Raw genomic sequence first — 144,179 nt, 5'->3', positions numbered from 1 at the left:
ACTTGTTAACAGTTCCCCTTGTGACACGTTTCAGCATAATCACCGATTTCTGGAAACCTTATTTAGCACTTACGGATATTTTGAAATCTCTAATGAATTTCTTTTTATAGCCATTTTTTACATTTTACTCTAATTTTTTAAAGGTGTTCGGGTAGTTTAATTTTATACACTCAGATGGTGCATGTACCCAGATATTTATATGTAAAGGACAAAATGTTAGAGTATGTAGAACCATACTCTATAAATAATAGTTTGCTCATAATACTCAGATTTTAATGGTTCCATTTCTGAAACCTAATTGTACCCAAATTCATTCAGGAAAACTTCACATTCGGATCTGAATATGCAGAGGCCATTCTGTTTTAATATATTACAAGTTCTTCTTATTTAAGAATTGGTTAAAAAATAGAACAAGTAAATTCTTTCAGAGTTATTTACTTCGAATAAAAGTGTTTTGGAGGCCAAAAAATCTTTTTCATTTCATCTGGAAATCATTTGATAAGCTTGGCAAAGATGTGACAAACAAATGAGCTAAGAACTTTCAAGTTATTTTAGTCTTGAGTTACCAGCACGGAACAAAAAAAAAAAACAACAAAACGAGTTTTCACCAATGAAAGAACAGCCTGATTATAGGCTATGCCAATGCTAATGTGAAAATGAGCAACAGCGCCTTCTCACTTGGGTTTGGTATTCTTGTGTGCTTCAAGCAGATAACATTAAAGCAAGATGACACTACACAATCAGCTACTCAATATTAGAAATTAGGTAACATTAAAAAAAGATCGTAGAAAGCATCCTGATGTTCAATATTGGAGATAGATATTAACAATAGTGTTAGCATGAAGATGATAACAACGAATCCAGATATTGACAGCAGGTTGGTTCAGGTAGCCGTAAGTGTTCTTCAAAAAGATCAGCAACCTTCAGGACCTGCTTATATCATTTTTGCTTTGTGTCATCTAGACATTCATAAATTAAAAAAAAATTTTTTTAACGTTTATTTATTTTTGACACAGAGACAGAACATGAACGGGGGAGGGTCAGAGACAGAGGGAGACACAGAATCCAAAGCAAGCTCCAGGCTCTGAGCTGTCAGCACAGAGACCGCGGCGGGGCTCGAACTCACGGACCCGGCTGCGACATCATGACCTGAGCCGAAGTCGGACGCTTAACTGACTGAGCCACCCAGGCGCCCCTAGACATTCATAAATTAACGATTCTGTACAGGATTAGAGGATCATAAAAGCCACATCATTTAACGTGTCTTTATTTTTTTCTAAAAAAAAATTTTTATTTACTTTTGAGAGAGAGAGAAGGAGCGTGCACACACACACACAAGCGGGGGAGGGGCAGAGAGAGGAGACACAGAATCCGAAGCAGGCTCCAGGCTCCGAGCTGTCAGCACGCTTAACCAAGTGAGCCACCCAGGGGCTCCCACGTCTTTATCTTTAGCTGGCTATTCCTTGCCACATGCAGTGTTTATGTCAGGACAAATATCAATATAAACGTTTAATTGTTCCTTTTTGTGTGTTAAAAAAAAAAAAAACCGGGGCGCCTGGGTGGCGCAGTCGGTTAAGCGTCCGACTTCAGCCAGGTCACGATCTCGCGGTTCGCGAGTTCGAGCCCCGCGTCGGGCTCTGGGCTGATGGCTCGGAGCCTGGAGCCTGTTTCCGATTCTGTGTCTCCCTCTCTCTCTGCCCCTCCCCCGTTCATGCTCCGTCTCTCTCTGTCCCAAAAAAAAAAAAAAAAAAAAGTTGAAAAAAAAAAACAAAAACCAAAACAACCCGAACCTGCTGTTGTTACCATTGCAAGTTTAATTAAGTACATATTGTTCAGTTCGATTTAATAACGGGAAGGTTCTTCCAAAGAAATGTGCTAGCTATCTAGGAATGAGTTTAAATTTAGAGTAATATACAATTTTAAAGTTTGTAAATGACGTTGATCATGGTGAAAAATCAGAAACGATCCCCATAAATAAAAATTAAGCCTTGATGAAATAAATTACATCTTTATGGTGGAGTGGCAGAGACAATTAGTAGCTTACCCATATCAGTTAATCTTTATTTTTTAGTAATAGCCTGATTTCATTCAGGGTGGTGGAGTCTCCAACAGAAAGACTCCATTTTCCAGCAGCCCTTAGAGTTAGCATAGCCTCAGGACTAGGCTTTGGCTAAAAAAAGACAAGCAGAGCTGGGCTTCTGAGAAGGTCCCTTAAGGGCATTGATTCAGCCTGGAGAGTTGGCTGTTTGCAGTTTTCCCTTTCTCTTTTCTGCCCATGTTGAACTCCAGCGGACTACTCAGGTCATGAGATGACCTTGAGGGTGGAAACCCTCCGCACACAGAGTCTTAAGGAGGAAAAAGGTTAAAGGAGTCCGTGTCCTTGCAGACTTGGCTGAACATGCCACCTTCATGGGCATGAAAGGAGCCCGGCTTAGAAGACCTCAAGCTTAGCTTAATGCTCTATTGTCCCTATCTTAAAATTCTTTTTTAAAATTTTTTTTTCAACGTTTATTTATTTTTGAGACAGAGAGAGACAGAGCATGAACGGGGGAGGGGCAGAGAGAGAGGGAGACACAGAATCGGAAACAGGCTCCAGGCTCTGAGCCATCAGCCCAGAGCCCGATGCGGGGCTCGAACTCACGGACCGCAAGATCGTGACCTGGCTGAAGTCGGACGCTTAACCGACTGCGCCACCCAGGCGCCCCCCTATCTTAAAATTCTTAATAATTCTGTTTTTGAAGTTGTGTTTTCTTTCTTTATCTTTTTAAAAAAAATTTTTTTTTAACGTTTATTTATTTTTGAGACAGAGAGAGCATGAATGGGGGAGGGTCAGAGAGAGAGAGGGAGACACAGAATCTGAAACAGGCTCCAGGCTCTGAGCTGTCAGCACAGAGCCCGACGCGGGGCTCGAACTCACGGACCGCGAGATTGTGACCTGAGCCGAAGTCGGACGCTTAACCGACTGAGCCACCCAGGCTCCCCTCTTTATCTCTTTTTAAATTTTTTAACATTTATTTATTTATTTAACACGCATTTATTTATTTATTTAAATGGAGTGATGGTCTACTGAGATTCTCTTTTTTATTTTTAAAGTTTATTTATATTGAGAGAGAGAGAGAGAGAGAGACAGCGCAGGTGGGGGAGGGGCAGAGAGAGAGGGAGAGAGAGAGAATCCGAAGCAGCCTCTGCGCTGCCAGCACCGAGCCTGATGCGAGGCTTGAACCCACAAAGCTGCAAGATCATGACCTGAGCTGAAACCAGGCTTAACCGACTGAGCCACCCAGGTGCCCCAAATATTTACTTTTGAGAGAGAGAGATATCGCATGTGCGCAAGTGGGGAAGGAGCAAGGAGAGGGACACCGAGAATCCGAAGCAGGCTGTGGGCACAGAGCTTGACTCGAGGTTCAGACTCATGAACCATGCAGTCATGACCTGAGCCGAAATCAAGAGTTGGGCGCTTAACTGACCGAGGCACCCAGGCGTCCCTGAAGCTGTGTTTTTTAACTGATGTCTGAGAGAGCAACAGAGCGTGTGCGTGGTGAGAAGATGGTGGGTGCCATATGCTTGTTTCCTGTTCCTTGTTGCACTGTTTGCATGCAGCCCCAAGAGCTCAGAATTCCTGGGGTCCCACAATGAGCCAGGAGTTCACCAAGACTCAGTGAGTTGAAGGAAAGATTGTTACATCTACAACTGATTAAGCCGGGTCTCAGACATCCCTGAGAGGCTACACTTTCATTTGAACCAGAACTTTCTATGCGGAAAGACGACAGTGGCATTCCTAGAGACGTGACAAGCAAGGAATGCTGCTATATCATTTCTGACTCTTATTACTTCCCTGCAGTGGTCAACAACTTCCCCTGGAAATGATGACAGAAAAGGAAAAGGAAGACAGATAGGCAACCCATAGTTCCTTTTCCTTTCAGTCCTTCTTACTCGTCAGTGAGTTGAAGGTAGAGAGTGTTGGTAGGAGGTGTGTGTTTCAAGAAGTGAAAGAAAACCAGTTGATTTGATTTTGTGCGATGTTGTCACTGTCCTGGTAAGAACAAAGTACAAATACTTGCACCGATTATAATATATGCATTATGTGATTTCGGTGATTCCACATACAACTTAAGTGTTCTTATGTTTGCATTTACAACTGGCATTGCTTGGGGCGCCTAGGTGGCTCAGTCGGTCGGGCGTCCAACTTCGGCTCAGGCCATGATCTCACAGTTCATGAGTTCGAGCCCCGCATCCGGCTGTGTGCTGACAGCTCGGAGCCTGGAACCTGCTTTGGATTCTGTCTCTCTCTCTCTCTGCTCCTCCCCCCACTCATGCTCTGTCTCTCTCTCTCAGAAATAAACATTAAAAAAAAAAAATTAAAACTGGCATTGCTCAATAGAAAGATGAAAGGTAGGGGCGCCTGGGTGGCGCAGTCAGTTAAGCGTCCGACTTCAGCCAGGTCACGATCTCGCGGTCCGTGAGTTCGAGCCCCGAGTCGGGCTCTGGGCTGATGGCTCAGAGCCTGGAGCCTGTTTCCGGTTCTGTGTCTCCCTCTCTCTCTGCCCCTCCCCCATTCATGCTCTGTCTCTCTCTGTCCCAAAAATAAATAAACGTTGGAAAAAAAAAAAAAAAAGAAAGATGAAAGGTAAAATTCATACAAGCAATTTAAATTTTTCTCTATTTTGTTACTCCGAATGCCATTATGTAGAAAATTAAAAAACACCATAACAAGTCAAGAGGGAGTTTTCAGAAGTAAATAAGAATCTTTTTAAAAAATTTTTTTAGTGTTTATTTTTGTGAGACAGAAACAGAGGATGAGTAGGCGAGGAGCAGAGAGAAAGGGAGACAGAGACTCTGAAGCAGGCTCCAGGCTCTGAGCTGTCAGCACAGGGCCCAACGTGGGGCTCGAACCCACAAACCATGAGATCATGACCTGAGCTGAAGTTGGACGCCCAGCCAACTAAGCCACCCAGGCACCCTAAGAGTCTTGTTTTTGAAAAAAGCTTTTTATTTTTATTTTTTTCTGAAATAATCTCTATGCCCAATGTGGGGCTTGAACTCACAACCCGAGATCAAGCGTTGCATGCTTCCTTGACTGAGCCAGTCAGGTGCCCTAAAAAAGAAAAAGAAGAATCTTTGTATTTTAGTCTTTTAAAAAAAAATTTTTTTTTCAATGTTTTTTATTTATTTTTGGGACAGAGAGAGACAGAGCATGAACAGGGGAGGGGCAGAGAGAGAGGGAGACACAGAATCGGAAACAGGCTCCAGGCTCTGAGCCATCAGCCCAGAGCCCAACGCGGGACTCGAACTCACAGACCGCGAGATCGTGACCTGGCTGAAGTCGGACGCTTAACCGACTGCGCCACCCAGGCGCCCCTGTATTTTAGTCTTTTTAATGCAACCTCTAGTTTTTAAACCAGAGGATCCACATCTTCATTTTGTACCAGCCCTTGCCATTATGTAGCCAGTTTTGACTTCTTGGAGCCAATCCGCCATCTGTGATCTGCCTACTTTTGTGTTTATTTATTTATTTTTAAAGATTTTATTTTTAAGTAATCCCCACCCAACATGGGGGTCTAATTGACATCCCCAACATCAAGGGTTGCATGCTTTACCAACTGAGACAGCCAGGTGCCCCCCCCCACTTTTGTGTTTAAGTCACTGTTATTTTGGGGGCGCCTGGGGGGGCGGCTCAGTCGGTTAAGAATCTGACTCTTGATTTCAGCTCAGGTCACGATCTCATGATTTGTGTGTTCCAGCCTTGCATTGGCCTCTGCACTGATGGTGTGGGAAGTGCTTGGGATCCTCTATGCTCGTGCTCTCTTGCTCGCTCTCTCTCAAATAAATAAGTAAACTTAAAAAAAAATTTAAAAACCTGGGTTATGACAAACAAACAGGAGAAAAGTGTACACATTTAAAAATCAATCAATCAGGGGCGCCTGGGTGGCTCAGTCGGTTGAGCGTCTGACTTCGGCTCAGGGCACGATCTCGCGGTCCGTGGGTTCGAGCCCCGTGTCGGGCTCTGGGCTGATGGCTCAGAGCCTGGAGCCTGCTTCCGATTCTGTGTCTCCCTCTCTCTCTGCCCCTCCCCGTTCATGCTCTGTCTCTCTCTGTCTCAAAAATAAATAAAAACGTTAAAAAAAAATTAAAAATCAATCAATCAGTCATTTTGTTATAGTTGAATCTAGTCCTAAGCGACACTTGTAATATATTGTGGCCACTAAATCACTGCTAAAGGATTTGATTATTGGGAAAACGTACTTTTGTTAGGTTTCTAAAAGGTGGGTTATGCACAGTGTGCAACTTTAAAAAAAATACACAAACACATAGACACACATAGAAAAAAAAGACCAACAATAATTATGTAAAAGTATTCATAATGTTTATGTTTAGGGTTTGGGATTATTGATGAGATTTATTCTCTGTGTGTGTGTGTGTGATTTTCTATATTTTTCAGACTTCCTAAAGTGAATATCGATTACTTTTGTAATTAGAAAATTTGCAGATGAATCCTGAACTAGGAACTATGTAAAACGGAGCCTGTGTAATTTTCTACAGTTTCCTTAGTTTGGAGGTTTCCAAATTATACAAATGATACAGGCTGGTGGTAACAACTGAAACAATACAACGTGTTATAAAGAAAAAAACTGATTTCACCTGCTGTTCCATCCCTGCTATCTGTCTAGGGTAAATATGTTAAAAGAGTGACAGGTATCTTTCTGCAAATTACATACTACAGTCAAACCTATGCAATTTGTTCATCACACACACACACACACACACACACACACACACACACACACATATGCAGAAAAGGAAAAGAGAAATTGATTGATTTTTAAGTTTACCTGCTTTCTGTGAAATTGAATCCTATTACACACATTACTCCATAAATTGTTTTTTACTTAACATACCGTGAACCTCTCTCGACACTAAAACATATACATTTAACTTTACCATTTTTCTTATTTCTCTACACTTACATAGAGGCACACCATTTTATATTTTGTATTCCATTTTACCCATCTCATTTTGGTGCTTGGTGGTGACTTTTCAGCAGAATTTGCTAAACATTCTATCATGTTGTGGAGGGCAGGAAGTGGTTTGTACCGAGGAGATGTTCCTTCTGAGCGAACTCACTCGGCCAATCTTGATCAGAAGTTCATCAAAGGAAATGCTTTGAATTTGTGTTCCAAACAAGATCTATTCCCCAGACATTCGTTTTCTTTTGCCTCTACTTTCTTATCCCACATTTCATCTTATATCGTACTAAAGTGGCTCGTCAGTTCTGTGGGTTTGCAATTTGCTTTTTGGTGCGTTATCCTCTCATTCTTTAAAAGGAAACTAGATTTGGTACCTTGAAGAAGTAAGTCAGAATATAATTTAATATTTATTAGTTTAACCTTAAAACTCTAGGGAAAACAGAAGGTTTCAATAGTACCTGCAGTACCAACAGCAGTGCCTATGGAGGAATTGGAATCTTTTTAGGGCCGCAGAGGAGTTACAAAATAGACCATGCCGATATTTAAAAATGAAGGTTATTCCTTCGTGATACTGAATGAAAACAGATTTGCAGGTCGTTGTCTCAAAACAGGCCAGTTTGAGGCTTTGTGTAGACAAAGTCTCAGCAAGTTCTCAGTGACCTCCGTGTTCTTATTCGTATGAGATTTTTAAAAGATTCTGTCTACTCTCAAGTGAATGTGCAGGCACTTAACTGCGCTTAAATCTTCATTTAATCTGAGCTGGCGAAGAGTTACTCGACAAACCAGTGGTTCTCTTATCATTTTAAAACATATCACATGAATAATTAAGTTGTTTCTTCTCCATAACAAGTTCACCATTGCATCATCTACTGATAATGAATCCACACCTTCTTAACGTTGCTTATTTATGGCTTTGTCATCATTGGCAATTATTCACTGTGCTCTTCAGTCTCTGCTGATGAGACTAGAAAATGTTCCTGTCACCACAGGAAACACGTAATTACCCTTTGGGGATTCTTTTCTTTTCTTTCTTTCTTTTTTTTTTAACGTTTATTTATTTTTTGAGAGAGAGAGACAGAGTGTGAACAGGGGAGGAGCAGAGAGATAGGGAGACACAGAATCTGAAGCAGGCTCCAGGCTCCAAGCTGTCAGCACAGAGCCCGACGTGGGGCTCGAACTCACGAGCCGTGAGATCATGACTTGAGCCGCAGTCGGATGCTTAACCAACTGAGCCACCCAGGTGCCCCTGGGGATTATTTTCTTGAAAACAAAAACAAAAACAAAAACAAAAACAAAAACAAACTTGATGGAGTTTTTATTCCCCAAATAAGTGGACAGGAAAATCTTTACAGGATGCAAATGCAAAATGTAGATGAAACAGCCATAACATTGAATGTATTGTGAAAACAGGAGAAAACCCCTCAAATCCTATAACGAGAGTATCTTTCTGAAAGCTGGATCTTTGTACTCAGAGATACAGTTGGGCCCATTTATTACTTTTTTAAGGGCTCTGCCCACAATGCAGCTAGAAAACAAAAATTAAACAAAGAAAAATAAAATTAAAGGAAACCTTCAGCTCCAAATGCATATTAAGAAATGACTATTTCTCCCCAAACCAAGGTTACACCAGGCTAAATGTGGTGACTAAAGAAGGACTTGTCCTCCAGGACTGGCCAGGCCAGAGGCAAGCTTGGGCAATAAGAAGCGTGTCCCTGGAACACTCACTCTGTCTCCAAACAGCTCCCTTTGCCCTTTGTAACCACCTCGCCTCCTCTCTCTCTCCTGCTCTCAGGGATCTCTCTGTCCTTGGCTAAATTTTGCTCTCACTTGGCAGCTAATTAATGGGTAAGAGGGTACATTTATAGAGAAAACTGTGCTGCTAAGGATTTACAATGTCTTTATATGTTTCAACGTCTTTCAGTTATTAGAAACAGAGAGGAAAATTCGAGTTCGTAGAAAAACCAGTTTGGCTCTGGGTCAGTAAACCCATCTGGCAATTTAATAGAATCAAACCTCAGTAATTAATTTTGCATCGTATTGTGTTAAACGACCCTAAGGATATCTAAGCCACAGAGATAGGAGAGGGAAGGTAAAGGTTAGCAGCGCTCTTGGAATTTTCTTTTCCATAGGGTCAAAAAAGGCATGGGATCTACCAGAGTCTGGAAAAATTGCTATTTTCTCTTTTGATATTTAGTGTGTGGGGAGGACCACCACCAGGAGAACTGTAATTGGAAAGTTTTGGTCTTGTGGGGGTTCAAATATAGGCTTCATAAGCTTAAACATCAGGAAAATAGAGTTTAAGCACTAGTCACTTCCCACCTAGCATAAACAAACAGGCTGAAAGACGGTGGACGGAAAGCTTTAGTATGTCCTCTGGCCAAATTCTATATTTAACAGGGTGAAACCCACATTTGATTAGACTCAAGAGTAAAAAAAATTAAGTCAACATAAGAAAAATGTTAGCTTAGTTAAGTATGAATTTTTACTAAGATGTTAATTCTTTTACATCCTTCTTTAAACAGGACATTTTTCATAGTTAATTATGGCTATAAGTTATATGGTTATATTTTCCTAATGAAGAGTTTAAATTGCTGAGGTAGTTTCCTGGTGCTTTAGACCACAGATCTTCAAAATTCTTTGCATATGTAAGCCTGAAAGAATTTTGAAAAATATAGGGTCCCTTCAACATTTTACGTTGATATCTAAACATATTTACCTTAAGTTTAAGGCACTGTGAAGAATGTACTTCCTCGTGTGTTGTAATTTGAATATACACTTTTACTTTTTATCATGTCGTTGGAACTGTCGGTTTCACTCGTTCAGTTTATGAAATGTCATTTTCTATATTTATTTGTGTATATATTTAATTTATATATTTATTATATATATTCATATATTTATTTACATATATATAATTTTTGAGGATAAGTCATAGATATATATCACTTTTTTTAAGTTTATTTCTTTTTGAGAGAGAGAGAGAGAGACAGTGTGAGCAGGGGAGGGACAGAGAGAGAGGGAGAGAGAATACCAAGCAGGCTCTGTGCTGGCAGCTTGAACTCACAAAACCGTGAGACCATGACCTGAGCAGAACCAAGAGCTGGACGCTCAACTAACTAAGCTACCCAGGGGCCACTATGTATTGCTTTTGAAGCCAGTCTTTGTGGTCAAACCAATCAGCTAAACCAGACTTACTGTCTATCATTATAATATTTAAATGATTGGGATAATATCATTTTGAATCTTAATTTCACCGTGACAGAGACAGAGGAGAGATAGAGAAGGCGTGGAGACTTGCCAAGAGTTTGTTGCCTAGATAAAGTAAGACTTTAGGGCTTTTTCCTGGGAGGTTGCCCCCTCAGAGGCAGTACAAGTTTTGTTATCCACTTGGAGGTTCCTCCCAGATTTTTTAGAGCCCAGAGCAATGCGCCAAGATAAGACTCAAGTTGGAAGAGAACTATGTCTTCTGTGAGGTGGGAAATGGGTGAATTGAACATGGAAAGATCTGGCAGGCCTCTGGAGGAGGGTCTGTGAGGAAAGAGACAAGTGGAAGGTGAGAATCTGGAAATCGCATTAAAACAATCTAAGCGCCATCTTTTTAAAGTTTATTTATTTTGAGAGAGAAAGGGAGAGAGCACGGGGGAGGGGCAAAAGGAGAGGGAGAGAGAAAATCTTAAGCAAGGCTCCACGCCCAGTGCCCAGCTCAGAGCTCCACGCAGGACTCTTGGTGGATCTCACAACCATGAGATCATGACCTGAGCCGAAATCAGGAGCCAGATGCTTAACTGTCTGAGCCACCCAGGTGCCCCACGCCTTGTGTGTATGTGTGTTTTTTTTTTTAAGTTTTTTTATTTTTGAAAGAAACAGAGACAGGGAAAGTGGAGGAAGGGTAGAGGGAGAGGGAGACTGAGGATCCCAAACAAGCTCTGTGCTGTCAGCAGAGAGCCCCACATGGGGTCCGAACCCATGAAATCGCGAGATCATGACCTGAGCCAAACCCAAGAGTCTGACTCTCGACAACTGAGCCACTCAGGCACCCGGCCATGTGTTTTTATTTATTTTTTTTTTTTTAAATTTTTTTTTTTCAACGTTTATTTATTTTTGGGACAGAGAGAGACAGAGTATGAACGGGGGAGGGGCAGAGAGAGAGGGAGACACAGAATCGGAAACAGGCTCCAGGCTCTGAGCCATCGCCCAGAGCCTGACGCGGGGCTCGAACTCACGGACCGCGAGATCGTGACCTGGCTGAAGTCGGACGCTTAACCGACTGCGCCACCCAGGCGCCCCGGGCCATGTGTTTTTAAAAGGAGACTCTTCATCTATGCCAGGAGTATGAGTACCCAGCGTGCAGTCTGTTTTGGAAAAGTGTCTGTGCTACAAAGATACAACCTACAAGGTAGCCTTCCAGTGGCGAGACCCTCAAACAGCCGTAAGTATTCCACAAACTCAGTAGGTCAAAGGGAACTATTTTAATGCTTCCCATTATCGGAATAGTTCGCATTCCAAGGCCTAAGTCTCATATTTGGACACAGAATTCTAGAGATGAAAAGCCTATAAGACACAACATTATAAGCTAGAATAGTGGCAGCGAGGGAAACGGCAAAGAGATTATTTAATTATTATTTTTTGCCTCTGCCTAAGCAGCACGAGTCATCTTCTGATTTGATGTTTCCACTGAAGGTTCTAAGTTATCCTATCACGTTAAGCAAAAACTTAAAGTACTGCCACAGGTCAGAGGGGTTGAAAGCATGCAAAAATTGTGCCCGACTTAGAGAATGCCAAGTGTACGAAAATTTAAGCTTCGTAAAAGAAAAGCTAATATGTCAAAGGAATGCTTCGAAGGACATCCTTCGGGATTCCTCTACGTTAAGTAAGTTTCCATTTTACAATTCTTTCCCACAGAGTGTAACTTTCCCTGTTATTCTCCAGGAATTGTAAAAACATCCAAAAAGAGAGAACTAGTCCGGAGGAAGGGCGGGTCTCTACTGGTAGTAGATGTTTGCTGCTTTTGTCTTCTCGGCACTGCTGTCTTTCCTCTTCGGGTACTATTTCCCCATTTCCTCTGAGGAATTTCCATTTCCCTCACTTCTCACAGTTTGGGCGGCCACTTACACTCCTCCATCATAGAAGATGGCATGTGGTATAGGTCTAGTTGGTTATACTATCCCATCCTCCTGACCATACACTGGTCCATGCTAGGCACATGCCCATGGCGGGCCAATTCATATAAATTGGGATCACTTCGATGACGTTGCCCAAATACAAAAGTCCTCAGTTTAGTTCAGTTTCGTCTGGAAGATGATGAAGAATGGAGTTTTTCCACTGGGGTCTAATATAGACCAGAACCTAGCAGGCTACGTGGATATACAGTGGACAGTGAAAGGTAGAAAGACACAAGTAAGGACATATAAATTATAAAAAGGGCACGAGCTTTCCCAGGCCCTGGACTGGTATTCAAATATTTACTTACATCACAGGTAAATCTGAGACAGGAGGCTCCCTGTGACATATAGATGACAGGGTCTAAAAACCAGTGGTCAACAAGTAGAAGTGGCTGGGATGGATGAAACAGGAAAGGCCTGTTATGTCACTTTTAGGCAGGCAGCATGCCAACAGGCTTGCTCTTGCTTGCATGGATGGAATTTCCTGTGCTGAAGGGAAGTATGTCTGCAAGGGGAGAGGGATGCTAGGTTTTTAGAGGAGATGTAGGCTGGTTCACTGTCAAGTTTTGCAAGGCTGGGAGCAAGCTGGGGGATGGGATGGGTGTATGGAGGGGTACTGAGGCAGCTGTGATACCTGTGTTTCAATAGTGCCACCATGTGGCTGTGACACCAGCAACAGCCTAGCCTGAGCCCAATATGCCACCTTGATCACCCAGCTGAATTTCTAGTTTTCTCTTCTGGAGGTCTCTAAGTAGGGCTAACCATCCAGTCCCCGAGGTATGGATTTCTTGTGGTAGGAGATGGAGAATGGTTAGAGAGCAGGCATTACAGAGAAGAAAGATATTTTCACAATATCCTAGAAGTATTATTTGGATAACAAACGTAGATGGGTCCTCATTTTGATCCCTAGGTCAGAGAAGTGGAGGTCATAGGGAGTGGTGTACTGGAGTTGACTTGTGCCAATTTGCAAGGGCTGATTGCTACATTTGCAATAATTCTGCAAGCCAGTTGTTAAGCAAAGCTGTAATGAACAATTGATGACATGGGTCAGATCTAATGACAATAGATTTATTAGGAAAAGAGCAGATTGAGATGCAACTCCATTTGCCAAATCATAGTCCAACCGTAACCATAGGTTGGCTGCAGATACAAAATTTAGCAAAACTCAACAAAGCATTCTCTAGTGAACCATTGGCTATGTGGAAGTTACAATAAAAGTTTTAGTTATTTATGATTTTATTGTTATTTATAAATTGTATGCCATGCATCCTTTATATTATACCACATTTATAATAAACATATTTATACGTACTTTTTTTTACCCCTGAAGAGTTGGCTGTTAAATATTTACTAGCACACCACTGCTCATAGGTTATATGTTTATAATGGATTGCTAATAATAACAAAACATAAATAATGCATCATTTCATTCCACTCGCCCACTTAGTTCCACACTAATATGACTCATCCCGAATCATACACTATCAATGCTACAACAAGGTCAGGCTGTTACTAATGCTTAAAAGGAATACTCATTCAGTTATTTCCTTGAATGTTTTGATAGTAAATAGGCAAGTAGATCCTATAACGTCTATGGTATACTTTATTTTTTTAAGTTTATTTATTTATTTTGAGAGAGAAAGACAGAGAGTGAAGAGCAGGGAAAGGGCAGAGAGAAAGGGAGACAGAGAGAATCCCAAGCAGGCTCTGCACTGTCAGTGCAGACCCCGACGGGGGGCTCAAACTCACAAACCACGAGATCGTGACCTGAGCCACAGTTGGACACTTAACCGACTGAACCACCCAGGTGCTCCTGTGGTAATACTTTAAACAATTGTGAAATGCTAAGTGCTTAATGTTTCCAAAAGATGACATTTTATTCCCACCCACATAGTTCAATTTTACATGACTACACAAGCGGTTAGATCTCACCACGGGCTACTTGCTCGTGGAAAAAAGTAGACAGGTGAATCCTGTCCATGATAAAACCAACGCAATTATTTGAGGCTCTAAAAAAATCAGAAGGATTAGGGAGCAGCTTTCCATTTCGAATGGCAAACTGCCACTGTTTGATCTGGATGCAATTCATATGATAGTAAGGAATAAAAATCAAAAAGGAAATAAAATGACAAGAAGGAAGAGTAGGATGAGACTCACCAACGGATGACAGTTTGTTTTGTTTGTTTTGTTAATTTATGGAAGTCAGAAAAGAGATGGAACAATGTGATGGATTAAACAGAGGGAAGGAAGCCACAACCCAGATACAATCAGTGGCAGGAGGAGTAAATCTGTCTAGTGGAATCTCAGAGACATTCTGGAGTTCGAAACTTGGAGTCAAACTGTCAAGTGAGCAATAAAACAAGATAAAGATATTCAAGGGCTCAGAGCTCCCTTTCATGAGAAGTTACTCATTGTACCTGAGAAAAAACAAAGAGGGAAATCAGAAAGAAAATGACCTGGAATACAGAAAACATGGAACTACCCAGTCTTTAGTCAACAGAAATCCCAAATGACTGCTAATGCTGCACGTCTAGAAATAAGTTTTTCCAACTTAGAGCAACTATTCAGTGGAAACTAAATATATATATATATTAAAAATGTAATTAAAAAGGAATAAATTCTATGCTACACATAGAATAAATAAGGTGTTGGAAGATATTTGGATGTGGTGAAGAAGGCATGTTCCATTTCACAAAGGAAAAAAAAATAGAAAGCAAGGCAATTAGAAACTCCAGGAAAACAAACAAAACTCAGATAAAGCCACAGTCTGTTAATCAATCTAAAATAGTATAATTTTGAGCAACTGGAGTGGTATAAGGAAAAAAAACTATTTGACTATGATATAAAAAATGCATGCATTTTTTATTTTAATGGAAGAGGATAAGGAAAAACAATCCACTTGACTATGATGTTTAAAAAGTGTACGCATCCTATCAACCATAGCCGAAGTATGGAAAGAGCCTGAATGTCCATCGGCTGATGAATGGGTAAAGAAGATGTGGTATACATATATACAATGGAATATTACACGGTGATCAAAAAGAACGAAATCTTGCCATTTGCAACAATGTGGATGGAACTAGAGTATATTATGCCAAGTGAAATAAGGCAGTCAGAGAAAGACAAATATCATATGACTTCACACATATGTGGAATTTGAGAAACAAAACAGATGAATATAGGGGAAGGGAAGCAAAAAATAATATAAAAACAGAGAGGGAGACAAACCCTCAGAGACTCTTAAATACAGAGAACAAACTGAAGGTTGCTGGTGGGGTGTTGGGTGGGGAGACGGGCTAAATGGGTGAGGGGCATTAAGGAGGGCACTGTTGGGAAGAGCTCTGGGTGTTACATGTAAGTGATGAATCACTAAATTCTATTCCTGAAATCATTATTACACGATATGTTAACTAACTCGAATTTATATACATACATGTATGTATCTGGCTCAGTGGAGTGGATCTGTGCTGTGTTGGGCACATGGTGCCCACTCTCATGTCCAGAGCTGAGTCCTAGGTGGGGACAACATATCAACTGCCAAGCAACCTGTTCACATCGGCTACAAGACCTTCTTTACCTCCACGATGCTCTTCGCTGTACATGGGGACTACTTCTGCCGTGCCCAAGCCTACCACTATCTCCAGGGGCACCGCTCCCAATGCCAGGCTGCAGAAGAACAGGAGACCTCAGGAGTCCTGTAGAACTGGGGGGCTACTTTCCTTGAGCAGAGGGGCCTGAGGCATGCTGTGGAATGATCTCACCTGCAATCATTTCCAAGTCAAGAGAACCAGGGCCTTAATACTGCTGAGAAAAAGTGCCCATGTTTTCTCTGGTACTGCCAGTTTGGGGAGGCTGTTGAATCACAACAAGAATGGGAGGATGAGGCACATCTACAGACATTAAATATTCTGCCATGTAAAAAACAAGTGTACGCATCTTTTATTTTAAGGGCTACTGCCAAAGCCCTTGTAAAGGGATTCTACCAATTTGACAATAACCATTAAATTCTAAAATGTATATACTTTCTGACCCACGTATTATATTTCTAGAAATTTATCCTCACATGTGTCCTCACATCTTTTTCAAATATGTCAATTTAAGGATGTTCATTTCACCATTATTCACAGTGGGAAAAAATTAGAATTAGTTAAATGAATTGTGGTGCATCCATACAATAGAATATCATGCAGCCTTTAAAAAGAATGAGATAGGAGCACCTGGGTGGCTCAGTCGGTTGGGCGTCCAACTTTGGCTCAGGTCGTGATCTCACAGTTTGAGGGTTGGAGCCCTACTTTGGGTTCTGTGCTGACGGCCCAGAGCCTGGAGCCTGCTTCAGATTCTGTGCGTGTGTCTCTCTCTGCCACTCCCCTGCTCACATTCTGTCTGTCTCTCTCTCAAAATAAATAAACATTTAAAAAATTTTTTAAAGAATGAGATAAATATGGGGCGCCTGGGTGGCGCAGTCGGTTAAGCGTCCGACTTCAGCCAGGTCACGATCTCGCGTTCCGTGAGTTCGAGCCCCGCGTCAGGCTCTGGGCTGATGGCTCAGAGCCTGGAGCCTGTTTCCAATTCTGTGTCTCCCTCTCTCTCTGCCCCTCGCCCGTTCATGCTCTGTCTCTCTCTGTCCCAAAAATAAATAAACGTTGAAAAAAAAAAAATTAAAAAAAAAAAAAAAAGAATGAGATAAATCTGTACATGTGATTTGAAATGATCTCCGTGAAATGTACCCAAAGTACAAAAAGATGTTAGAACAATGTGTATATTGAGCTTGTGTTTGAATAGAAACAAGAACATATACATATACATGTGTGAAATGAGTCCATGGTTGACTCTAGAGAGGTGGACGATACCTGAAATGAGATGGACATTCGCTTTCATTGTCCTTTCATGCTGCTTGAATTTTACCATATGCTTGTAAAAATTTTTGTAAAGCTTCAAAATACTTTAAGTGAGTGGTGCCATCTCTATTAAGAAGATGGCCTATTTTTTAAATTCTTTTTTTCTTTTTATTAATTTTTTTAACGTTTATTTGTTTTGAGAGAGAGAGAGAGAGAGAGAGAGAGAGTGAGCGGGGGGAGGGACAGAGGGGGGGTGGGGACACAGAATCTGAAAGGCTCCAGGCTCTTGAGCTGTCAGCACAGAGCCCGACGCAGGGCTCAAAGTCATGAACGCGAGATCGTGACCTGAGCCAAAGTCGACAGATGCTTAACCGACTGAGCCATCCAGGCGCCCCAAGAAGATGGCCTATTAAAAAAAAGAATAAGATGGCCGAAATCTGAAATATTCTAGCACTTGGTTCATGGATCCTTGGTCACGGTGTAGGGTAGGGGGAAATCGACTTGGACCTGGATTTAAAATGACTTACAAGTATGAGCTACAAGTATAAAGGGCTCTGTGCAAAGGAAACCATTTGGTTGTCTATGCTATTTTCACCATATTTTGCAGGTACATGGTTCAGGTGCATCTTGCAGGTGCATGGTGAGTGTATGAGTGCCAAGCATGAGCGGGAACAGGGTGACAGATAAATTATCTTATCAGCAGCCCCCATCATGCCTGAGATAGGCCCACAGAAAAAAAGATGGTTTATGATTGATTGTACGACACTATCCCTAGCAGGCTTAGGGACAGGAAAAGGAATAAGAGCTCCCTGGGAATCACTGACTTATCTTTTGGTCAGAGTATCCTTTATTTGCCTGACTAATGAAAGAAGTTATGTTGCATATGGGACTATTAGATTCCCTAATGAGTCAAATTAGTTTCTCTTGAAAGGTCCCAGTGGCCCTCTCAGTTTGCATCCTGGCACAGCAGAAGGCCTGGATCCAAGCTTTGTCTGCTGGGACATATAACTGGCTAGAGTTGTATGGGAGGACTTCCTTTCTCCAGATCACACTGCTGTCAGAGGTTGTCCAGAGCGTTGCCAAGCACGGACAGATGTAGGAACAGTTGGCTATATGTTATGGGAATACTGTCCACGGAAGTCAGCCTCTGTGATACTCAGAACGGGTTGCTTAGATATGTGTCAAACACTGTAGAGACTTTAGACTCTGCCTGGTACCAAAGAAGTTGGAACAGTGGAAAGGGCGAGGCCCCCAAAACTGGCATGACCCTGGCTTTCTAAGACAATACTCATCTCAGTGACCAACCTCAGGCTTTCTTCCCTGATGTGTCTTTGCCATGGTGTGGGCATCTGGAGAGCAGATTGTTAGACTTGACTCTGTAGTTTAAGCAGTTGATTCAGCTTGTGCCCAGGAGGGGTACCCTGGCACACAGCGGCATTTGGGACCAATCGCCTCTGATCAAATCCATCAGTGGGCTTTAATTCAATCACGTTCCTGCTTGCTTTCCCATCTTTGGTTTTCTTTCTCATTCACTGTCTGGCTGCAGAACCTTTGGACTTGACAATATATCTGGGAGCTGCAGATTCAGACTCTTGGCTCTCCCTCAAGGATTTGCCTTAAACATGTTCTACCAGATCTCCTTTATTTGTGCTTCCTTAGGTATTCAAAAAAGTTAATTCTGCAGACCAAATGCTATCCTTTGAAAAGTATCCTTACAAGGTTAGCCCTTGGTGAGTGCCTGGGATCTTGGATTTGGGAAGGGTTCCCACCATCCTAACTAATAAGAATGGCTCACTGAACCTAAAGTGCTTGTACTGATGATGTGGTTAATGCTGAACACCTGCTTTCCTTCTGGAATCTAGAATTTTGTCCTAGGTAGTGGATGCCTATGTGACCAGCCTCCAGTAAAAACTTTGGGCACTGAGTCTCTAATGACCTTCCCTGGTAGACAACATTTTACATATGTAATCAGAACTCATTGTTGGGGAATTAAGTGTATCCCATGTGACTCTGTTGGGGGATGATTCTTAGAAGCTTGCATGTGGTTTCCTCTGGATTTTGCCCATGTACCTTTTACCTTCACTGCTTTTGCTTTGTATCTTTTTGCTGTAATGAATGTCTTAAGACATACCATTTTTTGAAGTTTATTTATTTGAGAGAGAGAGAGACAGCATGAGTGGGGGAGGGCCAAAGAGAGAGGGAAAGAGATAATCGTAAGCAAGCTCTGAGCTGCCAGCGCAAAGCCTGATGAGGGGCTCAAACTCACAGAACTGCAAGATCATGACTTGAGCCGAAACCAAGAATTGGACGCTTAACTGACTGAGCCACTGAGGTGCACCAGAATACCATTCTTGATACAGCTGCAGTCAGGAATCATTTTAGGGACAAAATGTTCACAAATAGAAGAGTAAAAAAGTATGGAAGGGGTTATTAAGAAGGATTTTCATTTTTCAACCCTAGAAAATGCAAGTTGTTTGTGTATTTTTATGGACAGGGTAGATTAGCTATAGCACTGAATATTTTTTAAGTAACAAATATTCAAAAATATACTAAACAAAGCCTTATGAGGCCTCATCAGTTTTTCTGTCTCACAGAAAAGCAAGGTTTAGGGGCCCCTGGGTGGCTCAGTCGGTCGAGCATCCAACTCTAGATTTTAGCTCAGGTCCTGATCACATGGTTTGTGGGTTCGAGCCCTGCATAGGGCTCTGTGTTGGCAGCATGGAGCCTGCTTGGGATTCTCTCTCTCTCTCTCTCTCTCTCTCTCTCTCTCTCTGTTCCTCCTCTGCTCACAGTCCTCTCTCTCTCTCAATAATAAATAAAGATTAATTTTTTAAAAATAAATAAACATTAAAAAAAAGAAGGGTTTAATTTGTTAATGGGAAGGTGACCTGATTTTTTTGAGACAGAAAATGAGCATGGACTTTAAAATCAGATTGCTTGGTTTTTGAGTCCAGTGTGATCTTAGACAAATTAATGACCTCTTTATGCTCTGATCATCTCATCTTAAAATGTAAATAATAATTATAATTACTTCCTAGGGTTGTTGAAAGGAAAACCTGAATTAATCCATGTAAAGAACTTACAGTGCCTGGCATATGGTACACATTCAAAAAATTACAGATGTTATTATTACTGTTATAAGATATAATTACTGTTTTCTTAGAAAGTGAATTCATGGGATGTTCTACCCTGATAACTAGTAAAGGAGATAAAATTAAAAAATCCAGGAGTTTAGCTATAAAACAAACAAACCTGAAGGATAGCTTGAAGGCTCAGAAAACTGCAGTGTAACCAGTTTGAAGTTATTATCACATCTTAAGAATGTGTCAGTCAATGGGGTGCTTGGGTGGCTCGGTCGGTCACCAACGATCTCATGGTCTGTGAGTTTAAGCCCTGCATCGGGCTCTGTGATGACAGCTCAGGGCCCGGAGCCTGGAGCCTGCTTCAGATTCTGTGTCTCCCTCTCTCTCTGCCCCTTCCCCACTGGCACACTGTCTCTCTTTCTCTAAAAAGAAAAAAAGAAAGAAAGAAAAGGAAAGAAAAACGTAAAAAATTAAAAAGAAAAAAGAATGTGTCAGTTAGTTGTTCATCTGTGGGAGGATATAGGGTTAGGGTCAGGAAAAGGAAGCCTTACCTTCTGCCTTTGACCTATTTTTGCTCCCAGCTGCAACGCCATTTCAGATGTAAAGATAAAGATAAGAGATTTTGGGGTTTTATTTTACTCCTGTCACTCCAGTTTCCAAGGTAAAAGGATCATCGTTATACACTTACCTCACCTGTTTCCTCTTGTTTTGATTTTATGCTCAGGAAGCCATCTTCTATATTCCCGTCCCGTCTCCCTCGGGGGAGAGAACGAGTTTACCACATGAACTTCACAGTTTTCTGGCAAGTCACTGAAACAACTTCTGATGACTTAGCTTTCCGTGTAGCTTGGTTGTAGGGGGATGGAATGTGCTAATTATGCCTGCGTGGGTGTTGCTGTTTTAATTTACCTAGTAAATTAATCAATTTGCATTCTGGTGTCAGCTTCGGTCTCTTGTGGTTTTTAGCCAACTTGTCCCAGGGTGTCAGGGCCTGGAACTCCTAGGAAGTGAGAAAGTGAAATTTCTAAGGCGTGGAAGCAGCTGCTCTTTTCCATGATGATACCACACGTGCACTGTTCCGTTTTCAGAGTCATGCCTTATTTACAGATGTTTCCAAGGAACATATAAAGAAGGACAATGGCTTTATTAATCAAGGGACAACTTCCTGCTGCAAAAAACGATTTCAGGGTATAGGGACTTAAATGTATAGTCTAGGTAAGAGGTTCAGGGCTATCCATGTAATCCTGGTCCATAAGAACAGAGGCCCAGGTTCCATCAGAGATGCAGGTTTTTTTCCATCACTCCCTGAGTATTATCTTCAACCACATGGTTCAAACTCAATACATGGGGGAATTAGAAAGAAGATGTCCAGGGCAAGGAGGTCCAACTTAATGAAAGATTTAGAAGTGGCACACAGCACTTCAGCTCATAGCCTGTTAGCCCAAATTTAATCACATAGCCATGTTTAGTTGCAAATGAGACTGGGAAGTTTTCTGTTCATTGTCATGCTCTGTGACCAAGAATATATAAAACACCTTGATTTCTTTGGATAATTTGTCTGAACCTGTAAATGATCCCATGAAGGGTGTCCTAACCTTAACAAATGTACATTCTCAGGCACACTAGGGATATGTGCTTAGTTTTTAAAAATTAGCTCCAATGGGGCACCTGGGTGGCTCAGTTGGTTGAGCATCTGACTCTTGGTTTCGGCTCAGGTCATGATCTCACGGCTTCATGGGTTCGAGCCCCGTGTCGGGCTCTGTGCTGGCAGCAGAGTCTGCTTGGGATTCTCTCCCTCTCCCTCTGCCCCTTTCCCACTCTCACTGTCTTTATCTCTCTCAAAATAAAAGAATAAATTAAAAAAAAATTAGCTCCAAGTTGTTCCTTTTATAGAACTCTTTTAAATTATAAAATATACCCACAAGAGTGTATGATATATACATGTTTAATAACGGCATTATTATTATTTTTTTTAATGTTTTTTTTTTTTTTTTTTGAGATAGAGATACAGAGTGTGAGTGGGGGAGGGGCAGGGAGACAGAGAATCTGAAGCAGGCTCCAGGCTCTTGAGCTGTCAGCACAGAGCCCAACTCGGGGCTTGAATTCACAAGCTGTGAGATCATGACCTGAGCCGAAGTCAGACGGTTAACTGACTGAGCCACCCAGGTGCCCCAATGACATTATTATTTAAAGAATAATAAAACGATTGCTCGTATCTATCACAAGCTTAAGAAACAGAACTTCACTGAGGCACCTGAGTGGTTCAGTCGACGAAGTGTCCAGCTTTGGCTCAGGTCATGATCTCGCGGTTGCTGTGTTCAAGTCCCAAGTCAGGCTTTGTGTTGACGGTGGACAGCTCCTGACTTGTTCTTTCTCTCGCTCTCAAAATAAATAAACTTGTAAAAAAGAGACAGAATTTGGCTAATAGCTTTGTAGGTTGCCATGTGCCTCTTCCTAATCATCCTGCCTCCCCTTCCTCCTGTTCAGAGGTAACCTCTACACCAAAATTGGTGTTAATCAGTCTCTTACTTTAACATTGTTTTACTACATGTGTATATAATCATACGAAGAGATACTTTTTGTTCTGCCTGTTCTGAGCTCTAGTTTTTCTATTGGGGTGCCTGGGTGGCTCAGTCGGTTAAGTGTTGGACTCTTGATCTCAGCTCAGGTCTTGATCTCAGGGTCATGAGTTCAAGCCCTGTGTTGGGATTCACACTGGGCATGAAGCCTACCTAAAAAAAAAAAAAAGGTATTTTTTCTTTTGCGACTCACTCAACATTGTTTTTGAGGGTCATGCATGTTAGTGAGAACAGTGATTTGCATTCATTCTCACTGCTAAAATGACATTCCTTTTTATGCATATACCACTATGTATTTCCCTGTTCTGTTGGATATTTGGATTGTTTCCAGTTTTTTGCCACTGGAACAATAATATGATTTTTCCTGCATAGGACTCCTGATGAACATATAGATGCATTTCACTAAACTGAATATTTAAGAGAGGAATTACTGAGTTTAGGCAACTTTACTGGGTAATGCCAAAGAATTTTCCAATGTTGTTGACCTAATTTACACTCCTTCTACCCGTGGTAAGAAAGTTCCAGTTCCTCCACCTCTTCATTGTGATTTTAATATACATCTCATGGTTATGAATGCCTGTTTTTTTATCTTTTACTTCTTTTTCTATTGGTTGTTTATGTGTTTCATGTTGATTTGTAGGTTTTAAAAAATTTATTGTGGAGGGGTACCTGGGTTGGCTCAGGTGGTGTCGCATGTGACTCTTGATCTTGGGTCTGTGAGTTTGAGCCCCACAGTGGGTGTGGAGATTACTTAAAATAAAAACTTTTAAAATATATTTATATTTTGGATACTGGTCCTTTGATCGTTTTATGTGTTGCAAACATCTTTTCCCAGTGGCTTGTTTCTTTATTTTTTGCTATATTTTGATGAGCAGATGTTCTTAATTATAATGCTATTGAATGTATTAATACATTTTTTATTGTTTGTGTTTTTGTGACTTGTTAAAAAAATTCCTCCTGTGGTGCCTGGGTGGTTCAGTTGGTTGAATATCGGACTTTGGCTAGGTCATGATCTCGTGGTTCATGAGCTTGAGCCCTGCGTCAGGCTTGCTGCTGTCAGTGCAGAGCCCGTTTTGGATCCTCTGCCCCCACCCCCCACCCCACCGCCCCTTCCCTGTTCGTGCTCTCTCTCTCTTTAAAAAAAGTAAACATTCGAAAAAAGAAAAAAATTTTCCTTATTCCAAAGATACTCTTCCATATTTTCTTCAAATAGCTTTAAAGTTTTTCTTTCCGTACATAACTCTTTTATTCATCTGGAATTGATTTTTGTGGATGGTGAGGTTGGAAAGGTAAAGAAAATCAGAGAGAAGAAAAAAACATCCTTAATCCTACTTTTTTCCTATGCATATATGTATATACTTAATATAATACAAAATTGCAAAACATCGCAAGAACAGTTTTGAATCTTGATTTTTTTTTCACTTAACATTATATAAGGGGAATTTTCCTGTACTAGTAAACATTTTTAGGAAACAATATTTTAAATGTTTTCATAGGGGTGCTTCGGTGTTTCAGTCAGTTGAATGTCCAGGTCGTGATCTCGCGGTTTGTGGGTTTGAGCCTCATGTCAGGCTCTGTGCTGACAGTCTGCTTGGAATTCTCTGTCACCCTCTCTCTCTGCCCCTCCCCTGCTCGCACTCTCTCAAAAATAAATAAGCATTTAAAGAAATAAATACATAAATGCATAAGTAAATGTTTTCATAAATGTGTATGTATCTATAAGTTAGCATTCGGTTTGTCTGTGAGTGACCCAAACCACAAAATAACAATGAGTTAACAAGACAGAAGTTAAATTCTCTTGGTTTCTACTATGCTTATGTCCCAATGGCCAGAACTTAGTTATATTGCCAAACCTACCTGCAACAGACGCTGGGAAATTCAGTTTTTATGCTAGTTAGCCACGTCTCCAGCTACAAATTCTATTATCCTGGAAGAAAGGAAGAACAGATATTGGGGGAGAGGGCTCTACAGTCTATAGGTAACAGAATATGTTTAGTCTAGTCCTTCCTTTTTGTATACTTTTATTGTCCCTCCTTTTATAAATAACACTTCTATGAACATATCCTTCTATGATGAGATTTCTTTCTGGTAGATTTCTAGCGTTACAACCTATGGATCAGAAAGCATGCTTTTTTTAAGTGCTTCTTAAAAAAAATTGGAACAATGGGGGCGCCTGGCTGGCGCAGTCGGTTAAGCATCCGACTTCAGCCAGGTCACGATCTCGCGGTCCGTGAGTTCGAGCCCCGCGTCAGGCTCTGGGCTGATGGCTCGGAGCCTGGAGCCTGTTTCCGATTCTGTGTCTCCCTCTCTCTCTGCCCCTCGCCCATTCATGCTCTGTCTCTCTCTGTCCCAAAAATAAATAACGTTGAAAAAAAAAATTAAAAAAAAAAATTGGAACAATGGATATAGTCTCAATATATGCTTGACCAAAAGTTATACTTTTGATCTGAATGGGCACCCAGAATGTTACCTATGTCAAGATTCATTTCCCTAAGGGATGAGTACTTAGGGCAGAAAGTCATTGAGTAGACTGGGGCTTCTGCTCAACCCATGGTCATTTTCGTATCATCGGTAATAGAAAACAGGAACCATAAGCGAACAAGAATTGGCAACTAGTTTGTCCCTCTGATTAGAACTGTAATCAATTCTTTTTTTATATAAAAATTTTTTTAAATTTAATGTTTATTGATTTTGAGAGAGAGAGAGAAAGAGAGAGAGAGACAGACAGACAGACAGAGTGTGAGCAGGGGAGGGACAGAAAGGGAGGGAGACACAGAATTGGAAGCAGGCTCCAGGCTCTGAGCTGTCAGCACAGATCCCTACGCGGGGCTCGAACCCACCAACTGTGAGATCGTGACCCGAGCTGAAGCTGGACACTCAACCGACTGAGCCACCCAGGCACCCCTTGATCTATATTTTTAAAAGTTATTAGGGCACCTGGATGGCTCAGTCATTTAAGTGTCTGATGTTGATACTGCAGTCTGTGAGTTCGAGCCCCGCTCGTGCTCTGTCTGTCTCTCTCTCAAAAATAAATAAACATTAAAAAAAAAGTTATTATACCTCACTATACTGTGTTTGTAGGATTGTTCTGGAAAGAAAATCCACAGCTTTATTAACTGAGGCTTTCTACATGCTTTCTTTTGACTACAGGTCTCACATAGAAACTAAACGAGAAAGAATTTTTTTTTTTTCTTTCAACGTTTTTATTTATTTTTGGGACAGAGAGAGACAGAGCATGAACAGGGGAGGGGCAGAGAGAGAGGGAGACACAGAATCGGAAACAGGCTCCAGGCTCCGAGCCATCAGCCCAGAGCCTGACGCGGGGCTCGAACTCACGGACCGCGAGATCGTGACCTGGCTGAAGTTGGACGCTTAACCGACTGCGCCACCCAGGCGCCCCGAAAGAATTTTTTTTTTTAATTGAAGAGGAAGAATCCTGGGGATTATTCAGTGATAACCCCCAAACTATTACCTACCGGCATCCCCTCCTTCACCTCAGTCTCCTTACCTCTTCCTCTTAGCATTTAAACATACTCAGATATCTTTCCCCTTTCAAATGAAAACACATAAATAAAAGCCTCGGTTTGAATTTACTTCTCTCTCATTTCTTCCTTCCTTCACAGGCCAAGTTTCTTGAAAAAATGGACAGTAATCACTGCCTTGATTTCTCCATTTTGCCATGTGTCATTCTCTCCTTGACGTACTATGATCTGGCTCCATGGTTTCACTATATCTGTTCTCCCTTACTAAAGCCAACACTAACTCTTGGTTGCAAAAGCCTACAAAGACTTATCTTTGCACTTATCTTACCACTTATTTGATAATAACTGCCCCCTGGGAAATACTCCCCCTTGAACTTTTCTCCTGCCTTGGACTTTTCTCTGATACTGCTCCCTGTTTTTCTCCTCCTCTGGCCCCTTCCTGTTTTCACAAGCTCTAATTCTTCCTTAGGGTGTCCTCTGGAGTTTTATCATCAACCGTGTTCCTTTATTGTTTGGTTTTTTTAATATTAAAAAAATTTTTTTTTTAAAGTTAACTCTACCCATAACACGGGGCTCAAATTCATGACCCAGAGATCAAGAGTTGCTTGCTCTACTGACTGAGCCAGACAAATGCCCCAACCATGTTCCTTTAAAACTCTCATAATGAGGGGCGCCTGGGTGGCTCAGTCAGTTAAGCGTCCGACTTCGGCTCAGGTCATGATCTCACGGTCCGTGAGTTCGAGCCCCGCGTCAGGCTCTGTGCTGACAGCTCAGAGCCTGGAGCCTGTTTCAGATTCTGTGTCTCCCTCTCTCTCTGCCCCTTCCCTGTTCATGCTCTGTCTCTCTCTGTCTCAAAAATAAATAAAACGTTAAAAAAAATTAAAAAAAAACTCTCATAATGAAAAAATAAAAAATAAAATGTTCATAATGATGCCATCTATACTCATGACCTACATTACTATTAGCCCGTAATTTCCTTTTTTTAATATATGAAATTTATTGTCTAATTGGCTTCCATACAACACCCAGTGCTCATCCCAAAAGGTGCCCTCCTCAATACCCATCACCCACCCTCTCCTCCCTCCCACTCCCCATCAACCCTCAGTTTGTTCTCAGTTTTTAAGAGTCTCTTATGCTTTGGCTCTCTCCCACTCTACCTCTTTTTTTTTTTTCTTCCCCTCCCCCATGGGTTTCTGTTAAGTTTCTTAGGGTCCACATAAGAGTGAAAACATATGGTATCTGTCTTTCTCTATGTGGCTTATTTCACTTAGCATAACATTCTCCAGTTCCATCCACGTTGCTACAAATGTAGGGCCACATTTCATTCTTTCTCATTGCCACGTAGTACTCCATTGTGTATATAAACCACAATTTTTTTATCCATTCATCAGTTGATGGACATTTAGGCTCTTTCCATAATTTGGCTATTGTTGAGAGTGCTGCTATAAACATTGGGGTACAAGTGCCCCTATGCATCAGTACTCCTGTATCCCTTGGGTAAATTCCTAGCAGTGCTATTGCTGGGTCATAGGGTAGGTCTATTTTTAATTTTTTGAGGAACCTCCACACTGTTTTCCAGAGTGGCTGCACCAATTTGCATTCCCACCAACAGTGCAGGAGGGTTCCTGTTTTTTCCACATCCTCTCCAGCATCTATAATCTCCTGATTTGTTCATTTTTAGCCCGTAATTTCCAAATATGTGTTTCTAACTTGGATTCTTCAACTGGCTAATTGCCCCTGGACATATCTATCTCAAACTCAACATGACCCAGTTCCCCACATGGGGCAATGACACTTTCATTTATTCAGTCACCCAAGCCAAAAACCTAGGGCTCTCCCTAGAATATTTTTCTTTCAAGCGTGCTTCAACTTCTGGAAGTAACTGGCAATAACAGTTTGCCTCCCAGGTATATTTCATACCTGTCTTTTTTTCCTCTATGCCCACTGTCACTGCCAGCATGATTAGTTCCTAAGCATCTTTTATGGCTTTTGTTTTACTATGGCTATGGCTCTCAGTATTCACTGCGCAGCAGAATCATTTGAAGAAATTAAAAACAAATTCAAATGCTCTATGACTTACTCCAGAAAATGCTTGTGGACAAGAACTGAGCTTTGGTATTCTGAAAACAGTTTAACATGCATTTGGGATTGCAAACCACTGATTTATACTCTTTACAGGTGAACTGGGCCAGATGTAGAAATCATCTGAACGGGAAATACCAGAGTGATTGAAGGCTACCAAAATTATGTCACGGGCCTCTCTGGTAATTATATCTTTAAACAGAAACCAAACAAACAAAGCAGAGCCTGACTTCCCCTGACACTGACCTGGCAAAGGAATAGAGGGTGCATGGTCTTTGTCAATGCCAGGTAAGGGCAGAAGTGTAGGTTCCCTCTTCTGCCCATGTAGACATTGAGGGAGTAGGGGTCGGGGTCCTCATTATTGGTGGGCTAGGCTCCCACTAGGAGCTACAACTCCCCACTAGGCTTCCACTGATACTTCCTTAGCTGGGAGGGGTAAGCCTCATTACTGCTCCCTATGTGGCCTCCACTGGTGTTTAGTGGGGATGCTTGGCCTCCTTACAGGAGACAGTGGCGAAAGTCCTGACTCTTGACTCTCAGTTAGGCTTCTCCTCTGACTGCATCTCAACAGGGAGGAGGAGGGGTGTCTCATTACTGTCAGGTAGGGGTGGAAATCCAGGTTCCCCATGTAGTCTCCAATGGCACTGTGAGCAACGGGATGGGGACACGTGTGTGTGGAGGGGTACTTGTTATAATTCAGCAGTGGGGATAGAAGTCCTGGCTCTCGACGTGGCCATCTCCGACATCCCACCAGTGGGATTGAGGTACAGGGGTACTGGGGTATTAGGATGTTGGGGTGTTTCATTATAGCCTATAGAGTGTGCAAGTCTAGGCTCCTTGCTTGGCCTTTGTAGGAATGGGGGGGGGTCATAGGTTTTGACTGTTGCTGTTTATCTACAGCAGAGTAGTTATTTTCTAATGTCTTGGTAGGCTGTCCTTTTCTCATCCTCTGCCTAAAGGGGGTAGCCTTTTACTGGGGCAGTTCTGTCTGCATCTCTTGGCATTTTTGGGTTTCTAGGTTTTTGTTCATTTGCTTGTTTGTTTTTTAAGTAGACTCCACACAAAGTGTAGAGCCTACTACAGGGCTTGAACTTACAACCCTGAGACCAGCACCTGAGCTGAGATCAAGAGTTGGGACGCTTCACCAACTGAGCCACCCAGGTGCCCCAGGGTTCTAGTTTTTGGCTTCTCTAGTACACAGTATGGGAGTATAAGGCTAAACAAACACCCAGGAACTTACCTCTGTGTTCCTCTTTGGGTCCTGAGGTCCCTAGCTAGTATGCCGTTTTTCCTCTACTTTTCAGAGTTTCTTTAATTTGTTTTATATATAATGTCCAGAGTTTTTAGTTGTACTTTTTTGGAGGGATAGAGAAAAGTAGACTTACTCCATCTTCCCAGAAGCAGAAGCGAAGAGCCTGTAATGTATTGAAACACAACTTCAAACAAAACTACTTGGCAGAGATCTAGGGAGAAGTTGCAATGCGCTTCAAACAAAGATATCAGGAAGGCAATCAAATAAAGCCAGCCAAAGGCAGTAACAGCCTTTGCAAATACAGTAATATCTGCAGCACCTCCAGAGAGCAATTACTTAAAAATCATAATGCTTATCATAAACATCTATGAAAATCTTAGAGCCTTAATTTGTGAATCAGTATCGGGCTTCTGGGAGGAGATATGAACTACATGATGTAGGGATATGGAGAAACTGTGACTTATCTCCTGGTTCTGGTTAAGGAAAAAGAGTCAAATATTTTTAATGCACTCACTCCATTTTCAAAGCCATCACATTAATTTTTTCTTTTTTTTTTTTTTTAAGAAAGCACAAATTAAAAAGACCTCATGCCCAGCTTTAGTTCTGCCTGCTCTTTTTTTCTGAGCCCCTTCCCCCTTTCTCCCTTTTGAGTCCTAGTAAAATGTTGTTCATAGGAGGCAACCTTGTGTAAAGAAATACTCATTTTCAAGAAAAGATCCCTATAACAACCTAGAGAAACAAAAACAGTAGCTCACAATAAAAATGACAAAACAATCTGATTGGATATAAAATCTCAAGAGGACTGGGATATAAACTTTAGGAGCTGGAGATGAATTGATAGGTTGTCCTGTGTTGCAAATAGCTCTGCTATGTAGGCTGACATAGTTGTAAGGCAGAACACATTTCAGCAGTTAATTATAGAAATCCGTAGGGCTATGTTTATTGGTTGCAGTAGGTTTATCCCAGCTAAAACATAAATAAACTGCAAAGAGAGGATCTGGTAGGACATGCTCCAGAAACCAATAAATAGATTTGGGTGAGAACCCAAATCTAGGAGACTGTCCCAGTAGCTGGAATGATTTTTCCCCCTTGCTTCCTCCCTTCTTCCTTTTGGTTGGTGTAGGATGGAGGGTTGGGGTGGAGAGACAGCCAAAGAAGGGAAATTGTTTTCATACCAGTTACAAATCTGAACCTTGCACTCTGTACCAGGTTCTGGAAATATTGCTAGCATGCCCAGAAACATGACAGAATCTGCTTGGAAATTATTCAGTTCCTTTCCTTTCTGTAGGCACTTCCAACTCTTTGCTTTGGAGTGAAGCAAAAATGAAGGTCAAAGTCAAATCTGTTGATTCTGCTACTTAGATTAAAAGGTTGCGTGAGCACAATCTGGGCAAATGATTAAGTAGAAAGAATTCAGGGAGGGGGTGGACACCCTGGGATTTCTATTCTCCTAGCCACTCCTCACTGTTTTTCTTCCTGTACTACCCTTCCAGCAAAGGTTGCAAGTCTTCCTTTGCATGTCTCACAACCCTTCGCTGGGGTCAGTGGAGATGGAAAGCCCTGCAATTATTGCCAAAGGGTCCCAAGATTCAAATATGTACACCAAACACCGGCAGAAGAGTGAAGAAATATCTCTCTTTGACCCAAACACATTTAGACAACTTTCTGGATTTTCATTTATCCTTAGATTTTGCTTACGAAATGCAGAATTTTCAAACATTAGAGAAATACATACCAGAGAGTACAAGTTGCCAGTAATTCTACCCTTCAAAGAGAACAAGGTTCCCAACTTGTTTTCCTACTTTTTCAAATTTATGGAGAAACTGTTGTGTTAAATAAAATCAAATTAATTTAAAAGTTACTACATTTATGGTAGATTTCTGTTGTTCCTCAACGAACAGATGCTCAAAATACAAATACTAACACCAGGAGATCCGCAAATTACTGAAGTTAAACATGGGTCCCTATACTTTAAGAAAAGCTAGGAATTTCTGCTCTTGCCTAAAAATTGCAGCAGCTGCGAACTAAAATTTCGTCTCCGTCTCAGTGGAAGCAACACACGCCGTTACACCCTCCGAGGGGCGGTTCTGCGAGGTCAAGAGCTCGTTGGAGGCTGCAGTGAGCGGCACTCACCGCCTCTCACAAACCCTCTGCGTTTCGATAAACAAGGAGACTCGCGCCCGCTGTCTGTAGAGGAAGGAGGAGCTAGGGGGCGGGGCCAGGCCCTTGATGTGGGTGGGGCTCGAAAAGCCTTCCTATTGGTGGTTAGCGAAGAGAGGGGACCCGAGAATCTGATTGGCCTGGCCCCCTGTTCATAAGCGGATTGATGACCCCTGGCTCGCCGGGCCGCGCCTCTCGGCGTCGCGCTCCTCACCTCGCGGGTGGGTGTCGACCCCGAACTGCAGAGCGCGTGCGCGCGCGGCCCCACGCCGCGGCGGATCCCGCCCGCTCCGCCGCGCACACTCGCAATCAGTGGGCGAGCCGGGAGCCGCGGAGGTCACCGCGGGGAGGCGGGGGGCCGGGCAGCATGGCAGCCTCCTTACGGCTCCGTGGAGCCGCCTCCGGCCTCCGGTTTTGGAGCCGCCGGCAGCGTCCGGCAGTGGCCAGCCTTGCAGTGGGTAAGGACCTCGCGCCTTCTCCCCCAGTCCCTCCTCTGGCTGCCCGCTTCTCGCTCCCTGACGGCAGAAGAGGTGTTTTCACGGGAGGCGCTGCGGTTGGATCCGGGCTTAAAACCCCCAATTTTGGCAGGTCCCAAGGCCTGGCCTCTTCTGCGGCTACCTCTCGCACAGCTAGTGCTTCGTCCCCACTACCCCCGCCCGGGATCCAGATGAATGGCGTTCAGCGTCTTTTTTTCGAGACTTAAGGGGTGGGAAGAGGTGGGGGTAAGGGAGGAGAATTTGGCTCCGGGGCGTGCTTTTTGGAGTTAGGAATCCGAGGACAATTGGAGGGCCCAACCCCAAGGGCGACCGGCCATCTACCCCTGCGACTCCTGGGCTTACAGCTCCCGTTGACCTTTCAACTCCCCCCCCCCCCAGGTGCACCCTGGCAGGCGAACCTTTGGCATCGGGGCTTGATTTTTGTTTAACCACCTTAATCGCTTAGGATGGTCTTACACAAGTGGTTGTGTATACAAACCAGGTGACAAGTCCAGTAAAGTTTTAAGTCACTTTTGATTAGCAAGGCGGGCCGCCCCTGCCGCCGTTTCTTTGCACTTCTGTCAAATTATTAACCAAGACACTTTCAGCGTCCTCAAAATTTTGGCCTGAAGCTATTCTGTTCCTTCCCCCGCATACCATTTTAAGTTATGACAGCTAATCATCGGCTTAGGAAGAGGCAGGTTTTAGATCCTCAGAGATCTAATCTTTGTCAGTTTTCTGGTGAAGAGCTGGAATGAATTAGGGCATCGCAGCAGGATTTAGAAAGTAGTTCTTGATTCTTCTTCATTCTTCCTCATTCCTGCATTTCTACTACACAGTTCTACTAATTGAAAAATTGGTTGATTTGTGGGGATACTGCCATTGTAATAGTGGCAGTAATGTTCTTTCAATTCATGCTTTCAGTAAGAGTTTGAGAGTCTTAACAATGCATTGTTGAGCAGTTTCATACCCAGGATTTTTTTTTTTTTTAAAGCCTTGGTATTAATTTTTTCTGATCACTTAGAACTGTAGCAGGCTGGGAACTTAGTTCTTAATAGCTCCCCTTCCTCCCGCTGGGTAAAACGTAAGAACAGTGAATTTCCTATCTGGCTTGAGACAGGCAGGCTCCATGTGATTCAAGAGAACAGATGTCTGATACAGAATCACGGTAACAAGATACAAACTCACAGAATCTGCTAAACTGGAGTGGAACCACTGTTTGAGCTAACATGTATGTATTGAGCTACAAAAAAAATGCCTCCCACTTTGGAGATACTTAAAAAGTATATATATTAGTCACTTCTCCACAGTACTAAATGTAGCACCAGTTTTCACATGAATGTGCTATTCTTTCAGTTTTGATTAGCCAGGGAAGACATATGTGCTGTTTAGTGGTTTTACAAGGTGTTCTAATGATATTTTAATGAACCTTTGATGTACCCTTGGGGTTATGAAAGTTCTTTCAAAAGGGCCGGAGGCCTAAAACTGTCATACTTGCCTCTAACTAAACTCGATGGGTCTACTTCCAATGCTGGCTAGGCATATAATCTTGTTCTTTAGGTTCTTTGACCCAAAGGTGTATGAATATAGATTGATGATAAATTTTAAATATTTCATTTTTTGGTGATTACTTAAAACTTCAACAATTGTTTTTACTCAGTGGAATTGTTTTATTTTTATTTTTTAAATTTTTTTTAACGTTTTTTTAATTTATTTTTGAGACAGAGAGAGACAGAGTATGAAGGGGGAGGGGCAGAGAGAGAGGGACACAGAATCGGAACAGGCTCCAGGCTCTGAGCCATCAGCCCAGAGCCTGACGCAGGGCTCGGGGCTCGAACTCATGGACGGTGAGATCGTGACCTGAGCTGAAGTCGGCCGCTTAACCGACTGAGCCACCCAGGCGCCCCATCAGTGGAATTGTTTTAAATGTTTCTGTTAACTTTACTAAATTTACTTTTATGTTAATTTTTTTTGAAATTGAAGTCTTAAATTTTTTTTTTTTAAAGTTTTACGTGCAAATTTAGAGTCTAGGGACATAAAGAAAAAGAACATGTTCAAATAGTAACATTATTTAGTGTTCTGAATTATGTGGGATACTTGTTTCCATATTAGTTTAGGATGGTTATATCATGGATGATACCATTGGAAAGATCCATACAATTTATTTACTAAAAAAAAGAAAAAAAAAGACCTAAATGTTCCCGATTAATAGCATATCTTAATTTTAAAATGTTTAAAGCATCAAAAAGGAAAAATAAAAGAAATATTAAGCTGTACATATATTACTTTTATCACCATTTATTAAAAAGTTTTGGGGGGCACCTGGGTGGCTCAGTTAAGCGTCTGACTTGTGCTCAGGTCATGATCTCCCGGTTTGTTAGTTCGAGCCCCACGTTGGGCTCTGTGCTGACGGCTCAGAGCCTGGAGCCTGCTTCGGATTCTGTGTCTCCCTCTCTCTGCCCCGCCCCTGCTCACGGTCTGTCTCTCTGTCTCTCAATAATAATAAACGTTAAAAAAAATTAAAAAAAACCCTCCCAATTATAGGTATTTATTGTATTTATTGTGACTCATCAGCATGTACATGGAAAAATAATTTGTATCAGGTCATCTTAAAATGACCACCTAACCAAAGGTGGAATGGGAAAATTAACCAGCATCATGTGCAGAAATGGGAATAAGTTTTTAAAATTACTGGCTCTTTTTTGTATGTATGAAATCTATTTTCGGTTTTCAATTTCAAAATATTCTCTATTTTCAAAGGAACACATACTATAAATGAAATATGTGGCATTTTTCCCTTAAACCTCTAGGGTTGTACACGACACTCTGAAAAGCTCCGTGTTGTCCTTGGACTGAAAGTTGACCTTAGGCTGGTGAGATTACGTAGGGAGGATATGTATTTCTAAAATGTCTTGACTGAAATGATAAAGGTCTTTGTAGAGTAAGTCACCACCCTTAGTTTGGTAATAGTATTAAAGCAAATGAAATAGTTCAGACATAATATCATGTGATAGAGTAGGATACAAAGTCGTGTATACCTTATAATCTCACAATATAATGAGGAATTGCACTTAAAAGACTGGAAGGGCTGTGCAAAATGCTAATAGTGGTTATTTTTGTGTGAGGTAAGCTCTTCCCCTTACCATGATACGTTTCATATTTTCCAGTTTTCTTCAATTTTTGCATTTTCAAATTTAGAGTAGCCTGGTTTTTGGTAGTACTGAATGTTACCAAGACATGGATAGCTTTGCCCCTGTCTCACTGGAGAAAAAGAACATAACTTATAAATTTATATCTGTGGATTTAGAAACTAATGTTGCCAAATTTTGTAGCTGGTTTCTTTATCATTCAACCAATGTCACCTGTGTATTGTGTTGACTGATTTTCTGCCAGCCCGATGATAGCTTTGGTCTAATTCTGCTGTTTCTACACATTGATGTGTGTGGCTTATTTAAAGGAAGAATATATTTAAGTTTGAAAGCTTTTAGGGTAATATTATATTATACTTACTTGAATTTCTACCTTTTTGGGAGCATATTTTTTTTAAAAAAAAATGTTTATTTCTTTTGAGAGAGAGAGAGAGAGCACACCACACATACACACACACACACACACCACACACACGTGTGAGCGGGCATGGATCAGAAAGTGAGGGAGAGAGAGAATCCCAAACAGACTCTGTGCTGTCAGCGCAGAGCCCGATATAGGGCTTGGTCCCATGGACTGTGAGATCATGACCTGAGTTGAAATTAAGAATCAGGTGCTTAACCAACTGAGCTATCCAAGCACCCCAGAAGCATATATAAATATTGTCTGAGCACTCCTGATGCTTCATCTTAACTAAGAGCTTCTTTCTTTAGATAGAGAGCATCCCCTAAAATACTCTCTATCCCTTTTTCTAACACTCTGGCTCTCCTTACCTGCTAGGCAAAATGGGAATTTGGCCTAGGACTTGTACCCCAGTGCTGCTGCTTGACTACTGGATAGTGAAAGTAACAAATACTTATTGACTCTCATGTGCCAGTCACCATTTGACGCTTTACATGTCTTATCTCAAGCAGTCCTTAAGTATCTTCAGGTAACCTGAACTAGTTACTCTTGTTGATAAAACTTAATGGTTAGAGAAGTTAAGTAACTTGTCAGTTCAAGGGCATACATCTAAGAAGTGACCTTGCCTAGATAGGAACCTAGGTCTTCTAAATTCAGAATTCTTAAATAGAATCAGTAAATACTCTCTTCTCTTTTGACATTAAATCATATAATTATTCTCTCCTTTTCTGTCTTTGCTCCAAGCAAAGGTGAAATGAAGAGAACAACTGAGGCCATAGCTGGGCCTCAACTTGAACAACTTACATCAACACTCTACTTCAGCTCATCCAAAATATCATTGCTAGAAATTGCTATACTGTCAATATTTCAAAAGTTGAACTAGTCTTCTGGTTAATATCCCCCCCTCCCCCGCCCCACCATTCTGTTAACCACCATTCTGTTAACCAACATGCTGTATATCATCATCCTTACACTTGGTCCTGTGACCCCCTTTTCTTCCCCCAAATACATAGACACTTTTCTGCTCCCTCGTTTCGTTAAGTCCCTCTCTAGGTTTGTCTCTATCCAGCTGAGACTTCAGACGTATTTATAATCAGGGATTTCACCAATGCCTTTAACAGCATTCTGGGTATTATTTTTTCTCCACCTCCTGCTCTTATGCTGGGTAACTTCGGTTGTCTGTGGTCTGTGTTCTTCTTGGCTGCCACTTAAGTAGTGTTACTGATAGTCCAGAAATTTGCTGATTAGATACACAATCCTTTTGTTAATTTCTAGTTCATTCTCTCTTCCATATTCAGATTACTCACAGCATTTCAAATATTTTTTCAGGGGCTGTCAGTCTGTGGAACCAGTCAGATGTAGAGAGATGGCATCACAATGATTGGTTTAGTTATTTTTCTTTTAAGGCTTATTTATTATTTTGAGAGAGAGAGAGAGAGAGAGAGAACCCAAAGCAGGCTCACACACCGTCAGTGCGAGCCTGATGCAGGGCTTGAAACCACACCACAAGATCTTGACCTGAGTTGAAGTTGGGATTCTTACCCGACATGAGCCACCTAGAGGTCCCATGATTGGCTTAGGTTATTTGGAACTTGACCCTGGGTCTGGGAGGAAGGGATTTAGAGAGTCAACCGCATGTTCAGTGGTTGCTGTACACATTATCTTGCTGGATCTACTTATATCACAATTCGTTGTGTTGTAAATTGCTTCAGAACTGACTTTTATCCCCATATGCCCATTTGATGAAACCTCTCTCTAGTTCATTCACTAATATAACATTATTAAACACTCATTATATGCCAATTCATCTATTTTACTTTATTATAAAAGTAGTTACAAAAGTTATATGCACATGGTAAAAACTCAAAAGATTGTAAAAAATAGTCTTTTCTCTAACTCTGACCCATCATTCTACCTCTCTAGATGTAACTACTGTCTCGTACATACTCTTACAGAAATTTAGTAAAAGTTAATGCATATGTATTCTTTTCTCTCCTTGTACATGGCATGTTATTATGTATAATGCTCTTTATGTTTTTTTGACTAAATGACCTATCCTGGAGAATTTTTTATAATACTTTTAAGATACACATTCTTTGGAACATCTGTATAATCTGTCATTGTTATCGATTTCTGTGGATTAAATCAAGCATCCTGTTTATGTATAGTGTAGTTTTTACTGAATTAATGTCCTTGTTAATGTGTGTTTTAGTTGTACAGTTTTTTCCTGCTGTTACAAATATATACCATTGATAAATACATTTTGTGTTCAGAGTTTAGATGTAAGTAGAGTCAGCAAATTATGCCTATAGCTGGGCCCCTCTTGTTTGTGTAAATAAGAAAATTGTATTGGAATAACAAAGCACAAAATTTCCCCCAAAAAATTTGTTTAATTAAGCTTGTCCTCTGGCTGCTTTAAAACTAAGTGGATGAGGGGCGCCTGGGGTGGCGCCAGTCGGTTAAGCGTCCGACTTCAGCCAGGTCACGATCTCCGCGGTCTGTGAGTTCGAGCCCCGCGTCGGGCTCTGGGCTGATGGCTCAGAGCCTGGAGCCTGTTTCCGATTCTGTGTCTCCCTCTCTCCTCTCTGCCCCTCCCCCGTTCATGCTCTGTCTCTCTCCTGTCCCAAAATAAATAAAAACGTTGAAGAAAAAAAAAAATTAAAAAAAAAAAAACAAAAAAACTAGAGTGGATGAGTTGAATAGCTGTGACATAGGCCTCTTGGCCCAGAAAGCTGGAATTTTTACCTGACCCTTTAAGAAAAACTGTGCTGAGCCCTCAGTATAGCATAAATTCCTAGACTTGGAATTACTGCGTCAGAGTACATGCATTTGTTTTTTTTTCTTTTTAAAAAAATTTTTTTAATGTTTATTTTTGAGAGAGAGAGAGAGAGAGGCAGAGCATGAGCAGGGGAGGGGCAGAGAGAGAGGGGGACACAGAATCTGAAGCAGGACTCCAGGCTCTGAGCTGTCAGCACAGAGCCCGACAGAGTACAGGCATTTTAAATTTAAATTAATATAATATTAAGTTGTAGATCATTTTTTTCAAATTGGCCATCCAGCAAGCTAACCTCATATGTAATTCTGCAGTGGGTGTGCATGTTTTCTTCAGTCCTTCCTTGCTAGTAGTCCTTACCAGAGAAAGAAATTTGTTCATCTGATAAGTGAAAAACAGTATTACATTGCTTTGTTTTATAGTATTCCATTATGACAGAATTGAGTGTACTTTTAAATTTTGGTCACCTATATATTTTCTGTTGTTATTTTGTGATTTTTGTCTACTTTAAAAATGGATTATTCATAATTTTCTTCTAAGATTTTAAAGAGCTGCTTGCATATAAACTAAAGTAATGCTATTTCTATTTTGTGTTGCAAGTGTTTTTTCCTAGTTATTTCTATTTTGTCATGTTTGTGGTATTTTTTCCATATAGATATGCTAAGTTTTTTTCCCCTTTGTTTTATTATGAAAAGTTTCAAGCAAAAGTATTCAAAGAATAATACCATGTATATCTATGTACTCTTTGCTTAGAGTCAACAATTGCTACCATTTTGCCATATTTGCTTTATTTTTTCCCCAATATATTCATATCCTGCCTGTATCATTTAAAAGTAAATGCAGATATCATGACACTTCAACCTAAATAACGCAGGGTCAATCTCCCGTAGAATAAGGACAGTCTTTCTCCATAACGAAACTATCACTGAAGATAATTAGCATTTTCCATGACATGCTTTTATAATCCAGTTCGTATTTAAAATTCCATAATTTTCTTAAGAGAGTATCTTTTATAGCTTTTCTTTTCTTTTTTTTTCCAAATCATGATCCGTTCAAACTTCACCCATTGCATTTGGTTGATGTATCACTTAATATCTTTTATTTGAGAATTGTCTTGTTTGTTCTGTAAACATGTTGATTTTTTAAAAACAGCTTTATTGCAGGCACTTGGGTGGCTCAGTCAGTTAAGTGTCGCCTCTTGATATTGGCACTGGTCATGATCTCATGGTCGTGGGATCAAGCTGTGGCAGGCTCTGTGCTGAGCGTGGAGTGTGCTTTGGATTCTCTCCTCCCTCTCTTTCTGCCCCTCTCCTTCTCATGCTTTCTCTCTCAGTCTTAAAATAAATAAAAATAAACTTAAAAAAACAGCTTTATTGTAATATAGTTGACTTATAATAAACTGTACATATTTAAAGTACACAATTTGATGAGTTTTGACATATGTATTTACCTGTGAAATCATCACCTCAATCAAGATAGTGAACATAGTCAACACTCTTCCAAATTTCCTCCTGTCCCTTTACATACACAAATACTTGTAGTTATGTATTTTCACTGGATAGATTCCTACCTTGACAGTTGTTTCAGTACTTTAAAGATGATGCTGTACTGTGTTCTCACTTGCTTTGTTTCTGACAAGAAATCTGCCTTATCTTTGTTCCTCTGTATATAATATCTTTTCCTCCGGCTGCTTTTGAACATTTAGATTATGATGTATCTTGGTATAGTTGTGTTTAAGTTTCTTCTGTTGGAAGAAGTTGTGTTTAAGTTTCTTCTGTTGGGGTTCATTGAACCTGTTGAATTTTGTGATGAAGATTTATAGTTTTCAATAAAATTTGGACATTTAAAAATTAAAAAAAATTTTTTTAAATATTTATTTTTGAGAGAGAGGAATAGAGTGCAAGTCAGGGAGGGGCAGACAGAGAGGGAGACACAGAATCTGAAGCAGGCTTCAGGCTCTGAGCTGTCAGCACAGAGCCCGACATGGGCTTGAAATCCTGAACTGTGAGATCATGACCTGAGCTGAAGTTGGACGCTTAACTGACTGAGCACCCAGGCGCCCCAGTCATTTTCATCTTACACATGGTCATTTTCATCTTGCAAAATTCAATTTGGGTCTTTTTGTATCTTCCTATCTCTACTTTTAGAATATATGAACTACAGTTCTTACAACTTTTAATAGTCTTGTTCTCTAATTTAATATCTTTGTCAGTCAGGGTTGGCTTCTTTTTGACTTCTAAATGTTGACATTCTTATATATATACATATATATATGTATATATACGTATATATACACACACACACACATACACACACACACACACACACATATACATACACACATATACACACATATATATACACATCCCAGGCAGGCTCCACAACTGTGAGCTCAGAGCCTGACATGGGGGCTCGATCTCATGACCATGAGATCATGACCTGAGCTGAAACCAAGAGTCACACGCTTAACCACTGAGCCATGCAGGCATCCCCTGTTCTTCAGTCTCTTTAACTCTACTCTCATTTGGCAATTTTATCAACTGCCATGATTTCAGTTCTCACCTTAAAGCAGATTGTTACCAAATATGTCTCTTCTCCTTCTATCTCTGAGATGATTATATTAGTTATAATATTTCTAAGTCTGTGGGACATCTTTCAGCTATTGACAGTTCACAGTTACTTTAATTGAAATGGAGATGGTCCTTTTCGATTTCTCCACTTAGGTTATTGATAGCATTATTTTCTTGCTGTCACCTTTGATCTTTTCCTTATTTTAGTCCATAATCCGATCTACTGCTATGTCCTTTTACTTCTTTGAAACATCTTGAAATATTTCTCATTTCTGTCTTTTCTATGGCCACCATCTTTTATTAACTCTGACCTTATTTATGAACTCAATGTTTGCCCCCCCCCCTTATATGTTGAAATCCTAATCCCCCATGTGATGGTATTAGGAGTTGGGACCTTTGGGAAGTAATTCGGTTCTAAGGGTGGAGACCTAACGAATGGGATTAGTATCCTTAGAGACAATAGAGCTCATCCTCTCACTCTATGCTCTGTACCATTTGAGGATATAAGATGGCCATATACAAGCCAGGAAGTGGGCTGTCTCCAGACACTGGATCTGTTGCCACCTTGATCTTGGATGTTCTGGCTTCCAGAACTGTGAGAAGTAAATGTTAGTTGTTTACCATTCAGTCTATGGTATATTTGTTATAGCAGCTCAAATGGACAAAGACAGACCTATAGTAGTATTACTATTATATTTATGTTGGTCTTTGTATTAGTTCCAATAGTTTATTTTTGTTATTGTTACCCTTGAGGAGACATATCTAGAAAAATGTTGCTAAGGCCGACAGTGTCAAAGAGATTGCTGCCTGTGGCACTACTTCTTGCTTACAAAATATAGTCAGATTGTTTAGCATGCTTCCCAGCCTTCCACATTATGGTTGCATTGTTTGTTTCAATCTTAATTTTTGTTGTTTTGTTTCTTTGTGCATCCTCTAGGAAGAACGGAGGGCAGTGTCATACGGTGGTTAAAAGTGAAGAACCTAGAGTCAGATTTGACTGGATTTGAGTCTTGGCATTACAGTTTAGTAAGGTCTTGGGCATTTTATTTAAATTCACTAAGTGTCACGGCTTTCAACTGAAAGGCATAATGATAAGATATGATGACAGTGCTGTTTATAAAGTGCTTAGTATCTGGAAAGGAATCAAATTGCCAAGCATATTAATGTTTACTGTTACTAATTTTTTTTCTTGGCTTTCCTATTTCCTTGCATATACTCATGTTCCTTTTTTTTTTTTTTTTTTAATTTTTTTTTTTCAACGTTTATTTATTTTTGGGACAGAGAGAGACAGAGCATGAATGGGGGAGGGGGCAGAGAGAGAGGGAGACACAGAATCGGAAACAGGCTCCAGGCTCTGAGCCATCAGCCCAGAGCCTGACGCGGGGCTCGAACTCACGGACCGCGAGATCGTGACCTGGCTGAAGTCGGACGCTTAACTGACTGCGCCACCCAGGTGCCCCGTCATGTTCCTTTTTTATATGGAGTTCCCTTCCTTCCTACTCTCCTTTCCATTTGAAATCCTAAAATACTCAGGTCAACTGCTGTCTTCTTAAGTGCCAACCAGATGAATTCTCCATTATGTCAGCACTGTTTTTATACTTCATCCTTGACTTTCTTGTATTAGTGTTCATGTACGTAGTTTATTTCCTTTTGGATTTTAAGCTTGTTGAAAGCAAGGACTGTATGTCATTGTGTCTCCTGTGGCACCTGGCATGGTACATCGGAGAGTTGCTTCATATTTGTTGAGTGTGTGAATGAATTGTGGTTCTGCCATACTTATTGTTTGACCTAGAGTGAGGTGCCTGTTAAATGGACTGTCTACAAATCACAGTCTTCCTAATTTCTAATGTTTTTAGGTTAAATTACACCTTTCTAAGCTTATACCATTGTGTGACACAATAGTTATTAGCATTATTAGTTATCAGTGTTAGAGTTCTCATACAAAGTATACTTCTCATCTATTTAATATCAAAATAAAATTTCAATTAGGTGTCATTTCTCTGTCATTGAACCCCTGGTAGACCAGAAAGTCAGACACAGGACTCCTATTATACCCACTGTGTTAAACTTAGCACTGCTAAGGTGATGCTGCACAAGAATAATGCCCATATTTAACAGAAATGTTACAGTCAATCATCAAGTGTAGGAATTAAATAAGCTTCTAACCCAAGAAGACCTGTATTTCTTTTTCTTTTCTTTTTTTTTTAAGATTTTATTTTAAGTAATCTCTACAATGTGGGGCTTGAACTCACAAGATCCAGATCCAGAGTCACACTCTCCACCAGCTGACCCAGCTAGGTGCCCCGGAAGACCTCTATTTCTTAAGCTTTAGGGCTTCAAATAATTTGCTTTCAGTTAGGCTAATTGCATTTAGATTAAATTGAAGGAAGAGCAGGGCTTCATCAGTCGAGAGGACCTGGAACTGAAAGGGTGACAGTGATTAGTTGGTACGCTACACAGTTTTATCATGGGAGTCTTTGGGAGACAGGAGAAATAAAGCTGGGAATGACCAGGGAAAGGGCGAGTGGAGTTATTTCTTCTCTCAGTAGTCTGGGAGCTTTTCGAGGGCAAGGACTGTATGTGTCTCGCTTCTGTCTATCTTGAACCTATCATAGTATTTCATGCAGTAAATATTTGTTGAGTGGAGTCCTAAATCTAGAAATGAAGAAAGAGTGTCTAAGGTTATTTTCATGGTAATGCAAAGTCCCTTTGCTCTCTCTTTCAAAAGGCATTACTTTGAATTGTGTGCCCCAGTATGGTTTCAAAAGGCCTTTTGTGAAAAAAAAAATCAACTGAAACAAAACTTGCATGCAGCTCTTTAAAAACAATTTTTTTTTCCTATAAATGGAAATGCCACTCCTCTGAAAGTGCATGGAGTTGTTAACCCCAGTCACTAAACTGTTACCCTTGCCATTTAAGGCCCATGGAAGCATCCCTGTCTTCTTTCCTGGAACCAAATTCATAAACTGGTGACTTAGTTGAAATACATTCTCCTGGGTTTAACATTTTACTAAGATTCTTAAAATACCATTGGAGGGGGTGGTTTCCATCAATGTGGGAAGGTAAAGCCCTTTTCCATTCTTGGACCTTGTCCAAGATAGATGTTTTATTGAATATCTTCAGTGTTTCATACACATTTAAAGGAGATAATATAGATATGGGGAATCTAGAATACTTCATGTAATAGTTAAAGTACTTAACATTTTAGAAATGATAACCTTTTAAAATTTATTGTTAAAAGTGATAAAGGGATGTTATAGAGGTCAAAAGCAGGAGAGAGTGCTTAAAACTATGTAGTTGTTTCCTGCAGAACTAAGTAAGAAGTGTGTCCGTACATGGTTGATGTCTTTATTTTTAAAGTTTATTTATTTTGAGAGAGAGAGGAAGCAGGGGAGGGGCAGAGAGAGAAGGAGAGAGAGAGAGAATCCCAAGCAAGCTCCACATTATCAGTGCAGAGCCCCTTGTGGGGCTCAAACTCTCAAACCATGAGATCACGACCTGAACGGAGATCAAGAGTCAGATACTTAACTGACTGAGCCACCCAGGCGGCCCCCATGGTTGATGTCTTTAAATGTGATTAGATCATTAGTTTCAAACTAGCATTTAACAAAAAATTCTTTTAAATAGAAAACATATAGGGGCGGTTGGCTCAGTCGGTTAAGCATCTGACTTTGGCTCAGGTCACGATCTCACAGTTCGTGAGTTCGAGCCCTGTGTCAGGCTCTGTGCTAACAGCTCAGAGCCTGGAGCCTGCTTTGGTTCTGTGTCTCTCCCTCTGCCCATCTCCAGCTCTCACTCTGCCCCCCTCTCTCTCTTTCAAAAATAAATAAACCTTAAAAAAATAAAAAAACATTAAAACAAAATAAAAACAACAATTGACTTTCTGATATTGAATGAATGTTTACAATAAAAAAATGTCACTGCCTCTGTTGAAAGTAATTTATTGAAATCAGTGTGTTCTAGGTCAATGGCATCTAAGACTCCAGTTGGATTCATTGGACTGGGCAACATGGGGAATCCAATGGCAAAAAATCTCATGAAACATGGCTATCCACTCATTATTTATGATGTGTTCCCTGATGCATGCAAAGAGTTTCAAGATGCAGGTGAACAGGTAAGGCCTTTTCTTTATATTTGTTGTAGATTTAATGTTTAAAAATAGGGGTGCCTGGATAGCTTGGTTGGGCGTCCACCTTCGGCTCAGGTCATGGTCTCATGGTTCGTGGGTTTGAGCCCCACGTCAGGCTCTGTGCTGACGGCTCAGAGCCTGGAGCCTGCTTGGGATTCTGTGTCTCCCACTCTCTCTGCCCCTCCCCCACTTGCACTCTGTCTCTCTCAAAAATAAATAAACATTTAAAAAATAAATAAAAATTAAAAATAAATGTATGTTTCAATAAGTGACAACTTAGGAGTATACCCAATGGAATTGTAAACCTATTTCACTGTTAATTTTATACATATTATGTATTTGTTGTTTTATATATATATATGTATATATATATATATGTGTATATATATATATATATATATATATATATGTATATTGTTGTTGTTAACTTTGATCCAACATCCAGGTGTGCAACAAAGATTGAGGGGGATCTATTCTTGGGCAGGTGACTTGGAGCGTTTCCCAGGTTAGGTCAAAGGGGCTTGCTTTGGCTCTGTATTAGTTTTCTTTCAGTAGCATTATGGACTGTGCTGTGAAACCAGATAGTTTGGTGGAAATAGCTGCCTATGTTATTGAGGGCACAATTTGTCTTAGGACAAGAATAGGCTTAGGTGTTATCATCAGTAGCCAAATTATGGAAAAAGCCCAAATGTCCATCAACTGATGAATGGATAAAGAAGATGTGGTGTATATACATATACATACACAATGGAAATACGTGTCATTGATTTAAAAGAATGAGATCTTGTCATTTACAACAACGTGGATGGAACTGGATGGTATTATGCAAAGCTAAATGAGTCAGAGAAAGATAGATATCATATGATTTCACTTACATGTGGAATTTGAGAAACTTAACAGATGACCATACAGGAAGGAAGGAAAAATGAGATAAAAACAGAGGGGGAAGCAAACATGAGACACTCATAAATACAGAGAACAAACTGAGGGTTGATGGGGGTGGGGCTTGGGGGGGGGAGGGGGAATGGGGGATGGGCATTGAGGAGGGCACTTGGGATGAACCCTGGTGTTGTATGCAAGTGACGAATCATGGGAATCTACTCCTGAAGCCAGGATAATACTGTATGTTAGCTAACCTGAGACTAAACTTAAACAAAATAAAAAAATAACTTCGCAATAAAGAAAAAATAGGCTTAGGGATAGGAAACTTAGTTTGAATCCCAGCTTAGATACTTCCCTGCTGTCTTAGTGGGGTAAGTTAGTTCACCTCCGCTGATTTCCTCATCTGTAAAATGGGAATGTGGACAACCTATATCATTAGAGTATGAGGCTTAAAGGAGAGAATATATGTGAATGTACTTCATAAATATTTTATGGCAGCACTTTATGAATAAATATGTTATTGGCCATAAACCAGGAGACAACCTAGAAACACTGTGTGCCCTAATGGATTACAGAGCTGAGTTAGGACAGACCTCTAGTGTTTTGTTTTTAGGCTATCGTTTCAAGAATATTTGGACTAGAATATATCCTGTTAGATGATAGCATCCACTGGTCAGGTCTTATCTGGATTTGTTAAAGTTTATCAATAACTCACGTGACGGGAGATCATGTATTAGTAACATGAATTGGAGTTTTGTTTTTTGAGATATGAAGGAAATTCTTGTACAAGTTGTAGAGTAGTAACTAAGGGCTGAGTGTAATCCCAGAATTGGGAGAATACTAAAAATTTCCTGAGAGATACAGAAAACAGTGAGACGAAAAATAAAATTAAATAGCTCACTTCTGGATGATCGACTTGATGGAAATGCTAAGAAATGTAATGCTTATGCACAGAGCAAGTTTAGGTTTCTAGAGATTTCTACCTTAGGGCAGCACATACAGGTCGAATACCTACTCTAGCCGTGCACGTAGTGCTGTGGAGAATGAAACAGGTTGAGTTGGATGTGGCAGGGTATTAGGTGCGTCTCAGGTGGCCAGACTAAATAATATGACAAGGGAGTTTCTTTAAAATTGTGTTTGGACTTTAATAAAGTACTGAAGCAGTTTTTGATGAGAAACGAATAATTAACTGTTAAGAGTCCTTTCATTTCACACAGGAACTACAAAAGTACTGTAGATAATCTTTGCTTACCTCCAAACAGAAATGGCATAGACTGAAATGAAAGTCACAGAGGCAGGATCTCTCAGATCCCTAAATAGAAATGAGAAGATTCTAGGACAGAGACTAGTCATTGGATTTTCCTTTTCCCCTCCTCTTCCTTGAGATATATAAGTGGGTGTGAGGAAGCAAAGAAGATCGATTCTGGGCAGCTACTCCTCCCAGATTAGTGAAGAGTGAAGACTTGCCTCAGCCTCTTGTCTGTAGCTCCCATCCCTGCCCCCGGCACACGGTGGGAAAAGTTCTGTGGATGGTTCACACTGAGGCAACAGCCCGAAAGAGAGAATGCTCTGTTCCCACATCTTCTCTCCCTCGCATCTCAGGTTCCCCTAAGACCTTGGCTCTGTGAGGTCCTGTGAGTGTTGATTGTAAGAGCAGTGGACGGTAGGAGAATGTGAAACTTCGGTGAATGAAAGGAGAAAGATAAAGGCTAAGAAAGCTTTGGGCCTGAGAGGAAAATACCATGCCATAATAAAATGAAGACGTTGGTTGATAAGTGATTTGTGCCGGCATCCTAAACAACATTTTGAATGGTGGCAGTGTCCTTTGAACAAGTGTGATTTCCTAAGAGCACTACTTTGAAAGGTAATGTTAATATGAACGAATAAGTTCTGGTATATTGAAGTGTCAGTGTTATTATTTCATAGCTATATTTAAATTTGTAAAATGTTGGGCAAAAGAAAAAATGAGTTTCATTCTGCTACTAAAAAAGCAAAGGCCAGATTTGGAACGGGATGGAAAAATGTAGGTGAAAATCTTGAAACTTCTTGCCGCCGTGCACAACAGTGTAACGGAAGGTTTAATGGTTCAACAGTTCAGAGCCTATTTGTGTTGACGCTTCCGTTTTGAGAACACGTGTCCCCTGCCTTTCTCCCAATATTGCTGTATCAGGTGAAGCTGATAAAATGGCAGCCAAAGAAAACAAGTCTTCCCCGCCCCCCCCCCCCCCCCCCCCGTCCCACCCCCTACAAAGATTGCACAGACTGGCTAGCTGGTTTCTAATGTTGACTGTGCTTTCAGTGGGAAATTTGCAGGGAGAGAAAGTCCCAAAATACAGATATCTGGATCAAAAAGCAACCAGCTGGTTCTAACGATCTTTGGACATTTCCTCGAAGAAGTGCTTTATCTTTTTTAAAAAGCAAAAAGTGGGGATTTGGCATTTGATGTAACCTAGAGTTGGGCGAGCGGTCCAAGGCACAGTCGAATTTTGGGCACAGGTGTAATCAGATTCCTTTCTGTCTGCCTCTTGTCTCTGCTTTGCTCAGCGGCTCACCCCTCTCCTCAAGGTGCAAGATGGACACCTGCTGTATCAGCTGAAGAAATGCTTTAGAATGTTCTGATCCTGCTTCAAGCCTTAGCTAGTGGTAGAAGGGTTATGAAGGAACCCTAGATGGGTTATGAAGGAAATAAAAACTTGACATGATAAAAATCTTTGACATGTTTGATGGTATTTAATCAATGTATTTGTGCCCTTAAATGTTAACCTATTCTAGGGGTGCCTGGCTGGCTCAGTCGGTAGAGCATGCGACTCTTGATCTTGGGGTCGTGAGTTCAAGCCCCACGTTGGGCACAGAGTTCATTAAAATAAAAAAAGTTGGGGGCGCCTGGGTGGCTCAGTCGGTAGAGCGTCCGACTTCGGCTCAGGTCATGATCTCACGGTTCATGAGTTCGAGCTCCACGTCGGGCTCTGTGCTGTCAGTTCAGAGCCTGGAGCCTGCTTCACATTCTGTGTCTCCCTCTCTCTCTGCCCCTTCCCTGCTCATGTTCTGTCTCTCTCTGTCTCTCAAAAATGAATAAACATTAAAAAAAATTTATAAAATAAAAAAAGGTTGACCTATTTTGAAAGGGCATTTATAATTGGTTAAATATGTTATTTGTGGTCATTTCCATAAAAATGTGGGCATTCCTCTTTCAATATCCTTTTATCATATCCCTATTTCTGTTGGAAACTCAGGTTTAACCTACAATGATGCATCATTTCAGCTTTTAGAATCTTTTATGAAAATGTAACCCATGGTAGTTATCCAGCTTTTGTGTGTTAGAAATCATGAATTGATAAATTGTGAATTCAGTGATATAAAAATATAAACTCTGGAGGGTTTAAGCTCTGCCTGGGCTTAAATCTCGGCTCTACTATATGCTGGCTGTGTGACTTTGGTCCTGGAGAACCTGACACATAGAAAGTGCTGTCTTTGCTGTCGTTATGGTGGTTGTTATATCTCTACCACCTTGGTGTCATCACCGAATCCAGAGTGCTTTGGAAGAGAGCTAGAGACATATTTTTAAATGAAAGAATGATGGAAAAAATTCAAACCGAACTAGGAGATAAAGTGAGTTGACAGCATCCCAGGTTAAGGATATATTCTGATCTGTTCCTTCCGTCCCACTTTTATTTTGCAAAAGATACCGATTTCTCTTTTTAAGCAGTAGCATCAGGGGCATACGACTTGTGCTTCATTTTCATTTTTGTTGTCTAGGAATTTCCTTGGAGATGCTGCTGATCTATGCCAAAAGGCTTGGGACTTATATCATTTCTGTGTGCGTTTTCTGCTGGATGAACGAGGCTTAATTAGATGGTCTCTTCTTTTGTTTTCTCTTTAAAAACTTGGAAACTTCATCTTGTTATTCCTGGGTTGTAAGGCCGAGCATGCATGTTTGGTTAAGTGATTCTCTTGGGATGTAAGCTGGCATCCACTCGGTTCTTGTTAAATGAGAACTTTAAAAGCCTCTTGCTGAGTGGGCTCCATCATGGTTGACCAAATGTTTCAAGATGTAGGCACAAACTGTTTTTGTCAGTTTTTAAAGTGTAGTGTAATTTTGAAGTAACAGTATGCTTTTCTTTTTGCAAAGATTAAAAAACACGGAGTGAATAGTTGTCTGCTTCCGATGGATATGGGAAAAGGAGGTGCTGTTCCTTTAGATTACTCTGGGCCTACATGCTTTCATCCTCCCTCCTTCCCCCAACCCAGCAAAGCAGATTTTGTCTTTAGTTCATCCCTTCTTCTATGCATTACATACCATTACATGCCATTGATGGGTCCTGGCATACAGATGAACCTAAATCCAGAGATATAGGCGACAAAAATTCTTTTTTAAAAAACATTTTAAAAAATGTAATTAATTGATTTATTTTTTAAATTTACACCCAAATTAGTTAGCATATAGTGCGACAATGATTTCAGGAGTAGATTCCTTAATGCCCCTTACCCATTTAACCCATCCCCTCTCCCACAACCCCTCCAGTAACCCTCTGTTTGTTCTCCATATTTAAGAGTCTCTTCTGTTTTGTCCCCCTCCGTGTTTTTATATTATTTTTGTTTCCCTTCCCTTATGTTCATCTGTTTTGTCTCTTAAAGTCCTCATGTGAGTGAAATCATATGATATTTGTCTTTCTCTGACTAATTTCACTTAGCATAATACCCTCCGGTTCCATCCATGTAGTTGCAAATGACAAATTTCATTCTTTTTGATTGCCAAGTAATACTCCATTGTATACATATACCACATTATCTTTATCCATTCATCCATCAGTGGACATTTGGGCTCTTTCCATACTTTGGCTATTGTCGATAGTGCTGCTATAAGCACTGGGGTGCATGTGTCCCTTCGAAACAGCACCCCTGTATCCCTTGGATAAACACCTAGTAGTGAAATTGCTGGGTTGTAGGGTATTTCCATACTGTTTTCCAGAGTGGCTGCACCAGCTTGCATTCCCAGGCGACAAAAATTCTTAAAGACTAAAGATATTGTGATACACATGGGAACAACTCTCCTATACTTAAAATTGAGATAATGGAAAAATAGAGACATCTTAATTCATAATAATTTAAGAGTGAGGCAGTTGGAATTAGCAAGAGATCTGTCTACATGGTTATGGCAGGGCAGAGCCATGGCCCAGAGTCAGACAGGGAGGTGTAGAAGCATCTTGCTAATAATGCTGGACCTTTGTACTGACCACTGTTGATGCAGCCTATCCAACCTCTTCCACAGAGGCTATACCTTCCAAGAACCTAAGGTTACTAAATGTGAAAGTTTCTTTGCCTAAGTTTCCTTTCTACTCTGGGATAGAAACCCTTGAAGAGAACCCAAATCACTATTCTTGTAGATTCAGAAACTGAAGCCAGAGAGGTTAAGTTATCTGCACAAAGTCACACATTGGCTTAGTGGCTGAGCTGCAACTAAACCTGGGTCTCTTGGGGTGCCTGGGTGGCTCAGTCGGTTAAGCATCCAACATCGGCTCAGGTCATGGTCTCACGGGTGGTGGGTTCAAGCCCCTTGTCAGGCTCTGTGCTGACAGCTCAGGGCCTAGAGTCTGCTTTGGATTCTGTGTCTCCCTTTTTCTCTGCCCCTCTGTCGCCCTCTCTCTCTCTCTCAAATAAATAATAAACATTAAAAAAAATTTAAACTTGGGTCTCTAGCTTCCCAAATTAATGTTCCTTTCAGTGATCCATGCTGTCTTTGCTTATCCATTCAATTAGTAAATGTAATTGAAGGGACTCTAATTAGTTTGGCTCCTAAAGACTTCTGTGGTTAGTGTCAGACTGGCAACAAGGTTTGTTGTCCCCCCCGCCCGCCCCCCAGCTTTTGAGTCATGGCCAAATTTTGTCAATTATTTCAGAGGCTTGAAGACATCACGTGGAAGTCAAGATGATTTGAATAGCTGGACACACATGTCTGTCTATCTGTCTGATAAACACGCCTTCTGTAGTGCAAATTAGAGACTGTTATAATGTACCAAATGTAGATAGTCATTAGATACGGAGCAGTTGTGGCCAGTGCAGTGGTGACATTCCAGCTATCAGTATCATTGTGTGTTTTTTCCGGACCTGTGAGCTTTGACACCACTTTCCTATATAATTGAGGGGTTAGCAGTACTCTGGCAACCCAGGCATCCCAAGAAGCAGATGCTAGGGATGCAGGGGGCTGATTGGGCACCCCATGCACTTGGCGGTTGCATGAATAGGCACTGCCAGTTCATGGGTATGAGAAGCTTGGAGGTGTGAAGTACATTTAGATCTGTGAACTAATTGTTGGTGTCCCTGAGGGCACCTCTCAAGGAGTTGTCTAGGTGAAATCGACTTTCCTTCAATGGAAGAGACTCACAGAATTCCTAAGGGAGAGTCTGAAATTGACTCTTAGACCTTAGGGCTTACCGCAGTCCCTGAAAGATCAAGAGAGTTGGAGCTGATCATGGAAGGAGAGGCCACTGAAAGGTATGCCATCATCTTGCACTGTTTGTATTACTTTATTTAAGGAGGGATGAACAGAGGAGGCTGTCTGTGGAACCCGTCTTTTTGATGCAGTCCAGGAGTAGAGAAATAGGACTCCTACAGCTTTTCCTTTTTTTATACTCATCTTCCTGAGCTGTTTTTCTTGAGTACACTTGAACCGTTTGCCAGCAAAGAGTCTCCTTCTTTTGAATCTCAGCATTTGTTTGGGCGTAGGAAAGGTTTTTACATAACTGGGGTATTTCTTCGTAATTGAGTGGAAAAAAATTTTTCTTTCAGAACTTTTAGGGCAAATCCTGATGAGGTATCAAAATGTACATGTTGAATGTGCTGCACTGTAGACTCTAAAATGCCATATTGCCTTTAGAATGAAACACTGAAAGAGAATATCTGTTTTTTTTTGTCTTGGGGTGTGAGATATTTTATGTTATCATTTAATATTAATATACAAAATGCTAGGATACTTGACCGCCTGCAATTTTAAAATAGGACTTAGGAAATTATGTTAAAACTGCATCTAGAATTTGCTTTAGGAGGGGCGCCTGGGTGGCGCAGTCGGTTAAGCGTCCGACTTCAGCCAGGTCACTATCTCGCGGTCCATGAGTTCGAGCGCCGCGTCGGGCTCTGGGCTGATGGCTCAGAGCCTGGAGCCTGTTTCCGATTCTGTGTCTCCCTCTCTCTCTGTCCCTCCCCCGTTCATGCTCTGTCTCTCTCTGTCCCAAAAATAAATAAACATTGAAAAAAAAATTAAAAAAAAAAAGAATTTGCTTTAGGAGCTAATAGTCTTCTAGGGAAAATTGGATTGTGGTCACTTCTAGCTCACAATATTGAAATCACACACTGCCTTCCCATTCTTTCCCTCTCATCAACTGCACATCAAAGACGAAAAGAAAGCATTAGGTATAATTCTGCCATGCGCAAAGCAGAGGCGTTCCCATTTCCAGGATGCTTACGTTTCCTTCACGTTTCCTAGCAGAAAATATGTCCATTTTTAATACATATGTACACCATTCTACAGAGAAATCTGCAGTTATCCCCCTGGTAACCGTTTGTCTTTTTTTAAAGAGAGAAAAACCTTTAGAGGAGCTTTTGTCACAATTGGGGTGGTGGATTCTTCCTGTCAAAGCAGAGTTTGACTCAAGAAGTGAACTCCCAGTCTCTTCTGACCACTTCGGTTGCCAGCTGGCTGGCGAGGCATATCAGGGTGCACGTGGGAGAGAGAGCAAGGGTTTGGGGGAACGTGGGTGAGGGCGTGTACATCTGTGCATGCATGCACACGTACAGAGGATGGACGGCCACCTTCCTTTACGGTATGTTTGTAGTCATCATAAGGCAGAAATGAGGGCGGAAGTGAGAGAGCGGACCTTGATGCCCGTTTGTATGTCTTGTGTCTATAGTTTCCACATATGTCCTGGTAGCTTGCGCGCTCAGCCTTTATGGTGGTACTTACAGCTGGTACAGTTAAGTGCTCATGTCCTTGTCCTGACCTTTTCTTTTCTGTACAGGCTTCATTTTTTTTCCCCCCTTGAAAATGGAGACTAGAGACTGGTGGTAAACGGGACTTGAAGTTTTACTGGGGGATTTTGCTGCCTATGAAATCACTGGCCATCCCCGTTGCACTAGGATGTTTTTCTTAGTCAAAGCATCTACCAAAAAGTATGCTGTTTGAGAACCCAAGTTGGAGGAATCCATGAGAAGTGCGTCTGTTCCCAGGACTGTTGGGTTTTGCCCTTTCCCCCTCAACTCACTTCACACTTTTTAAAATAAACAGTAGATTTGGTTCCATAGAAACTGCATCTATATGTGTGTAAGGAATAGCTTCTCTATTTTAGGCAGTAAGCTTTTTTTTTTTTTTTTTTTTTTTTTTTTGTCATTTGGAAATAAATTAGTTTTATTCACTGTCACTGTTGTCAGCATGCATAAAAAGTGAATCCTACTTGGGCTCTTGAAACTGCCTCTGTTTTAATTGAAATAATGTGCCTTTGTAATTTTTTTTAAAGGTAGTGTCTTGCCCAGCAGATGTAGCTGAGAAAGCTGACAGAATTATTACAATGTTGCCCACCAGTATCAATGCAATAGAAGCTTATTCGGGAGCAAATGGAATTCTCAAGTATGTATTTCTCAACTGTGGAAATTTTCTTGTTATCGTAGTTCATGAATTTCATATTTGTTAACACTTTAGGAAATTACATTGATGTTCGTTAAAACTTTCTATACTGTTTTCTTGTTTCTGAAAAGTGAATGGTGTGGTTTCTCTCTCATTGTAAAGGGTTTCTTTTTTCACTGAAAGCAAGAATGTGACTTTTGGGAATAATTTTTTTTTTGCTTCTGTTTCTTTCCTTAACTCTTGGATTAAACTTATGCTTTCATTGCTAACATGTTTAAGAGACTTTTAAAGCTTGCATTTTAAACTGTACAAATGTTACAAGCATAATTTTCTTATGGTTTATAGAAATTCAGGAAAAGGTTTCTATGAAAAATAAAACCAAACATTGGAAAGAACACTATTATTTAACATTTTATTATATTATAAAAAGTTATTGTATGTCCTCTGGGTTAGTACATCTGTAGTAAGAACTTTGAGAAGTTGGAATTAAAGGTTAGCAGTAGCTCTTTAAATAAAATATAATTTGGGTCAGAGTTTTCTAGCCAGTGCTTAGCTTCTCTGGCTTTGAGAACCTTTTGGTTAATTTCTGCCTATTGCCAAATCCTTGTGGTTGTGTTAGAATGACAGTGGTTGAATTTCCTATTTAATTTGCTGGTCTCTATGGTTCCTGTTTCTAACTTGTTTTGATGTTGAATTTCAGCAAGGAGAGAACAAACTGGTAGGTCCTGTAGACATACATAGGGCTAAAAGAAAGTGTTTAATTTCATGAAACTGTAATATGTGAAATTTGAGGCTTTTGGAAATTGAATTGTAACTTGCAAGCAAAAGACACTTGGCTATTAGACAGAAAACTGATAAGATAAATGTTTAGATTTCAGGGAAGGTTGAAAGACGCTCATTTTGGACAGAACCTTGAGGCCCATGGTGTGTGTGGTCCTGAGGTGACTTAGTGGTCTCATTATCTAGTCTGTTCCAGTTATGGCCCTGCTTAATTGCCTGCTTATTTGCCTCTTCAGGAAACGTTACTAAACTTTTGTGTGGTGACCAACTGTTTATTAATATTCTTTGCTAAGGAATATGGTGGCCAACTAGCAGAGCAGTTTTGTCTAGGGAGTGCTTTCATATATTGCGGCTTTACATTGAACTATAATTTGCTTTTTATGGGTGGTTCTTTATTTTCTTCTGGGTCAGGGTCATTTCCCCACACTCAGTGCATATGTAATTTTTGAGACACTTTCCCATTTGCTTCAAGATTTAAGACCCTTGGGGCACCTGGGTGGCTCAGTCAGTTGAGCATCCGACTCTTGATTTCAGCTCAAGTCATGATCTCAGGGTCCTGGAATCAAGCCTTGCATCAGGCTCTGTGCTGAGTGTGAAACCTACTTGGGGCTCTCACTCTCTCTTCCTCTGTCCCTCTGCCCTGCTTGCATTCTCTCTCTCTCTCTCTCTCTGTCAAATTAAAGAAAATATATTTCAGATCTAAGGAATGTTAATATCACATAATTAAAATTAATTATTGGTAAACATAATTCTTATGTTTTAGGTTATATCAAGTGAAACTCCACATACTTATAGTGACCTGTAATAGAACATGCTATTTCTTTTCTGTGGAATATACCATTGCATTTGGACCAGATCAATTCATATGTTTAAAATGGTTGTTCATCACATTTTGTATGCTATTTTTTCTATAAAAAGATTTTTCTTTCTTTTAATAGTTTTTTAGCAATGATTTTCTATTTTCTTCTTCAGTATTTATATTTATTCATTTCTAATTTTCTAATCATAATTATGATTACGTGTCATCTGGATTAGTTGATCTGTAGTAAGGACTTTGGGAAGTTTGAATTAAATGTAAGCCATAGCTCTTTAAATAAATTACAATTAAAAAAAATTTACAATTTAGGTCAGTTTCCTAGCCAGTGAAGATAGACATAGATTATGAAGGAACCATGTAGATAGATATAATCTGTACTTACAGTACAAACAAAATTGTCTTATTATAAGAATGCCATTTAGTATTGATGTAAAATATGATAGAGGAAAAGACTGCTTCCCCGCTTTGCCAATGTATATATATAAATTTACCATAAAGAGCAAAAAAACTGTATTTGTGAGATTTTGAGGTTCATTCCTATATTTTCCTTTCTGCCTCTTTGATGTTTTATTTTATCTTTAAAAAGCTGTAATTATTAACGAATATGCCACCCTCGAGCAAATGGCTGAATTTCAATGTTGTGTTTAGTCTACCTAGTGGAAAGGACATGGATATGTGAAATTGGCAACATGGCTTATTAAAGACAAATAAAATACTTTTTAAAGAGCCCAGCTATTTTACAAACAAAAATTTAAATCTTACCAAATAGACCTTTTAAAGTTAACAGGTGTTTTAAATTGCTTACCTATATTATTATGGTATTGTGTATTTCACCTAAAACCAGAATTTATAACATGTAGTTTATTAGATTATTTAGGTTTGTTTGAAAGAGTTTGGGTTTACTTTGAACTTTAATTGATCTGAAAATGAATTTGAGATTTTTAACCAGTTCTAATAATGTTTTTAATATTAAACCAAAGACCTCCTTGATATCTGGCAACTTTTAGTAGATTCTAATTCTATAGGTAGTTGCATGAAATGTTTATGCAGAATTGCAAGCTATATTTTTAAAACTATAAACCTATAATTAAACTATTACTTTTATCTATTTACTTAGAAAAGTGAAGAAGGGCTCACTATTAATAGACTCCAGTACTATTGATCCTGCAGTTTCAAAAGAATTGGCCAAAGAAGTTGAGAAAATGGGAGCAGTTTTCATGGATGCCCCTGTTTCTGGTGGTAAGTGGCAGCTAAAATCTATGCACACCTATTTCTGTTTGTCAGAAGAAGCAATTACAATTTTCTGGTACCCAAGACATATCCACATATTTTTAGACCTGTTATAGGAGTCTCCATTTCCTCACTGAAAACAAAAACAAAACAAAATCACTTCTGTTATTCCGTATGCTCAAAATACATTGCTTGTTCTAAGTTCAGACAAAAGGATGTCACAACCTTGAAGCGTTGTGAATTTTTGGTCCAAACTGCTATGGGTTGGGCTAGAGCTGTTCCTAGAAAATGTAACTTTTCAGAACAGATTCAAGAAGTAACTAGCTTGAATCTTCTTTAAACTGTTAAAGAAGTTGAGGAAATGGTAAAAAAGAAAAAATCATTTTGCAAGGGGAACTTTAGGCCCAGATGATTTTTTACAGGTGAATGTTACCAGAATTTCAAGGGGCAGATCATCTCCGTTTTTCTATGAACTTTTCCAGACAATAGAAAAAGAGGAAACACTGCTCAACTCATTCTGGAGACCCGTGTAACTCTGATACTTCAACCAGAAAGAGAGAGAAATGAGAGAGAAAAATTTTAGGTCTATATCAGTCATGAATACAGAAGTAAAAATTTTTAAAAAGTATATTAGCAAACTAAATCCAACCATGCGTAAAAGAGATTAAACACTACAACCAGGTTTGTTTTATCTCATATGTACACAAATGACTTAATGTTAGAAAATCCATAAATATATTTCACCACATTAACATACTTAAAAATCATATGGTCATCTCAGAGGACAAGGATTCTCAGTAGTAAGATTCTAAAAGCATATTATTATATCAAATATTAATAGTAGGGATCTGGGTATTTTGGAATGGTATGATTATAGGTATTATGATTTTCCATAATTTCCAAATTTTCCAAAATTACTGTGTAATCAGATACCATATACATACATGCATGCACACACACATACATATGTGTCCATAAATATACACGTATATATGTAATTAGTTGAAGACTTGTTTCTAGCTGGAGACTTTCTAGAAAGGCTGGACTGAAGAAACCAGTCATTTGCTCAAGACCAAGACTAGATTTTTTTTTTATTATTTTCTGTAAAATTCTAACGTAATCTGAGGAGGAAAATAAAGATTGCTAAATGGAAAGTTGTCCTTTATAAAATCATCATCTCCTTACAGTGTTAAAAAATAGCTAACAGCTAGTGTGGTACGTTGTTACAGTAATGACCTTTAATGACTCACATCTCTGAATCCACTCTGTGTATCCATTCACTCATTGACTCTGAGTTGAGCTGTCTGACTTGCTTTGGCCAGTGGTATGTTAGCAAATGTTACACAAGGATAGACTTGAAAAGCACTTGGCCCTGTCTTGCTTATGGGGACTTTTCTGCTGTCACATAGAGAAGCCTGGATTAGCCTCCTAGAGACAGGCACTAACCACCAAGCGTACGAGTGAGGCCATCTTGACCATCCAGCCAGAGTCACCTTCCCAGATGACTGCAGGTGTATTACTGAGCTCAGGCAAATGAACTGCCCAGCTACAGTTGTCCAAATTGCTCATCTACAGAATTGTGAGCAAATAAACCCACTAAGTTTGGAGTGTTACGTAGGAGTAAATAACTGATGGAGCCAATATAGTTGATATTTCCATTCTTCTGTAGAAGTGTTTGTTGCCTAATGGATCGATCAGTGTGCTGTCTGTGCTTACATAGTCTTAAGTGTCATAAACCCTTTCTGAAGGAGAATGATAGTACCACAGTTAGCATAAAGGCCAACTTTAATGCTAAAGCTAAGACGCTAAAATGAAGTTTATTATTAAGCCAGTCCAGAAAAGAGTTTTGTTTGCTGCAAACTGGTCCGACTTGTATCTCTGTATTCCTGATTACAAAGGAGAATGTTTGCCTAAATGCTACTGAAGTAGCCACCTTGGTGGGCTGATATGAGATACCTCTATTTCGTAAGGTCTGGAAAAGTAAGTTGGTAAAACTTCAGTAAATCTTACGGTGTTTTCATGGACTTGCTGGAGTTCAATATTAAATAGTATGTATAGCTTTTAAGTGTCTTTTGTGCTCTTAGAATTTTTACTAGTAGAAGGGACTTCAGTAATAACTTAATTTGACTTTGTTATTTTACAGATGGGAAATTGAGATCGCAATGAGGTTAATAAGTGATTTGCCCAGAGTTCTCTAGCTTGATAGCCAATCTAGACTAGAATCTTCTCTCCCAACTCAATCTGAGGATCTTCCCACACTCTGTTAGACCTTTTCTCCCTTTAGTCCCACCCTGTGGTGGCCTTTCTCTTTTTTAAAGCAGTGGCCTACTGTTAACACCATTTCTAACAATTTTACCTAGTGGCTGGTCCTCTCTCTTCTGTCTTGCTAACTAACTAGCACTGCCGTGTAGTAAAACCTTTGGTGGGGAGGTGAAGGGAGAATTGCCTTCTTTTCTGACTCACAGAGATTGGCTTCTAACCTGGAAGAGGCCTAACAATTCTGTTCCAGTCGTTTGAGAAGCAGTGGTTGAGAGGACATTATTCTCAAATCTGGGGACCTCTGCAGAGATCAGAATAGTCCTATTGTATTCACCCCATCCCGAAATGTTTATTAACTGGCTTCTCAGGAGTCTTTTGTTCTGCTGATAAGTTGGGATAGAACCAGAGTTTTTTGGGTCTTTCACGTCTTTCATGTGGATCCAATGTTTTGTTTAATCAAATAAACGTCCAGAAAAAGAGAAAGTCGAGTAATATTTTGACACATCCCTAACATGTTTGAATGTGACTAGGATAGGATCTGTTCTGAGGTTTAAGGAGATGGAGTTGACAGGATTATAACCGAAGGCAGTGAAGCTATTTTCCATGCCCTTCTTCTGTGTCCCCATAGTATAGTATCTTTGCCGCTGCAAGGACCATGTTGTGATTCTTGTTTGTGCCCATTTCTTCCACTGCTAGACTCTGAAGAGGGCAGATGTCTTTCTCCACTTTCTATCTCCAGTGTATATCTCCTGGCGAGCATGTAATAAAGTATGATGGATTGCATTAAAGATCTTCTGGTTTCTAGTTTTTTAATTTCAAGATTAATGTCAAATATTTTGAGCTTTCCTGCAGTTGTTTCCTCACTCCCAGGCTGTACTCCAGCTTATTTATCTCCAGATCATTGACCTCTCTCTGAAGTTCAAGTATCTGCCTTGCATTGTAACATCAGTAAGATATTAAGTAATTACTGTGTTCAAAATGTTATATTGTAATATTAGATGCCATTGGGAAGTGTGATTATGATCACAGGGCGGGGGTAGGATAAAAGAAGTAGAATAGTAATTCAGAACAACTTAAAGAGGAAGTTCTTGCATTAGAAGTTTAGGATTTAGGAAAATATACTAATAAAAATGATGTATAAATAGTTACACAGTGCAAAATAATGTAGCACAGCAGTCTTCTCAGTACTTAGCAACCAGAAAGGGAACTCTTCACTAACAGTTTGATCATAGCAACATGTTGGGCATTGTAAAGAAATACTGTCTTTGTCCTTTCTGGGGTGGCTATTAATACTTTGACTTCTACCTGTATGGATATATAGAGAAAGCATAATACCAGATTCGATTTATACAGTTGATTCTGGGGCAACAGAAGAAGTTTTAGTTCTGGAAATGGAAAGTTTATGTTAAAGGTTAACTACAAACCTCATAGGTGATTGATTCCCAGTTACATCCACGGGAACGAACTAGTGGAATTTGGAATTAGATTTTACAGTTCGTTAGTGACTATTCTTTAAGAAAAAAAAAAAAAGGAAATCCGTTAGTTCATACAATTCTCTTATCACCTTTAGTTTCAGTTTTTGTTATACTGTTAACAAATTCAAAGTTCACTTGATATTAGGCTCAGTTGGTTAAGCGTCTAACTTCAGCTCAGGTCATGATCTCGTGGCTCACAAGTTCGAGCCCCACATCTGGCTCTGTGCTGTCGGCTTGGAGCCTGGAGCCTTCTTCAGATTCTGTATCTCCCTCTCTCTCTGCCCCTCCCCTGCTCGCACTCTGTCTTTCTCTCTCCCTCAAAATAAATAAAAATTAAAAAAAAAAAAGTTCACTTGGTATTAGGGGTAGCCTAGAACTTTTAGGGAAAGAAAGGAACTCTAAAAATGAAGGTTTAAAAAAACTGAAGGTCTTGTGTTTTTTTTCAGTGAAACGTACTTAAAATTATTATACAATTCCTGCAAGATTATATACTGTTTTCTGATTATACACTCTTTTTATTATGCTGACAGTACCTTGATTGCAAGGGACATGCTTCACTCTTCATTTCATGCAACAAACATTTATTGAGTACTTTTATGTGGTGGGTATGGTCTAGGTGCTGGAGTTAGTGCTTTGAAAACATGAAAAGTCTTTTGTCACATGGAGCTTATGAGTTAGTAGGACTAGAGAGAGTAAACGAACAAAAATAATTTTAATGGTAAGTCCTATGAAGAAAAAAAAAGGCAGAGTAAGCAGTTAATGACACAGACTTAAGGGGAAGGTCTTTTTACATAGAGTGGACAGGATGCCTTCTCTGGGGAAGTGGCAGTTAGGCAGAGACGTGAAGGCACAAGTCTGGGGGAAGGGTATTTCAGCGGAGGAAGCTGCTGGAAGGGCTCTGAGGTATGAACAAGCTTGGTAGGTTTGTGGAACATTTATCTTTGCATCACCAGGACTTGGCAGGTAATTGTATTCAGCGTTCATTGAACTGACTCACCTATAAATTGACTCCCCGTATGTCTAACGCCATGCCTTCGTTTATCTGTGGTTATCAAAGTAAAGCTAACTACGCTGTTATGTAAGTTAGCCAATGACACTGGCCTCAGATATGATGCCTTAATCTATTTCTCTATCTTGTGTAAATCACATCTGTATGAAAGTTGTAATCCTTTAATAGTCAAATGTTGTTTTGTCACACCATTTTGGATACATGCTTTTTTTGTTTGTTTTTGGAGAGGGTCTGCTACTGTAAGGTTAGTTCCAATTTGATCAGCTCTCGTGTATAATGAATGCTAGACATAAAGCAAATTAAAAACTATTGTTTGTGACTAATGACCAAATACTGTTCAGTGTGTTCCAAGGGTGTAATTAACAGCACTTAACTGTGCTTGAATAATTGAAGAAGAAACTCACTGATTGCCTAATCTGTCTGTAGAGTTGCCCAGAGACCTTGAGTTGAAGTGACTCTGAGGTGGCACTTGTGCTTAGCCCAAGGCTGTCTGAGCCGGCAAGCCTCATTGATTTGCTACACCGGATTGCTCCAGTTAGGGATTAATGTCAAAATTAAATAATTGAACTGGTGTGTATGTGTTTCCCTACCGGGAACCCAAATTTTATACTCTATTTGGCTGGGTTAAGTTTTAGTAATTTGTTTGAGGTGTTCTTAGAACACGGAGTAGTGAGCACAAAACCTATTAAGGGATTTCTGTTAGAGTCCTGGACTTGCTTGCTCAATTCCTCAATGAAAGTCTCACACACACTCCATTCTTGTTTTTAAAACAGTGAACTGGGCATCTACTGTTTTTCCACCAGATCTGTATCTAATTTAGGGTAAAGGGACCACAAAAACAAAACTTATTTCTATTTTGGCACCTAACACCATCATAGTTAAGGATTTGTTGGCATTTCATTAAAACATTTTCTTAGAGAGGTTTATAACTTGGCAGATTTACTTGCCTTTGGGCTGCAGCATTGCTATTTCTGTCCAAAAGTAAATGCTTTCACCAAATTTCATACAACTGAATTTGCGTGGGTATATGATGTGTGGAGAGGGAAGGGCTATCCCAAGAGGTCTTTTTTTTCAAGTTGTCACAAGCTGTTCGATTAAACAGTAGTATTGTGTGCGGCATTTACTCTTACATTTTAGTCTTACCTCAGGAAGATTTTATTTTTTTAATGTTTGGAAATAGGTTGATTTAACATGGTTAAGATAATTCATTTTCATGAGTCCTTCCCTTTAAAGAATGGTACTACTATGATTTTTAGTTCTTTTTACATGACTGGCTTCTATTATAAAATGTGAAAGCATTTTGTGGCAGGGGTGCCTGGCTGGCCCAGTCAATAGAGCATTTGACTCTTGATGGCCCCATATCGGGCGTAGAAATTACTTAAAAAAAAAAAAAAAAAAGAATTTAGTGGCACCTGGGTGGCTCTGTCAGTTAAGCATCTGACTTCAGCTCAAGCCATGAGCTTGCAGTTCATGGGTTCCAACTCTGCACTGGGCTCTGTGTACAGAGGGCCTTCTTCAGATCCTGTCTCCCTTTCTCTGCCCCTCCCCCGCTTACTCTCTCTCACTCTCTTTTTCTCTCTCTCTCAAAAATAAATAAACATTAAAAAAAAGTTTAAAAAGAGCGTTTTATGGCATTGACTTTTGTAGGAGAGACTTGAATTACTCGGTCTTGAGAAATATTAGCTAAAATAAGCTTTTCCTTGGCCTGTTTTCGTGGTATTTAAAGTTTTAGTAACTCAGGGCGCCTGGGTGGCGCAGTCGGTTAAGCGTCTGACTTCAGCCAGGTCACCATCTCACGGTCCGTGAGTTCGAGCCCCGTGTCAGGCTCTGGGCTGATGGCTCAGAGCCTGGAACCTGTTTTATCGATTCTGTGTCTCCCTCTCTCTCTGCCCCTCCCCCGTTCATGCTCTGTCTCTCTCTGTCCCCAAAATAAATAAACTTTGAAAAAAAAAATTAAAAAAAAAAAAAGCTTTAGTAACTCAAATAATTAAAAATTTTCCTTAACTTTGTTTGATGGACAGATCCATTTCCTTAAAAGTGACCTAAAATTCATCAATGCCAGCACACTAGAAATGGGTTAATTATGTCAGCCGTTTACATTTACTCACAATTTTACTTATCGCCTTATATTCATTAAGTATCCTTTTTGCCTCTGGAGGATACCTTTTTTTTTTTTCTTTTTTTTTTTGCCTAGGATTTTCTCCAGTTTGCACAAGTAGTTCAGAAATGTTTGGTAAATAAATTCCAAGGATTTCTTTGAAATTAGTCCCTAAGAAGAGGTGCCCATAAAAACCTCTTTTTACATTCTCTGGCAGGCTTAAGACTCCCTACAACATGTCACGGACAGGAGTCCCTATATAAGGTGTTAATGAGTTCTTAACACGTTTAGAGAAGACTGCTGACTCCCTGCCCAAGGTAGCATAGTTGAGGCAGCTTTAATAATCCGTCTCCTAAGAAAATAGTAGAAGAATGGCTTAGAGAAGGCCAGGTGATCAGTTCACTCAGTGCTTGTGTTACTGTTATCGTTTATTGTGAGTAATAATTACTATTGCTAATAACAACCTAGTTTGTTTCTCAGAATTTACGCTCTTGCAGTTTGCAGTTCCCCATCTCCAAATCTGCAGGCCAGGTTTTAATTGCCTCGCATTTAATTGCATTGACATTTCCAGTCAGGTAACCATTACCAGGGTCGATCCTGCCAGGCTCTGTCCTGTGGTGGAGGGACACTGTGTTCTCTTCACATGGTTATGTTGGAAAGTGCATGGATAAGGCAGGGGTCCTGTCTGAAGTAATCCTAGGGTATTTTTAATGTCCTTTAATTGCCATTCAGGATGTAAGTCAGACCAGACACAATTGGGTCTGGTCACAGTTCAGAACTGCCGTGTGGTGTTTATATAAAGGTAAAGTATATTTAGCAAATAAATCCCCTGAAGCTATTCCTTATATAATTTATTTTTTATTAACATCTGTTGATGGCTAAGCAGTGTGAAATTAGTTCCAGTATATGTTGTGTATTATGTCTTTATTTTGTTTGACTTGTGATCCCTGGATAGCACTGGCGGTAAAGCGGGAGGAGGAAACGGAAGTACGAATTTGACGAGGGCCTTGTCATTGCCAGCAGACCATTATCAGACTTATTTGTGGTTTTCTAGACGTCTGATTTTCTTTTCTTTTTTAGATGTCTGATTTTCTTAAAGATAGCTTGATAATGTTAGCAAATGAAAAGTATAGTAAGTTGAATTTAAATCCTTCCCTCTCTATATTTGCTGTATGGTTCCATTTTGTTTTACATTGCTTTGGGTGTTTCAGTTGTGAGAATTTTAAATTTAGAGGCCCATTTCATAGTAAGGACCCTTCCATTAGGGCCAGTGAAGGGATGGCAGCAGACTTACCTTCTCGTCTTCCTTCCTAGTGATTTAAACTTGACCTGAAGGTAGAAGGTTTTTGTTGTTTCGTATATAGGTCAGATTACTTGTATCACTGTGAGAGATGTGGACTTTTTTAGAGGAGTATTAAGAGTTTTAAGATTTGTCCCTGACATCTTTTTTATTGAGTTATTGACTGTTAGTTATGGTCATCAGAATGTTTATCCCTCGTGGTCTCTGGGACGGCATTGTTCTTAGGGAGGTCTTTAAAAACGAAACATAATATGAGGTTGGGCATACAAATAGTTTTATCATTAATTACATTTCATTTCCCTTAATTCTTACGTGTTAGGGTAATACTTGTTCTCAAGTGACCAACATTTTTAATGTACTGTGTACATATATTAAAAGAGTAGAAAAACAGTCTTGGCAGACACTGAAATGGTTAATTGGCTTTTCCAGCCAAGATAGGTTTGTAAAACTTTCTGAAAATTAAGAAATGGGAGGGAAAGAATTTTTCTCTTCATTAGTGCCATATTTTTATTAACCCTTTACCTATAAAGTGTAGTTTTAGGCCATAAACATCTTCTTGCAGCACTTTTTCATTAGACAAGCAGCTAGAGGAAGAATAGTTGATTTACTTGTGATTGTCAGATATCTGCAAACATTACAGTAGTTAAAAGAATTATTTTAACATAAAATCCTAAGTAGGGATGAGATTTTTTTTCTAAAAGTGAATGGTAATTTTGAGAAAGGAATCCAAGCAACAGCGTAATAATGACTTTGAGATGTGTTATCTTTAGTAGCAAACCTTTAAAAACAGCATTAAGAAATATTTGATGATTTCTCATGATCTTTAATTGGGCTGTATTTTTATATTCTTATTAGTACTTGTATAAAATCAACAGCTTTTCGTGATAAGGCATTTACATGTTAAATTTTGCATACGGCTCTATTAGAAATAGATGGAACAACACTGGATATTTTAAAATTAATAGCCTAAATTTGATTCAGAAAAGTTACTTTATATGACATTCAAGGGCGAGTGGACAAGGTCAAGAGAGAGGAGAGAGAGGCAGGCAAGGCAGGAGCACGTGGGGACGAGAGAGCAATTACATTGTCCTTTTCCATTTTAGCTGGTAGTTTGGAGTAAAATTGTAAAGTTAAACTTTTTGGAATTGTTACTACCCCGAGTGGGAATATAAACTATATTGAACAAAATTTATTTAGCCTGTTAAAAAGTCCACCTAAAACTATAGTTAATTAGTTTACGTTATTACATCACTTCTAGTAGAGGCTCAAACTGGTACAGAGTAAGGGGAGCTCCATCAGGTGAGCTGACTGCTACCCATATGGGGCTTTAAGATAATGATGAGTTTAAATTTCCTCTTAGAGCTAAGTGAGAATAAAACTGGAGGCAATAAATACTCTTGGCCAAAGCCATTAAATGAAAAAGCTGGGAATTCTCCAGCTCTTGACTTAAATTGTTTGTTTATCAGCTGGCGCCTAGTCTGGAGTCGAGAGCTGGAGATTTCTATCTGTGACAGAACTTTGAAACTCTTGCAGGACACTTTCATTTCAACTTAAGGTAACTTGAGTTTATAGCTTTGGCTTTAAAGATTACTAATGATTTACTCATTTCCTTACCATTTAACCAGAGTGGACTTTTTCCCAGGAAGGGATCTGTGTTTATTTAGGGCCTTTGTCTGCGGAGGGATTAAAAGGCAGCCCACCAGCATTGTGAACTTGATGGTAATAAAAGGTCACCAAAACACACCATAAAAACATTCTTACCATGGAATTAATTATACAGTGTAATTTTACAAAGCAGCTCGGTTATTCCATCCTTGCCGTCCCCCTACCCCCGTTCTTAAACATTTCATCTTTTAAAAATTGAAGTTTTGGTATAATTTAGGCTTTTGAAGCAATATTTTGCTGCTGTTACGGTATTTAAACATTGAAGCAATTGTCACTTGCGTTTAATTCCTTAAAAATTTTAAGGTTTTTTAAATAAAAATTATCGTTGTTGTTAAACTGTGGGATGAATAACTTGTTTGGGAGAGGGTAGAGTACTCTAAGGGATGGTTGGAGTTTCAACAGCTCAGTTTCTAAAAACCTAAGACTAGTTAAGAGTTTTTTTTGTGCCACCAGGTGGCATTGCATCCAAACCTGCTTGTGATAAAGGGAGGTTTTCAAAATAAATTCTTTTTTGTTCAAGAGAGGTCATAATCGTTTTTCTAGATTTTGCCTTTGAAGTTGGCTTAAAAATACATCTGATACCAAGGTTGATTAAATGTCTCCAAAGACCTGAAGAGATTTCTGAATGCTGCAAATGTTTGCTTTTAGGTGGTGAATATTGAAAGTAAAATGTTGATACATGTGCAGAGGATTGCTAGTTTTTTTTTTAGGTAAAGCGAACATTTAACAGTTGGTTATTTTTGTTTTGCTTTTCTAAACGCTCGAGAGAGGATCCTGACTATAAAAACCCTCACAGATGTTGCAGAGACTCCCCAATTCGGCAAATCACCCCTTCCCCCAACGTACACACACTCAAACCCACCCCAGCCCTTATAAAAAAAAAAAAAGTGTCAGCAGGTTTCCCTGTATGGGAATTTTTAAAAAGAGGGAAAGACCTCTGAAAGGTGCAAGTGGGTCCTTCTCACAAGCCTAACTATGAGATTCATTAGGCAGTCCATGCTCATGTGTTAAAAGCTGCTTTTGGGAAAGTAAATTCTTGCAGTTTCCTGTACTGGTTTTGAGGGAGTCTTTATAGTCTTTCGAAAACAGCTCATTTTAAGAAAGTGATAATGTAAAAGCAAGAAAAAAAAACCCTCATTATAAATTTTATAAAAGTATAATTTTTAAATTAAAATATACGTTGCTCTTTTTTTATGAACCTGCATATATTAATAAACTGTACAGAAACAAATTATTTAATACAACCTATCTAGGTGCTATGATATGTTGTCAGAATAAATAAGGTTCAGTGTGCACTCTTGATTTTTACCCTTTTAAAAAGTGTATTCACCATGCAGAGATGTTTAATGCTTAGCTTTGATCATTTATCAAAAAGCTTTATGAAATTTTACTCATTTTATATTCCTGCCTCTTCTGTCGAGGCTTCTTAGAAGTGTGCACAACCTGTTTAAGAAATGTATATGTTTTCAAAGTAAATGTTTGACCTCCCACCTTGATGTTCCTGCTTTTAAACACACACACCCATACCCCCCCCTTCTCTCTATTTTGAATAACTTGATTGAAATGTGTGTTGTACTAAAACTAAATATATACAAATTTCAGTATTACAAAAAGAGAATTGTGTTTTAACAATTATAAAAATTTAAAAGTGGCACATTTGAAAATAGTCTAGACAAAGGTACTCAAGACATTTGACCCTGAATATTTTACTTTTAAACTTGATACAACAGTCTGTTTCTTAGCTTTGTTGTATGCTGATATTCCTACTTATTTAACATCAAAAAGCTGTAGTGGTTTCTCTTTATAGATTGTGCCTGTGTTCTGGAATTGCCTCCTGCTGCCCATGAATTGCTTCTTGGCTTGTTTTGTTAGAATTTCTCACCAGGGTTTTTGTGAGCTATGTAGCCAACATTAAAAAAAAAAAAAAAAAAAAAAAAGAATTTGATACAGTAGACTGGATTAGTAAAAATTATACTTACTATTCATAATGGTAACTGAGTAAACCTCTTGGATCAGCATATCAGTTTTATGTAATGAAAGCCCATGCAAATCTCATGTAATAATATGCATATATAAAATTGCCTACAATGTCTCTGTTTTTCTAGTTATTTCTGTAATATTAAATGACTTTTTTTGCAGAAATTCCAGAAACCTACTTTTTCATTAAAAAATAATAGGAAAAAAATCCTTACTCGTTTCAGGGTGTGTGTAATTTGGTAATGGAGCATTTAGATTTTGGCTTCTTTCATTTCAGTTGGAAATAGTATTGGTGTAAGTGAGTGTTGCCATGGGAACCTCCACATAGATATAAAAGGCAAGACTGTCTAAGTGGAGGAGGAGGGGCGATGTACTAAAATACCACCGGCCTAAATGATCTATTTTATATGTATGTTGGGGGGTGTAGGGGGAGCTAGTTTGAGAAGAGAAGAAAAAGTGGTGCAAAGTAAATGTTAAAAGTTAAAATCATGTACTCATACTTATGGAATCGCACAGTTGGAAGTGTTGTAAATTTGAAATGTGATTCTTAATGATTTGTGTCATTTGCGTGTGCTGGGAGTCTTTCCATACCTTATTTTTAAACTGTGTTGACTAAACGTGTTTAACTTAACGTGATTTTAGATAAAATATTTAATAAAGTGAAATTTGGTTGGAAGGTTAGGATTTTAGTCTCTGAGATGGTTTTAATTGTAACTTTATTAAAGATAATTATCATACTTTATTCTTTTTCAGATATCTGAACAATTTCTTAAATCTACAATTTTTGGAGACTTTTGGCTTTCAAAGGAAAGCTGGCTTTAGAATATTTTTAATATTAGATTTCAACATTTAAATACTTTTAAATATTACTCAAGGAAACAATGACTTACTGTATTTGCATGTATAATGTATGGTCTTCTGGAAAAAAAAAAAAGGATGGAACCAGCAAAAGCAAGCATCAAATCCTTTCCTATCCTTTTAGCAGCGCATGTGTTGCTATTAATCAAGATGGTTAGAGAACGGCCAATTTAACTGCATATAAAATAACATTTTTGTTTTTTGTATATTTAGGTTACAAAGAACAGTGAAATTGTGCCCAACATGAGTTAGCGTGGTAAAAATGCACCATCATCATTGTACTTTTAACACTATAGATTCTGGTTGTCAGATACACGTGTAAAAAAAGAAAAGACATTAACCTGGGAAAAACTGTTTAAACTTACCTTTTTAGTCAGTCCAGAGAAAAAGTGAAGCTGCCAAGGTAATAAAACATCCAGAAGTTTTTAAAATAAAAAGAGTAATTTAAATTAAAAAAGGGAGGCGGGAGCCGGAGAAGAAAGAGGCTAAAAAAGACAGCACTCCGCTCCCCAGGCCAGGCAGCATCTGATGTAAATTAACCCCAGTGGAAGTGTATTGTTTCCAACTCTGCAAACAATGCCGGGCATCTCTTCCAGAGGCGTGGGTGTTGGCGTGGACCAGAGGGTGTTGAGAAGTTGAGAGTAAGAGGTGGCGACGAGTTTAGTCATCAGGGGATTCTATGGCATAGAAAACAACAGGGTTGAGCGCAAAGAATGAAAAAGTATGTTTGCATATAAAGTTAACCCAGTTTAACCTTCAAGAGGTATGAAATAATTCATAACTGTGAGAGAATGCTTAGTTGTCAATAATCTTTTAAAGAGACTGAGACCTTAATCTACAAAGTGTTCAGCAACCAAGATACCCACTCTGAGGTGTGCTTTGGCATAGGGTATCTGCTTAGTTTTAGACTTCTTAAAACAAGAAAAATACATTTCTTGGAAAAATAGATAATAAAAGTGATAAAAAGTCGAGCTTATCAACTAAATAAGAGAATGAAAAAAACAGCAAAAACATCTGTGTTGTTTTTCAGTTTTTGTCTCCTGCCCCCCCAGCCCCGCCCCCATCCTCCAGCTTCCTTGAGAAAAAAATCTGACCGTTTTAGAGTGGAAAGCGTAAAATTGTACATGGCCTTATCAATAAATGGATTCAAAATAGCATTACTTTAACACCTTAAAAAAGTTTCATAATATAGAATTTTCTAGGAGAAAGCAACTGATATTTATTATTAAGCACCTTTGGTGTTTCAGGCTATGATGCTGGGTAGTTTATGTATTTTAAACCATTTAATCCTTATAGCAGCCTCGTGAAATGCAGATTATCCTTATTTTTTAGTGAGGAAGTTGAGGCTTTTTTAAGAAGGGACCACATGACAACATGTACTTACTGTAAGAATTAGCCTGATGTAGCAAAAAGAAGGCATTTTAGGTAGAAGATTTTCGAATATTGTGATAGGACTAATAACTTCAAGTGTGGCACTTGTTTAGGTAGCTAGGCTTTGATTTGTTTATTTAAAAATGGAATCAGTAGAAATGCTTTTTCATGCTCCATTGATAGCACCATTGAGTGACATACTCCACCTCAAATCAAAATATAGAAGGAATTAGTAGTCGACTAAAAAAGTCCATGCAAGTAATTGAAAGCAGTTTTGTTTTTGGTCTCATATGCTTGAATCCAGTCAACCACAGGAATAAGAGACAAGAAAATGTGGAACCGGAAGTAAAAGCCATTAAGTTTTAAACCTAAAATAACTTCCTTGGAAGGCCTTTTAGAAGTTGGGTGTTAAAAAGAGCCAAAGGGTATCTTATTCAGGACAGTTTCACATATGCTTTCTCTTTTAACTTGTGTTTTAAATTTGTTATTTTCCAAAATAAATTATTTAGTCACAACCTTTTAAATACCAGAAATTGGCCTTTGTAAAATATCCATTTTCAGTGTGCGTGTAACCTTTTTTGGTATATTTATAGTATTCAACATTAAGACTTAAGACTGGTAGTGTATAAAGCTTATTGTGAAATAATAATAATAATGAAGTATACTGTTTAGTCTTATTTGACATTACACCTACCATTTGGTGTTTTACTGAATTATAATGTGTTGGGAATTGATGATTTTTATCTTCTCAATATTTTTTACCTTTCTCAATATGCACAGTTCTTCAGTCATATTACTAAAGAAATCCCTCTCAACAGCTTTTAACAAAAAACCTTTAACAATAGTGCGGGTGTGTGTGTGTGTGTGTGTGTGTGTGTGTGTGTGTGTGGTGTGTGTTTTAGCAGTTTTATCCTGAAGGTAACTCTGAAAGATACTTTCTGCACCTAGTTCAGATTATGTTAAAAACAGTGAACAAACAAACCCATACTCATCATAGTCTAACTATACGACACAGGTTTCACTGAAGGCTGTAAGGAGATCTGAGGTTTATGACATTTTGCTTTGCCACTTTTTCTCTGAATTTTAAAAAAAATCAAGTTTGCTGAAGTTTGAAATGCTAGTACGTATTTGGAGAATAAACGGAACCCTGAGAATTTTAGGTGTTTAAATGGTCTGATGTGTCTGGTTTCATCCTTACAGATTTCTAGCTCCAAACATGATTGGCGGTAGTTTGGAAAGATGAATGAAGAGGAGGAGCCCTTTCTCTCATAGTGGCATGTTCAACAGGGAAAAACAAACCACTACTCTTGTTACTATAGCTTACAGCAGTGAAGAAGAGCCTCATACCAATTCTCAGGGGTTTTTTTTTTTGGTAGTCCTGTGTGAAGCTTCTTTTATTTCACTTTGCTCTCTTTCTTCTTTTTTTTTTTTTAATTTGTTTTTAATGTTTTTATTTATTTTTGAAGGAGAGAGAGAGGCAGAGCATGAGCGGGGGAGGAGCAGAGAGAGAGGGAGACACAGAATTCGAAGCAGGCTCCAGGCTCTGAGCTGTCAGCACAGAGCCCCATGCGAGGCTCAAACCCACAAACTGTGAGATCATGACCTGAGCCAAAGCCGGACGCTCAACCTACTGAGCCATCCAGGCACCCCTTGCTGTCTTTATTCTTAATATTTCCCACTTGTTATATCCAAATTGTTTCTAGAAATGCTTACTAGATAGATTGTTGTGAAAGGAAAGGGTAGAAAAGGCAGAGCAGAGAATAGTGGCAAGAAATTTCTGGCAAGAAAAAAAGCGCTATTCTGACTCTGGCCCTTACTGGGGTAAAGTTCCAAGAGAGTAAGGATTATTACTGGTCAGCAAATCATCCAACTGGATAGTGATGAAAACTGGAGTTTAGCCAAATGTATTTTTGTGTGGTTTTCCTTTTTTCCTGCTTTTGGTTGTGGGTCATCTGATTATGACAGGATGAAGTTCAAATTTAGTTTTGCTTAACCTCAGTGATGTTATCTTTCTAACCAAAGTGGCCAATGATAATGAGATTCTTCATCAGAAAAAAAAAAAAAAAGAGCAATTCTTGCTCTTTATCTGTGTATCAGTTTTAAATGGTGATGTGGTTTTTGAAGATTGAGGTTGTAATTTTTAAAAGGATGAACTGTGATATTTCAGGAAGCATGCTAATGTGAGCATACAGCAGTGTTCTTGTGTTCTTCCGATGATAATGGGGAAACTGTAGTAATGAGGGTGAAGAAAAGTAAGGACCCCAAAAGAAAAATACCCATTTTGTTTTTGTTGTTTAAGGGAGAGAACTAGAGAATTTATAAGTACTCTCAATTATATGTGGATGTAAAGTTTTAAAAAATGGGGAAAGAAAGCGCTTTAGAATGCTAATTTTGATGTCCATGCTGAACATCCTTATGAAGTATATTTACAAAACAGTTGAACCCCAAAATCAACTCGAAATAAATTCCCAAGTAAGGAGTTGCTGGTTTTTATTTTAATTTGCAGTATGTGTCCTGTGGATATGAGGTTCACAACTGGGGAATGAGTTTTGGGAGAAGGTGCTGTGGAAATGAGCTGTCTGTGGTTTCACGCTCTAACCATTTAGTATTTCCTACTTATTTTCCATTGAGAATCATAGACGTGCATCTGTGTGGGTGTGAATCTTCACCTGGCACTTCTCCTCTACCCTGCCAGACAGAATGTTAGCATGTAAGAAATAGGAGGTTATTTTTCTGGTATTTTCCTTCACATCCCATAGTAACTTAAGTTGAATTTTTTTCCAATCATTAACAAAAATGAAGGTTGATAGAGTTACCTTTTACTTATGTCTGATATTAAATGTTCTTGAATTTTTTATATGATACCACAGTATGCACAATTACAAAGAGAGGACCAACAGATATCTACTTACAATTTTTCAGGCAAATCTTTTGTTCTTCATGCAAACATTTTTTTGAAGGGAGAAAAAAACCTTTCTGAATCCACCCCCCAGTTTTTGAGTCATTGATACTTAATTTTTATTTGCATTATTTTACTTTTCCCTGCTGCATTTTAGTCATAATTTTAAAAACTAAAAAAAAGTAAATGTAAAGGATTCAAAATGAAGTTTAGGATGAAAAATTTATCTAATTGCTTCTGTGTTTTGTTTGTTTGTTTGTTTGTTTTCTGTGTTTCCTACTGAAATTCCTTCCTTTCAACCCTTCTTTAAATTGGACTCAAGGAAGGCATTTAGTAAACTTTTTTTCCTGGACCCCAAACCACAGCTTTGATGGACTCTTAAGGTCATCTACTCAGATGTGAACTCATGTCTTTGATATTGTGTTTGCTTTATGATGGGCTCCTTAATCTTTCCCAGTGATGATTTAAAATGAATGAATGGGATCATTCTCATATTCTGTTAAGGTGTTCTGTATCTGATCTTGGTTTGACAGGGGTGATTGTGTTGTTGTATGTCTAGTTTGAGTTGTACTTACTTTTTCTTGATTGTGTTTCTGAGTGGGCATACTCTTTGCTTTACTTTTCAGTGTTCACTCAATACATAATTATTGAAATGAAATGGCGATAAAGCCTGTGTGGGAAAGAAGTCCTCGTTTCCTGTCTTTGTTGGCACTGTGGGTTCTTAATCTCCTAAGAGTCTTGGGATGTAGATCTGTACATCACAACTAGGGGTGGGTAGTTTTTATGGCAAGGAAGAGGGAAAAAGATAGTATTGAAGCAATTCCTGTCTAGGTCTGCAAAGTGCAGATTGCATTTCTCTTTCAGTGGTGTTAGGTTTATGGCCCTTTTTTTGGAAAGTGCTATTAAGTGTTTGGAGACCTTTATCTTTCTCTGTTTTGTTGTAGCAGATGGAGTTGTCCTCTGGTGGTTTTGCTAGGTATGATAAATGTTGTACTAAAACTGCTTGGTGGAAGTTTGATCTGGAAAGATTACTGGTTTTTTTTTTCGTTTTGTTTTGTTTCAGTTTCCTGAAGAAAATGGAATCATAGTACTCAGACTGTTGGAGGGCAACAAGCCCATCAACAGATCAGCAATAATAACATGTACTTTTCATTGATGCTTGTGATTTTTTCCTCTTCTTTTAAAAAGGTTTAGGAGTAAAAATGAGAAATGATCAGTTTTGTCTGAAATAATATAAATGGCAGAAATTATCAAGCCTTTCCCCTCAGAGCGTACAGGGAAAGATGTCTACATGATGAAGAATTGTTCCTAGTTTGCAAAATAAGAATGGAAGCAAAGAGGTTATGCAGTTCTCTTGTGTTTCCAGAAAGATTATTCAAGGGATATGGTGTCCTTAGTTTTATTGTTAAAGAGACTTCTTTGTGCATATTTCTAATATTCTAAGAGGCATGTCTCTCTTTGGCCATACTTTTTTTTAGTTTAATTCTGATTAATTTGACTAGTATAACTTTTATGATATCTACTTCTAATAGCTTTTATGCAGATCTGTGGTTTATCCACACTGGAGTTGAGAGGTATTAGCCACCACTTAGATATTGTATTGAAACAAATGCTTGCTCCAATCCTTTTGACAAATAAACTTGTCTCTAAAAACATAGGAAATCCTAACCTAACTACCTGGCTTTTGAAGACTTTTTTTTTTTTTTTTTCCCTTTCTTGAGGGATTCTCATTCTAGATCAACTGGATGTAATCTGGGTATAAAGTTGTAACCTGAACTGAATCTGTGGGGTGATTTGTAGATAATTATCATCCTCGATTTCAGTTATTTGCATTAATGAAGTGTTAACTTAGGGAATTAAAAACTGACTCGTTTTTGTATCTGAAACTTCCTTTTCTAACTCCTTTATCTTTCATGTTCTAGCTTTGCTTTTATAGAAGCAGCATAGTAAAGGATAGTAGGAGTGTCCACAGTCTTGAGCCCCTTCTTTTCACTAGTGTTGAGGAAAAGTGGTGAACCATATTTGGAATACTGGGTAGTCTCAGTGGTGTCTGAAGCGCACTCAGGTCTTTGTGGTTACAACACCTGAGGTAGAGGATGCAAATGAATCTGGTTTATTCTGGCAACGCTTCCCAAGTGGGGGGTTAGTAGCGTGTGTACCTGTTGGAAGATTATTGGCTTGCAGTATCAAGTTTTTCCTTTTACTGAGGTCGCTAGGAAATCAAAGGTAGATTTTGGCACCCAGTAATAATCATCATCTTCCCAGCCTTCCCTCCTACTGTATGGTTTCCATTCTCACTCGTAGCTTTCACTTATCGTGTATTTATTTAGTCCTTACTGTCTGCCAGACACTGGGATACATGGTGAGTGTGAAGGACCCGCTTTCCTTCTGCTTAGTGCTTACAGTCCACGTGTTTGTGTCATAAACTATCTCAGCATCCTTTTTGGAGGAAAGGATATGCATTAATATGGATTAATATTAATATGGGTTCCCAGGGCCATCAGCTTTTCTTGTCACACTTCTCTTCTATTTAAAAAAATCTTCCTCTGTATACTTGTATTCCTCCTGCTTTTGTTTTCATGTTCTTTGCTTGTTTTTCCCTTCAGAATTTTTTCATGAAATGAATACTCTAATCTCCCATTTCTTCCTAAAACTTTTCTATATTCTAGTTGAATACCGCATCTTTGTATTTTAAAAATATTTCATTATGTGATTCTGCGTATGCACACTTTTAAAAGACAAAAATGGGATTCTTTTTTTGCAACTTGTTTTTCATTTAATGTAGCTTAATGTGTCATAATGTATAAAAGATTTATTTTATGCTTTTTAATTACTCTGAAGCATTCTATTAAGTGGACTTCTGCTATTGTGAAAAGGCTACCCTGAATATTCTTTTTTTTTTTTTAATTTTTTTTTTAACGTTTATTTATTTTTGAGACAGAGAGAGACAGAGCATGAACGGGGGAGGGTCAGAGAGAGAGGGAGACACAGAATCTGAAACAGGCTCCAGGCTCTGAGCTGTCAGCACAGAGCCTGACGCGGGGCTTGAACTCATGGACCGCGAGATCATGACCTGAGCCGAAGTCGGCCGCTTAACCGACTGAGCCACCCAGGCACCCCTGAATATTCTTGAACATACATCTTTTCATGTACAGTATATGTATGAATTTATCAGTAAGAGAAATTCTAAGAAATGGAATTACTGGGTTAAAAGCTTGTGTATCTTAAGTTTTGGTTGATGTTACCAATTTTTTCACCAAAGTTTAATCTATTAACAGCATAGGAAGCTATTTATTAATGTTCTTGTCGACACTGTCTTTACATTTCTCTTCCAGTCTGATAGTGAAAAAATGGTACAGTGTGGTTTTGATTTTCTTTCTTTCCTTTTTTTTAATTCCAAATTATGAGTTTGAGCTTTTTAAGAATGTTTCCTGACCATTTGTTGTTTTTTTTTTCAGCGATTGTGTCTTCTTATCCTTTGAATATGTTTTTATTGGATTTATTCATTCAGCAGATATTTGTTGAGTACTTAGGTGTGTTGGGCACTGTGCTAGGCATTGATTGCTTCCAGTTGATGTGTATGAGTGTCAAATGCTCATTCATTTATTCAACAAGTATTTATCAACTATCTACCATGTACTATTAGTCTAAGCCTGGGAAAACACCAAAGAGAAGTAACCCCCCAACACTCACATACACATTCCTGCTCTTAGGGAGTTTATATTTTAATGAAAATATGTGTAGGGAAATATATATGTTACAAATCTATTCAGACAGTTCTTTTTTCTGTATTTATTTTGTTTATAGTACTTTTTGAAATACAGAAGTCTTGAATTTTTTTTTTTAATTTTTTTTTTTAACATTTATTTATTTTTGAGACAGAGAGAGACAGAGCATGAATGGGGGGAGGGTCAGAGAGAGAGGGAGACACAGAATCGGAAGCAGGCTCCAGGCTCCGAGCTGTCAGCACAGAGCCCGACGCGGGGCTCGAACTCGTGAAGCACAAGATCATGACCTGAGCCGAAGTTGGACGCTTAACCGACTGAGCCACCCAGGCGCCCCAGAAGTCTTGAATTTTTATGTCATTGAATTTGTCAGTCTTTTTAGGGTTTCTGACTTTTTTTTTTTAAGAGCTTTTCTTTTATATTGTTTTGCTTGTTTATGGAGTTACCATGTCGTTGTTTTTAATTTTATTTTTAATTTTTTAAAATTTATATACAAATTAGTTAGCATATAGTGAAACAATGATTCCAGGAGTAGATTCCTTAATGCCCCTTACCCATTTAGCCCATCCCCCTCCTAAAACCCCTCGCATAACCCTCAGTTCTCCATATTTATGAGTCTCTTCTGTTTTGTCCCCCTCCCTATTTTTATATTATTTTTGTTTTCCTTCCCTTATGTTCATCTGTTTTGTCTCTTATGGTCCTCATATGAATTAAGTCATATGATTTTTGTCTTTCTCTGACTAATTTCACTTAGCATAATACCCTCCAGTTCCATCCATGTAGTTGCAAATGGCAAGATTTCATTCTTTTTGATTGCTGAGTAATACTCCATTGTGTGTATGTATGTATTTATATTTTCTTTATCCATTCATCCATCGATGGACATTTGGGCTCTTTCCATACTTTGGCTATTGTTGATAGTGCTGCTATAAACATGGGGGTGCATGGGTCCCTTCAAAACAGCACACCTGTGTTCTGTGGGTAAATGCCTAGTAGTGCAATTGCTGGGTTGTAGGGTAGTTCTATTTTTAGTTTTTTGAGGAACCTCCATACTGTTTTCCAGAGTGGCTACACCAGCTTGCATTCCCACCAACAGTGCAAAAGAGATCCTCTTTCTCCGCATCCTCGCCAACATCTGTCGTTGCCTGAGTTGTTCATGTTAGCCATTCTGACAGGTGTAAGGTGGTATCTCATTGTGGTTTTGGTTTGTATTTCCCTGATGATGAGTGATGTGGAGCATTTTTTCATGTGTCGGTTGGCACATGATGGGTTGTCTTCCTTGGAGAAGTGTCTATTCATGTCTTTTGCCCATTTCTTCACTGGATTATTTGTTTTTTGGGTGTTGAGTTGGTGTTATCGATTTTGGATACTAACCCTTTATCTTATATGTCATTTGCAAATATCTTCTCCCATTCTGTCGGTTGCCTTTTAGTTTTGCTGATTGTTTCCTTCGCTGTGCAGAAGCTTTTTATTTTTTTTAATTAAAAAGAAATTTTTTTAATGTTTTATTTATTTTTGAGACAGAGAGAGAGACAGAGCATGAGCAGGGGAGGGGCAGAGAGAGAGGGAGGCACAGAATCGGAAGCAGGCTCCAGGCTCCAAGCGGTCAGCACAGAGCCCGACGCGGGGCTCGAACTCACGAACTGTGAGATCATGACCTGAGCTGAAGTTGGATGCTCAACCAACTGAGCCACCCAGGCGCCCCAGAAGCTTTTTATTTTGATGAGGTGCCAGTAGTTCATTTTTGCTTTTGTTTCCCTTGCCTCTGGAGATGTGTTGAGTAAGAAGTTGCTGCGGCCAAGATCAAAGAGGTTTTGCCTGCTTTCTCCTCGAGGATTTTGATGGCTTCCTGTCTTATGTTCAGGTCTTTCATCCATTTTGAGTTTATTTTTGTGTATGATGTAAGAAAGGGGTCCAGGTTCATTCTTCTGCATGTCGCTGTCCAGTTTTCCAGCACCACTTGCTGAAGAGACTGTCTTTATTCCATTGGATATTCTTTCCTGCTTTGTCAAAGATGAGTTGGCCATACGTTTGTGGGTCCATTTCTGGGTTCTCTATTCTGTTCCATTGATCTGAGTGTCTGTTCTTGTGCCAGTACCATACTGTCTTGATGATTACAGCTTTGTAGTATAGCTTGAAGCCTGGGATTGTGATGCCTCCTGCTTTGGTTTTCTTTTTCAAGATTGCTTTGGCTATTTGGGGTCTTTTCTGGTTCCATACAAATTTTAGGATTATTTGTTCTAGCTCTGTGAAGAATGCTGGTGTTACTTTGATAGGGATTGCATTGAATATGTAGATTGCTTTGGGTAGTATCGACATTTTAACAATATTGGTTCTTCCTGTCCAAGAGCATGGAATCTTTTTCCATTTTTTTTGTGTCTTCTTCAGTTTCTTTCGTTAGCTTTCTATAGTTTTCAGCGTAAGGGCTTCTGACTTTTATGACTTGTTTCGAAAGGCCTTATCCTCGCCAAGATAGTAAGATTAAAAAAAGATTTACACATTTTTCTTTTGCTTTATGTTTTTATTTTTAAAAATTTAAATTTTTGATTCATTTGGGATTTATTGTCGTGGAAGGAATGGGGTGAAGATCTAGCTTACTTTTTCTTTTTTCTATTTTTTAAAAATATTTATTTATTTTGGGAGAAAGAGTTAGAGAGAGCTAGTGGGGAAAGGCCAGAGAGAGAGAGAGAGAGAGAGAGAGAGGATCCCAAGCAGGCTTAGCACTTGTCAGTGCAGAGCCCGATGTGGAGCTTGATCCCACAAACTGCAAGATCATGACCTGAGCCGAAGCCAAGAGCTGGCAGCTTAACCAACTGAGCCACCTAAGCACCCTCAGATTATTTTTTCTTTTTTAAATCAATGTATTGAGGGGCGCTTGGGTGGCTCAGTCGGTTAAGCGGCCGACTTCGGCTCAGGTCATGATCTCGCGGTCCATGAGTTCAAGCCCCGCTTCGGGCTCTGTGCTGACAGCTCAGAGCCTGGAGCCTGTTTCCGATTCTGTGTCTCCCTCTCTCTGACCCTCCCCCATTCATGCTCTGTCTCTCTCTGTCTCAAAAATAAATAAACGTTAAAAAAAATTTTTTTAAATAAAAAAAACATAAATCAATGTATTGAAAAACCCATCTTTCACCATTAATTTTAGAAACTCCATTAATTTCATATACTCAACTCCCACATATATTTGGGCCTATTCTGAGGTCTCTCTACTCATATTTATATCTCCTTTTTGATTCTTTCATAAGTAGGACATTTTTTACCTTGTGTCGCTTTCTTTTCCTGTTTACCCTACCTGGGAGGGTAGTCTTTTATTGGTCGTTTCTCCTTTTCAGAATTCTCCGACTATTTTTGCTTGTGTATTCTAAATAGACATGAGAGTCATTTTATCATGGTCCTCCCAAAACATTCTATTAATATCTTGATTGGGATTGCATTGAGTTTATGGATTAACTTATGGACAATTGATATATCTACACAAGCAAGTCTAAGAGTAACATTTATTCATTACTGGTATCTTTTATGTCTCTTACTAGGATTTTAAAGTTTTCTTCATGTGTATCCTAAACATTTCTTGTGCAGTTTATTCCAAAGTCTTTTTATCTTTATTATTGTTGTTGGTATACACGGAGCCCTCTCTTTTCCCTTTTTTAAAAAATATTTCCAGGGGCGCCTGGATGGCGCAGTCGGTTAAGCGTCCGACTTCAGCCAGGTCACAATCTCGCGGTCCGTGAGTTCGAGCCCCGCGTCGGGCTCTGGGCTGATGGCTCAGAGCCTGGAGCCTGTTTCCAATTCTGTGTCTCCCTCTCTCTCTGCCCCTCGCCCGTTCATGCTCTGTCTCTCTCTGTCCCAAAAATAAATAAACGTTGAAAAAAATTAAAAAAAATAAAAATAAAAAAAAAATAAAAAATATTTCCAACTGTTGTTTGCAAATATGAGAAGTATTGATTTCTACATATTAATTTGAACTCAAATTCCTTTTTGAATTCTCTCACGTTTTAGTAGTTGTTCAGTTGGTTCTCTTGGATTTTCCAGTTCTAAAAGTGATAATTTTGCTTGTTTTCTAAATTTCATTTCTCTTATTTCTCACATAACTAATTACATTGGTTGATACTTCCACAACAATGTTGAATAATAGTAGTGATAATAATGTTTGTCATGTTCCCGATATTAATAAGAATGCTTTTATAGCTTTGATCATAAACACAATGGTAGCATTTGGTTTGAGGGAGATTTAAAAAAAATATGTTAAGGAAGTATGCCATGATTTTTACTTCATGTGTGTTTTCATTATTCATTTCCTCAACAGATATTTACTATGTTTCTAGTATGGGTAGACACTACCTTGGCACTGGAAAGTGAACAATCAGCACAGGCACGGTCCCTGCCCTAATGGAATTTATAATCTAGTTGAGGGGAGACAGATACTGATTTTATCATGAAAAACCGTACAGGGGGCGCCTGGGTGGCGCAGTCGGTTAAGCGTCCGACTTCAGCCAGGTCACGATCTCGCGGTCCGTGAGTTCGAGCCCCGCGTCGGGCTCTGGGCTGATGGCTCGGAGCCTGGAGCCTGTTTCCGATTCTGTGTCTCCCTCTCTCTCTGCCCCTCCCCCGTTCATGCTCTGTCTCTCTCTGTCCCAAAAATAAATAAACGTTGAAAAAAAAAAATTAAAAAAAAAAAAGAAAAACCGTACAGTATTTTTGTTACTGTGATACAGTGGGGATACATTGGGCTAAAGAGTATATAGATAGGGAAATTCTCTTGGGGGTCAGGAAGGTCTTGTTGGACAAAGTAACCATTGATTTGTGGCCTTCAAGAGGGAATGAATTAGGCACAGGAGAATATTCCAAACAGAGGGTGGCACATTTGCAGGGAAGCGTGGTGTTGTTGCTGCTCAAGAGTTGGGCTGGCCTTGAGTCTTGCTACTCATTTTGTTCTTTACACTAACAACACTGGGAAACCTTGAACATGTTAAGCAGGGAGGCAACATAATCAGATTTGGATTTTCTAAAAGAGAGTAAAAGCTGGGAGACTAACTGGGAGTCTGTTACGATAGGCCAGGCACAGGAGGATGGTAGCTTGAGCTAGAGTCATGGCTTCGGCAAAAGTGGTAATATGATTGTGTATTCGGTTGTTTTCCTCCAAGTACTTTAGATTTAGGCATTACAAGGTCAGCCTATGAAATTCACTACACTAAGAGTAACTCCTAGCTTGCATGGAGCCAGGTAGAGGTGCAGCTTTTGGGATAAAAAATATACAAGCTGGTGCCAATAGTTTGCTTTATTGTTTTTACTCCTATCCTCCATTTCTTCCCATCTTTTCTCTTTTTGTTTCCTGACTAAAAATCCACTCCCTTTTCATCATATTTCTGTTCTTTATTCTTCCATGTCCCTTCATCCAGCAAGCATTTATTGAGCAGTTCCTGTGTATGTCCTATACTCTGCTGGGTGCTGGGAAAGATATGAATGGGCCCTCAAGGTCATCATAATGTATTAGACGAGGCAGATGCATATTCATAAAGCAACGCATTGTATTAAATGTAACATACACAACATTCAAAATGAAGTTATTGATCTAGTTAGGGACATCTCATGATTGACTTTTTGGAATAGATGAGGTCTAAATTACATTTTAAAAGATAAATAGAAATTTGCTAAGGGGAGAAAAGGAGGCCTGTTTTCAGGCCACAGGAATACAGCATGTGCAAGGACACAGAAGCATGCAGTAACATGATGTTTTTGCTTAACTGTGGCAGTTTGATACTTCTGAATTTTGACATTTCTGGTTGTAAGGGGAGGGGGCAAGTGGCAAGAATGAGATGGGCCAGATTGGCGAGACGCGGGAAGTTTCTTCCAGAATCACTGTATTCACAAAAGCATTTACATAGATTGGGGGGAGCGGGTAGAAAAGGATCGTATGAGAAATTAAGGGAGTAATATATTTAGTATTTGGAAGCCCCTAACTGCATGTTAAAAAGGTAATGTCTCTCTTCCTAGGCTAACAAGCAAATTGCTAGACTGTTTCAAGAAGGCAGATTTAGTTGTACTTTTTTAGAAAAATGCCATCTTTGTAAATGCCTTCCATTGTGTCTTATGCAAATACTTGCAGGTAATAAAAGTAAATGATGAAAGCACCTGTGTTGCTCACGGAGGCAGCCAGAACTTGCAGGCAGCTCAGTGACATAGAAATGAGTTGACAGGGCCCCGGTCCTCACCAAACTTATAATTTACTTCCAGGGAGAGACCTGAGATTCAAGAAGTGTTCAAATGATAATTGTGATTTGTACTCAGTAGAATTTATATAGTGTCTCTGATTAGAAAAGCTGAAAGCTAAGCTTAAAATTGAAAATAGAAGACTTCAGTGAGACCATTTGGTACCAAAATACGATGGTGTTATCATTTTAGTCCCCTGAAAAGAAAAACTAATTCGGCTGTCTTGCAGTAATAGCATTTTCCCTGAGCTATTTTCTCCTTCCGTTAACCATTTCTCTGTTCCTTGAGGGAGATTATTCAAGGACTGAAACCACCAGGCTGCCTCACCGAAAGGCTGGAAATATAATTTCACTTGGCCATTCCTGGTAGTGTGTTTTAACTGTGGTAAGAAAGTGCTGTTCTAATTCCAGGTGCTAATATTACAACCAGCCTTTGAAGAAAGTGATCGCTCTGGTGTACAGAATTACGTGAGATCCTTACCTAGGACTCTGAAGGAATTCACAGATAACCTTCAGAACTAAACAGCTGAGGTGTGGGTGTGGAGCTCTAAAGGGATCAGGTGGGTGGTGGCTAAGTAATAGCAGATGTTCCTTTTCAAATCTGTGAAGTGCTGTGCTTGTTTTGGGCTGACTTTGTTCCGTGGGGAACCTGTGCGTTTGTGCTTTATGCTTCTGAAAGAACCGAGAGGAAACTATCCAGATGATTTAGAATCTGGCAAACGGTATTTGGTGCTTTGTAAAGTGGGCACATTTACATAGGAAGGAAGTTCTGATTAACTAATGGGGCAGCAAAGTAATTACAGAATGAAAGCAAATTGGGTATAGTCAGAAGAGCACTTTATAGTAGGAATCTGAAGACAGATTTGAGTTCATTGTTCCCACTACCTGTTGTGTGGCTTGGGGTAAATTATTTAACTTCTCTGAGCCTTGACTTTTCTAGGTGTAGCTAAAGATGGTTAGAATATTAATACCGAGTCTATCTGTGTTGATTATTTTGAGGCTTAAATGAGGTAACCTATAAGATGAAAACTCTTACTGATCTGTAAAAAGACGACCATTGAATATCCCGAGTGAGCACATTCCTTACTGTAACGCCATTTTTAAGGCCTTTCCTTTTTGTGAAAATCAAATAATAGGATTTCTAGCTTTCCTTTTCTATTTCTCACCAAAACCGCACCTTCAGGGTTGACTTTACCAGAATGTTCTGGTAATCAGAATATAATCGGAGTGGAAAAACATACATTACTTAGGAATGTTGAAACCCATATCAGCACTCTGATTCGCAAAACAGGACTTTTAGAGCTTTGACATGAGGCAGTGCGGTGTGATGCGAAAGGGTCATGGGATTTGGAGTCAGGACTCAAGTTTACGTTGCTGACTACATGTATAGAGGTGGGCAAGTTCACTCATTTCCAGAAATGAACCATAGAATCCCTGCCATCGAGAAAGCCGCTGTCATAACTGTCCTCAGTTTAATTTGTATTCAGAGGCATATTTCCCAAGACTACATTTATAATCTGGTGATGGTCTTACACCAACTGGTTGATTTCTAGTTTTCTCTTAGTTTCTGTAATAAAATGGAGGCAGAGGAGTTCAAGTTAGTTTGTTTCCCTGCTGCAAACTGTCCATATGACCTTGAGCAAGTTATTTAACATTTCAGTTCCTCAGATTCTTCATCTGTAAAATGGACATTATAAATAAGACCTACTTCATAGGATTGCCTTTAGAGAAAGGTATCTATCTGATCCATAGTATGGTTTCAATAGTGTTAATTACTCTTATTATTTAGATCACTGTTGGAATTATGAAGGAGAAAAAAATGAATTTCTCAGTTGACAAGAATTTGAGAATCTAGCAGAGTAGTTTAAGGATGAGTCCTAGTTACTGATTTTCTACTTTATATAAAAAGATTTGGGAGAAAGGTTTTATTCACTGTAGGGGAGAAAAAAAAATTTTTTTTTTCCTTCCGCTCTCCTGGGGCTGGGGCCCTATAAAAGGAGACTGACAAAGGACAGATTAACAAGAGAAAAGCGTACAAGTTTATTTAATACGAGTTTTATATAATAGGGAGACTTCATAAGGAAGACAGCCCCCCCTCCCCCTGCATGGTTAAAGCTGTTTTTAGACCACGTTTGGCAAAAAGTGGGAAGTGGAAAAACATGATAGGACAAACGGTATCACGTGAGGGTAGTAAACTGGGGGAAACTTCACAAGGCCTGTTCACTGGGATTCCTCTCAGAGTCCCTCTGTCTTTGGAGATAAGGATGTTCCATTTCTCAGGTATAGGGAGGGTACCTCTCACATGAGGGTCTCATAACCTACCTCAGGGGAGAAGGGGAAGGCCAGAGAGTTCTCCCTGCATCCGCGGGTTCTCCGATTCCATATGTCAAGGTGCCATATTTTGGGAGAGTGTGTTTTGAGCTCTATCACCACCATAAAAATTAAACAATTAAAATAAATCTTCAGTTTCTCCTAATTAAAATATAAGCATCTTAGTGATTTCTAAATGTAACAGAAGTATACTTCACTTACCCTTTTTTTGTTAATTTGAATTTAGAAGTAGAAGTACATAGAAATATGCCATGCTGATGAAAATATTTCATTAGCTAAAAACACATTTTCAATATTACCTCATTTCCTAATATTGTCATTCCCACGTTAAAAAAAGTCTTACTGTGAGATAGCTATTTTTTCTTACAAATATGAATGGTTCCTGATTTGTATACATAGTATATTTATACTTTTACATACTTGAGTGGAATAATTTACTTTCTATTTCAATTTTAACTTGTGTAAATTATAGTTAAACCTTCATCTCCCCAAAATTAAAATCATTACAAATGAAGCATTTGAGAAGCAGTTTTTAAAAAAATTTGATTTTAGGGGTATAAGGGTAAGCATATAGGCACTACACTTTTTCTTATTTGATCAAGATCAAGGTAAAAAAGTAAAAGTAATTAGAGAATATAACACCTTATGCTTTTAGAGTGTTGATTCCTTGGATGTAATTGAGGAAATGTTAGTAATTTCTAGAAGCAAAATGAAAGAAATATGAACTAGTAAATTATCAGGTAACAAGATGATTTTGTGATATGTTTGAATATACTATATATTTTACCATAGGTATCTAAAATACTATATATAGATACAAAGATACTGTATGCACTGATATTAAAAATATTATGTATATATATTGACTTAACAAAATTCTTTGCCTTGTATTTGTCTTGGACCTCCTTTCCTTATTTCTTTCCAGGTTTAGTTAGAAAATGAAGGAAACCAAAAAACCAGTAATCCTCCTTCCCTTGTCTTATAGACTTTAAACCTGAAATATGTTCAAATTTGGCTTTTGCCTGGCCAGCTGTCTTCATTCTTTCACTTTTGCAGTCAACAATGAATTGTTATTTTCACAGTAAAGATTCTAAACATTCCTGTGCTAGAAACATTCCTTGGGGACTGGGGTCCAAATATCATTCTGCCCCTCTGTAATACCTGTTTTAGCTAAATTGGTGTTGGTATTTGTATCATTGCATGATTCATAAGCAAACATTTACTTAGACTCTTTTCCTCCTAAGCTGCATTTAGAAATAGTTAAATGCCTTTGAATACTCCTATCCAAACAATCTCCAAATTATTCGTTGGTTAAGATGAATTATTGAAAGAGAAAGAAATCCAATTGTAGGGTGGAGGTGAAGAGGGTACCTGGAAAAAAGGGCGGAAAAATGCCTGGAGGGAGTGTATGTGGGGGGTGCATGGCTGGGGAGGGCGGAAGGGAGTGGGGAACGTAGGCAAGGCAGTGCGCCACCAACATGAACTTTACCTGAAATTTCTTGTCACTTCTTTCCTTTTTATTTAAAAGTGGGTATTAGTAAAAGTACTACTACAGCACTTTTCTCCTAATGATTCTTTTTTTTTTCGGTCCAGTATAACTTGTAATACCAGATTTTCCTTTCAGTCGTTAAGATTTAAATTTCCTCTTTCTGCTAGTAAAACCATCTCTGTCAAGCGTGGGGAGGCTGCAGCTTTAACACCACCTCATGTCTGATTAGAAGGTTTTCCTTTGCAATTAATTTTCCTCTGCGCTCTTTGTGGAGAACAGTAGCCCACTGCAGAGAGGTTAGAATGCTGTGGACTTTGGCTGTTCAGCTTAATGATACAAGGGAATAGCAAAGCAAGAATAAATGAGGTACTTTTTGGTGAGCAAAAAATGTGAACTGACTGTCAGTGTGAGATTGGTTCTAGGAGCAGTTAGCCAGCGGTAATAGGGCACACTTGAGTAATTGAATTTGCATAACAAGGCTTGCTGAAGAGATCTGACAGGCATAGAGATTTGTCTAGCTAGAGAGCTCCAGATGGACGTGACCACGCAGCAGCTGGGTGGCACGTTCGTCAGCATGGACAGCACCGCCCAGACTGGCAGCTGGACCCTGGCGACTGCAGGGCTGTGGCAGGCCAGCTGGTGGCTTCTGACAGCCAGTGGCCCTGTTAGAGAGCCTTTTCATAATGGCCTGTCAGGGTACTGGACCTGCGGGGACCGGCAGGAGAATGTCACGAGTCACCAGCGAGGGTTGTTAAGCTGGAGAAATCTGCCCCGGGGAAGTAGGGGTGGTCACCCACCATGACATCCACAAAGCTAACACCTCCCAGAGTGATCCCGCTCCTTTTAAGAGCCGGTGGGCCTGTTTTTACACGTTTGCTCTAGACTGCAGTCATTCTGGATCATGTTGGATTCTTAAACCTCGAAACCAAGTTGGCCACCTTCCCGAGAGCCCATGTTATCCGTCAGTTGAGATGGAAAAGAAGATTGCTTTTCATGTTTTCCCCGGGTCTTTGCATATTTGCAACAAGGGCATGTTTGTTTTTTGGGAAACATGGGTCATCACTTAATAATTTATCTCAGATTTATTGCTCACAGGAAAAAAACCCGACTTGGTTAAAGAATAAACTGCAAAGAAAATAAGTGAACTGGTATGAAGTCAGTGTGTCCAGGTTACCCTCTCTCCTGTGGCCAGGTGGACTGAATTTATGTGGAGGAATTCTGTAACCACCCCGTCTTCCCAGATTGGAATAAACATGGAGGGAGGCCAGCTTTGTGATTGCTATTAAAAAGTTTACATCTGTATTCTTAAAATGAGAATTTTGCCATCTGATAACATTCCTACTCTAAAAAATCATGTAACTGGACAACTGTTTTTAAGGGCAGGAAAACACTACTTAGAAGCATTTTCCAATTAAGCGAGAAACTTGCTGTTACAAGCTCCAAGCTCACTTTTAGTACAACCAAATTCTGGTGAAACACAATAGTGCACACTGGAGCAACTTGGACTTCATGGCAGCAAGAACAGTCCAGAAGAGTTACCATTTTTAACTTTCAAATTGGCAAAGGTACAGAAGTCTGTTTTTAGCAAAGGTAGGGGAAATATATAGCTGCATAGACTGCTATTGGGGATATAAATTATTTCAGCCAATGCAGAGAACAGTTCGGCTGTGTGCATCAAAACTTAAAAACATGTACTATATATATAAAAAAAAAACTCCTCTAATAATTCTGCTTCTAAGACTTCACCCCCCAAGTTAAGAATGTGTATCAAGAGGTAGCTCTATGAATGTCCTTTTAGCATTGTTGAGAACACTGGTTCTCCATGTGTTCTCTGGTTCTCCTGTGTTCTCGTGGACCTCCAGGGGGGCCGTGAGGTCAACATACTAACATTACGCACAGGACAAACGGGATGCTGGGTAAAACTACAGGCCCTTAGCATGAATCAAGACAGTGTCAGCGTATTCTTCACCATCACACGCATGTAGTTTCACTTAAGAATGTCCTTGATGAAGCCATAAAATGTCCTAATTTTATTAAATCTGGGCCTTTGACTTTGGCATACACGTGTTTTTTTTTTACTTTTCTCATGAGAAATGGAAAGTAAAGTATGCACCAAACACTTCTGCTGCAGTAGGTACTGTGGTTGTCTTGGGAAAGTACTTTGTGATCGACTTGCCAGTGGAAGCATCACTTTTTTGTGGAACTCCATTTTTATTTTAAAAGAATAACTGACAAGGCATTTTATACAAAAAGAACAAAGTGAGCCTCTTACTTCAAGGGAAGCAGCCGAGAGTATTGGTTGCCAATGATAAAATTGGACGTTTTAAGCAAAAATCAGAATTTTTGACAACTTGCATCTGATGCTTTAAGCCTGATGGCTTCCTAATGGTAAAGACTTATGATGAGATTTGTTGTGCTGTTAAAGAATGTGAATTCCTAATATTACAAATTAGGAGTCTGGAAGATCTGTGTAACTCACTGAACCACTATTTGCCAAAAGACCATTGGACTATGTCACAGAATTATGCTTGAATAAAAGATGCACTCAAAGTGCAAAATAGATCTATTTAGATGTAACAGACTAAAAAAAAGTTCGTTGATAACCATTTGAGATTGCCCACTGCACTTGTCTTTAATAAACCACCGCATGTCAAGCTTTGGTTTAATGTCAAAGCTATCCCAAATTATCTGAAAACATTATGGAAATACTCCTCCATTCATCTGCATATGAAGCCAGCTTTTACGTTATATACTTCAGCCAAAACAACATAGATCTGCTGCTGCATTCAAGCTGCTATGAAAATCCAGCTGTTTTCTGTTAAGCCAGAATTAAAAAGATCTCCAAACTTGTAAGACAAAGATACTCTTCTCGGTAAATATTCTTTTGCTTTGGAAATGCTTGTTATTTTTTCATAAAAGTATGTTAACGTGTAGTGGTTTATTATTTTTGATTAAGAAATATTTTAAAATTTTTTATGTTTTCTAATACAGTAAATACTGACAGATATAATCCACATAAGCAAAACCTTTGGGGTCCTCAATAATATTTAAGACCCAAAAGTTTAAGAACCACTGATTTAAAGTTATGGCAACTTGGAAAAACCTGATGCCCAAGAGGAGGGAATTAATAATTAGGGATTCAATTACATGATGAGAACCAAAATGATAAACACTTGACATGAAAAACTTTTACAGTGTTTTGTTAGGAAGAGGGGGTTATAAAACAATATATGCAATATGATTCAATTTTTGTAAAAAATTATTATAGATACCGTATTTATTATGAATGTATTCTACGACACTAAGGTATTAAGTAGTTTTCTCTGGGGAAGAAGGTAGAAAAGGTTTTAAGACTGTTGTTGGAAGCTTAGACTGTATCACAAGATACTGTTTTCCTCCTGGCTCTCGATGAAGAGTTCTTTACTAGGTTTGTGACATTGTCCAAATTGCTTAACCTGAAAATTCTCCCCTTATTTATTTGTTTATTTATTGGAGAGAAAGGGAGCATGCACAAGCAGGGGAGGGACAAGCAGAGGCACAAGCAGAGGGAGAAAGAGAGAGAGAATCTTAAGCAGGCTCCATGCTCAGCACAGAGCCCAACATGGGGCTCGATCCCACGACCCTGGGATCATGACCTGAGTTGAAAGCAAGAATCAGATGGTTAACTAACGGAGCCACCCAAGCGCCCCTCCCCTTATTTTAAAAATTGAGACAACAATAGCTACCTGTCAGGCTTGTTAAAAGAATTGAGGTGTACTATGTCTGGGATGTAAAAGTCGATCAGTATACACACTTGGCTCTAACATCTGTCTCAGCTCTAAATTCTGTACGCCAGCAGTGTGTCTGTGACATTCAGTGGTCAGTAAAGCTCCTCTTGAAGTCATAATAAGGGTCCTTTGAAAACAAGAAAAGCATATATTACGTGAATATCACTTTATCTTGGTGAAGAAAAGTTTTATGGAATAACAGCTGTAAGACAGGAAGTAAGTAACATCTTATACCTGCCTTCTGGTCGAGATAGGTTAAGGGAAACTAATTTCATGAGCTGCAGTTACATGATAAGTCCTCAGCCAGGTACTTTTATAAAATAGCTGGGTGCTTTACTGACATCCTGTCATTTAATTCTCACAATCCTGTGAGGTAAGTACTGTTTTTCCCCCCATTCTGCTAACGTAAAGACTAAACAAAGAGGTTGGGGAACATGCCCTAGGCATTTGTGGAAGTGGAGCAAATTCAAACCCAAGCTTGGCTGACTGTAAGGTTTGTGCTTTTTACCCATGTAATAATACGCTACCTCTGATTAAAGAGAAATGAAAACCACCACACAGGCACAAGGAATGGCTGGCCCAGCTCCTCACTCTGGCAGACCAGCTGGATGGAGTCTGAGGTGGGGAAAAGCCTGGATTAAGGTTCATAAATTCTAAGATCTCTAGGACTTAAAGACTCGTTCCTCCATGTTCAATTAAATTAAAATCACTTATATAAAACAGTGCCTGGTACATCAAAATCACTCAGTAAATGGAGGTGAATTATTATTAACTCTGTGACAAAGCCAGAAGTTTGGGTTCTTGTTCCTAAAAAAGGAAAAAAAAAAAAATCACCATCAGTCTATGATCCCTTACTTAAAACTCTTAGAGCCACGTGAATTTTTTGATTTCTTAGGAAAGATACTAACCTTCTATTTACCATATATCATGTAACATCCCTAACAGAGGGTCCAGGACAGCCCCCTGTAATCAGACGTATTAATGATTTCTACAGTGAAATAAATGAATGTTCTAACTAAGAATAAGTGGAGCCTGTAGATAGCTTCACAACAGGGGCACCTGGGTGGCTCGGTTGGTTGAGCGTCTGACTTCGGCTCAGGTCATGATCTCGCAGTCTGTGAGTTCGAGCCCCGCGTCGGGCTCTGTGCTGACCGCTCAGAGCCTGGAGCCTGTTTCGGATTCTGTGTCTCCCTCTCTCTCTGCCCCTCCCCTGCTCATGCTCTGTGTCTCTCTCTCTGTCAAAAATAAAAAATAAAACATTAAAAAAATAAAAAAAAATAGCTTCACAACAGTTCAGGTGAGGTTTTGCTGTAAAGTGAGTATAGAAAAAGCTTTTGCTTCTGGAGGTTTTTATATAACAGTTGTAGGGAAGGGGTTGTGGACTCATAAGGCGTACGGTAATGTTTCAAGGAAAGTAAGGCACGGATTACCTGCCAGTCGAGGAACAGAGAGTCAAGTGATAGTTCTGTTCAAGAGAGACTCTAAATCTTAAATCAGAGCGGTAAGTCTTTCTGGCCCCTAATCTCAATTACTAATTGTACCCAAAGAGAGGAGACAAGTACCTGTTCTTTCATCTTCTCTCAAATGAATATGCTTCACTTTAAATAAAGCTGGGGACAAAATCAAGTACCTTTTTTTTTCTCGTAAAGGATTATGCCTTTATCAAAGAAACCAGACGAGGCCAAATTTGTTTGACTTGGCCTGTTACTCCAGATTTCTACTAAGAATAGACTTTTCTTCCTTTCTGGCGAAAGTGGAAAAATGATACTGCGTGTCTTGGTCTTTACATGCTGAGAGCCCCACACATGCTAACTTGTCCTGAACGAGGAAAGGCAAAATAGGACTGCAGGCTGTCCTCGGTCATTCCTGAACAAAAGCAGCCACGCCACCTTCTGTAAAAGAAAAAGAATGGAGTGATTTTGAAAGGAGGGAATTTCGGATGTTAGAAGGATAAGCAATATAGTTAACATCAGTGCCTGAGGGAGAAGAAGAAAACACCTCTTCTTTTTCCCTGTCTTCCCCATTTCCTTTCCTATCCATTTTATGTCCCGTGATGCGATTATAAATACTTAGCTCTCGTGTTCCTCTCTCCCCTTGTTGAATTTGACCCCATCCCTCACCGAATCCAGCCATTCATTTGTCCTGTACCTGCCCTTGAGTAACTGAACATGGTGGAGTAAGTGGGTGACCGTGTTGGCCTGGTTTCCCTTGTAAATTAATGATCACTGATCTCAAGTGGGCCCTTAAGGCTCTGGACAGTTCTTCATGTCCTTGTTCATTCACGCCTTCTCTTCTCTCTTCAAACCGCTGGTACCCTTCGCCACTGTCAGTTGATGGTCTTCCTTCTTACTTTCACCGAGAAAATAGTCCTCAAAGAACGTCCACATGATCCTATCACCACAATACTAGCCTGCATGTACTCACTCTGCCTTCCTTCCCGTTCCTGCACGAACCAGGATTTATCTGGGGTTTATCCAGAGCTAACCTCTTTCACTCTGTTTTCTACCCCACTTGCCTTCTCCCCACTTAAATCAGAATGTCTAAAAGTTGCGTCTCAGATGCAGTTTGAATCAGTTAACCACTCTACTAGACTACAAGCTCTACAGAAGTACAGATTGGTTCTGTTTTGTTCGCTGCCGTATTCCCGGTGCCTAGATCAGTACCTAAAAGATAGTAGGCAGACTTGGGTCGAATGGCTAGATGAGTGAATGGATAAATGAATCTTTCTGAAAAGATATAAATTACAGTATGAACTCTGAAGAACACAAAACATGCCTAATAAATCACTTTTCCTGTATTTTGCCAAATTGGAAGCCAAAATCTCTTCACCAAAAATCTGGTTTAAAAAGTTTTCTACTGAATTCCTACAAATATGCCTCTCTGAGAGTTTTTCCCAGAATTTTTAAGGCACATAATTCTAGTTATCCGCATAGTTTCTGGTTACTGGGAACGAAGATGCAAGTTCTTCAGACGGATTTCATTGGTGGCAGTTTCACAAATGAGTGGATCTGTAGAAATCCCAATGTTCTTTTTACCCAGCACTGCTGCTCAGAATGGATGCAACTGCCTGCTCTATCCCTTTATCTCATCTATTAAGGAGGCAAGGGATGATGATTCTTATATTGAGTTATGTCTGTTGTGGTCTTAGTATAATCGATTGCATTTCATTTCTTAAAATCAGGGGGAGAGTTTAGTTTTTTTTCTTATTATTAAAGTTTTATTTTTATTTATTTTGAGAGAGAGAGAGCAGAGTGCAAGTCGGGGAGGGACAGAGAGAAAGGGAGAGAGAATCCCAAGCACTGATAGTTCGAACTCACGAACTGTGAGATCACCCCCTGAGCTGAAGAAGTCAGATGCTTAACCTACTGAGGAAAAGTCACAGGAAAAGCAACCACATGTATTCTAATTTGGTTTTCTATCACTTGTCACCAAACCCTAATTTATAGAAATGTGGCTATTCAAACAGACTTCTGTGTATTTTGAAAATGTACACATGCAGTGTAGTTTTAGTATGGAAGTGAGCATTGTGGATTTACATGAGCTGTAACTCAGTAGCTTGCCGTGTGTCATAGAAACAGTCTGTCAGCCTTCCAGTTTTTCTTACTAATGTGACTCAGATAGTAGTAGGATAAAAATACCTAGCTTCTTTTTTTGGTGGTTGAGTTTTTATTAGATGGAACTCAGCTAGGTCATTTCCGTACATAATGCCCTGGTAGATAACCCAAGAACAAATACCATTAGTGTGGTTACTCATTTACTTGGGCAGCTCTTGCCAGGGAAAACTCAGAGCTACTAGAGACAGAAAGCATATATATAAACCTGACTGTAAAAAGGGAGATACAGAATAGCTCAGCAATACAATAATGTAAGTTAATGAAGACTTATTCAATGTAGAGGACTTTGACTCAGATTTCTTAAGAAAGTATCTTCTGTAAGTCAAGCTGTATGTATTTATCTACATTGGTCTTGGGGTGAGACTTTTTCCTCCCTTACCTCCTGCCTTTATAAAAGACCGTGAAAGTAGAGTTCATGGAACATTTCTAAATACCCAATATATAGAGATTCCATTTATATGTGGATCAGTGCTCTGCTATCTAATTAATTGTTCTGTTTCTAATTTCAATTTATAGGCTCTCCCCTCAACTCCTCAAACTTTTTCTTTTTGGCTGAAACATTCACCCACACCCAAATACTTTTAATAAGTCTCCAGAGAACAGGGACATTCTCCTTATGTAACTCCAAGACTACTATCATTAGCCAAGAAATTTGACAGTGATTCAGTGTCATCTAATAAAGAGTCCATATTCATATTTTCTCAATTATCCTCCAAATAAGTGGGCTTTTTTTTCATTTCTTTGATCCAGTGTCTAGTAAATGTTCATGCATTACATTTCGTGGTCATGTTTCTTCAATGTTCTTTAATCTAGAGCAATTCCCATATGCTCCCTTTTAAAAAAATCTTTGATGCTGACACTTTTGGAGTCAATTATCAATTATCTTATGGAATCTTCCTTATTCTGGATTTGCCAAGTAATTTCCTTAATATTGGTCTCAGGTTAAACTCTTTTGGTTACCGTAGCCTGACTTAAATAAAAATTTTAAAAGGCTGACATTCAGTTGTAGAGAGTCTTGACTTCTTCTGCCTGTTGTCAGATGCTTTTCTTATAGTCCCAACCTCTCAACCAGGTACAAAGAAGCAAGAGTTGATTTTCTTTTTGTAGATGCCGAAAACCTAGCCTATTGTAATGAGGAAATTTTGGTCCTGTTCTTAGTAAAAATCAGCTGTCCATTGTACAATCTGATGAGTTTTCCTGAAACCTGATTAATAGAATGTGTGCTTTTCTCTTCTCTTGCCTTACAGGAATCTTAGAATGACAGCATTAAATAATCTGTTCTGAAATTCCAGGTTTTCAGGGTCACTTACAGTCAGAAATGGCTCATTGTGTAAAACAGAAACAGGCTGAATTACAAGTGATACACTACAGTTGCACCGAGAAAAAGGAATCTTTCATACTAACATCCTTATACTAGTGCTCATGGAAGGAAGTATGGACATTCCAAAATTTGTTTTTAGATCCTTCTGATCTTATCTCTGGTTATTTTTGAAACTCGTGTTTAAGAAGTAAGTTTACCAGTGAGCTTTGTAACCAAAATGATATCTTACTCTAACCTTAGTGAATGCTGTCTGTTTAAAAAGATAAAGTAAATATTTTAAATGGCGCAATGAACTTATAAAATCATGTATCTCCAAAAGAAAAAATGTTTTCCTTAGTTATGACCAATGTGTGTATTTAAATGTATTGTCTTCAGTTCTACCTTTTCAGAACCTTACCACCTCTCAGCAAATTTTGCATACTGAAATCTCTAAAAATACTGTTTTTACTTAAAGATTTGGTTTTTATATTTTCATACTAAAGAACAGTGGATGTTAATAACATTTAGGAGTGAGTTTTCTTTCTTTTTTTTTTTTTTTTCTTTTGAGGTCAGCAGTGTTTATATTAATCAGGTTGACATTTCTTACTGGTGGGTCATGAACTGTTGATAATAGCCTTAAATGGTGATTTGGTTCTTACAGAAGGTATAACTCATTATCCAGCTACTATCTTAAATCATCACAGGAAACAACGGGCACTCCTCACCCATGTGTTCTGCAGAAATAGTACATGAAGCAGTATATATGTTTCTTTTGTTTACATCTGAAACTTATTGGAGGCTTAATCACATTATCTAAGGAAGCTATGGCATTGCCACTATTTTAGAGAACCAGGATCATCACCATGACTTATTTGGGGGGATGAAGGTATATACATACAGTTCTTTTAATAACATACCCAAAGTCTTCTTTTTCATATTGTAAGCCTTTCTGAAACCTTGTTTTAACAATGAGTATACCTGGGTAGCAAGTAATGAAATCAGATATGTGTACAGCATTCTAAGTTGGGTTTAACTTAAAGTACTAGTATAGGCATTTGAATAATTTAAAAAGGTAATCACTCTAAGAGAGAGTTGATGCTTGGAAAGTTTGCTTTGTGTTATAGAGGTAGATTTCTTGAGAAACGTCATTATTTTAAAAACTCTAGGGGCACCTGGGTGGTTCAGTCAGTTAAGCGTCTGCCTTTGGCTCAGGTCGTGATCTTACAGTTCATGGGTTCGAGCCTCACATTGGGCTCTGTGCTGACGGCTCAGAGCCTGGAGCCTGCTTCAGATTTTGTGTCTCCCTCTCTCTCTGCCCCTCCCCCACTCGCATTCTGTCTCAAAAATAAATGAACATTAAAAAAAATTTTTTTTTAAACTCTAAGAAAAATTTAAGAAATGAGCTAGGTTTTTCTTTTTTTTTTAATTATTAGGCAATTTCCTTTCAAGATAAACCTGAGTAGTATGGTATGTGGTGATCGAGAATTACCAGTATCTTTGAATTTGAAATTAAAACGTGTTTTCAGCACATCCCATGTGTGTATAGGCAGTAAGTAGATAGTAGCATGACTGCCCTGGTAATTTTGATGTAGTTTCTAATTAGATAATATATAATGAATGAAGCCAGTGTCCGAAGATTAATAAAATACCCCGAACATCCAGGTTGGGGTCCTACACATAGGGGCTCAGTCATGATTTGTTAACGAATGTGTTTCCGGAAGCAAGAGAGCTTTTTTTAGCACTTCATTTTTGTGACACAGGATGTTATTTTAGAGAGAGAAGATTGAGTGAATGCATTATTTCCTTTTATAGAGGAAAGGGATATTAACATCTTCAAAGTAACAGCCTTATTTAGGGTAAACAGGTTCTTGGAATGTATGCTGAACTGATTCTTTCAGAGAAACAATATAGCATTAGAAAATTATGGGCCACTAGAGGTCACTGTTTAGTAATCAACTTTTAATGAACCAGAACAGTCGGGAAAGCCAATAAATTACACTGTGGATTTTTCTAATTATGAATTCATATTTAATCATTCAATGACAAGTTAACTGTGGCAGTGGTTCTATGTATTTTGCATATGTGGTTATGCTAATACACTATTACATTTCTCGGAGGCTGGTCCTCCATCATTAGAGTAGTACATTGCCTAAGGCTTTGTTATCTAGTCCTAATGACTAATTATGAGACGTAATTAACTTTGTTACCACCTCCACCCCTTTCATGGGCCAAAAGTTCTTTTAAAAATAAAGTCTCACTATAAATGAAATTTACGTTTTCACGATCACAGGTGTAATGGTTCTGGTCCATTCCTCCCTCTTTCCCTCGTCTAAAGTCTTCATATTGATTCTTGGTTTCTCTTGCTCTTTGCTGTGTTTCACCCGATTTCTTTCTTCCCTCCTTTGGGTTCTTTTTCCACTTTAATGTGAATCAGCTGCCTTGTTTTCTCAGAGACTGAATGTTTCTTTTCAAGTTTCCCAGCCTTGATTCAGTGAGTAGTAGAATGTGACTCTTACTGCACACCTTAAAGGAATCCCAGGGCAGGCAGCTTGGGCCGAGCGAGCCAGCAAGGGAAGATTGGATGCTTGCAATCAAGTGCGCTGCCCTCGTTCTCGCTGCTGCTGCTGCTGCTGCTGCCGCCGCTGCCGCTGCCGCCGCCGCCGCCGCCACCTCGAGCAGATGGCTCTCCTCAGCCTGTGCCGCCTGGAATTCATTCAGGAAAAGGCAGATTTCCCTACTCATGTGATAAAAATTTGTTTTCTTCCTTAAAGGTTAGGCTGGTTGCCCAAGAGGAGGCCTCTGAAACCTAGGGAGAAACTGAACACGTGCACATGTGTTTCCTTTTCTTGCGGACACAATTATGCGTTCTGTTGAGAAAGCAGGCACATCAGCACATTGCTGCTCGGGGTTTCCTCCGCTTCTTGCCGCCTTTACCACGCCTGCTGCTAGGCCTGTGCTGTGTGCTTATGTCACTCTCTGCATCAGACACATAGCTGATGCATTGTTTCCCCAGGCCTGCCAGCCAAGGCCCTCCACAGTCTGGATCCGACTTAGTTTTCTGTTGTTATTTTTTACCGCTTTTCTCCACATGCCTTAACTTCTAGCGAAACTAGACCATTCACGATTTCTGAAATGCATCTCTCATTCACTCAAGTCTCTGGTTCTTGTTTATGCTTTTCTTCTATTAGGATTTTAATCTCTTCCTCATTTTTTATCTGCCAAACTCAGCCCACACAGATGCCACTTCCTGTGATTTCCTCTTGAGGCAGAGGTGATCCTTCCTATGAATCACCATTACGTGTAAGGCACTTACCACCCCACTCGGATGGTAATGATATGTGCACCTGTATTGTCTCTTCAGCTACATGGTATATCCATTAACTCCAGGGATTCTTGGCAACTAAATTAAAAATACTACAATTCCCAACCAAAAAACCCATTTGGCAGGGTGTCTAGCTTTTATAAGGTTTGTAAGTTGTGAGATACACTTCGCTGGAAATTTTTTTTTCACAAAACACAGGCCTTTGTCCGTTAAAGTGAGTTCTTTCTGAACTCGTGTAAACTAATAATCAACTTGCCTTTCTTGATTACCCACTTTATAATATCACTGGGGCTACAATAGTTCTTTATTAAATCTCCTGGGAGAAAAATATGTTTTATACTTTGAAGTGATGCTCCTTACATTTGCATAATTCTGTTTTGAAGAAATTGAGAGTTTAATTAACAATAACCTTTTGCTTATAAATGCTACAAATTTCTTGTGTTTCTATAAAAACAAAAAAATGTGGAGGACATATGGATTTTGAACTTGAACCACTTTTTCCAGCTCTTTTTCAATTATTATTTCCAGTGGCTGAATGTGGTATGTAAATTCCGTATTATTAGAGAAGTATCTGTCGTGGCAGAGTAATAAGTAAAGAGTGCCCCGTGCCTAAACCTATGTGTGCACTTTATTATAATAGAAACTAACTTGCAATGGTTGTGTTTGTTTATAAATCAAACACAGAGAGAGTTACCTGTTTGAATTCAGAATGTACTTTTCCTTGGCAACATTTTCTAATATATTTAGGTCCCTGTTTTCAACCTCAAATATATTCAACTCCGAATATCCCGAAATGATGATGCTATTAACATTATGTTGCTGCAGGTAATCATTTCAGAGCTCCAACTTGGGATGCCAGCTAGGTTGCTGGCCCTTCCTACCCTTTGAGAAAACCTGCATACCCTCTTTTTACTCTTTCTACGCTGTAAAATTTCCTGTGGGGACTCACCTACTCTTTGAAAATTTCAACCGTCTCATCCCTGTATAGTTTTCCTCATACTATAGTCCCATCATAGACTGTTCTACTTTCTAGACCTGCATTTTTTTAATTAAAAAAAATGTTTATTTATTTTGAGAGAGAGAGAGAGAGCGAGCCAGGGAGGGGCAGAGAGAGAGGGAGAGAGAAGCCAAAGCAGGCTCCATGCTGTCCATGCACAGCCTGACACAGGGCTCGATCTCACGAACTACGAGATCACAACCTGAGCTTGAAATCAAGACAGTTGGATGCTTAACCGACTGACCCACCCAGGTGCCCCCTAGACCTGCATTTTATCTCTTGGACCCCTTAAGTTAAACTCATTCTCTAAGCAATCTCATCTTTTCTATGAAACCAGTTCTTCCTTTTTGATTCTCTTATTATAACGTACTACAGTTTCAAATGTTCTGATCTTTTTGGTTCGAACTCTGAAATCAGCACTATTCAAGAGAAATGTAATGTAAGCCACGTGGGTAAATTAAAATTTTCCAGTAACAACACTAAAAAGTAGTAAGAAACACAGCTGAACATAATTTTATTTATTTGTTTATTTATTTATTTAAAGATTTTATGTTTAAGTAGTCTCTGTACCTCATGTGGGGCCTGAACTCACAACCTCGAGATCGAGAGTCACATGCTCTACCCTCTGAGCCAGCCAGGTACCCTGAACATCACTTTAGTAATATATTTCATTTAACCCAATATATCTAATTTATTATAATTTCCTTATGTAATCAATATACAAATTATTGAGATATTTTCGATCCTTTTTGTCCATAATAAGTCTTTGAAATCTGGTGTGTATTTTATATCTAAGGCACATCTTATTTTGAACTAACTGTATTTCAAGTTCTCAACAGTCACATGTGGCTAGTAACTACCATACTGCACACTATATAGCCTTAGAGCCTGTTCCATAGACTTCTTATCAGCCAGGGGCGCGTTGTGGTTCTTCGTTGTCTGCCAGAGTTCTTTCAGTGCTGGCATGGAAATTTACCAATTTACAGGCTTGTCATCCTTCCCTTCTTCTATGCTTCTTCTATTCCTATTGTGAGGATTTTTTATATACTGTGTTACATATTTCTTACATACTAGTCATAGTCCTTGATCTCAGGAGCTCATACTCTGGTAAGTGAGGTGGACATGGAAAAAGATGCAGATTGATAATTGCCATAGGAGAGGCATAAATGAGTTCCGCAATAAACTGATGCTATAGTTTGGGTTATTTGCATTTATCCCATCTGACTTCTAGGCCAGTTGCTTACCTGAAGGACTGAGAGGTGAACCTCATGCATTGTGGAGTTGGGTGAGGATGTGCCAAGAAAAAGAGGTAGTTTTCAAGGCTTAGAATTAGAAAAGCACATGGCGTATTTGAAGAAGATGAAGTTAGAGTCAGTGTATCTGGAGTTTTAATTGTTCCGAATTCAGCTCTTACTATTTTTTTTAACTAAAAAAATTGCTTTCAAATGTGTTTATTTTTGAGAGAGAGAGCATGAGCAGGGGAGGGGCAGAGAAAGAGAGGGACAGAGGATCCGAAGTGCGCCCTATGCTGACAGCAGTGGGCCTGATGAGGGTCTCAGACTCACAAACCGTGAGATCATGACCTGAGCTGAAGTCGGACACTCAACTAACTAAGCCATCCAGGTGCCCCAAGTTGCTTAATATTTTCTAAACAGGTCTCATACTTTTATACCTTTTTGATTCACTTTGCCTGGAATTTCTCTTTCTGCCCCAAGCCACTCCTTGTTACCTTATCATGATCTTAATCATCTTTCATGGCCCATATTTATCTGGTCTTTTCAGTAAAGTTTTGCCTACTCATTTTTACTAGTTTCAACCCACAAATGACTGTGATGTTTTCCTCCTCTGAGTTTTGAACACTTTTTATGGAATTAATTTTCTTAGCATTAAAGTTAATTTTATAGTGCCGTAACTCTTGTTTGGATCACAAAACTTAATTTGAATGGGAATCCTGTCTTAATTATTTTTGTACACCCAAAGAACCAAGAATGGGTCCCTTCTATATAGAAGATACTCAGTAAATATGTTGATTTGTGTATAGTAAATATTTTTTATGAGATGTTTAAAACAAAAATGAATAAGTAAAGCACAAAATTAAAGTGATCTAGAGATTCCCAGTCCCTAATGTTCCTTTTAGATTACTTTCACAGAAAGTATTCATAAACTTGATGGACTGCTATATCTAGTGGGATGAAATTTCTTGATTTTACTTGTAAAAGTAGATGCCATAAAAGCAACATTCTGTTGTAAATTTTTAGTGTAATACAGGTACTAATGGTAAAGATGAAACCTGTTTTATTATCAGAAAGAGTTAAAGATATCCTGGCATAAAAATAAGGTGGAAATCAATCTTTCTTTTGACATTTAAAGACCCATTTTGTTTCTTTACATAACCATCTACTGCTTCTGGCAGTATGGTGGTTTAGATATGTTAAAATACCTTCCTATCATAAAACACCCAGGTGCTGGATAAAGTATAAAAGGCATACTCTTAAATGGATTTTGGATTCCTCAAAAAATAAGGGAAATCCTCAATGACCAAATAATTGAATAGTAACCTGAAATCAGGGTGATAAACCCAGAAGCTCTGGCTGCTCTGGGGGCAGTGTCGATTCCAGGAACCAGGGGCTTGGGTATTAATGTTCATGGGCGAAGAATCATGGGTTTAATGGAAAACTGGGCCTTGTGCTCAGACGAAGTGAGTAGGCTGATCCCTGCATCCTATTCTCTCCCTCCACAAAGCCAAAATCCCCAGAGGCTGTTCCCTCAGGGAAAAGGGTGGCCTGCAGATAATCTGCCTGCCGGTAAAGGGGACTAATTGGTAAATCTGTCTATGCTGGTTTTAGGTTATAGGAAATAAAATACATCAGTCTCCCCTGAATCTTTGTAACAGTAGGTCGGATCTCGTGGGTATAGAGTTAAGATTTAAACAGTGCATCTAATTGGGAGAACACCCAACCAATAAATTTAAGGGCTTTTGAGTTGGTAGGCCCTGTCACCCACAGAAAGAATAAAAACCCTTTCTGGAGAAAATCATCCTCAATCCAGGACTCTCAGAATTCACAAATATTAAGCACAGTAAATATGAGCTCACCAAGGGTGGCGGCGGGGGGGGGGGGTGGGGGGAAGAAAGGAAAAAAATGAAAAAAACAAAAAACCAAGACACATAAGAAGGTAAGTCACCAGAACAAGTGTCAACAGGAACACACTTAATCCCTGAGAACCACAGATACTGAAATTCTACAGACAATGCAAAAAAAATTGGAAGAAATAAAAGATGGAATCAAAAATAAATGAACAAAGAAGAAAAGAATATCAGAAAAGACTAATCAAATTTGGAAAACAAAAACATTGAAATTAAATATCAATAGATAAGTTTAATGGTACATGGGAACTAAAGAGAAAATTAGTGAATAGGAAGAAAGCTCTAAAGAAATAACCCAAATTTAATACAGAAAGATTTGGAGATGGAAAATATGAATGAAAGTTAAGAAACAGGTATACATGGCTGGAAAGAAAAAAGTCAAACATGCATCTGAGTAGACTTCCAGATGGAATGATGGGGAGAAATGGTCAACATGGTAATGTCTGAGAAGTTTCCAGAATTGACATAAATCCACAGAAACAGGAAGCACAAGATATAACAAATAGGAGTGTTTTTTTTTAAAGAAATCTTACTAACTACATCGTTGTAAAAGTACCAATAATGAAGTTATTGTAAAATAACCAATAACATTGTAAAATACCAATAATGAAGGCAAAAAGATTTAAAACAGCTAGAAAGAAAAGACAGGTCACCTACAAAAGAACAAGAGTCTGATATCAGACTTTCTCCCAGCATTATTGAGGTATAATTTGTGTATAATAAAATTCACCCATTTTAAGTTTTAGAGATTGATAAGCTTAGACAATTACACATAGTCATGCAATCATCATCACAGTGAAATATAGAATATTTCTATCATCCCAGAAAGTTCCCTCATGCCTCTACACCCAGTATGGGGCTTGAACTTAGATCCCTAAGATTAAGAGTTGCCTGTTCCACTGACTGAGCCAACCTGGTGCCCCTTCCCTCATTCCACTGATTGAGCCAGTCTGGTGCCCTCTCCCTCATGCCCCTATGTAGTCACTCCTCCCAGCTTTAGGAAATCATTTAATGCCTTTCTTTCACTAAGTTTTTGTCTATTCCAGAATATGTAACAATATAAAGTAAGAGGGATTCATACAATATGTAGGGTTATGTGTGAATGGCAGCCTTTTTTTTTTTAATGTTTTTTTTTTTTTTTTTTAAGAGAAAGAGAGCAGGGGAGGAGCAGAGAGAGAGGGAGACAGAATCCTAAGCAGGCTCTGCGGTGCCTGACACGGGGCTTGAACTCACAAACTGCAAGATGATGACCTGAGCCGAAATCAACAGTTGGACGTTTAACTGACTGAGCCACCCAGGTGGCCCTAAATAGCAGATTTCTTAAGAGCAACAAGGGAAGCCAGAAGACTGGAATAGTATTGTCAAAGTACTGACAGATAACTTGTCAACTTAGAATTTGCATCCAGCAAAACTATTCTTCAAGAATGAGGGGTAGGTTACAGTTCTGGTTAAGATGGAGTTAAAAACCAAACAAGCAAAATAAAAAACACTGCCCTTTCTCTCCTACTGAAAGTGTTTGAAAACCTTGGACACAATGCATGAAGCAGCTATTTGAGACCTCTGAAAAGTAGGTGGTAGCAGGTGGATTGGAGAAGGTACAAAAGCTCTGCTAGCAAACTCCCTGAAACCCTTCCCCTAACCTTTGTGTCTCCCAGCCTGGATTCAAAGGCAGTTGTGAGTTCTGGAACCGTGCATGGGCACAAGCAAACAAAGTTCTAAGAGAAAGGATCTTTCCAGTGTGAGAAGCATAAGAGGGGCCCTATGGAAATTCACCGTTTTCACTCCCAGCATTGCCACACTGACAAGCCTTACTTGCAAAGCTGCGGTTTTACAAGTGTGGCAGGCATGCGCTTACTATTCTGAGCAGGGGAATCCTTCTCTCTGACTAAAAGAACTGTGGTTCAAAGAGTGGGGAGGAATCCCAATTGCTTTTTACTTTTTTTATTCTTCTTTTCCTTGGCCCCAGGTACGTATGTGGTTTCAGTAATTGTAGGACTTTAGAGTCAGAGGGCCATAAAGGGAGGATTGGAAGTGGATGTACTGGAGTGTTAGTAGGGGGGAGTTCATAGGAGGGAACTCAAGAAAGGGATCCCACATGTTGTATCAACTGTTGGGATCTCCCAGGGCTGGGCAGCATGGATTTCATTCTAAACAGCATACTAAGGGAGGTAAGAACTTAACTGCGGGTTAGACAGCCTTCTGAGTATCAGACCGGCCCCTGACTGATGCACATGTAGAACATATTCAAATAGTACTGCCAAGACTTTGAAAACTGAACTGACATTGGGACCACAGCCCACAAAAGGCATGTTGCAATTTGTTTGACCCTAATCTGGTCAATTGCCTGGTGAAACGAACAGACAAAACCCCAAACACAATATTCTTCATAGAATTTGAACAAGACCCAGAGTCTCACAACACATACTATTCCAAACGTCTATGATGAAAAATTACTTGACATAGGAAGAACAAGGAAAGTCTGGTAAATTCTCAAGTGAAAAAACAATCAAGATGCCAATCCTGAGATTACCAGGCAGTGACTTTAAAACAGCTATTATAGGGGCGCCTGGGTGGCGCAGTCGGTTAAGCGCCCGACTTCAGCCAGGTCACGATCTCGCGGTCCGTGAGTTCGAGCCCCGCGTCAGGCTCTGGGCTGATGGCTCGGAGCCTGGAGCCTGTTTCCGATTCTGTGTCTCCCTCTCTCTCTGCCCCTCCCCCGTTCATGCTCTGTCTCTCTCTGTCCCAAAATAAATAAAAAACGTTGAAAAAAAATTTTTAAAACAGCTATTATAAATGTGTTCTAAGAAGCAAAGAAATAGAAGCAATAAACAAGAACCAAATAGAAGTTTTATAACTGAGAAATACAGTTAACTAGAAATTTGAAAAAAAAAAAAAAAAACACTGGTTGTGTTTAAAAGCAGAGTGAATATGACAAAGGAAAGAGTCCGTGAATTTGGAGGCAGAAATGACGTGAATAGAAATTATCCATTCTGAACAATACAGAGGAGAGAAACTTAAAAAAAAATTAGCAGAGCTTCAGGATCCTATGGGATAATATCAAAAAGTCTAATATTTGTGCCATTGAAGTTCTAAAAGGTTATGAGAGTGTGGTGCAGAACAAATATTTGAAGAAAAAAATGACTGAAAGCTCACCAAATTTGACAAAAGACAAACTTATAAATCCAACAAACTCAGTGAGCCTGAAAAAGGATAAACTCAAAGAAACCTGTGCCCAGATATATCATAATCAAACTGCTGAAAACCAGAGAAAAAGAAAAAAAACTCTTGAAAGCAGTCAGAGAAAAGTGATGCATTACAGGGGAACGATGATTGGAATGACTTCAGAGAAACCATGAAGCCCAGAAGGCAGTGGAACAACACTTTATAGTGTTGAAATCAGAATTCTATATATGGCGAAATATCCTTCAAGATTGAAGGTGAAATAGGGATATTCTCAGCTAAAGGAAAACTACAAGAATTTATCTCCTGAAGACCTGCTCTAAAAACATTAGGTACTGCATCTAATAGAATAACCTCAAAACGTATAAAGCAAAAAAGTGTAGAACCACAAGGAGAAATTGACAAATGTGGGACACTGTCATGGTGGGACAGTTCGGTATATCTCTCTTGAGCAATTGATGATCAAACAACAACAAAATGAGGAGATAGCTTTGAATAACACGAAGAAGTTGGTCAGGAGGACGTATATAGAACCTCTTACCCAGCCATCGAAGAAGAGATATATTTCTCAAGAGTTGGAAAAATTAGGGGCACCTGGCTCGCTCAGAAGAGCATGTGACTCTTGATCTTGGGGTTATGAGTTCAAGCTGCATATTGGGTGTAGAAATTACTAAAAAAAAAAAAGTCTTGGAAAAATTATTAAAAATTAATCACACAGTATACCACAAAGCAAGTCTTCAATACCAATATATATTTTATAGATTGCATTCTCTAACCACAATACAATTTAATTAGATACCAATAGCAAAAATAAATAAAACCTTCGATATATTTGAAATTAAAAATCACATTTCTAAAGAATTCATGTTGTTTACTCAAAGAAGTTAAATAAGAAAAAATACTTAGAACTTAATAAAATATATATATTAAATGGGGATACACCTCACACAGGACTTTTAGGAAAAAGTAAATCCAAGTTTTGAATGGAAGTTGAAAGTATATTACAAGGAAGCAAGTGGAGTATAACAAAAAACTTCTAAAAATTAAGATTTCCTAAATAAAAATAAAATACATGTTGAAGGATAATATCAAACAATATCAGCAACAAAACCCAAATAACCCAATTAAAAAATGGGCAAAGGGGCGCCTGGGTGTCTCAGTCGGTTAAGCGTCTGACTTCAACTCAGATCATGATCTTGAGGTTTGTGAGTTTGAGCCCTGCATTGGGCTCTGTGCTGACAGCCCAGAGACTGGAGCCTGCTTTGTATTCTGTGTCTCCTCTCTCTGCTCCCTCCCATGCTCATGCTCTGTCTCTCTCTGTCTCTCAATAATAAATAAACGTTAAAAAAATTTTTTTTAAATAGGCAAAGGAAATAAAAAAGAATGAGATCTTGCCATTTGCAACTACATGGATGGAACTAGAGGGTATTATGCTAAGCGAAATTAGTCAGAGAAAGACAAATATCATATGGCTTCATTCATATGAAGACTTTAAGATACAAAACAGATGAACATAAGGGAAGGGGAGCAAAAATAATATAAAAACAGGGAGGGGGACAAGACATAAGAGACTCTTAAGTATGGAGAACAAACAGGGTTACTGGAGGGTTTGTGGGAGGAGGGGTGGGCTAAATGGGTAGGGGACATTAAGGAATCTACTCCTGAAATCATTGTTGCATTATATGCTAACTTGGATGTGAATTAAAAAAATAAAATAAATTAAAAAAATAAAATAATGGGCAAAGGACTTGAGTCTTCTCCAAAGACTCAAGGATATTATTATTATTCTCCAAAGAAGTATACAAATAGCCAATAAAACAATGAAAAGATGATCAACATCACTCATCATATAGAAATGCATATCAAAACCACAATGAGATACCACTTTGCTCTCATTAGAATCTAGGCTATTAACGGGCACCTGGGTGGCTCAGTCAGTTAAGTGTCCAACTTAGGCTCAGGTCATGATCTTACGGCTCTTGGGTTTGAGCCCCATGTCGGGCTCTGGGCTGATGGAGCCTGGAGCCTGCTTCAAATTCTGTGTTTCCCTCTCTCTCTGCCCCTCCCCCAATCACACTCTTTCTCTCTCCTTCAGAAAGAAATAAACATTAAAAAAAAAAAAAAAGAATCTAGGCTATTATGAAAAGACAAACAACAGAAAACAACAAGTATTGGTGAGGATGTGGAGAAACTGGAATGCTTGAGCACTGCTCGTGGGAAGTAAAATGGTGCACCCATGTGGAAAATGGTGTGGTGGTTCATCAAAAAAACATAGAAGTACCATATGATCTAGCAGTTTTACTTCTGGGTATATACCCAAAATAATTGAAAGAAGGGACTTGAAAAGGTATTTGTATACCAGTGTTAATAGCAACAAGTTTCATAGCAGCCAGAAAGTAGAAACAACTCAAATGTTCATTGATGGATGAATGGGTAAACAAAATCTGTATACATGTAATCAAAAGTTATTCAGACTTAAGATGGTGTGAAATTCTGATACATGCTATAACATGGATGAACCTTGAGGATGTTATGCTAAGTGAAATAAGCCAGACATAAAAGGATAAAATATTGTATGATTTCTCGCCACCACCACCCACTCCCTTGGCAATCGTCAGTCTGTCCTCTGTATTTATAGGTCTCATTGTGCTTTTTGTTTATTCATTTGTTTTTTAGTTCCCACATATGAATGAAATCATATGGTATTAGTCTTTCTGTGTCTGATGTATTTCACTTAGCATAATACTTTTTTGGTCCATCCCTGTTGTCCCAAGTTGTAAGATCTGGACTTTTTTTATGGCTTCATAATATTCCATATTGTGTGTGTGTGTGTGTGTGTGTGTGTGTGTGTATGTAAATACACACACACACACACACATCTCCTTTATCCATTTGTCTATTAGTGGACACTTAGCTGCTTCCCTGTCTTGGTTATTGTAAATAATGCTGCAGTAAACGTAGAGGTGTCTATAACTTCAGATGTGTGTTTTCATTTTCTTTGGTTAAATACACAGTAGTGGAATTATTGGATCATATTGGTATTTCTTTTTTTAAACTTTTTGATGAATCTCCATATGTTTTCCACAGTGGCTACACCAATTTACATTCCTACCAACAGTGCATGAGGGTTCCTTTTTCTCCACATCCTCACCCATACTTATTTATCTTTTTTATTATTTAGCCGTTCTACCAAGTGTAAGGTGATAACTCATTGTGGTTCTGATTTGCTTTTGCCTGGTGATTAGTGATGTTGAGCATCTTTTTATGTGTCTGTTGGCTGTCTGTATTTTGTCTTTGGAAAATGTCTTTTCAGCTCCTCTGCCAATTTTTAAATTGGGGTATTTGGTTTTTTGGTGTTGAGTTGTAGAAGTTCTTTATATAGAATTTTGTAAGTCATACTGTACAGATTTCTCTGATTTTCTGCACCCTCTGTTTTCATTAACAAATCAGGAAAAAAATTTTTTTAACAAAATGCTATTCATCATTTTCTCCACTATTAGACTTCCTCTACTTCTCTTTTTGCTGGAAATTTCTTACTATCAATTTATTATATGGCTATTATGCAATGAACTCAGGGTCTAGGGGAAGCAAACAGGTAAACAACTTTGATAGTGATGTGATCAGTAACAGGGATACAGATAAAATGTGTATGGAGGATGCACAGAATGTGGGATGGAGGTTGGAAATGACATTTGAGCCGAATTTTTGAAGAATAAGTGGATTTTTGCTAGCTAAGCAGAGCCTGAGATGGGTGCTAGAGTAGGGAGTAAATGTGGATAAGCATACCAGAAAGACACAGCATGAGTGTAGGAAAGCAAGAAAGATGAAGTTCATGTTTTGCATGTGGGGAAAAGAAGGGGTCATCTTGTTTGGCTAGAGTGCCAGGTGTTGTGTGTCAGGGGCTGAGAAATTAATCTAGAAAGGCGAGCTGAGATCAAGCTTGGAAGAACCTTGCATGCCATGCTGAAAAACTTCTAATCTTGGGGTAAGATCGGATCTTGAAAGATTTCAAGGAGACAGATAAGATGAATGGTTTTCATGGCCTTGGTGAGAATTGGGTTCAAGGGAGAGTGTGCAGAGAGAGGAGAACCAACCGAGGTATTGCAATGTTTTAGGTGAAGGACGAGCAGAGCCACAACCAGAGCCAATAGCTGGATATGGAAAGAAAAGAAAAATTGGACAAAAATATGTTCTGTTAAGATAGTAAATTCATGTTTTGATGCACCTTTTCTGTTCTAAGTGCATGAAAATCATAGAATATAGCAATCAAATACATAAGAAAATAAATAGGACACAGTTGTGCTCCAAGGTAAGACACCTGTCTCCATGGACCAAAACCAGAGTGGAAATATAGTACATTGAGTGATACTAAAGCCATCAGCTAGCTAAGCTGTGGGTCCAGTAGTGGCTGGGAGTTCTGTTCCGGGGTAAAAAGTACTCCATGTGAGTAATGGGGGCTGGTCCCAGGCACACAGCTGGCAGACTGTGAAGCTCAAATCCCCAGCTGACCATGGCCCAGGGCTACGGTTTTTAGTAAGCTTTGAACCTGGGACATGGAAGGACATTACAGTGGTTAAGACCAAGCCCTGAACCAAGCCATCTGTTGGCTCCATGTCTGGATCTGTGGCTTCCCTAAAATCCCTTAAGAGCGGGCACCGAACCCCCAGCCACTGTAAGAACCGATCCTAAACTGGGGCCCGGGAAGCCAGAATAGACAACTGTAAAATCATATACAGGGAGAAGTGAGCACAGATGGCTAGGGTAGGGGGTAGGGAGTAAACAAAATTTCTCCATTTACAATGAGCTTGCATCCTGAAATTCTACACACATAAAAGATAGTTAAAAAATAACCCTACCTGAGGAATTATTAAATGATATGCTTTAGTGAGGAGAAAGATTCAATCTAAGGAGAAAGGCAAAGAATATCAGAAATAATCATGAGCACAAAATGATTTTTAAAATAAAATTAAAAACTTTAAGTACTGACTATTTACAAAACCTGTTTTGTGTGTTTAAAAAAAAAGATAAAACGGGGGCGCCTGGGTGGCGCAGTCGGTTAAGCGTCCGACTTCAGCCAGGTCACGATCTCACGTTCCGTGAGTTCGAGCCCCGCGTCAGGCTCTGGGCTGATGGCTCGGAGCCTGGAGCCTGTTTCCGATTCTGTGTCTCCCTCTCTCTCTGCCCCTTGCCCGTTCATGCTCTGTCTCTCTCTGTCCCAAAAATAAATAAACGTTGAAAAAAAAATTAAAAAAAAAAAAAGATAAAACGAAAACTCTGGACAATAAGATTTACAGCGTAGGGGGGAGTCGCGTGGTATCCTCTGACTTAATGCATGTTAAGGTTCACATCATGTTTGAGAGGAGAATGGAATCCTGAAAAACTTTAGATGTTACTGGAGGAATTTATAGTTAGTGATATATGTTTAAAGTTTTTAAGGATTATCATTTAGAAGAATAGAAAAGTGATCGATAGATTCCAAAGCCCACAGGAAAATAAAAAGGAACTTAGAAAACTTTTATCAGTTCAGCAGAAGGTAAGGGAGGAGGAAAAATAAATTCAAGGGAAAATGAAAGTAAATACCAAAAATGTGCTAGAAATATGTCTAATCACAATAAATGTAAGCAAATTCACCTTTTTAGGAAAATTTTTAAATGTTTATTCATTTTTGAGAGAGACAGAGCAGGGGAGGGGCAGAGAGAAAAGGAGACACAGAATCTGAAGCAGGCTCCAGGCTCTTAGCTGTCTGCACAGAACCCAATGGGGGGCTCACACCCATGAACCATGAGATCATGACCTAAGCCGAAGTCAGACATCTTGTGGCAGTCATATTCTGGGGAACTGACCTTGAGAAATGCCGCCACGGGATTCGTAGTGTCTGTGGATAATAGTAATTACTATCTTAACTGAGATAGGAAATGCAGGAGGAAGAACCAGTTTGGGGTCTGTGTGAGGAGAGCATGGGAAGATAGAAGTTGTTGGAACATGTGGAGCTCATTAGACCGGTGTATTTTGTTTGTTTTGTCTTGGTTTGGGAGATTTTTGAGCCTAGAGACTATTACAGTGCTGCCTTGAAGTGACTGGCCTGGTGCTGTGTGCTGTAGTAGGAGTTCAGGAAGGTGAAATGGATATATGAATTAGCTGAGATAAATGTATTGATTTACCAATGAGTGGAATTGGAGATGAGATTTATTTTATAGGTGACGGCACTGAGGCTCCAAGCCACTGATTTGCCCAAAATAATACTGTTCGTGTCAGAACTGGAGCTTGAACTGAGGTCTACTGTGTTCACCTGTGCAGGCCATGCCTCTCTGAAGAGACCTGAATTGAGGGTGAAATTCAGCTTGACCTCCATATGTCAGACTTGGTCTTCTTACCTCCTCGAGGCTACTTGCCTGCTTAGGGTAGAGCCTTTTTCTGATCTGCTTATATGCAACGGGCTGCCTTTTTGTGGTTGGTCTACCTTGAATTGTGACATTCTACAGTTCATACAAAGGCACCACCATTTCTCATGCCTGTAAGGGAAAGAGGAAATTAAATAACCGTAGCCTCTTGGCCTAAATTTGGCTTCGTAATTAGGCAGACCAGCAGCCCTCACTTTGTTCCCAAGTATTATCTTGGGATTATTGCCTTCTCTTATATCTTTGAGCCATTTCACTTCGCTTTACATCCTCTCGTTTTACACTCCCACCTTTCACCCCAACTGGTGCCAGGACCCTAGGCAGTGTCTCATTTTTATGAATGTTGGCATGTGTGTTATGTGGCACATATAACATGTTGGGGGTTTTTTTGCTACTACCATGTTTGTGGCTTAAGTTTAAATACCATTTGTTATGGGTTTATCATCATTTGCTTCTTTTTTTAGCCTAAGCTTTTGGTTTAACCAATTCTTGATTGTAGGTCTTGTGCTTTGTTTAGTCTCATGTTTTTTTTTCAACTTAACTCCTAGATGATCTGTCAGCAGAATTTGTGCATCCTTCCTGCCTTTGGGGAAGCAACCTGGCCTAGTGCAGTGAGCATACTATTGGAAATTGGAGGATCTTAATTTTACCTATTTGCCTAAACTGGGTATATTTGCTTATTGTGTATGAACTGTTATTTTTTAAATGGAGGTTATAAGACTAGTATGGCTTTCCTCAATTTTCTCTAGATAACTACATTAAGCGTTCATAAAAATCATTATAATTAGGGGTGCCTGGGTGGCTCAGTTGGCTAAGTGTCCACCTTAGGCTCAGGTCATGATCTCATGGTTTGTGAGTTTGAGCCCCACATCGGGCTCTGTGCTGACAGCACGGAGTTTGTTTGGGATTCTCTCCTTTTCTCTCTGCCCCTGCCCCACCTTGCACGCGTGTGTGCACATTCTCTGTCTCTCAAAGTAAATAAATAAACAGTAAAAAAAGTTACCATCTTAACCATTTTTAGTATACAGTTCAGTTCAGTAGTATTAAGTACATTCACATTTTTTGTGCAACAATTAACGACCATCTATCTCCGGAGCTCTTTTTATCTTGCAAAACTGAAATTATGTACTCATTAGATAGCAACTCCATATTTCTCTCTCCCCCCAGCCCCTGACAATCACTATTTTACTTTCTAATTTTAATTTTTTAATTTTTTTCTATTTCATCTTAGAGAAAGAGGGAGAGAGAGAGAGAGAATTCTAAGCAGGCTTCATGTTCCACATGGAGTCCAGTGCAAGACTTGATCTCATGACCTTGGGATTATGACCTGAGGTGAAATCAAGAGTCAGATGCTCTACTGACTGAGCCACCCAGGAGCCCCAACTTTCTGTCTTTATGTGAATTTGACCATCTGGGTACCTCATATAAATGGAATCGTGCAGTATTTGTCCTTTTTTGACTGGCTTATGTCACTTAGCATGATGTCCTCAAGGTTCATCCACGTTTAGCATGTGTGAGAATGTCTTTCCTTTTTAAGGCTGAATAATACCCCATTCTATGTATACACCACATTTTGTTTACCCATTCATCCTTTGATGGACATTTGGATTGTCTCTACCTTTTGGCTGTTGTGAATATTGTGGCTATGAAAATTGGTATATAAATATCTCTTCAAGACCCTGCTTTTAGTTCTTTGGGATATATATATCCAGAAATGGAATTGCTAGACCATATGATGATTCTATTTTTATTTTTTTGAGGAGCTACCGTACTGTTTTCCATAGAAGCTGCATCATTTTATATTCCCAGCAGCAGTGCTCAAGCATTCTAATTTCTCACATTCTCGCCAATACTTGTTATATGATTGGTTTTGCTTTAGAGTAGTCATCGTAATGGGTATGAAGTTTTCTTTGGTATTCTTACACAATAAATTCTGATTCATATATATTGAGCCTGAGTCTAGACTTGGAATGGCAAGTTGATTGTTGTCTTTGTACTTGACATACTGAACAAGTTACAGCCATTGGCTGTTCATGTAGACAGGAGATAGGATGTATTAAAGGGTAAGGAGGGAAGGCCGTCATCTATGATAGGGTGATGCACGTGGCTCATTTTTTATTTAAAAAACAAGGGGCAAGAAATATTCCTTTTTGCTATGATTCGTTCTCATGAAACCAGATGAAGAGTTCTCCCTGCTTATATTGTCAACATTCAGTAGTTGCCTTTATCACATATTTGGTCTCACAACACTTTGTAAGAGTTTTATTATGCAGGTTTTAGTACTTGAAGTCGACCACAAATATAATGAGTCTTTATTACTTCCTATAGGAGTGTTTTCCTACTCAATAAGGAAATAGGTCCAAACCCTGTGTAAACAGCAACATGTCCTTGATCCTTATGCAAATCTAGTTAGTTACTTTTCCTTAATGTTATGTTGTGCAGCATCAGAAATGGTTGCACAAAGATATGTAATAGCTGAGGACTTAGAAAGAATGAGAGTGGACTAAGTCCAGCTTACATTTAGAAGTGCCACTTCTTCAACGATGCCCACTCCACAATTCAAGAGTCCAGATTCTCACAGGGACTCCCGCGTGGCTCCCAGAGATAATAATTCCTTGTTAGCTGAGTGGAGCTTTTTAGCTTCTCTTTAGTTTCTTGCTATCCTCAGTTTACTCCAGTTTGCCGTGAGGTTATCATCTTGCCTTTTCTTACTCCTTCTTATTCTCTACCCTCCTTCTCTATCGGCCATCACTTCTTTTTACCTACCCCCAAAGTTGCAACAGTATATAGTCTATGCGGACAGTCAGCCCTCTGTAAATAGAGGGCAGCTGATCTTGGCGCTTGTTTTTCCTCTCAAGCAGGCTGGAGGGAGACAACCCCAGAGTAGTGGTGTGGGATGTGGCAGCCGTTGAATTACGCAGAATTTGGTTGTTGGCCTTGTTTTACTTTGCGACTGTTAATGCTGAATGCAAGGTGTGGATAGAATATAGCAGATTCCTGTCAGAGAAAAATGTTGCAAATTACGCAACTCCTCAAGAAGGTAAAATAGAAGGACATTAAAGTTACGAGCTTATCTAACGAACAGACTTTTTTACTTGGCTTTTAGAAATGATTTTGAAAGCTGAAAGATACATTGTCTACAAAATGGAGTTTTTTAAATCACATTCTCCAAAGGCATTAAGTTAACTTTCTCCTTGGACACCAGGCATCAAGCTTTCAGAAGCCCAGAGTTTCATTGCACTCCAACAGCGTGCACCGTCTTCATCTGGGGTGAATGTCGGGGAGCTGGTTTTTACAGCGATTTTCAAAATGAAAGCAAACCATTTTGTTCTGTTTACCCCACCCTTTAAAAATCCCACTGTTTCTGTCTGATGGCTTCCGTTCTGCACTCACTGGTCCTTCTCAAGCCAGCCCAGCTCCATGCGGAACGTTCTGTTGCTCTTTCAGCATAAGCAGGTCTATTGTGATATTTATCTGAATTCAAACAAGGCTAATTAAAAGAGCTGCTGACAGTTGTTGTGATCTGACTTTGACTGCAGCTTGATGGTCATTATGGGTAAATAATGAACCAGGCCTGCAAATGTAGCAGCTGCCAACTTGGGATAGAAGAACGGCTATTGCTTCCAATTTAAGGATCTATCGACCGCTTCCCTTCTCCCTGCAGATCTTCTGCAGAAAACTAATGTTTTCTGCTGCTGTGTATTGTGGTTTCAGCTGTTTCAGATATAGCCTATAATTTCCTTCTTTAATATTTAACTTAGGACATTATTAGCTTTCAGAGTTAACAACTTTTCTATTTTGAAGAAGTTCAGCTTTGTCCTTACGCATGCTATCACTAGCTAACCAGCTGTGGTTTATTTATATGTGTTTCATTTATATTATGCAGGAAACAGCTAGTCTTAGAAGAACAAGGTATAGCTTTATGAAGATGTTTCAAAATCCTGTGTAGATGTTTTGTTTTTGTTTTTTGTCTTTAGGAGCTAGATGCACGTCCCTTGCTTTATTTTCTTAAAGATAGACACCTGCTGCCACACCTCAGTTTTGCGTTTTGTTCACCTCACCAGTGACTTCTGAAATACTTTGATGCAAAGCTCTATCAATACGGAGGAAACTCGGTGACTTTCATTACCATGCGATATTGAATGTATCGTCACTCCATCATGAGCTTTTCCGTGTCCTGTTAGCAAGTAGGGACAGGTGCATTACAAGTAAGAGAAAAGGCACCTTGTATTCATAGATTAATACACTTTACTGCAGATTTCCCACACTTGTAAAATACAGCTTCTGGATTTCAAAGTCACATTCTAGAATTTAACACCAGCCAGTACTTAATGACACATCTGTAGCATTTGTTCACCTGCCACGGAAAAGGCTATCTGCATTATGTAAAGCACGAGGACACGGTGGCGCTTTGTGCATAATGCAGCAGAGCTTCGAGATCTTGCTGGGAGGAAATGATCCCAAACATGCCCCTGAAAGACAAGTCTTACTTTGAAAAATAATGATGAAAAATTGCTTATTTCTCCCATGTATTTGTGTCTGTGTTTATTTCAGGAAAAACTAAACTTTGTTTATCTGACTCTAGAATAGTGTTGAGAGTGTTTTTGCTTTTCTGTTTCCAGCATGGATGATGCCAGAAATAGTGTTAACAAGGGGTTATGTTATGCTGGCTTATGTTAAACCAGATCACCCCCTAACATGTGCAGAGCCATTCATCTGTGTCACCAAAACCCAAGAGAACATCTGACATGGACTCTGAAACAGAAACAGTGATCACTTACAAATCAAACATGGCACGCTCTAAACTGATTGTGCACGGCAATCTTTTCTAGAAAGGACAACTAATTGAACATGATAAAGTGTAAAGTTAATTAACACCCTTAAATTTGTTGATTACTTTCACGGGATTATATTGTTCGTTGAGTAGCAGCTTTCTGTCCCAGCTGTCGCCTTTTTCAGCGAATGTCGCTGGTAAACAATAGAGACACCATAACAAGTCGTAAATGGTCCCTGTGACAGCAGCCCCTTGTGAGGCTGCATCTGTAGAAAATGATTAGAACAATTGCATTTTAAAGACGGCTCACATTGCAGCCCAAGTCCCATTGGTCCTCTTCTTGATCTCTTTTGATGGCAGACTGGTTAAAACATTTAAGTTCTTTTGAGTAAATTAAGTGATTTACTACGTTTTGCTATATATCAATGAGAGCGCCTTGGTGGCAGGATTTTTGCAGTATCATAAACAAATATAATTGGAATGTACTTTTTTAGATTTCTTCCCTCTCTAGATTTGACGGCCTCTTTCTGGTAGTTCTAGAATTGAAAATGATCTCCTTATTTGTGACTTGTAAATGGTTACTCTAAGTTATCAGCACTTGAGTAATGGACTTTCTATCATAATCCTTGGTTCAGCTTCTCAGTAAGGCTAAATTCCAAATTTCACTTCTTTGCTGTTTAGGCCAAAGACCTCGCGGTATTCAAGCTGAGTAGATTTACTTGTTGTTATATTTAAAATTTTTATAGCATTTGTGTGATAACCGTGTAAAATACCTTTCCAAAGTATTCTTCCATTTGAGCTTCAAGGTAAGTATGGCAGGTGGTTTTATCAGCAATTTCAGATGGAGGAACCAAGATTGAGAGGTGTTCTAACTTCTCCAAGTGGGGCAGCCTTCAATTGTGACCTCGCTCCAGGTCTCTTAACTCAGAATACATGTTCTTCAGTTTTTTTGTGCCTTCCTAATAATGTCTGTATACATGTGCACTTATTATGCTTCTGCACGTTTGTGCAGCAGTAAGTGAACGTACCATTGCCACATGTGGAGAACAGTTCTCCAAAGTTGAGCTTTTTTGATAAGCTAGAGAACATTGTCTTACTTAGTCTTAATTAGTATTCTCGGTTATTTTAGTAGCCATTGATTTCTTCTCTGCCTACCTCCTAAACAGACAATGAACATTTATCACACATGTGATATATGCTGGGTGCTAAGATTCAAACAGCGCTTGCCCATAAGAATCCTTACAAGACATACCAAAAAAATCACTGATGAGAGTAGTCTACATGCTTTATTACAAACATCACTAGAAATGTTATAAAAAAAAATAGAGAAAGGGGATTATGGTCATGCATTGCTTCTTAGAGTGCACATGAGTTGAGTCTTGAAAGATAAACAGGAGTTAGCCAGGCAAAGGGAGGCAAGGGAATCTCATACAAGGGAGTCACCTAGGAAAGATATGGATGCATAAAAGGAAAAAATCATTGCACATTCCAGCTACTGTAAACAGTTCAGTATGCATAGCATGATGGTTTTTGTTGCAGGGAGTAGATAGGAAACCAGAGAAGAGTCCAGTTAGAGTCCATTGACAAGAAAAGTAAAACTTCAAAAAATCAGAAACCATTTAAGGACAACAAAGAGAAAGTTCATTGCTTCCCAGGACTCAGGACAGATACAGTGAGTTATGTAGTTCTTCTTTTTGGTGAACACGAACATGCGAATATTTCAGAAAGAAGAACTTTTACTTAGCAGAAAACAACAGTGAGGCGCTATGTAGAAATGCTGAGTGATAGTGAATAATGTCTTCAGCTGCTGGTTATGTTCATGTTGATGCATAATTTGAAACTTAAGCCTGTTTTGGTTCTCATAACAAAACTGCCAGACATTGGGACACAGGTAAACGTAAATATTAGACTGAGGTGATTATTGTTAATGAGCTCTGTTGCAGGTGGGCTAAGATTAGAAAGAGATATAAAACAAGAATTGAATTACTTTGAAAAAATTACTACTGCTTTTGTTGTGAAAATGTGACGAACATCGTCTATTGTTTCACTTACTGTCTCCTGATTGAAGTTCCAAATGTGAATTTTTTAAAACACGTAACTTGATGAGGCTCCTTTATTCCTCTCCCAAATAGTGTTTGCCAAGACCTCGAAGATACTCAGACCCATATTTGAAATTTATTGTGAAATCTTATGGTTTCATTTTTGTATTCTTAATTCTGATTCTCAGTTTTCTGATTGTTTTCTTCTAATAAGCAAACTCACATTGGTTGTGAAGAGAGATAGGCTTTTATGTGTGTGTATTTAATTAGATAGTAGGCAGAACTCAGTGTCCGTGTATAAAACATACAAAATTATTTGCTCAGCTCATGTTTTTTTTTTTAATTTTTTTTTTAACGTTTATTTATTTTTGAGACAGAGAGAGACAGAGCATGAATGGGGGAGGGGCAGGGAGAGAGGGAGACACAGAATTGGAAGCAGGCTCCAGGCTCTGAGCCATCAGCCCAGAGCCTGACGCGGGGCTCGAACTCACAGACCGCAAGATCGTGACCTGAGCTGAAGTCGGACGCTTAACCGGCTGAGCCACCCAGGCGCCCCGCTCAGCTCATGTTTTAAACTGCTCTGTTTGATTTGCAAACAGATTCAGGGTACCTGTATTCTTATCAAAGCTTTCAAAGCCTACCCACAGTTGATGGCAAGACCATTACTCTTTGAGAACAATTTGTTTCTTTTTCCACCCTTTCTCTTTCTGAGAACTCATTATTCTTTCAATGACGGAGGTCAAAAAATGGAAGAAAAGAGGGAATCAGGATTTGGTGGCGATTGTCCTCATCCATGACACTTGGTATATGATGCTACCTTTTGGCATTTATTTCTGAGTATATGTCTCTTTTCCCAAATTATGGTTTAGACCTTTTGAGGGCAAAGACGGTGTTTCATACCTACTGTGACCTTATATTCTGGACTTTCTGGAATAGTTGTATTTCAAATATTCTCCTAAGCCCATGGGATCGAGGAAATTGTTAAAGGCACCGAACAGTTAATTGCTGATGATACTTTTCTTCTTTGCACCTCCACGTGCCTATGTGTAGACCTCTCCTGTAGTATGCATCTGTCTTTTACTATTTATAATTGTTTGCCTTCTCTCTTCTCCCATCTCCATATACACGTACACACTCACCTCCACCACCACAAACACTAGGTTTCAAACTGCTTGAGGACAAGGATTGTTTCCTCTTATTCCCCAGGGTTTCCTCTTGTTCCCCACAGACAAATGGATCTCCAGTGGTCAGATTTTTTTATGTCAACCATAAGTAGGAGTGGAAGGAAAGAAAGAAGATAGTTTAGATAATGGAGACTTCCTGTGATGCCTTTGAGAGAGAGAAAAAGAGAGGCTGACTTTGAGACTTTGATTAGATTTAAAGTGTTTCTCCGCTCTAAGGTTGATCGAAATTAAAACAGTTTCCAAGAGAAGTGGTAGACGCCTGTCCCTTTAAAAACAGGGTGGTCCAGGCACCTATTTTGAATGGTTTGGGCCTTTGCCTTTTCATCTGTACAGATGAGTTCAGTCTTTCTGATTCTGGAGTCATGGGAAAAAAAGCACTAGGGGCATCATCACAGGAAAGAGGCATCATCACAGGAAAGTGTCAGATAAAAGCATTAAAGACAACCACAAATATGTAGGCTTATTAGATTTAATTAATGTGGTTACACGAGAAAACTCATTTTCTAATTCGGAACCATTCATATATTGTATAAAATGACACGTGCCTTGGTTTTATGCATTAACATGATAAATGTGGTGGGAGGGTAGATATTTTGTGAACTTGGCAAGTTCAAATGATGGAATTTCAAAAGCTTAAAAGCAATTCAGTGATAATTTTATCTCATCATCTCCCTTTCTAGATGAAACAACTTAGGAGCATTTAATGACTTGCTAGAATGGCAGCTGCTTGGTCTGTAGTCGTTAGCCTCTTCTGTGTCTCTGGGAGAACAGTTACCACCCAGTACTGCGCTCAGTTGTTTCCTTGCTCTCCCCTCTGTCATTGCCTCCACCTGTCTCTCTTTTTGAACAAACGCTGTGTTTGGTGATGGACCAGACACCGTGCATATGGGGTGAATAAGCCATAGAGCGACTGCCCTCATGGAGCCAATGTTCATGTGGGGAATATGGACCAAAACCAGATAAATAGAAGAGTTAAAATAAATAGGTGGTAATAAATAGTGTGAATGAAATTAAAGCAGAAAAGGGGATCGAGAATGGTGGGGTGCCTTTTTCGATTGTCAGATTAAGTGGTCAGGTAAGGCCTCTCTGAAGAGGAAAATTTTGAGAAAAAAATCTGGATGCGGTGAAGGGAACAAGTGATGAATATCTAGGGGAAGAGCATTTCAGGCAAAGTGCAAGTCTTTGAGATGGGAGTGTACTTGACTTGTTTCAGGAACAGTAGGAGTTCAGGATGGGAAAGCACTGAGCGATGTAGACAATGGTATGAGATGAGATGGGAGAGGTGGCCAAGGGCTGCATCCTAGAGGGCCTTGTAGGGCTTTGTAGGACTTTGAATTTTATACCGAGAGTGATGGGAAGCATTAGGAGGCTTGAGAGTAGGAAAGAAACGTGAACTAGACTTATGTTTTAAACGGTTCCCTTGGGGGCACCTGGGTGGCTCAGTTGGTTAAGCATCCAGCTCTGGATTTCGGCTCAGGTCATGATCTCACAATTCGTGAGATCGATCCTTGCATCAGACTGTGTGCTGACAGCACAGGGCCTGCTTGGGATTCTCTCTCTCCCTCTCTGTCTCTCTGCCCCTTCCCCACTTGCATGTGCACGCACTGTTTCTCTCTCTCAAAATAAATAAACATTAAAAAAAAAAATGGTTCCCTCTGGCTGCTTTATGGAGGGTAGACTATGGAGGCAAGAGCCGAAGGGAGAGCAAGTGGGAAGCTGTTGCAGTAATCCAGGTGAGACATGATGATGGCTCAGTCTAGGGTGGCAGTGATGGGTGAGGAGACAAGTGGCTGGATCACCCAGTGATGGGTGTAAATTCTTAGGAGCAAGGCACATACACTCATGTGTATGCATACACTCATGTGTAATTCTAGGACTTATCACAGGACCTGATTCTTTTTTTTTTTTTTATTTTTTTTTTAACGTTTATTTATTTTTGAGACAGAGAGAGACAGAACGTGAATGGGGGGAGGGTCAGAGAGAGAGGGAGACACAGAATCGGAAGCAGGCTCCAGGCTCTGAGCTGTCAGCACAGAGCCCGACGCGGGGCTCAAACTCATGAACCACAAGATCATGACCTGAGCTGAAGTCGGACACTTAACCGACTGAGCCACCCACGCGCCCCAGGACCTGATTCTTAATAGGTTCTCAGTTTTGTTGAATGAGTGAAACAAATGCGGCATTCTTGTCACCTTCCCATATACCCTGCTGCCGCAGAAAGGTTTTACTAGAGGTCTGCGCTATAATTTTAACATCACTGTCCGTGGACCACTTTAGTACTTCCTAACCTGGGCCAGCCTCCTTCCAGTGTTCATAGATGTTGTCCAAACCCACTCATGTTTAGCCAGAGAGGCTAAAATTCTCCTAGAGAAGACAGCGACTAAGACGACCAGATAGGAAAGGACTTGAGGTATCATGTAGGTAAAGATAAAACTCCCACTCCACAAACCCACGGCATAAAGTAGTGAGGCCTGACATTTAAGTAGCATGTCATATTTTACAGCATATATGTGTTCATATATTCACAGCCACTCTGTGAAGAAGTTATTAATGCTTTTCCCACGTTATATGCTGAGAATCACACAGCCAGTGAGTGGTACATCCCCTAAACCACATATTCCATCTCCAGATTTTTACTCTTTCTATGAACTTAGGAATTACTCTTTCTATGAATTTGTATGAATTTCTTATGAATTTATTTATCAAACAGCCATCTATTGAATGTATCATGCACTGTGGTAGATAATGGGAATGCTGACAGAAACAAGACCTCAGTGCTGATCTTGTGGGAGCTTGTAGTGTAATGGAGGCATCAGGTAAGAAAATCAAACATTGTAATAAGGTGTTATAAATGCTGTAATAGAATTAAGCACAGGATATGTTTTGATTTTGTATACATAATTAGTAAAATGTAGGGTTAAAGTAAATCCCTCTCCCAGTATTCTAGAAACTGCTTGAGTGTGTGTTCTATGTTTTCCTATTCGGGGAAGTGGATTTGAATTAAAATGGCATGGCACTGTAATAAATTTATTGTTTATTATTGATAGACCTCAAACGCTGTACAATGTCTTCTGAAATCTGTAGGGTGTCTTACATCCTTTAGAGTTCCACCTTCCTAGATATTATTTCCTAAGCTTAAAATGGTTACGTTTATTTTAGGATTACTTAGGTCTTAATTTTTTGCCTTCACGATGGGACTAGGCTTCATAGTGTCACACGCTTAACGGAATACGTAAGGAAAGACAGGGTTTGGTCCCAAGGAATGCCAAAGCTTTAGAATTGCCCAGGTTAGACCCTTACATTGGCATGTAGGTTATGCAAAAGTCCTAATAATTATGCCACCACAATGAGATGAGAGCAGAAATACCACAGACATCTGAGTTAGAAGATGAATTATTCTTCTGTGTGTGTGATCTTCTCGTGCTTAAGTAACTTATTTCTTCTTTTTGAAATATGTGTTTGAACAAGTGAGAAAGTACACCTGTCAAAAGATTAACCAGCTGAGAACCATTGTCAGCATTAATTTTCCTTTAATAAATGACTCTCCGAAGCTATTTAGCAATCTGTAATCTAGATACAAAGCTATTGACCTATGATGGATAGTGCTGGATTTGTTTGTAAGCTTTGGCTTAAATCGTCTACTTAATTTTCTTAGGTCAGATCAACAGGATTAGGAACCAAGATGGTTATGTAGTTTGAATAAAAATGGCTATAGAAATTGAGCAAAATAATTGTAAAAGAGTAATGATCTACCACCTTGGTGAAGTAAATTAGAAACTAACAAAGTGACAGTCACTTAAACTTCAACATTATCAGAATGTTCAAAGGACACAGACTGGCTAATTAAAAGCATTTGTTATAATTGGGTTTTTGTACATAATCATTTCCGAAGTGTGTCTGAAAATACTGTGAAATAATGTAATTTAACCTTATGTGTGAGTATCCTCGGCTTTCCTAACATGTGGGCACTTCTCTTCCACAGTTATTTGGCTAACATAATGCTGACCTCTTTTGCTTTTGATAATTAGTTAAAATAGCATAAACTGTAATAGAAAGGCTGCTTGATCTGGCAATAGCAAAATATTCACAATTTCAATGAAAGAGGAATCTCTTCACTTGGGGTTTTTATATATAAAAACGGTGTAGGGGCGCCTGGGTGGCGCAGTCGGTTAAGCGTCCGACTTCAGCCAGGTCACGATCTCGCGGTCCGTGAGTTCGAGCCCCGCGTCGGGCTCTGGGCTGATGGCCCAGAGCCTGGAGCCTGTTTCCGATTCTGTGTCTCCCTCTCTCTCTGCCCCTCCCCCGTTCATGCTCTGTCTCTCTCTGTCCCAAAAATAAATAAACGTTGAAAAAAAAAAAAATTAAAAAAAAAAACGGTGTATTTCATTGACTAAATTAAACTAAAAAGTAGGCCATTATTTGTAGTTACCGATTCTAATGGCCAGATTTGATAAATAGACAATGATGGTTTCTTTATTCCTAGCCACACTGTAAAATCAAGTGTAAAGGCAAAAACTGTACTAGCTCTCTTCCACACACTTTCCTGATTTTGACCAACAAAACCCAACTTGAAAATTATGAATTAAAATTTTTTTAATACTAAAAGCAGCAATAATACTCTTGGTTTTCTTTTATAGCTGATAAAACGTTAGATGAATGAAGCTTCCCCTCCTTTTTTTAGGGACAAGTCTAGGGCATGTTTTGTGTGCTAACCAATCATTTCAATCAATGACCATGCATCAGACCTTTCTAAAGAGCTAGGAAGGAGTAGCCCAGCCACAGCTCGTTTCTTCTCCCTGCTCATATCACTAGGAATGAATTGCCCAAACGGTGTATAGGAGGAGGGAAAAGAAAAATCAAATAATACTGGAAAGTGCACATCAGATTTACCGGTCTAAATAAGCGACTGTTTTCTTTAACTTAAAAAAAGACTCTTACCATCTGAAATGCCTACTTGTTTGTGGGAGAAAGAGCCAGGTCTTCCTCTTTGTAGATCTCATCGGTAGATAGCGTGTGGGGAGCAAGCAAATGGACTAAAGACACCCAAATCCCCAGAATAGCAGATCCCTCTGGCTCTTCTCGTGCTGGTCAGGGCACAAGGGCCTTTTTCATATACTTTCTATTGCTTGAATAGGTTTCTTAGAATAAAAGATGCATGAGAAGGACAGATTCCATATGTTTTCACTCCTATGTGGATCCTGAGAAACTTAACAGAAAACCATGGGTGAGGGGAAGAAAAAAAAATGGTTAGAGAGGGAGGGAGCCAAAACATAAGAGACTCCTAAAAACTGAGAACAAACTGAGAGTTTATGGGGGGTGGGAGGGTGGGGTGGGGTGGGTGGATGATGGGTATTGAGGAGGGCACCTGTTGGGATGAGCACTGGGTGTTGTATGGAAACCAATCTGACAATAAATTTCATAATAAAAAAAAAATAATAATTTTCTTATAAAAAAAGAATAAAAGATGCATGTGAATAATAAAATGCACGTTTCAAATTACCATATGTCTCATGCTATGATTATGCCAGATACTTGAGATGAATTGAGAATAAGAGTTTGAATCTGTGTGTTCTTTTGGGTTATTATTAAACTCCACAATACTTGATTTTTAAAATATTCCAGGAGAGGGGCTAGCTCGGCCAGTAGAACATGCAACTCATGATCTCAGGGTCATGAGTCAAAGCCCCACATTCGGTGTAGAGCTTACTTAAAAAAAAATATGTATATGTATATGATACACACACACACACACACACACACACACACACACACACACATGCACACACACATTCCAGGAGAGATTTAGGGCATCTTATATACGCCTGACATAAATACAGTTTGGAGGCAAGGTGTTTTCATTTGTTTTGGGGCTTTTCTCTAGTTTTACTATCTACCTAAACACTTGAAGAAATGTATCCTTTTGTTCTGTCCCTTTACCCCCAAACTATTCAGGTGTGGGAGCTGCTCGGTCTAGGAACCTCACATTTATGGTGGGAGGAGTCGAAGATGAATTTGCTGCTGCCCAGGAGTTGCTGGGGTGCATGGGCTCCAATGTGGTGTATTGTGGAGCTGTTGGGACCGGGCAGGTAACATTTTCACATTAATGAGCCTGACTTGATGATATAAAATTGGCTAAGGTTCATTTGTCTTTCCTGACCATACTATTATTCCAACCCCACTCTGTTCAATTTGTGGATTCTTTGTTTGCTCAGATTTTCTTAAATTAATTTGGAATAAATTAGTTTTCCATCATTCCTGCTGGAATTAAGCAGACATCAGCCAATTAACTTATTAAAAAAGATACTGAAAATTTCATCATTCACATTCAAATTTCATCATCCTACTGGCCACTGAAATCATCCTTAAAAGTGCTTCCATAGGAAGTGCTCATGGTGTCTCAGTTGCTGTTTTCCTCCATCTAATTATGTACTGCAGCTCTGTTTGTAATATAGTCAGGAAGAAGTAATCTGTGCACTTTTATCTTTTTCTTGAAAAGCGAATAATTTTCGGGGCACCTGGGTGGCTCAGTTGGTTAAGTGTCTGACTTTGGCTCAGGTTATGATCTCACGGTCTGTGGGTTCCAGCCCTGTGTCGGGCTCTGTGCTGACAGCTCAGAGCCTGGAGCCTGCTTCGGATTCTGTGTCTCCCTCTCTCTCTGCCCCTCCCCTGCTCCTGCTCGGTCTCTCTCTGTCTCTCAAAACTGAATAAACGTTAATTTTTTTTTTAAAGAAAAGCAAATATTTTCATTTAGAAATATATCAGTTCTCTAATCAGATAGAGGTGAATGGCAACCCTGAACTCAGAAATCAAACTAGTTATCCCCCTACCACCACCACCACACGCACTCTCCCTCAATCTCCCCTCCTCTTAATGCTTGGTCCTGGTCGCTGGCACCCTCTTTATCTTATTCGAGACTTTGGTATTGTCTCAGATATACCTATGGTCTCCATTCTCTTATCCAGTCTCCAGTTCTACTGATTTTTGCTTCACTGTCTCTCCTTGTTGGCAGTCTTGTCCATCCCTCACATTACCTGATCCAGTCTTCTCCCGTTGTCTCCTACCTTGCGTACTGCTAGAAAGCCTGGATGCCAGGTTTACCACTCTGCCAACACTGTAACCAAAACCAACTCCCTCAAGATATTTGCATCATCATACACTTCCCAACTCTGAAACTTGGAAGAGATGCCTATTTCCGGCCGTGTCAAATTTTAACTCTCCACCCTAGCTTTCATAGCTCCTACCCCAGTCTTAACTACCACATTTCTTACCATTCCTTAAAACATAGGCGCACGAGTCAGTTTTCTTACTGTTCTCCCATGCTCTGATATATTTAATCCCTCTTACGTATTTACCTTTTCCTATGCTCTCCTTTCTCCCTCTTGCCTATTTAAATTCCTGCCTGGCCTTCCAAGAGGTGGTTTCAGGTTCTACTTCCTCTCCTCAGTGATCTTGTTTCTCTGAATTCTCACTGTCTCTGTCTTAGGGCCGTACAGTTTTCCACTTAATTGTTTTTGTTTATTTGTTGCCTTTATCTTCAGTGTGTTACTCCATTGCCCCAGTTAGAATGTAAGCACCATTCTATAAAGAATAGGCGTGTTAGAGATGTTATGTACAACATGATGACTGGAGCTAACACTGCCATATGATGTATATGAAAGCTGTTAAGAGAGCAAATCCTAAGAATTCTCATCACAAGGAAAAAACGTATATATTTTGATATCTATATGAAATGATGGATTTTAACTAAACTTACAATAATTATTGCATGATATGTGTAAGTCAGATCATTGTGCTGTACGGCCTAAAGTTATACAGTGCTGTAGGTCAAATATACCTCAGTGAAACTGGGGGGAAAAAGCAGTCATGCCACACAGGTCAGTATTCCCTATAGACTGTGCCCACAGGAGGAGCTCAGGCACCACTGTAGGTTTCTTACCCAGTGGAAGAGACTCCCCAGTCTGATCCCAGATAGCCTGGCAGACTCAGGAGGAGGCATGCAGCACCATGTTCCTTTCCCCATTTGAGAGAATCAGTAGTTACACACTCTTCTAGAAAGAAGCCTGTGGGGTGGGTGAAGAACAACTTCCCGTGAGTTACAGCTTGAAAATAAAGATATTTAATATGTACTCCACTTATTTTCAGGCTGCAAAGATCTGCAACAACATGCTGTTAGCCATTAGTATGATTGGGACTGCTGAAGCTATGAATCTTGGAATCAGGTTTGTCGAATATATATTTTCATGTACTAACAATTTTTATGAGCTTTTCTATTTGATTTTCTGATGTTGAAAAAAAAAAAAGGGTCCGTGAGAGATGAACGAGTTGATCTAGGAACATTTTGAAAGTACTTCATTATTGAACTTTAATAGACTTTGCTTATTTGACGACCACTGGGCCCTGGAGAACATGAATATTCTTTGCCATAGCCATAAAATGTGTTGTGCTGTATATTCGAAGTTACATTATCCTTTTTATATGGGAGCTCCGTTTCTTCTGTTGTATTGAAATGCAAGAAACACTTTTACTATAAAATTTAAACATACTTTGGCAGTGTAGGACAAATTTTTGTAAAACGCCGTTTTAATGTATGGCGAATTCAAGTGTTCTGCTACCACATGACTGGTTTTATGTATCTGTTCACTACAAGGGCTCTTGGTTGTTTAGTCTTGGGATAAACTGGATGGCATTCATAAAGCTGCAACTCATGTACATAACTCTTTCATTTTAACTGGCTTGTGGTTTTGTTACTTTACATTAAGGATATGTCTTTCCATTAAAATAAAATGCATCCATACTCTGCTGAAAGTGATGCAGGAATTTTGTTTCTCCTATGATAAGGATCATCTTTTAGAATGCTTAAGGTTAATGTCTTAAGTTTAGCCTTTAATCTTTTGGGTTAGGAATGTTACATATGATTAATCACCTAATTAATTGTTTGAATGTTTGGTATTTCATGAATATAATAAATATACATTTCTTACTTTAGAAAATGCTCAATTAGCAAGATGCTTTATTCAGGTGTTTTCTTCACATTTCCCCAAACTGCTTACCAGGGATATCACAAATCAGAGTAGTGTTTCATCTCACAGCTTTTGATAACAGCAATAAAAGAGCCAAAGTGCTTGAGATATTTTTTAAAACACAGTAATGGATTCACATTTCCTCTTAATTACCATATCAAGATGCTGTTGTTTATTGAATTGCCCTTGTCTCAGATGTTAAACTATCTTGACCTATTAAGTTGTCATGTTGTAATTGAGATAAAAGAGGAATTTGCTTTGCATCAGTGCTAATTGGTTTATCAATATCCTGTACCATTTACATTTTAAAATTGAATGTCTGTAAGATGCTACGGCATATCTGTACAAAGCCTTAATAAAACTGGTAGTATACAGGGAGCTGTTCAGAGTGGTATGTCTGTACTGTAGCCAGTTTTAGGCTATGGGTCACTTAATCATAAATGAAAAACATGTTACTAGTGACTCGTTTTCATGTCCATCCTCTAGACTAATTTCACGGAAGAGGAAGATGTAAATTTCTGGAGCCAAAATTGGATACAAAATTAATTGGTGTTGACAATAGGATTGGAGCATTACTGTGCATATGCATCTTTAGAATTTTATCTTCATTCTTCTGGATATAAATGAATAATAATAAAAACAAAAAAGCAAAAGCCTAGATAATCTAGGCTATGTTCTACTGAAATTTCCCTCTTCATCTTTACTAGTTTGTTTTATATCCTGCTTCTTACGCTGAGCATCAGTGGTTTGAGATATTCCTTAGGCCTAGCGATGTATCCTCTGGCCTTCCTCAGCTAATTTTCCTAGCAAACCTCCTACCAGATGATCATTTGCTATTCTAAAATGAACTTTTTGTGTGGTTAGTGCTGATAGAAGTCTAACTCCAAACACCAGCTAATAAAAGAATAGTATGAAAGTCACTTGAATCAAGTGAATGGAATAAAATATATACAATGAAATACGTACATGGACTACTACAGAGAGTTTGTGATCAAAGAGAAGATGAAAAGTGATAGAATTCCAAATAGAAATGTTAAGAGGAAAAGCAGTAACTTCCCTTATTATTGGTCTTGATCCACTATGATAAAAATAATGTTTAGAAAGATGAAACTTTAAATGTTTAATTTTTCTGAAACTCTACATACGTATATTGCTATCACATATATAATATTTGCATATATCATATATGAAAAATGAACACAGAGTAGGAACTCCTTAATTTTACTTAACTGGTAATAATTTATAACTTTCTGGTGCTTCAGATTATACTAATGAATTGCTTATTTTCATAACATTAGGATTTTATTAGTTTATCTTGACAAAGATTCTCAGTGGCTTGAAAATCCTAAAAATGATTGCCTCTGCTATTGTCTTTTCTCCATGGTTTACAGACATGGTTTAAAGTGACAGGATTGTTCTCTAATAGAGTATAGAGAGCGACCACGATTTATTGAGCTTTGCAAGGTGAAAGAGAAAATTGGCATCAGCAAGCATAAATTCCCAAGTAGTAAATTCCCACAAAGTAGTACAGCATCAAAGTGGCTCAGCCACATTTATATTCTGTTCACTCTGAAGTGAATTTTTTTTAAAGCATTAATGTCAACATTTACAAATTGAGTCACCTATTCCTATGAAGTGATCATTTCTGATTAATTTCATTCTCATAAGTCAGTGTTTTTTCTAGAACAGTGTTTCCCATTTTTTTTAAAAATAGAAGAATAAAATCATACAGTTTAGAACTCTTATTGACCCTATGCTCTTTTACAGTAAAGATGGATATAAGGGAAATTTTAAATGCTACAAAAAAAAAGTAAAGCATAAAGAATATGGGTATACAACATATTTTTGAAATTCTTTTTTTATTAGACCTTTGTACCTTCTAATTGGGTTCGAATTAGGACTCGGAACATAGTTTTATTGGCACCGAAGGTGTCCTGCTTCCATTAGAGACGTTTTGCTCCCGTGTGTCACAAAGGAACGGTGCTGATAGTAGAAGCTTTGTTGGTTAGTTTTCATAAGATTTTGCTCCACTGGGAATTGTCTTGTCTTTTTTTTTCAGTGCTGGTGGTTATAACAGGTCATTTGCATCACCAGTCAGCACCTAGGCCCCTAGCAACGACCGTCTTGTCTTCTTCCACCTTAAAAGAAACTTCGGACAGTTGAACTTTTCTGGCAGGCTGTTCAAGATGAGAACTTTCCCACAAGTGTCATTTTAGTTTCTTGGCTACTGCCCTTAGACGGTGGTGCGTTTTCATTTAGGTGATGACTTGAGTCCCCTTAGCTGTAAACCTAATACATATGCAATAGATGTAAACTTAATACATATGGAATAGATGATGTAAACCCTAATACATATGCGATAGATAACAAGTGGCAGAAGGTTTGTAATAAAAATTTGACCACATTTCTTTTTTTTTTTTTAAGTTTATTTATTTATTTCGAGAGAAGGAGAGCACACACATGTGTGTCAGGGAGAAGGACGGAGAGGAAAGAGAGAATTCCACGCAGGCTCCGTGCTGTCAGTCCAGAGCCCAGTGCAGGGTTCGAACCCACAAACCACGAGATCGTGACCTGAGCCAAAATCAAGAGTCGGATGCTTACCCAGGCGCCCTGACCAAATTTCTTACTAGATTGGTAAAGCACTGTCATATTGGCTTATTGACTGTTAAGTTGCCCACCCACGTGATCCAGTGAGACTCAGCGTGGTGGGAGTTTGGTGTCGTAGCTCTGCCATAGACTTAAGTTTTTCTCGTCTATAACATGACAAAAATAATAGTATCTGTCCACAGAGTTTTTTGTGAAAACGAAATGAGTTAATCTGTGTAAATCTTTTAAAACAGTTCCCGGCACATTGTACAGGCTCAGCGTGGTAGTTATTGATGGTGGCGGTGGTTAGTATTTGAATTGAATTGTAACGTTAAAAGTGGTTTCTTTATAACACTTCTCACCAGCTGGCGTGTGTATGTATGTGTTTGTCTACTGCCTGTCTCCCCAACTAGAACGCAAGCTCCCTGAAGGGGATTGGCTTTGTCTGCTCATTGCTGTGTCTTAAGAACATACCTGGCACAGGGGCGCCTGGGTGGCGCAGTCGGTTAGGCGTCCGACTTCAGCCAGGTCACGATCTCACGGTCTGTGAGTTCGAGCCCCGCGTCAGGCTCTGGGCTGATGGCTCGGAGCCTGGAGCCTGTTTCCGATTCTGTGTCTCCCTCTCTCTCTGCCCCTCCCCCGTTCATGCTCTGTCTCTGTCTGTCCCAAAAATAAATAAAAAAAACGTTGAAAAAAAAAAATTAAAAAAAAAAAAAAAGAACATACCTGGCACATAGTAGGCGCTCAGTGAAGACTTGTCAAATGGATAAAGGGGCGAGAAGGGGGAGGGAGGCACTTCTCCTGCCTCAGGTAAAAGTTAACGTGTGTGTGTGTGTGTGTGTGTGTGTGTCTTAACTGGCTCATTCCTGGATGCAGGCACAGCCTTTTCTTAGATTTTTACTATGTCTCCTTGGCTCCAGGCACAGCACCTGCGCGTGGCAAATCTGTTCAACATTGATGAATAAGTGGACGGTCTGTTAAAACTGACATAGTCTTAGGGCACCTGGGTGGCTCAGTCAGTTAAGCATCTAGCTCTTGATCCCGGCTCACGAACAGGTTCATGAGTTCAAGCCCCGCGTTGGGCTCTGCGCTGGCAGTGTGGGGCCTGCTTGGGATTCTTTCTCTCCCTCTTTCTGCTCCTCCCCTGCTCGTGTGCGCACTCTCTCTCAAAAATAAATAAACTTAAAAAAAACTGACGTAGTCTTAGGTATTTCATTTTCACATCCTGTGATACAAACATCTCAGTTTAGTGACATAATCTGCTTTGTTCTTACGTAAAAAAAGACAGTATAGATACTTCTATAGAATATAAAGTGAAAAAACTTTTTTGGCCCTTAACAGCCTTGGTTACAGTGAAGGCAAACATTTGGATTCTGTTTAATTTTTTTCACGGTGTATGCATCATTTTTACTTCTCTCAAAAGTTCATTTAAAATTCTTGTGTTTTAAAGGTGAGTAGATTTGACACAGTGACGTTTATTTGAGTTGCATTATATATGCGGTCAGAGCAATGAATTCATTCTCTGTTTATATCAGAGAACATTCCAGCAATTGTAAAGCCACATGCATGCACGCGCACACTCTCGAACCACATCCAGTGGCAAGTTATTATGGGGACTGACAGACTGTCATCCTTTTGATGGCTTGAGCTGTATATCTCCTGAACAGCAATGGGGCTCTTATGCAGAAAGTATCATATGTTCCCAGCCAATTTACAGGGAAACAGCAATAACATTTTATCATGGTTGAGAGCCCAGTAGCTGCTTCCTATTAAACTTGCCCTTTCAGATACCTGTCTTGGATTAATTTGTTGATTTCAAATGGAAACTCAGTCTTCTCCAGTGAAGCATGACGTTCTAGGATAGACTCTCTGAATGACAATTACTGTGTATTCTAGCTGGTTTCAGACCATTACAAGCCTTAGGCACAGTGGAAGACAGAGGACTTCAGTAACTGATTTTAATATTATGTCTAATTTTAACTGTCAGTTATATATGTGCCAGTGAAAGAATCCTCAGAAAGATGAAATGCAAAACACTTCTAACTTGCTCTTTTTAATGATACACTTTGCTGTAGGGTGGGGAGTCGGGAGAGGAAAAGTGGTGAGGGAGTAGCCATCTCCTAAAGGGGAGTCAGCACAGCGGGGAAGCATCAGATTTGAAAAGTGAGCACATAACAACTGCCACCTCACTTTTTTGCGTGCCCCTCAGGATGCTTCTAAATAGTAATATGTTCACCAAACAGGGTTCCATAAATCAGTGCCAGTATTTTTCCTTGAACACTCAAGAAAAATGAAATGTAGGGTTTTACAAAGGATAATAAGCTTTGCCCGCCATTTTGGTGAGTACTGTACATAGAGCATGAACCGCTTTAGCAGTAAAGGCTGTTGTGAGGTTCTCTTGAGTATAACCGGGTAGGTTATAAAGAGAACAGTAACTCTGCTGCTTTAAATGTGATGAACCATTTTAAAAGAAAAATCTAAATTCAGAAGCCCTTGAATTATATTTCAAATGGAAGGGAAGAGCGATATTTGGGGGTCTTAAAAATATTCCCTACTCATGGAGCACATTAGACATAGACATTCTTGAACCTTTGTGCTTAGGGAATATATTTGCAGTTATAGCAGATTAATTGTTAATGTGTGATTTTTACTTTTCATAGTATGCACATTGGCTTTCTCTTTCCCAAGTCATCTGCTCTAACAGCATACTGATAGCCTCTTATTATTTAAAAGTGTAAAGAAAGCATCAGTAATAAACTACACCTGTAACAAACTTGGAATTTTGTAAAGGAATGAATGAAACTGTTGGATTTCTTTCGGGCAGTCTACCATTGAACGGAATGTATGACAGCCGATTAGAGTGAATCTTCTCTGTCTGTTATAATCCTTAAGAAGACTCCCCATTGTAACATGGTCCACCACTTGATTTCACACATGTGGCATGCCATATATATTCCTCGCACCACAGCTACTTCTTGAAAACCTGATTACGTAACAGTTGTATTATGTGCTATGTCCAGACATACACTGGCTGTCAGCCTTAGCCCCCTACTCCAGTACTGGAAAAATGTGTACTGGGTCATGATACTCACATTGGGAAATAAACAGACATAGGTTTCAAACACAGAGGAAACAAGAGCTTAAGCAAGGCAAAATGCGTAATTTGTTTCACACTGATACGTGTCTCTTTTCAGTTTTTTTTTTTTTCTTCTCTGGAAAAGAGTGGTTCTAAGGAAACGCAGAAAGCTTTTATGACAATTATTTTGTAATGTCTCTTTGTATGAAAGAAGCCAGTCAATTGCTGGGTAGAAAGTTTTATTTGAAACTTGACTCCGTGAAACTTAGCCAAACTGTGCTTCCCAAACTGCATTCAGATTCTCAGAATCAAAATAATATAGCATTTTGATTCTATTTTTTTTTCTGGGTCCACACTGCACAGCCGTTGATGCCCTCAGCTCAGTGATAGAACAAATGATGTTTCCGCTTGGGCAAGCTTTGTTTTATCAGGATCAGTAACCTTATCAGCAGTTGACCCAGAACTATAATGCATGTCTCTGAATAGATAGCATATGTCACAGCTCTGTGCAGACTTGCTTCATAAGCAAGATCGTCTAATGAAGATTTAATAAATAAGGAAAAGTTTGCAGCAAGAAATGTCTTCTTTTATAATGATAACTTCTCTCAAGCTCGTTTTACTGCTCGTGGCTCATCTCTTGTATTCATTCTCATAAAAGCTAAAAGAATAAACATACACATAAATGCATCCACACGGACTTCCATGATGCATGGTTTATCTGTCAATATTTCTTTCTGAAATATATCATTTGTGAGGAAAGAATGTAGAATTCAGATTATCATATTGGTTTAAGGTTCTTATGTGACACATAAATGCAACGATATCCAAAAGACTAGAAAACCCATGTGTGTGATAAACCAACAACTACACAATTATGTGTTATTTCTTAAAAGTAGGGTATAGCACAGGGGATTTTCTCCCACTGCAGAATGTCCTGGCTCAGAAGTGTTTAATCACGAGCTTTTAATACCCTATAATTTAAGACTGGGTTCTTTGCCCTCATCAATCTGCTTTGATTTTTGAAGACATACAATAAATGGAGAAGGAAGATAGAGCATCCTCATACGTAAATAAGTCACGCATGACTTGTACATTTTGACATTTAACACTGCTTTTCTTTGACCTTTGACAGGTTAGGGCTTGACCCAAAACTATTGGCTAAAATCCTAAACATGAGCTCAGGACGGTGTTGGTCAAGTGACACTTACAATCCTGTACCCGGGGTGATGGATGGAGTGCCGTCGGCTAATAACTATCAGGGTGGATTTGGAGCAACACTCATGGCCAAGGTATGGTAAATGCAGAGACTCCCTCCCCAAGACAGAGGGGAACAGATGTTTAATGGGCTAATCCCCCACTCCCCTTTAACAAAGCATATGTCTACCCTAGACGGCAAGATTACTAAAATAGCGATTCACTTACTCATTGGAAGTGAGTTAAAACTTAGCTTAGATAAAAATCCTTATTTTGTTCGTTTATATTCCTGCCCTTTCAGATGAGACGAATAGGCTGGGAGTTTTATTTTGTGCTTGGGTTTGTTTGTATTGTGAGATGGGCAAGATTTTGTTCTTCATAGAAATTTTCATTATTTTACCAAGTCCTTAGAATGGAAGCAGTAAGAATTTTCTGGATAATACATTGACATTGGGTACACCTATCACAGAAGAAGAGAATATCTTTCTCACGATACTAGATTTCTAAATACGCCTTCCCGCTTTAAGAATATGTACGTACATAAGTATGTATGCATTTCCCTTCTCTGCCACCACCAGTACCTTGGCTGAGCCTCCCTTGGATCATACCAAATCAGTCCTTAACTGGTGTCCTATCCTTTCATAATCCACTCCGGTTCATTTTCTACCCCGGGGGAGGGACCGGGCTTCTGGACACGTAGAAACCGGAGTGTGCCATTTCCCCTACTAAGTCTCTTTCACCGTTTCCTGTTACTTGTAGTTTAAAGTCTATCTCTGCAAGTTGTCTCACGAAGCCCTCCATGATTTGGCCTTTGCTCGTCCCACCAGCTCGTTTCAGCCTTCCCAGCTCATCTTTTGCTTCCACCATAGTGAACTCATTTCTGCTCGTTGTTGTCTCTTTTTTTTTTTTTTAATTTTTATTTATTTATTTTTGAGACAGAGAGAGACAGAGCATGAGCAGGGGAGGGGCAGAGAGAGGGAGGGACACAGAATCTGAAGAGGGCTCCAGGCTCTGAGTTGTCAGCACAGAGCCCGACGCGGGGCTCGAACTCACGGAGCGTGAGATCATGACCTGAGCTGAAGTCAGATGCTCAACCGACTGAGCCACCCAGGCGCCCCTCGTTGTCTCTTACTTGCAAACCTCCACGCACGCTATTCCCTCTGTCTTCATCGTTTGTCCTTGCCCCCCCACCCCCATCCCAGCCTCCGGCACAGTACCTGGCATATTGCCAGCACACGTTAAATATTTATTGGATAAAGCAGTGTTTGAAACTACATTTCTTATTTTGCAGTTTGATTTCTCCTCATGTTTCCTTTAAGAAAATATTTATTTTTATGCGAAGCTGTATCCTGTATTTAGGTTTGCATATAATTTAGGATTTTGTAATTGTGCTGTGTGGCTGTTGCTAGAAACAGGAAGTAGCTCCTTGAGTGTATTGTTTTCATCGAAGCCGCAGTTGATTTATTAGGGCACACGGAAACATGAAAGAATCGCATTTATGCTCAGTGTCCATTCTGTGTCTGTGTGAAGTGGGTTGTGAGCTGTTAGCTTATTCGGTTCCACTAATATGGCTAATGGCTCAAACAGAGGAAGTGGCTAACAGTAGAGTGTAATAAGAAGTCGGAGGCTTCTGATCAAAAGGATCAGATGGATTCGTCTTTCTGTAGTGCTGGCTTTGTCTGGGGACTCCGCCCTAGCTGTCCTTCACTCTGTGGTACACCTGTGCTTTAGCCATTTTCTGCAGTGGCCCTGCCCACTGTCAGAGTCCTTCCTTTGACATGATTTTCTTGGGACGCCTGGATGGCTCAGTCGGTTGAGCATCCAACTTCGGCTCAGGACATGATCTCACGGTTGGTGAGTTCAAGCCCCGTGTCAGGCTCTGCACTGACAGTGGGATTGGGATTCTCTCTCTCACCTCTCTCTCCGCCCCTCCCCCGCTCGTGCTTTTTCTCTCTCTCTCACTCTCTCTCAAAATTAAATAAGTGAACTTCAAAAATAGATCAAATGATTTTCTTGATCATGAATGACAGTGTTTTCAACTAACAGTGTGAGACAGTGCAGGAGTCAAACATATGGGTGTTACCGGTGTCCTTCCCTCAAGAAATGCAGTTGTGATCTCCCTTACAAAGAGGAAGACTTCTTAATTTTGCTTGGAATGAGAGTACTTAGAAAGGAACTTAAAAAAATCTTTCATCACCTCAGATTGCTGTTAACAAAAACACACCATAGCTAATTAGGTTTGTGTAGAGAAACTGATGGAGATTAAAGAACTCCCCATCGATGCTGCGTTGATTAAAGCAGTCTTAGCATTGTGATTCTGCTTGGACAGATCAAGGCTTAGCTGCTAAGAGAGGTTTTGTTCAATTGCCATTAAATTTTATTGTGCTAGGGGATGTCGTTGAAGTAGAGGCTTGTGCGTTTATTTCTAGGTCTTAACATCATAAAATTCCAATATGTTGTGTGTATATAATGAGAACATAGTCAATATGAAAACTAGATCATTCTTCTGAACTCTCCAACCTAGATGTCTACTTGTGATGGCCGCTACAGAACAGCATATGGAAAATCACGATGATTCTTGGTACTCCCTCAGTATACCCATTTCCTCATAAAACATAACAGCTTGGTCCTCCATTAACTCATTGAACCTTATTGCCATTGTTGTGTTATTTTTTCCTGAACTACCCACTTAGCTCATGGATTCATAAATATTTTATTTGATGAATGATGTGGAAAATCTATTTATTTTTAATTATACATTATCAGCTTCAAGGGATGCCTTCTTTTTCTAACATTTCAAGATACAAAAGCCTCTCAGGTTTTCGGAGACTAAGCACCGTTCATTTTTTAGAATGTCCACCCTTTAAGGTAGTGGCCACCAAAGCAATTTCACTTTCTGATTTTTGGTTTGGACAGATTTTATTTGGGTGTGTACTTGCCCCTTTGAAAAACTCTAGACCTTTCTTCTCGATAGTACTGTGTTCTCTTTAGTATGTTATGTTAACTCTGAGTTCTTCTGTTCTAGTTTGTGTTCCAATTAACTAGGTTAAAAGTTAAATGCAGTCTATGTAGATTTTCTCTCTGTCATTTGAAAATAAATATATCTTGCAGATTTGCTGCAAAATGATGTCAACCAGAGAGGTTTGTCTGGGTATAAACGATAGTGTAGCTGTATGTTTGTTAACTGTGCGGGACACAATTCAGCTTGCTTTTTATTTTTAGGAAACTATAGAAGAATTTAAGGTTAAGCAGATTTTTCAGATCTATTGTCTACATGTGAAAATTATACAAATAAGCACAAAATAATGTTTGCAGTTATACCATCATACATATTTAAGAGGCTGGAGATTTAAAAGTTTTCTGAAGCTCTCAGGGTGAAGCATTAGCTCGTCAAGATGTTAAAGGGTTGTCATGAGGGTGGATGTCCCATTGCACTTACAATAAAACCCAAACTCCTTCCTAAACATACTAAAGCTTCTGTGTTTTACGTGTGCCCATGCCCGGCTCATTTCTCTCCCTAGCCCCCTTGCTTACTCTCATTCAACCTCACTGGCCTGCTTGCTGTTTCTCGAATATTCAAGCCGTGTCCCAGCACCTTGCTGTTCCATCTGCCTGCGTCTCTGTTCCCCCAGCTCTCCAAAGAACCCACTGCTCCCTGACATTCAGATCATAGGTCAAGTGTCTTCACCTCAGAGAAGCCTTCCCTAAACATTTCCTCTATCAGAACTCTCTTCCTTCCACTCCACCCTTGCTGTCCACCACTTCCCAGCCCCTTCCCCTGCTTTATTTTTCTTCATAGTCCTTGTCCCTATCTGAAATTGTAGTATTTGTTGTCTGTCTTCCCCGAGCGTCACAAGAACAGTGCCTTGGTTTCATCATGCCTGTGTCACTAGCGCTTGGGACAGTGCTAAATACTTGTTGAATAAAGAGATTGCGTGGATATTCGGTGATTCCATGATGGGGGGCTTGTCTTAGGCTTACAGGCTTCTGCAGATTTGAAAAAGCATTTCCCTGTGTGACCTCATTTATCTAGTAACCCTTGTCCACAGTCAAAACAGACAGGTCTGGGTGGAGGAGTGGGGAGGAGACTCAGAAATTAAGGTTTCTGTCCAGAGCAGTTTTGCCCTATGTGAAAGTACTTACAAAAATATATATAACCCGCCACAGTGTTTGTAAGTATCTTATTTTTTTCAGACTTCGTTCGTCCTGCTTTGAAAGCAAAGCATTAGGAGCCACATTTGCAAAGTGAGCCCTCGCTACCAGTCTCAATGTGTTCCTTCCTGCCCTTGTTTGATTTAGGATCTGGGGCTGGCCCAAGACTCCGCCACCAACACAAAGAGCCCGATCCTTCTGGGCAGCCTAGCCCATCAGATCTACAGGATGATGTGTGCAAAGGGTTACTCAAAGAAAGACTTCTCGTCCGTCTTCCAGTTCCTCCGAGAAGAGGAGACCTTCTGAGTTTGCCCTTTGGCCGTGGACACTGTTGGAAACCGACCTCCACCTTGGAGCCTCCTGATAGCTCACTCCACAAGTAAATGGGCTTAATCAAAGGTCACCTGTCTGCTTTTGACTGTCTAGGTCCCAGTAAACCTTAGGATTTTTCACCCATTTTTAACTGCTTATTTTTTTTTATCTCTTTAGCAAACCTGTGTTCTCTCCATTTTTTTTTTTTTTTTTCCCTGTAAGCCACTGATGGTCTCTGCTAACTAGCTGATTGACCTTTTTCAAAAGTTTGACTCCTGAGCATCTTCAACTAAATCGTTGCATACTTCAATCAGGATAGTATTTATTCCACTTTACAAATAAAACCAAATATTGTCAACAGGATGAAACCTATCTTAAAGAAATTGGTGTGGGGAAAGGAGTTAGAAAAAGGGGAAGCATAGTGAATTATTACCTGTGTCCCTCGGGAAGTTTGTCCTGTTAACCAAGTGGTGGTATTCTTGCGTTGCTGAGGTTACTGATTTATTTTCCAGGGAGTCGGTAAAGCTAACGGAACTCCCTGCTGCGTGTTTGTAAGTTGGGCTCTGTTACATTATCTTACTGTGTATCCTTCTTGTTACAACTCCCAATACTCAGCAAACTTGTTTTTTATATTTTTGCTTCCTTTTACATTCTTACTACATATTTTTTGACTTTAAAAGAATGACATCTTTAGAACTGTTTCAGAGCCAATGATGATATTTGCTTTAGATAATTATTACGTTATTCTAAATATAACCATATTATTTTGAAATCAAATAAATTTCTATGCTGATAATACTCTCTTGGAGTTTTCGTGTCTCCGCAGCCATTTGGCGAGCAATTAAATGATCTGACAAACTGGTATTCCAGACTGATGGGGGAACGGGTGGGAAGAAAAGGAAGGGAGGGGAGGTCAAAAGGAACCGAGTCTGAATTGGCCAGTGGCAAGCCAGCTTCCTGCTGTTCATCTGAATCCTTAACGGGCATTCATTTGAAAGTTTTCGGTTGTGGGTGCCATCGGAATTCAGCCTGCGCAAAATGGAATATGCCACAGTGTAGACTTTCCCCACCACAGCCCCTAGAAGTCTTCTTGGTGATAGACCTCGGTGCCAAATCTGGCAGAACTGCAACTACTTCCCTCAGTTTCCTGGTGATAAAACATCCCAGGCACTATTAGAAGTGCTGGGGCTACGGTGACGAACAGAATAGACAAAGTCTTGCCCTTGTAGACTATAGATCCTGGTGTCGTGTGTGCGTGTGTGTGTGTGTGTGTGTGTGTGTGTGTGTGTGAGGGGATGTGACAGACAAAAAATAAATGTTTACTGCATACGTCAGATAATAATAAAGAAAAAAAAGCAGGACAAGGGGGATGGATGAGAGGTGCAGGGTATTTTGTTATGGTGGTCAGGTTGGCATTTGAGCAGAGAGAAGGAAGTGAGGGAACACGCCGTGCAGATACCCGAGAAAAGAACATTCCAGGAACAGGGAACAGAAAGTACAAATGCTAGATATGAGGAAAAACAAGGAGGCTGTAAGTGAAGTCCCAAGATGAGGGGGGCCAGATCTTGTAGGGCCCTGTTAGGACATTGGCTCTTATTCTAAGTGGGATTGGTTGTGTATCAGTTAGCCAGAGTGGAAGCTAACTGATGATACGTTGCCACCTCAACATTCAGCGGCTCAAAATAACAAATGTTTATTATTTTTCAAGATTCTCCAGGTCAGTTATATTATTCTTCTCCCCTGGGCCGGCTCCTCTGGAGCTGGAGGGTCTAGTTTGGCCTCACTCAGCTGGGACAGCTGGCACGGTTGGGGCTTCTCTCCACAGGGTCCAGGAGGCTAATCTGAGCTTCTTCACGTGGTGGCGGAAGGGCTCTCAGCGGCAATGCAGGACAAAACCAATGAGCAGACACTTGGCTGGGTTCTGCTTGCTTCGTGGCTGTACTGCCCCCTTGGCCGAAGCAAGTCACATAGCCCAGCCCAGAGCCCGTGTAGGAGGGGATGACATAAGAGGGTGGACACCAAGGCATTACGGTG

At 39.5% G+C, this 144,179-nt stretch overlaps 1 protein-coding gene and 1 non-coding gene across 2 annotated transcripts; both read left to right on the top strand.

The window, feature by feature from the left end:
- The first annotated feature begins 31,919 nt into the window (after positions 1 to 31,919).
- On the top strand, positions 31,920 to 142,943 carry HIBADH (3-hydroxyisobutyrate dehydrogenase). Its single transcript, XM_030308150.2, has 8 exons — positions 31,920 to 32,061; positions 44,925 to 45,085; positions 54,490 to 54,599; positions 57,311 to 57,432; positions 127,758 to 127,891; positions 129,948 to 130,024; positions 137,620 to 137,776; positions 141,981 to 142,943. The coding sequence occupies exons 1-8, from the start codon at positions 31,971 to 31,973 to the stop codon at positions 142,137 to 142,139; spliced, it is 1,011 nt and encodes a 336-aa protein (XP_030164010.1). The 5' UTR covers positions 31,920 to 31,970; the 3' UTR covers positions 142,140 to 142,943.
- TRNAK-CUU lies at positions 48,759 to 48,831 on the top strand. Its single transcript has one exon. It is a non-coding gene; the product is annotated as a tRNA-Lys (tRNA).
- Positions 142,944 to 144,179: the final 1,236 nt, after the last annotated feature.

The sequence above is a fragment of the Lynx canadensis genome, chromosome A2 (genome assembly GCF_007474595.2).
Source record: "Lynx canadensis isolate LIC74 chromosome A2, mLynCan4.pri.v2, whole genome shotgun sequence".
Lineage (NCBI taxonomy): Eukaryota > Metazoa > Chordata > Mammalia > Carnivora > Felidae > Lynx > Lynx canadensis.
The sequence above is the reverse complement of the archived record's forward strand: the minus strand, read 5'-3'. Positions and strand labels throughout refer to the sequence as shown.

Excerpts from the sequence above, each read along its gene's own strand:
- HIBADH (XM_030308150.2), top strand. The coding sequence starts at position 31,971 with ATGGCAGCCTCCTTACGGCTCCGTGGAGCCGCCTCCGGCCTCCGGTTT. Across the intron at positions 127,892-129,947 it reads GAGCTGTTGGGACCGGGCAG|GCTGCAAAGATCTGCAACAA; the intron begins GTAACATTTTCA and ends ACTTATTTTCAG. Across the intron at positions 137,777-141,980 it reads GAGCAACACTCATGGCCAAG|GATCTGGGGCTGGCCCAAGA; the intron begins GTATGGTAAATG and ends TGTTTGATTTAG.